This window comes from Trachypithecus francoisi, unplaced genomic scaffold, assembly GCF_009764315.1.
Source record: "Trachypithecus francoisi isolate TF-2019V2 unplaced genomic scaffold, Tfra_2.0 Lachesis_group10, whole genome shotgun sequence".
In the NCBI taxonomy this organism is placed as follows: domain Eukaryota; kingdom Metazoa; phylum Chordata; class Mammalia; order Primates; family Cercopithecidae; genus Trachypithecus; species Trachypithecus francoisi.
In genome coordinates this window covers 97,872,598-97,996,985 of record NW_022681455.1, presented here as the reverse complement: position 1 = coordinate 97,996,985, position 124,388 = coordinate 97,872,598, and the positions used below count along the sequence as shown (strand labels likewise).

The window sequence follows — 124,388 nt, the reverse complement described above, 5'->3', positions numbered from 1 at the left end:
CCTGGGTTCAACTACCAAGCCCACCACTTGCTGGGTGGGTGATTGGGGCAAGCCACTCACGCTCTCTGAACCTGTTTCCCCTCTGTAAAACGGAGATAACGACAGTAGCACCTTGCAGGGTAGTGTGGGGTTTACAAAAGGTAAGGCTAACAAAGTCACTGGAAGCACTCTATGAAGCCATCATATTTCACAGATGAGGGATCTGAAGCCCAGAAAGGACCAGGGCCTGGCCCAAAGTTGCCAAGTGGCAGAGCCTGGTGGAGAGGGGCCTCCCTGGCCACAGAGCCCAGAAAACGTGGGGCTGGAAAGCTGGCCAGCTTCTCCCCGAGCCAGGGGTCTGGATAGGCCCGAACTGCATCAGCCATACCCTCTGAAGAGCTCTAAGGGAAAGCCAAGAGGTGTGTGGGGGTAGAGAGAGAGTGTGTGTGTTGGTAATGGGGAGATGGTGCTCTCTCTTGCCTGGGGCCCATCCAGACTCCTGGGAAAACTGTGACTCAGGAATGTGCTCTTCTAGCCCTGGGGGAAAGATGGAGAGGCAGTAAAAGGCACAAACCAGACAGGTCCTAACATAGTCTCCCTCCTCTCTGCCTCACTGGGACCCTTCCCGCATCAGCCCAAGCACACCTCACAGGTAGTACAAGTGGCCTCTGCAGAAGCAGGAGGGAGTTGCTCCTTGGAGGGCAGGCAGGTCCCCACCCCAGCTGCATGGTAAAGGTTTTGCAGGGACACCAGTGCACCTGTGTCCTGACTCCTGGGCTACACTCCCTTTGGGTGACTTGGGCAAGCCTTGGCCCTTCTTGGCACTTCTGTTTTCTTTGATCATGATCCAGACCTTGACCTCCAGGCCCTTCCTTTCTGAGGTCACCCAGCTACTTCTAGGATTGCCACGCCAACCTCCTCCTTCCTCATGCTGAATGTGGGCCCAGCTGGCTGTTCTCAGGGCTCAGGAGGAGGCCCCGCCTAACCCTCAGCCCCTCTATTTTCCAGCCTGGGTCTGTACCAGCCTCACTGTGCCTTGCTTCAGTTGGGGACTAAGTTAGTGCCTGTTACTTAGCCCTGCACTCCTGATCCTGAAACTCACTACCAAGATACTCTCCTGCTCAAAAGCCAGTGGTGAGGCTGGGTGCGGTGACTCAGACCTGTAATCCCAGCACTTTGAGAGGCAGAAGCAGGTGGATCACTTAAGGATAGGAGTTTGAGACCAGCCCGGGCAACATGGCGAAACCCTGTCTCTACTAAAAATACAAAAATTAGCTGGGCGTGGTGGCACACACTTGTAATCCTAAGTACTCGGGAGACTGAGGTACAACAATCGCTTAAACCCAGGAGGTGGAGGTTACAGTGAGCCGAGATCACACCACTGCATTCCAGCTTGGGCAACAGAGACTCCGTCTCAAAAACAAAACAAACAAACAAACAAACAAACCAGTGGTGGCTTCCTTTTACCTTCACAGTCTAACCCCATCCAACTTCCACCACTACCCAGTCTGATTGTGCTTGCCATATTAATACCCACCTCCCTTCTCCGTCCCAGCTGTGGTCCCACACACGTACCTGGGAAGCCCTCCAGCTCCTCTCCACCCATCAGGGCTCCACTGGATCCTGCCTCCTCCAGGAAAGCTCTGCCTCCCGCTCCTCTGCAAAACACTCTGGATGCTTCAGTGGCAGGAAGCCTGCCAGTCTTCTCTCAGGCCCCCAGGCAGGGAGGAGGCCACATACCATCCCAGTAAAGTGTCTCCTCATATGGGGGCTACTTACCCTGGTGAGCTGCAAGAAGACTGTAGGTGGGACCCCAACAGGACTTTAGATAAACTGAGTTACACTGCAAAAAATGTCATTTACATGTCTTTCTCAATCTTGGTTGTGTTCAGCAGAAGCCTCAGCTTAGGGCTAAACTGTTTCTTTTGTTTTTTGTTTGTTTGTGTGTTTGTTTGTTTGAGACAGAGTCTCATTCTATCAACAGGCTGGAGTGCAGTGGTTCAATCTCAGCTCTCTGCAGCCTCTGCTCCCGGGTTCAAGCAATTCTCCTGCCTCAGCCTCCCAAGTAGCTGAGACTGCAGACGCATGCCACCACACCCAGCTAATTTTTGTATTTTTAGTAGAGACGGGGTTTCACCATGTTGGCCAGGATGGTCTTGATCTCTTGACAAGTCAAGTGATCTGCTCACCTTTGTCTCCCAAAGTGCTGGGATTATAGGCGTGAGCCACCGCGCTCAGCTGAGAGCTAAACTGTTTTAACCCCTCTCTCACATGGACTAGGTCCCTTATTTTTCCCCATTTTTCAATCTTGTATTAGACATCAAAACAGGATGTCTGACTTCTAAATGCTTTATTATGGTAAGAAATATATATATATATAGACACACACATACATATATGTAACAAAAGTTACCATTTTAAGCATTTTTAAGTGTAGATTCAGGCCAGGTGGGGTGGCTCATGCCTATAATCCCAACACTTTGGACAAAGCCCTAGTGGTAGGACTACTTGAGCCCAGGAGTTCAAGACCAGCCTGGGAAACATAGCAGACCCTGACTCTACAAAAAAAAAAAAAAAAGTGTACACTGCAATGGTATTATGTACCTTCACACTGTCATGCAAACATCACCACATCCCATGTCCAAAACATTTTTCATATTCTCAAACTGAAACTCCATACCCATGAAACAGAACTTCCCGTTTTCTACTCCCCCAAGCCCTTGGCAGCTACCGTTCTATTTTCTGTCTCTTGAATTTGACCAATCTAAGTACCTCATCTTAGTAGAATCACAGTCTTTGCCTTTGTGTGACTGGCTCATTTCACTTAGCATGATGTCTTCAAGGCTGCTCCGTGTTGTAGTGTGTCAGACTCTCATTCCTTTTAAAGGTTGAATCACATTCCACTATGTGTATAATACATATTACATTTTGTTCATTCATCTGTTGATGGACACTTGAGTTACTTTCACCTTTCAGCTATTGTGATCAATGCTGCAATGAACATGGGTGTAGAAATGATGCCCCTTCTTAACAAAGAGAACATTTCTAGCTAGACTTTACTAATGTTGTTTTATTTGCATGCTATTTATTGTTGTGATTTTCTTCTACTTCTGGCAAATTATACAAATTTTCTATTTACCTAGCTATATGAAATAGCCTTTAAGATACATGTAGATCCTCCACATGTAGATTCCACAGTGGAATGATTTAAAGAAAAATGCTAAGTAAATAAGGGCACAAGTGTCATTTGTTAGTGGCAAAAAGTGGTGGCAGTGATACAGGAAGAGAACTGCTGAAGTGTGGAAAATATCGATACATGCCTCAAAAACCTGACTGTCCTGAGTTGAGAGGAGTGGGACAGGCTGCCAGAGAGAAACCCTACCGAGACCACTGGGGAGGCTGATGCCAGATCAGCCTTGCATTCAGAGAGACACCTGGAGGTGTTGTTCTAGAAAGAGAACTACAGTAAAATTGAAACAGTCAGATCTGGGATCCAACATCTCACAGGGTGACCCTGGGCCAGTTACTTGAGATGATCCTCTGGCCTCTGCCTCCCAAGTTAGCTGGGACTACAGGTGCGTACCACCACACCTGTCTAAACTTTTCATCTTTTTGTAGAGACAGGGTGTCCCTATGTTGCCCACGCTGGTCTTGAACTCCAGGCCTCAGGCGATCCTCCTGCTTCGGCTTCCCAAAGCACCAGGATTACAGGTGTGAGCCATCGTGCCCAGCCCAGTCACTTCTGATCTTCACTTTTCTCATTATGACAGGGTGGTAATAACACCCAGCCCCTAGGTAACTAAGATAACATCATGGGAGCTGCCAAAACCTGTGGCCAGCACCTACCTTGGTTCTACGATCGGGTGGGTCACGTCACCCCACCCTAGCCCCTGCAAAAGACACCCTCAGGACAGTATTTATTGCTTCTCCCTAAGGAGAGAAGGCCTGATAGTGATGAGGTTATAGCTAGAGTTCAGGTGCACCATCAACTCAGTCTCCACCACCTTCTCCAGCCCCGTTTCCACCTCCAAAAACTCTGGGCAAGACCTCTGGGCTCTTGACCCAAGGCTGTTACTGACTATAGGACCCTGTGCAAGTCTGAGCCAAGAGCCTCTCTGAGCCTTCACTTCCCCAGCTGTAAAATGTGGATGCCCTTGTCCTCTGAGTACTCAAACTGCATACATCCCCTATCTGTCTCTGGCTGGTGAACAGACGCTGTCAACATTCAGCCATGCAGAACAAATACAAAGCAAATAAACCGACAAGTGAAACTACCAGTCTTGCAAAGTGTGGGATTTCATGAAGTTGGTGGAAGCCATGCAGGAGAAATGGAACAGCTGCTGCCCACAGAGAAAGGGAACGTCTGCAAGGGAAGTGACCCAGACCCGAAAAAAATCACTGGACTTTCAAAGGATTCAGAGTGATCCTAGAGTTTGAGGAAGCTTTCAAATATTTTTGCAAAAATGACTCTCTTACTGCAAAAACCAAATCAGAAGGGAAGGATGCTACATACTCAACTACTACAAGAAAAAAGTAAGACTTCCAGTGTTAATATTTGATTCATTCCTGGTTCATTCTAAGGCGTGTGTGGTTGCAATCATAATCTAAACTCTGTTCATCATGGGGTAAAACTAACTTATCTTTGTAATATTTAGCTTCTTTTTCTAGGTAAAATCCCAATCAGGCTGGCTTTTCCCCACCGTCTTGGCGAATTTTTGGTCTTCTTTTAAATAGATTCATCTCGGGGGCCTTCCAGGGTACAGGATGTGGTGGGGAGTCCTCCAGACGCCTGTCCCCGCTTTCCAGCCAAGATCACAAACACCCTACCCCCAAAACATACGGGCGCCCACGAAGGTGCATTACCGTAATTCCCCAGGGCCTGCCAACCACCATCGCAATGCGAAGAAAAGTCTCTGCCCGCCGGGCCGAGCCCTCCCGGCGCCCCCCACCTCTTAAGCGCGAGGCTGCTTTCGTCAACCCTTTTGTTGTACAGAAGGAGAAACTGAGGCCTGATGGGCACAGACTTGTTGGCCCACGTCCACTCGGTGACAGAGCTGGCCCAGGGAAGAATGGAAGTAACAACAGTGAAGACTTGGTAAGCTCGCTCCACGTGCCGAGCCGGGACCCGCGGTGCCCGTTTCTGCGGGGGGCGCCTCGTACCTAGTTGGCGCTGAGGAAACCTGAACCAAGAAAGCCGAGCCCCCCCACTCTCGGCCCCTCACGGGGGTGGGGCCTCCATCGGGGTCCGGCCAGCTCTGCAGCAGAGCCCACCACCCCGGCCCGCACCCCTCGCCCCGAAGTTAGGCTGGAGCCCCCATCCCAGCAGCTCGGCGGGCCGGGGTCACAGCGGGGCCGCAGCCTGCGACCGCCTCGGGGGCCCCGCCGCTCCCCCTGCTTCCCCTCCCCCCAGGAGGGAGGAGGAGACTCCGCGGCCCTCCCTCGGCCCCTCCAGCGGCGGTCGCCGCTGCACTGTGCCCGCTCCACCCCGCCACGGCGGTTCGGACGTCTGGAACCCGCAGGTCTCGGCCCGAGGTAAGCGGGGGCGGCAGGGCGGGGGCGGCAGGCCACGGCGGCCCGGGAACTTGCTCCAGGCCGCGCGCCTTCCGCGGGAAAGAAGGGGTTAAGTTGTGGGGTGTGCTGGAGGAGCAGACACAGTCGGGGCGCCCGCGGCAACCCCCGAACTCAGAGCAGAACTTTCTAGACCCCTCCCCGGACTCCCTCACCCCCTGGAACCCCAGGTCTCCAGTGGGGAGGGGCCGCGGGGAGATGGGGGAGGGGAGGCGCCTCCGGAATGCCGCGGTCCGGGCCGGACGGGAGGGGGCGGCGGGCGGGGACGGAATTTGGAACTCTCCCGGGGGACCCAACGTGGTCGCCATGGCGAATGCGGGATGGACGGGCGGCACTGGCCAATCAGAACACGGTGCCCTGCCCAGAGCCGCGGCGGCTGCCAATGGGGGCCTTGCGGTGGGGTGGGCGGGACCGCGCCGCACGGGCCGGTAACCACCTCCACCCTCCGCCCGCCGCTAGGGGGAGCGGGGCGGCTAGCAGGGCCGGCGTCCTAGGAGGGGGCGACTAAGTGAGGACTAAGGCGACACAGGGCTGGGGCTCAGTGGGGGTGGTGTCTACCTCCCCACTCCCGCTCTGTCAACGCTTTTGTGGGGGTTGGATTGATTTGGGTTGGCGAGGTCTGCCCACCTGTTAGAGTGTTCAGGAATCTTTTTAGTGCCTCTCCCCATCCTGTAGGTAGGGAAACTGAGGCCCAGAGAGGGCAGAGACTTGTAGATATCACACAGCATATCAGTGACGGAGCTGGGACTAGTGAGATGTCTGCTGTACAAGAGTGACAAGTTCACGGTGTTGCCGAGAGGGCTGGGGCTGGGGTCGGGGTTGGCTCCCATGAAGGTTCACCCCGCCATCCAGCTGTGCCTATCCACTTCGCCTGGTGCCTGCTGACCCCATCGTGTAGGTGCTCTGTGTAGGTGGGCACTGTGCCCCTCGTCGTGTAGGACCCACATCGTGTAGGTGGGCACTGTGCCCCTCAGGTGTTCAAGACCCAGGAGAGGAAGCATCCCATCTCCAGCTCCCTACCCTGGCCTTTCTGCTGGTCTGCGGTGTGGACACAGACACGTAGCTGTACCTCTGGGCCTCAGTTGGTCCATCTGTAAAGAAAGGAGTTCAAATCAGTGATCCAGGCTGTCTCTGTGGCTCCTCAGTCTAAGATGGGGGTACCTGGGAACAGACCAGGGGTGCCTATCCCCGGGCTCAGGTCCAGCCTGGAGGCCTAGCCCCCATCCCTTCCTTCCCCGCCAGCCAGCTCCCCCAAGAGGTCCTGCAGCTGGAGCCTGGGCAGCAGGTCACAGGGACAGGTGCCCGCAGTCTGTGGGCTGACCAGCCTTGGGCCCTGCACTTATTCAATCAGGCTGTCCTCTGTGGTTTCCCACTGGGCTCTGCTTTCTGTCCGCAGCCAGGCCTGTGGCCATGGGCTTGTCCCAGGGCCCTACCTGAAAGGCTCTGGGAGGATCTACAGGGTTTCAGACCTGGGGGAAGGGGTTGGGCCACTGGGCTTCCCATCCCTTCAGCTGGCCCCTGTCCAGGCCTTGGCATTACTCATTCTTCTCACTGGATATGGAGAAACCCATCCAAACATTCTGAGGACAAAACACAACGTTGTTTCCCTCTGGGTCAATTAGGCTTCCCCAGGTAAAAGGTGGGACAGCTGACCTGGCCGTGAGATGACCTCTTACTCCAACCATGGCCACAGACAGGCTCAGATACCTACCTGTCTCAGAGCCTGGCCACAGACTGACTCCTGATCCTTAGGATGACTCAACCTTCCCAAACTCTGCATGGTCACAAGGGTACCCCTAAGAGTGGTACTACCTTCTTAGGGGTACCTTCCATCCATCATGCATCTGCTGTATGCTGGGCCCTGTGCTGATGCCCTCACTTGTGGACTTCAAAGTGAGGCCTTTGCTGTAGAACAGGAAGGTGCCTGATGCTTTGGGAGCATACTCTGTGCAGAGGTTAGAGAAGGCTTCCCAGGGGAGGGGACACTGGAGGTGGGTTTTGAAGGATGTGTAGGAGTTTGCTGATGAAGGAAGGAGAGATATTCCAGACAAGTTCACAAGCAACAGGAACCACTGGTCACTTTCTGTGGGCAGGGCTGATGAGGGCCTAGCCTGGAGCAAGTGTCAGACCAAAATATTCCTGTTTCTGTCCTGGAGTGAGCTACCAGTGAGCACAGCTGTGGGGCTGGGGTTCAGGAGCCCTGGTTCCTACTCAGCTCTGCTGCCCAGCTAAGGGGATGTAAGGTCATAATTCAGTCTTCTGCTCTCCAGCCCACCAGCTAGCATTAATCAGTTAGTATCTGTGGGGCCTGTCCTAGAAGCTCTAAGTGGCACAAGTGTCCCATCTGGATGGGGGAAGCCTGTACTGCCAGGAGATGGCAGCTGGCGAGGCCTGGCTGTGGGAGGTTGTAGGGCTGTGCTCCCCAGGTTGGGGGGTGGTTGGGGAGATCAAGGCATTTCCTGGAGTTGGTGGCAGCTGAACTTGAAGATGGGTGGGGGTTCTGGAGTCTGGGACAGGGGCATTTGGAATACAAACGCAGAGACTTAAAGCAGTAATAGACCCGTCTGGCTGTTGGGAGGCAGGACAAGAGAGGGTGGGATAGGAAAGGCTCCCTGGGACCTGTGGTGGCTGGTCCCACCGTGACCTGCCCCTTGGTAGGGCAGTGATGCCAAGGGAACAGGAGGCCCCACCCCACACACATGCATACCTCATGGGAAGAGGGCACTGAGCCTGCTGGAAGAGGTGGGCAGGGCAGCTGGGGCATCTCCATGACTGTGAGCCACGCTCTGTGCTGCCGCTGCCCCTCAGTGAGTGTGTGCGTTACTGGGGCTGTGTGTGTGTGTGAGTGTGCACGTGCCACTGGGGCTGCATGTGTGTGCATTACCAGGACTATGTGTGTGTGAGCGTGCGGGTCCCTGGGGCCCTGTGTGAGTGTGTGCGTTACTGGGGCTGTGTGTGAATGCGGGTCCCCAGGGCTGTGTGTGTGAGTGTGTGCGTTACTGGGGCTGTGTGTGTGTGTCCCCAGGGCTGTGTGTGTGTGTGCGTTACTGGGGCTGTGTGTGAGTGTGTGTCCCCAGGGCTGTGTGTGTGAGTGTGAGCATTACTGGGGCTGTGTGTGAATGCAGGTCCCCAGGGCTGTGTGAGTGTGTGCGTTACTGGGGCTGTGTGTGAGTGTGAGCGTTACTGGGGCTGTGTGTGAGTGTGTGTCCCCAGGGCTGTGTGTGTGAGTGTGTGCGTTACTGGGGCTGTGTGTGAATGCGGGTCCCCAGGGCTGTGTGTGTGAGTGTGTGCGTTACTGGGGCTGTGTGTGAGTGTGTGTCCCCAGGGCTGTGTGTGTGAGTGTGAGCATTACTGGGGCTGTGTGTGTGTGTCCCCAGGGCTGTGTGTGTGTGTGCGTTACTGGGGCTGTGTGTGAGTGTGTGTCCCCAGGGCTGTGTGTGTGAGTGTGAGCGTTACTGGGGCTGTGTGTGAATGCGGGTCCCCAGGGCTGTGTGTGTGAGTGTGAGCGTTACTGGGGCTGTGTGTGAGTGTGTCCCCCCAGGGCTGTGTGTGTGTGTTACTGAGGCTGTGTGTGAATGCGGGTCCCCAGGGCTGTGTGTGTGAGTGTGTGTTACTGGGGCTGTGTGTGTGTGTCCCGTCCCCAGGGCTGTGTGTGTGAGTGTGGTGTAATGGGGCTGTGTGTGAGTGTGTGTCCCCAGGCTGTGTGTGAGTGTGTGTGTTATGGGGCTGTGTGTGAGTGTGTGTCCCCAGGGCTGTGTGTGTGAGTGTGTGTGTCCCCAGGGCTGTGTGTGTGTGTCCCCAGGGCTGTGTGTGTGTGAGCGTTACTGGGGCTGTGTGTGAGTGTGTGTGTTACTGGGGCTGTGTGTGAGTGTGTGTGTTACTGGGGCTGTGTGAATGCGGGTCCCCAGGGCTGTGTGTGTGAGTGTGTGCGTTACTGGGGCTGTGTGTGAATGCGGGTCCCCAGGGCTGTGTGTGAGAGTGTGTCCCCAGGGCTGTGTGTGTGTGTGGTGTGTGTGTTACTGGGGCTGTGTGTGAATGCGGGTCCCCAGGGCTGTGTGTGTGAGTGTGAGCGTTACTGGGGCTGTGTGTGAATGCGGGTCCCCAGGGCTGTGTGTGTGAGTGTGTGTGTTACTGGGGCTGTGTGTGAGTGTGTGTCCCGTCCCCAGGGCTGTGTGTGTGAGTGTGTGTGTTACTGGGGCTGTGTGTGAGTGTGTGTCCCCAGGGCTGTGTGTGTGAGTGTGTGTGTTACTGGGGCTGTGTGTGTGTGTCCCCAGGGCTGTGTGTGTGTGAGCGTTACTGGGGCTGTGTGTGATGTGTGTCCCCAGGGCTGTGTGTGTGTTGTGTTACTGGGGCTGTGTGTGAGTGTGTGTCCCCAGGGCTGTGTGTGTGTGTGTGTTTACTGGGGCTGTGTGTGATGCGGGTCCCCAGGGCTGTGTGTGTGAGTGTGTGCGTTACTGGGGCTGTGTGGAGTGTGTGTCCCCAGGGCTGTGTGTGTGAGTGTGTGTGTTACTGGGGCTGTGTGTGTGTGTCCCCAGGGCTGTGTGTGTGTGAGCGTTACTGGGGCTGTGTGTGAGTGTGTGTCCCCAGGGCTGTGTGTGTGTGTGTTACTGGGGCTGTGTGTGAGTGTGTGTCCCCAGGGCTGTGTGTGTGTGTGTGTTACTGGGGCTGTGTGAATGCGGGTCCCCAGGGCTGTGTGTGTGAGTGTGTGCGTTACTGGGGCTGTGTGTGAATGCGGGTCCCCAGGGCTGTGTGTGTGAGTGTGAGCGTTACTGGGGCTGTGTGTGAATGCGGGTCCCCAGGGCTGTGTGTGTGAGTGTGTGCGTTACTGGGGCTGTATGTGAGTGTGTGTCCCCAGGGCTGTGCTGTATGAGTGTGAGCGTTACTGGGGCTGTGTGTGAATGCGGGTCCCCAGGGCTGTGTGAGTGTGAGCGTTACTGGGGCTGTGTGTGAATGCGGGTCCCCAGGGCTGTGTGTGTGAGTGTGAGCGTTACTGGGGCTGTGTGTGAATGCGGGTCCCCAGGGCTGTGTGTGTGTGAGTGTGTGTCCCCAGGGCTGTGTGTGTGTGTTACTGGGGCTGTGTGTGAATGCGGGTCCCCAGAGCTGTGTGTGTGAGTGTGTGTGTTACTGGGGCTGTGTGTGAGTGTGTGTCCCCAGGGCTGTGTGTGTGAGTGTGTGTGTTACTGGGGCTGTGTGTGAGTGTGTGTCCCCAGGGCTGTGTGTGTGAGTGTGTGTGTTACTGGGGCTGTGTGTGAGTGTGTGTGTTACTGGGGCTGTGTGTGTGTGTCCCCAGGGCTGTGTGTGTGTGAGCGTTACTGGGGCTGTGTGTGTGTGTCCCCAGGGCTGTGTGTGTGAGTGTGTGTGTTACTGGGGCTGTGTGTGTGTGTCCCCAGGGCTGTGTGTGTGAGTGTGTGTGTTACTGGGGCTGTGTGAATGCGGGTCCCCAGGGCTGTGTGTGTGAGTGTGTGCGTTACTGGGGCTATGTGTGAATGCGGGTCCCCAGGGCTGTGTGTGAGAGTGTGTGTGGTGTGTGTGTTACTGGGGCTGTGTGTGAATGCGGGTCCCCAGGGCTGTGTGTGTGAGTGTGAGCATTACTGGGGCTGTGTGTGAATGCGGGTCCCCAGGGCTGTGTGTGTGAGTGTGAGCGTTACTGGGGCTGTGTGTGAATGCGGGTCCCCAGGGCTGTGTGTGTGAGTGTGAGCGTTACTGGGGCTGTGTGTGAATGCAGGTCCCCAGGGCTGTGTGTGTGAGTGTGAGCGTTACTGGGGCTGTGTGTGAATGCGGGTCCCCAGGGCTGTGTGTGAGTGTGTGTCCCCAGGGCTGTGTGTGTGAGTGTGAGCGTTACTGGGGCTGTGTGTGAATGCGGGTCCCCAGGGCTGTGTGTGTGAGTGTGAGCGTTACTGGGGCTGTGTGTGAATGCGGGTCCCCAGGCTGTGTGTGTGAGTGTGAGCGTTACTGGGGCTGTGTGTGAATGCGGGTCCCCAGGCTGTGTGTGTGTGTCCCCAGGCTGTGTGTGAGTGTGTGTCCCCAGGGCTGGTGTGTGAGTGTGAGCGTTACTGGGGCTGTGTGTGAATGCGGGTCCCCAGGGCTGTGTGTGTGAGTGTGAGCGTTACTGGGGCTGTGTGTGTGAGTGTGTGCGTTACTGGGGCTGTATGTGAGTGTGTGTCCCCAGGGCTGTGCTGTATGAGTGTGAGCGTTACTGGGGCTGTGTGTGAATGCGGGTCCCCAGGGCTGTGTGTGTGAGTGTGAGCGTTACTGGGGCTGTGTGTGAGTGTGTGTCCCCAGGGCTGTGCTGTATGAGTGGGGAGGGACGGGGGGAGGTGTTGCTAGCCAGGGTCTGGCTGCCCTTGGGTCTATGTGGGAGTGCAGGATTCCTGGTGTGCTGGGGGCAGGGTTGGCTTCTCCAGAAAACTTCCCAGGACCCTGACCCCACCCCTTCCCACACACCCGCTCCAGGGGACCCTGGGCCTGAAGTACAAAGGTGGGAGTGCTGTTGCAAAACTTCCCTGCCCTGCTGTGCCCCTTTCTCCTCCTTTCTCCTAGAAGGGGGCCTGGCCAGGACGCGGATCCCCCATCTCTGCCTTTAGCATGGGTGCCTGGAAGCCATTAGGGGCCTGGGTGGTGCCTGCCCTGGCCCTGCGCAACAGGCTTGGATTCCTGGAAGGAGCCGGTGGCCCTCTCCGGGCCAAGCCCTGTGCCAGGCCTGGCAGCTCCCAGAGGCAGGGAGGATGTGGTAATGACCCCCTCCCTGCCAGGCTCCTAGTTCAGGGGCTGCGGGAAGGGCCCAGCCGACAGGGCCCAGGCCCCCATACCCAGCACAGCTGCTGGCTGGCACTTGGGTTTCCTCCTCCTCCTCCTCCTCCTCCTCCTCCCTTCCCCCGAAGCCTCTCACATTGTTTTTCTTTTCCAAGAGCTTCTCTAGGTGGAGCTAGGCCAGGAAAATGAGGAGTGTGTGTGTCTGCATGTGTGTGTGTGTGTGTGTGTATCTGCTTCTCTTGGGGATAAGCATGTCTCCTTGCATGTCCTTGTACCTGTGTGTCAGTGCGCTGGCATGTGTGTGTCTTCAGGTGTGTCTGTGTCTACAGGCGAATGACTCTCCATGCACCCGTGTAGTTGTGTGTGCCTGTCGGTCCATCTGAGCATATGTGTGTCTGCCCCTGGGTCTTTGCATCTGTGCATGGGATTGCATGTCTGTGTGTGCACAGTTGTTTGTGAACACACACAGGCATCAAGGCCAGCGAGCTCACTGCACAGGTGGAGAGACTGAGTCACAGAGGCACAGGCTGCTAGGGATCTCCCTGGGTGTCAGTGCCTGGATCTGTATGGCCGTATCTGGGTGCGTGACACAGATGTTATCAGGGTCAGGATGGACACGTTGTGTTTATGGAACTATGGGTAGTAAGAAAGCAATACTCAAATACCCCAAACGATTAAAATGCAACTTCTCAGCTCCACACCTACCAAACATGACTCTCTCAGGTATGGGGCCAAGTGTCCGGGTGAATGTGAAGGATACCCTGATGAAGCAGTGGTCTCTCTCACACGTCTTCCCTTCTACACATAGGGAAACTGAAGCCCAGAAAGGGACAGTGGCTTCCATGAGGTTGGTGTCAGAGCTGGGCCTAGACCTCATGCATGGTAAAGGCAGACAGACAATAAATGAACAGCAAATGGCCTAGAGAAATGCAGTGGGGTCTCTGAGCAGCACGGAGGAACCTTGACAGAAGGTCATGAATTTTTAAAAATACTGCTCCACGAATGGCGGGAACACGGGAGGCGGAGCTTGCAGTGAGCCGAGATCACGCCACTGCACTCCAGCCTGGGCGACAGAGCCAGACTCCGTCTCAAAAAAAAAAAAAAAATACTGCTCCACGTGGTGGTGTCAATCTCCAATGCCCGGCTCCACAGTTGAAGGTAAGAGCGGGCAACGCAGTGTAGGGAACAGGGTTGGCGTTTGCTGGGACAGTCCACAACAGGAGGGGCCTAGGGCATGGAGGGTGCTGGCAAGGGAGAGATTAGGAGAACAGAAGGTGAGCTGGGAAGGAGAGGGACATGGGGGGTGGGCAGTGCAGTGGTGGGATCAGTGGCTTGTGGCTCCTTGCTGGGATTGGAGAGTATTTGGAGTTGAATCCTAGGAGTAAGCTTAGAATTGAGGCTAGGGAGGAATCGGTATTGGTAATGACACAAGGGGTGACCACCAGAGTGGTCAGGTTCTTATAAGCAACTCTGGCTGTTGCTTTTGAGAACGGATTTGAAGGCGGCAAAAGTGCATGATGGGCAGGGAGGTGGGTGTGGGTACTGTTGCCCAGGTGAGTGAAGGTGGTGTGGACCCTGACAGGTTAGTGACTGTGGACAAAGAAGGTGGATGGAAGGTAGTTGCAAGGCAGACAGACTGACAAGGTTTGGCGGTGGGTGGGGGAGGAGAGAAGGCAGATTTCAGGGGCCCCCACAGCTGTAAGGAGTGAGGAAGTGCCTTCTCCTGGAGGAGCACACAGAAGGAGCTGGTCACGGGGGGAATGGAGGCAGCAAGTTCCATTTTGACCAAGACGAGCCTGAGTCATCTATCAGGCATCTGGATGGAGGTATGGCAGGCTCTGAGGGCAACTTGGGCTGGAGAGAGACTTGGGGTTGAGGACATAGCGAAATGGCTCGGGCAGGGATAGCGTGAGAGGAGAAGGGGGCCCAGGCTGGATGACAGCAGCACTCGAGGGTTAAGCCCAGGGGGTCCACCTGGGAGGCTGATGAGCAGCTGGAGAGGAGGGGGGAAACCTGGAGAGGAAGGCGTGGAAGCAAGTGAGGCAGGGAAGCAGGTGGCATGGTAGGTCCACAGGGCACACCGTCACAGGGGACTGGAAACCAGCCTGCCATAGGTGGCTGGGTGACAGAGCGCCAAGGAGGTAGATGGAGTGGAGACAGTAACTGTGGACCATTTTGGAAGGGCCTTAAAAGGGAGGAGCCGGGGGAGGGGAGAAGAAGGTGTCAGGAGACACTTCAGCAGGGGTAAGGCCCCTGGAGAGGACGTCACTGGCTAGGGCAGGACAGGCAGGAGGGGGGCCTTCGGCTCAAGGAGAACCCTTCTGTCCTCTCAGGGGCAGAGAGGAGGGGGCCGTGGGGCTTGACAGCTTCCTTTTTCACTGCAAACCATGACGTTAGATCATCTGCCAAGAATGAGGTGGGTTAGAGATTGGAAGAGGGTGGAGAGGGGACACAGAGGGCTGCCAGGCAGCCTTGGGGACAGTCAGTGCTGAGAGTCCCACCGACAGTGCACTGATCACTCAGAAAGGGTGGGTCTTAGGGGCAGGTGTGAAGATCTATGGACCAGGGCTCTCTGCCTAATGGGGATGGAAAGGTGTGATGTCCCAAGGGGCTATTGGTGGGTAGCAGTCAGCAGAGGCCACAATGGAGGGAGACTGGGTCAGACTGGGGACAGAGAAGGACATGCCTCTCATTTATTTTAAGGCAGACGCATGGCCCATAAATGGCAGAGCCCATTGCTGAGCGATGGGGAGGCTGAAGTGAGACACAGAGAAGAAGAGAGATGTTTGCAGTGAGTCAGGGTGTCAGGGAGGGGTGGTTCTGGCAGAGAAGGGGAGGGAACATCCTGCTGTACTCTCAGAAGCCCCTGCCATCTGAGGACTGGTTTATTTCCATCATCATCCCCAGCGCGTGCATTCATTCAGCAAATCCTTACTAGAGTTTGAATTTGGACTCATAGATACCATGAATGGAGGTAATCATTTTCCTCACCTCCACTCTTTAAGGAATAAATGAGATCGTTCACCTAAAGCCCTGGGCACAATGCCTGGCTTGTGGCCTGCCCTCCACAAATATCATTGTCATCGTGTTGGGACTAAAACAGTGGCCACGACCCAGTCCCGGACCACAGCAAACTCTCACAGCCTTGGGTTAAGGGTACAGAGCAGACACATAAATGACAGGGTAAGTTACTGCAGTGATGGAGACACATAAGGGGCTGATGGACCTGGCCTGAGGTGCTCCCGGAGGGCGAAGAATTTTAAAGATAAGAAGAGTTAGCCCAGTGCAGGAAGAGGCAGGGAGCGGACTCCTGGCACCAGCCCAGTGCCCCTGCGTGGGTCCCGTGCGGAAGTGGGATAGTAGTATAGTATAAGCCATCAGTGTGCGAGATGGGACCTGGATGATAAAGAACAGATCAAGGTTTCAGATCAGCGCCGCTAGGTGAAGGGATTGGAACGGGAGTCTGGAGGCCACTGAGGAGGCCTTTACGGGCCCTTGCTCCACCAATCCTGCCTCATTGGGACTCTCCTGGAACAGAACTCACTCCTTCCACCTTGGCCGTTCTGTTCTCTCCGCCTGGCCCTTAGCGCGGCTGATCTTCCAGACTGACGGTGGTCAGTCCAATAACGGTTGCGTTCTCCCGCAGGTCCGAGGAGGCGTCCTCCGCCCTGTGGCCCGGAGAGAAACGGGGCACGGCGCCATCATGCACAGTGGTATCGCGTCCGCCGCGCGTCCCCGGAGCCGCCCCTGAGCCCGGCCGCGAGTTCGAGCCCAGGGCCCGCCCGGCCGCACCATGAGCCACGGGCCCAGCCCCCGGCTGGCCGAATCCCCGCAGCTGTCCAAGGGTAGCCTCCTGACCATCCTGGGCAGCCCGTCCCCGGAGCGCATGGGGCCTGCCGACTCCCTGCCGCCCACGCCGCCCAGCGGCACGCCCTCGCCCGGGCCGCCCCCCGCGCTGCCCCTGCCCCCCGCGCCCGCGCTGCTGGCCGACGGCGACTGGGAGAGCCGCGAGGAGCTGCGGCTGCGCGAGCTGGAGGAGGCGCGGGCGCGGGCGGCGCAGATGGAGAAGACCATGCGCTGGTGGTCGGACTGCACTGCCAATTGGCGCGAGAAGTGGAGCAAGGTGCGCGCTGAGCGCAACCGCGCGCGCGAGGAAGTGCGCCAGCTGCGCCAGCGCCTGGACGCGCTCACCAAAGAGCTGGCGGGCGCACGGCGCGAGCGCCAGGAGGCACAGGGCGAGTGCGAGGCACGGGGCCGCGAGCTGGCGCGGCTGAGGGGCGCCCGGGGCGTCGCCGACCAAATGCGCGACGGCCCAGAGCCGGAGGCGGAGCGCGAGCCAGTGCGTGACATCGGATCCGAGAGGCCGCCAAGCAGCCAGGTGCGCGGCACGGGCGGGGCGTTTGCGCCCCAGTCTCGAAGTGGGCGGGGCCGATTGGCCTGAGCTGCTGGGCTCAGAAACAAGCTAGTAAAGGCCTGGCCTCCTGGAGGTTTCACTTCTCCGGGTCGGGTCCTACCCTTGCGGGGCCTCACATCATCTTCCTTCCGGAGACCTCAGGGTGGAGAATCCCAAGTTCTGTGATCCCTCCACTCCCATACCTGATAAGTCAACAGAACCAAGGAATCATCCCCTTTGAGCAGGAGAGGGATCCAGCAGCTTGCATGGAAGTTAGCTGATTCGCAGCAGAGCTGAATCCATTGATTCAATCAGAGCTGAGCGGTGGGGGAAATCAGGGCACTGGGATCACAGAGGAGGTCCCTGACGCAGGCCTCACAGAAGCTTTCCTGGAAGAGGTCACATTCAAGCTGAGACTAGAATGATGAGTAGGAATTAGCTGTGAAAAGTGCTAGGAGGGCAGGACGACGTGACTCGTACCTGGAGTACCAGCTACTTGGGAGGCTGTGACTGTGGCAGGAGGATCCCTTGAGCCCAGGAGGTCGAGGTTGCAGTGAAATATGATTATACTGCTGCAGAGGGCACCCTCTCCTGAGCCAGCAGGCCTGTTACCAGAAAACCACCTAGGGGCAGGGTCCAAGCTCAGCTCCCCAGCTCTGTCCCCAGCTCAGTCCCTGGACAGGCTAACTCTTCCAGATAAGACTGCCCCCTCCTCTCTCCTGCCCAGCCCCCTCCACCCCGTAGGCTAGCTCGGGCACTGCTGCCTCCTGTGGCTGAAGTCCCCTCTTTCCTGGGGTGACCTGGTGTTTGGAGGTGGTATACCCTGTGCACAATGCTGTTCCTATCCTATCCTTGTTTCAGTTGTCCGTCACAGGCCAGAGGGCTGTGGGCAGTCGCAGGAGCCCTAGGCTTGCAGTCCGTCCTCCAGCCCAGCCTCTTCATGCTGTGGCCGAGAACAAGTCCTATCTCTCCCTGTTCCCCATTCGTAAAATGGGGCTTTGAACCAGTTGCCACTCCCACCTGGATAATCTGAGATACAGAAGAGTAGCTCTCACTCCTCGGGGAGTCCTCAGGACCACCACTCCAGTCCAGCTAGAGAAACCGAGGGCCGGGCCAGGAAGAGGTTGGCCCGGACTCATCTGGAAAGGCTGTGGGAGAAGCTGGAACAGGGGCTGTGGTCCTTGTGGCTTTGTGTCAGAGACAGGCCTTGGGGATGGCAGGGGCAAAGAAGAAGGAGAGGATGGCAGGGAGGAAGGGGTCTCGGCCCTGGGTTTATAATTTCTCACTGCTTCCTGTCTAGAGCTGGCTCTCCTCACAGGCACTGCTTGCCTATGTCACCAGTCTCCCCATGTCTTACTGTTTGCCCCTAAAAAACAGGATCTTAGAGCTGGATTTCCTTTGGAAGGAATCTAGGCTTAAGCCATGACAGGAATTCCTGCTTCAACATTTGTTCCCATCAGTGCCCCACTATAGGTTTGCATACTTCCAGTGACAGGGAGCTCACCACCTCTCCTGGGGAATCTTCTAGGATACAGGGAACCATGGCGGCTGACACTCTGCAGCTCCAGGAGGTGAAGGGGGAGGCCCAGAGCAGGGCGTGTCTTCCTTCTCCAGAGCTGGAGAGGCAGGCAGCAGAAGAGGAAACTGAGGCCCAAAGACACTGTGTGACTTGCCCAAGATTACCCATCAAGCTGATCTCAGACCCAGGGCCTGGCTTGGCAGCCACTGCTCCAGCCTCCACCTTGGTCCCCACAGGAACTGGAGCTGGTGGAGAGCCTGCTGAAGAGCATGCCGGAGGAGTCTGAGGACTGCTGGGAGGCACGCAGCGTGGGGGCCGGGGGCCCACGGGGCAGCTCAGGCCGCCAGGAGCGGAGCCGGCTGCCCTGGGAGGACACAGCTACCGTGGAGGAGGAGGCCTCCAAGTTGACTGCCCTGCGGCTACGACTGGATGAGTCCCAGAAGGTGCTGCTCAAGGAGCGAGAGTGAGTCATGGGAGGCAGGAGGGGGCAGGGGCAGGGCCAGGTGAGCACCCTCAGAATGACAGAACATTAGACTCACGAAGATGACAGGTAGTGTTTAGGCTATGTCTTGGAACTGTAGAGCAGTGGTGTTCCACACGAGGACTCAATGCAAGTTTTTATTTATTCATTAAAATAATATGTTACTGGGCACCTATTCTGGACCAGGCACTGTGCGCAGCCCTGAGGATACAGCCATAAATAAGATAGAAACCCTTGCCTTCCTGAAACTTACTTTCTAGCTGGGGGAGAGGGCTGTGGGCAGGGTAAAAGCAGGGAATGGAGACAGGGAAGTTGGTAGGTTGCAGCTGGGACCTTGGTTTTGTACCTGTGAGTTTGAGATGGCAGGGAGGCAGCTGGGGAAGTGAATGAGTCTGGAGTTCATGAGACGGGCCTGTGCTGGAGGTAAAAATGCAAGAGTCACCAGTGAAGAGATGATATTGAAAGCCATGAGCTGGGCCGGGTGCGGTGGCTCACGCCTGTAATCCCAGCACTTTGGGAGGCTGAGGTGGGCAGATCACTTGAGGTCAGGAGTTCGAGACCCACCTGACCAACGTGGTGAAACCCCATTTCTACTAAAAATGCAAAAGTTAGCCAGGCATGGTGGCAGGCACCTGTAATACCAGCTACTCAGGAGGCTGAGGCAGAAGAATTGCTTGAAGCCGGGAGGTGGAGGTTGCAGTGAGCCAGAATTGTGCCACTGCACTCCAGCCTGGGCGACAGAGCAAGATTCTGTATCAAAAAAAAAAAAAAAAAAACCATGAGCCTGGCCAAGGGCCAAGGAGTGAGTATGGATAGGGAAGAGGTCAGAGGATCCAGCCCTGAAGTACCAAGTTTAGAGGTCTGTTAGAAGAAAGGGAAACAACAGAGGAGACGAGAAGGAAGCCAGGCTGGGGAAGGGGAACCACAAGAAACGGTTTCCCAGAGGACAGAGTGATCAGTAAGAACAGGGCTGAGCCCTGACCATTGAATTTAGAATGTGGAGGTAACCAGTGACCTTGATCAGGGCAGTTTAGAGGGCACGAGCTTGATGATAATGAATATTCTGCAGTTTTTCTGTCCAGAAATTAAATACATCAATAGCATAACCTACCTACATACCCCTTTTTAAAAAAATCAATATAATGGCCAGGTGCAGTGACTCATGCCTGTAATCTTAGCACTTTGGGATTCCAAGGCAGGAGAATTGATTGAGACCAGTCTGGGCCACACAGCAAGACCCTGTCTTTACAAAAAAAGACAAGAGCCTTACTCTGTCACCCAGGCTGGAGTACAGTAGCACCGTCTCGGCTCACTGTAACCTCTGCCTCCCATGTTCAAGTGATTCTTTTGCCTCAGCCTCCCGAGTAGCTGGGATTACAGGCATGTGCCACCAGACCTGGCTAATTTTTGTATTTTTAGTACAGATAGAGTTTTACCATGTTGGCCAGACTGGTCTCGAACTCCTGACCTCGGGTAATCCACCCACCTCAGCTTCCCATAGTGCTGGGAATACAGGCATGAGCCATTGTGCCCGGCCTACAAAAAAAGAAAAAAAAAAAAAATTAGCTGGGAATGGTGCTGTGCCACTGTATTCCCAGCTACTTGGAAGGCTGAGGCGGGAGGATCGCTCGAGCCCAGGAGATCGAGGCTGAGGGAGCTGTGATTATATGATTGCACCAGTACCCTCCAGCCTAGGTGACAGAGAGAGACACTGTCTCAAAAAAAAAATCAGTATAATGCCTCTGTGAAGATGTAGGCAGAGATCAGGATGGTGCTTCTGTGGACATCGTTGCATCTTTGGTCAAGGAATACCAAAGATGGCCAGCAAACTGCCAGAAGCTGGGGGAGAGGCATGGAACAGATTCTTTCTCGCAGCCCTCAGAGAACCAGCCCTGCCAACAACTAGATCTTGGACTTCTAGCCTCTAGAAATATGAGAGAATAAATTTTGACTGTTTAAGCCAAACAAGCAAAAAAATCAACCTAGTGCACTAACTGAAATATAAAGTAGAAGTGAAAGTAACTTTTTTTTTTTGGAGACAGAGTCTCATTCTGTTGCCCAGTCTGGAGTACAGTGGCGCTATCTCGGCTCACTACAATCTCTGTCTCCCTGATTCAAGCAATTCTCATGCATCAGCCTCCTGAGTAGCTAGGACTACAGGCACACACCACCACGCCCAGCTAATTTTTTGTATTTTTAGTAGAGACAGAGTTTCACCTTGTTGCCCAGGCTGCTCTTGAACTCCTGAGCTCAGGCAGTCCACCTGCCTTGGCCTCCCAAAGTGCTAGGATTACAGTATGAGTCACTGCACCCAGCCTGAAAGTAACTTAAAATACATATGTTGTGATATGGAAGGGCTTGGGCTAGCTCCTCCAGAAGAAATGATGAAGTGGTCAGAGTGGGTGTCTTTAAATGGGATGATAGTGACGATAGTTACAACAGCAAACACATAGCACATGCTCCGAGTCAGGTGCTGTGTTGAAGGCTTACATGTATCTGTGCATTTAAGTCACCTCGCAGGACAGCTACAAAGGCGGCTCGTGCAGGTGTGCAGAGTTAGCAACTCAAAGACACAAGTAGTGTCACTGTGATGATGAGGTTTCTTGAGAGATGAACAACCTTTGGTAAAGTTCTGAACAAAGAAAAGTGCAGCCAGGCACAGTGGCTCATGCCTGTAATCCCAGTACTTTGGGAGCTCGAGGTGGCAGGATCGCTTGAGCCCAGGAGTTCAGGGTTGCAGTGAGCTGTGAACAGACAGGAACAGGGTGGTCTTTGACAGATGAACTTGGGGTAGAGCGGGAGGGAGGTACTTGCCCAGACATGCCCAGTGCTCTGGAGCCTTGACCCCCTCCCCACAGTATGAGCTGGGCACTTGCCCTTGGGTAGGGAGTGCGGTTCCAGGGAGTGAGCTGTGATCTGCACTCCAGTCTCTGGAATGCAGAGCCAGATCCTGTCTCTAAAAACAAAGAAAAGTGCAGTCTTCCCTTAGTTTATACAGTGATTCCATTCCTAGAAAATTCAGCGTATGTTAGTATAAAAATTACTTTCTGTTTCGATGTAAATCAGAGTGAGGCTCTAGGCTCAGCTCATCTCCACCCCGAGCAATGTCCAGTGGGCTGTGGGTGCATTCAGTAGGATGCAGAATTCATCCTGATGGGCAGAACGCCCAGGGCATTGCAGGGAGTCAGGCACCCTGGCCCCCGCCCACTAAATGACCCCTAATCACTGGGATAGCCAAAAATGTCCCCATGGGTTTTCTTTTTTTTTTTTTTTTTGAGGCGGAGTCTCACTCTGTCGCCCAGACTGGAGTGCAGTGGCCAGATCTCAGCTCACTGCAAGCTCCGCCTCCCGGGTTTACGCCATTCTCCTGCCTCAGCCTCCCGAGTAGCTGGGACTACAGGCGCCCGCCACCTCGCCCAGCTAGTTTTTTTGTATTTTTAGTAGAGACAGGGTTTCACCGTGTTAGCCAGGATAGTCTCGATCTCCTGACCTCGTGATCCGCCCGTCTCGGCCTCCCAAAGTGCTGGGATTACAGGCTTGAGCCACCGCGCCCGGCCTACCCATGGGTTTTCAACATGCCTCCTACAGGTGATGTCCCCTCTGGGAACGCCATGTTGGAGGCATGGAGTTTTCCACTCTCAGAGAGGCCAGTGGTGTGGCGTTATGAAGGGCAGTGTGCTGGAAGGTGATGCTGAGCTCAGCCATTGGTGAGCACCTACTCTGCCAGGGCCAGGCATCATGCTTGTTACCTACAGTGCCTCATTCAAGATCAAGGCAGGGCGGCGGTTATGGGTTAGGGATCCCACACAGTGACGATGGCAAGACAGGACCCTCTCTCTGGGTCACTGGACAGTGTTTTCCAGTGTTTCTATTTGCAGAACCATGTGTTCGGACCAAGCCTTGCAGGGAACATAGTCTACAGAACAGACAGGAGCAGGGTGGTCTTTGACAGCTCTTCGAGAAGAACAAGGTGGGGCAAGGAGTGGAGTGGCCAGTGCTGGGGCTGCCACCTCCCGGAGCCATTTTCAGATGAGCCTGGAGTACAGCAGGAGAGAGGTTCTTGCCCGGGGATGCTCAGTGCTCTGGAACCCCAACCACCTCCCCGCAATGTGAGCAGGGCACTTGCACTTGGATAGGGAATGCAGTTCCAGGAGAACTGCAAAGCCAGGGTGCTTGTAGCCACGTAGGGTGCCTGGGCCCGAATACCAAGGCAAGGATTTTGGACTTGGGCTCAACAAGTGCAGAGGGTACACGGCAGGGCCACCCTTGGTGAGGACTCCAAGCAGAGGGTCTTGGTGGGCTCACCCCTGTGTCTGTCCCTTCCCTAGGGATAAACTGGCATTGAGCAGGAACATTGAGAAGCTAGAGGGGGAGCTCAGCCAGTGGAAGATCAAGTATGAGGAGCTGAGCAAGACCAAGCAGGAGATGCTCAAGCAGGTGAGTCTTGGAGACCAGAGGGGCTTCCTGGAGGTGGCAGGATCACACTGTTGAATTTCAGTAGTGGAAATAGAAGAGAGAATTCATTCATTAATTCATCTGACAGTCATTCTTTTTTTTTTTTTTTTTTTTTTTTTTGAGACAGAGTCTCACTCTGTCGCCTAGGCTAGAGTGCAGTGGTGTGATCTCAGCTCACTGCAACCTCCACCTCCCAGGTTCAAGTGATTCTCATGCCTCAGCTTCCCGAATAGCTGGGATTACAGGCACCCACAACCACGCCCGGCTAATTTTTGTATTTTTAGTTTCACCATGTTGGCCAGGCTGGTCTCAAACTCTTGAACCCAAGTGATCCTTCTGCCTCAGCCTCCAAAGTGCTGGGATTACAGGTGTGAGCCACTGTGCCTAGCCTTATTTATTTATTTATTTATTTATTTATTTAATTCTGAGTTGTTCTGAGTGTTGGGCAGGCACGGTCCCTGCCTTCAGGAGCTTACTTTGTGGGGGCTGTGGGCAGGGGAGACCGACAGTCACCAGGCAGATTCATGAGTTATGAAAGAGTCAAAACAGAATGAGAGAGATGGGGTAAGTCAGGAAAGGCCTAAGAAGGTGGCATTTGAGGCAAGACCTAAAGGGGCTAGAGGAAGCTGTCCTTGAGAAGATACAGGGGAGAGTGTTCCTGGCAGAAGGCACAGCGATGCAAAAGTCCTGAGGCAGCAACAAGCCCAGCACGTGCGGGAAACAGGGAGGGCCGAGTGTCTGGAGAGCAGGAAGTGAGAGGCAAGGCCGCAGGAGGGGGCCTTGTAGACCAAGATGAAGAGGAAGAGTCTGGATGTGGCGTTCATTGGGTTCCTATCTGTACTAGGTGCCACTGAAGCCTCATGGCAGTCCAGGGAGCTGGGTCCTCATGTCCCCACCTTACAGATGGGGAAACTGAGGCTACAGAGAAGGGAATCCACCACTGCAGTAAAGGGGCTCAGAGCAGGCTGAGTTGCCAGGACCGCCTCCTGTGCAGGCCTCAGTGGCCACCAGAGGGCGCAGCCACCCACCGAACGCCGCACTGGATCAGTCGGTTTCTAGCAGCTGGGAGGATCACAGACCTTTAGAGTCTGAAACTGTTCTGGAGGGGACTGAGACTGGTCTTACATGAGAATCTCTTAGGAAATCTCCTAAAACACAGATTCCCAGACCTCACCTCCACCCTCCTGAATCAGCACCTTTCAGGGTTGGGTCCAGGACCCTGTTTTTTATTCTTTTCAAATTCTGAAGTCTAATCATTTGAAGAAAAGCAAATGAAACACAAATGTACAATGTAGTAGAAAATTATAAAGGTTCTCTTTTGTATGTGGCGTTTCTCCCTCAACACTGTGTGTTGAAAACTCATCCATGTGTTGCAGGGAGCAGCAGTTTGTTGGGGTTTGCTGTATACCGCAAGAAATGTTACTGTCTTAAATGCATGCTAAGCAATTCTGATGCATCTGCGTGCAAAGCAGTGTTGGAATCAGTCACTGTACACTGAGGGCAGCCCTGTGCCCAGGCCATACAACGACACAAAGGTGGACAGACACACAAGCTCCCCGTCCTCCCAGGCTAGCTTTCCAGTGGGGAGTGGGATGAGGAGGCCCCTCCTCCAAGCCAGGTGGACAGAGGAGGCATCCCTAAGGAGGGGGCCTTTAGGTTAAGGCCTGAGAATAAGAAAAATCAGTCCTATGAAGTGTCTCAGAAAGAATGTTCCACGCATGTGCAAAGGCCCTGTGGTGGGCAGGAACTTGGTGTGTCTGAGGAGTAGAAAGGAGTCCATGGTGCCTGGAGTACAGTGAACTAAGGGGAGAGTGGCAGGTAGGCATCCAATCGTGCAGGGCTTTGTGAGCGTAGAGAGGAGCTGGACTTTACCCTAAGACACCTGGGAGCCATCAGAGGCTTTGTGGGAGGAGGGTGATATGATTGTATTCATCTTTGTTAAAAGCTCCCTCTGGGCTGCTGTTGTGGAAAATGGGTTGACAGAGAAGGACCAGGAGTAGACACTGGGAGGCTAGACAGTAATGAGGAGGAGAGACATGGGGAGAAGCGGAAGTGGTCAGATTCGAGGTCTGTTTGGAATACTTGGTGCCTGCCCCATTTGGGTGCCGCCTCAGGCTCTGCGCTGAGCACTCCTGCACTGGTGCCCACCCCCGGAGCTGGTTCCAGGCTGTATCCTGGTGGTTCTCATGACCAGGTGGGGCCTTATCCTTGCAGCTCAGCATCCTGAAGGAGGCGCACCAGGATGAGCTGGGCCGCATGTCTGAGGACCTGGAGGATGAGCTCGGTGCACGCTCCAGCATGGACCGGAAGATGGCCGAGCTGAGGGGCGAGGTGAGGCCATGGATGGGACCCAGGAGGACTTGGGTTTAGGGGTCCTGGGGCCCTGCCTCCATCAGCAGGTCACTGGGAAAAGGGCAGGGGCCAGGCCTATGCTCTGAGGGGGGCCAGCCACATCCAAGGGTGTCCTGATCTGCAGGAGGCAGGCCTGTCTCCCACACAGAGGCCAGAAGCACACTCTCACATCCTGTACACCATGAAATGAGCCCAGCTTAATTATAGCCAGTGCAGCTGGATCTGCTTCCTGGAGCCAAAAATGGCTCCAGGAGGTGGTGGGGGCATCCAGCTCAGGCCCTGCATGCCCCCTCCCCTGGGAGTCCTCACTCTGCCCTGCCCTGCTGCAGATGGAGCGGCTGCAGGCCGAAAACGCCGCGGAGTGGGGCCGCCGGGAGCGGCTAGAGACAGAGAAACTGGGCCTTGAGCGGGAGAACAAGAAGCTGCGGGCACAGGTCGGGGACCTGGAGGAGGCGCTGGCCCGGCGGCGGCGGCAGACAGCCAGCGCACTGGACTGTGACCTGAGGGCCAGCCAGGCCGCGCTCTTCGAGAAGAACAAGGTGGGGCAAGGAGTGGAGTGACCAGTGCTGGGGCCGCCACCTCCCAGAGCCTAGCCTCCCTACTGTGTGTCAGGCCTGGTGATAATTATGGTACCTGCATGTATTGAGCACCTTGTGTGCTAGACCAGTTGGTAATTATAGTAGCCACATTCATTGAGCACTTAGTGTGTGCCAGGCTCCACTCTACGTGCCAGGGACACAGCACTGAGCAGACAGATGTGGCCTCCCCTCTCCCCCTCATGGAGCTGAAGGCTCACTTGGGGGATGTGTACGTGGCTCTCTCTGTCACACAGATTCATGCCAATCACACAGCTTCATGGTCACCAGCAAGAAGAAGGGATACCAGGAGACCTGGCTTAGGCCCACAGTCCTGGAAATATCTCCTGGAGGCAGTGACATTTTAAACTGAGTTCTCAGCTGGGCGCAGTGGCACACACCTGTAATCTCAGCACTTTGGGAGGCTGGGGCGGGTGGATCACCTGAGGTCAGCAGTTTGGGACCAGTCTGGCTAACATGGTGAAACCCCATCTCTACTAAAAATACAAAAATTAGCTGAGCATTGTGGTAGGTGCCTGTAATCCCAGCGACTTGGGTGGCTAAGGCAGGAGAATCTCTTGAAACCAGGAGGCGGAGGTTGCACTGAGCTGAGATTGCACCACTGCACCCCAGCCTGGATGACAGAGAGAAACTCCATCTCAAAAAAATAATAATAAATAAACTGAGTTTTCTAGGAAAAGCAGCTGTTGACTGGTAGTGTGTGGATTTAGGGGAGGGGATGGAGAGAAGTTAGGACTAACATGAATAAACGTCCGTGGTGAAAGAGACACAGAGCTTTGGAGGAACAAGGCCAGTGTGCTGGAGGGGAGTGAGCAGGGGGATGTGGTAGATGAGGCAGGAGTGGTGGGCCTCCTCAAGAGAGTTTAAAGCAGGAGGAAAGTGTGAGCAGGCTGTGTGGACAGAGGATGGAAATATAGGCTGGGGGGAAGCTGTTGACGTTCCCTGGGCAGCAAGAGAGGGAGGAGACCTGGACCAGGTTGCAGTCGTTAGAGATGGAACAAAAAGGATGGACTCAAGAGACCTTCAGGCAATGCCTATTGCCATTTTACAGATATGGAAACTGAGGCTTGGAGAACTCACAGAGCTCCGGAGTGGGCACCTCTTTTGCTGGCTGCCCTTCCTCTCCCCAACCACTGTGGGCTCTGAGACACCCACCCACTCCCCAGCCTAGCTCATTCCCAACCCAGGGCTTTCATTGCCATGTATATGCCCCTGAAGACTCCAGACCTCATCCTTCCCCAGAAACCCCAGTTCTGCTCCAACAGCTCCAGGGCAGATCCAGTAGCATCTGAAAGTTACACATCCAAACTGGAGCCACAGGTTCCACCCACACAGCCTTCTCACCTCCCTAGAAGGCACCTCCAGCCTCTGGCTTCTCAGCCAAACCTCTAATGCTGATATTTCAGACAGCAGATGGAGAGATTCTGGGAAGGAGAGACACCCAGCATCCCTAGAACTGCCTGACCTCATGGGACTCCCTGGCATGGCGCCCAGGCTGATACTGATCCCCCCTCCCTCCCACCCCATCCCTGTGCCCTGCAGGAGCTGGCAGACTTGAAGCATGTGCATGGCAAGCTGAAGAAGCAGTTCCAGGAGAAGGTGGCAGAGCTGGCACATGCCAACCGGCGGGTGGAGCAGCACGAGGCCGAGGTGAAGAAGCTGCGGCTGAGGGTGGAGGAGCTCAAGAAGGAGCTGGCCCAGGCTGAGGACGAGGTGAGGACCGCAGAGGGGCAGGGACAGCCACAGACCTCAGCCAGGGAGGAGTGGGGGGGCCGCAGGGCCCTCCTGGCCTCTCCATTCTCAGCCCCTGGTGCCCGGCACAAGCCTGGCTCTCAGGAGGTGCCCAGGGTAGAGTGGGTAGGTGTGTGATGAATGGATGGCAGGATAGACATGTGGGTGGGAAGATAGGAAGAAAAATGAACAGAAGACAAGATGGATGTGTGCATGGATGAACCGATAGTGAAGGAATGAGTGGATGGATGAATGGGAGAGAGAGGCAGGGCGGGCGGATGGATGGGTGGTTCCAGTGGATGTATGAACAGATGATGGCTGGATGGGTAGACAGTGGACAAACGGATGGACAGCTGACTGGGTCAGTGGGTGGAAGAACGAATGGAGAGGGAGAAAGGCCAGGTTGATGGGAAGATAGGTGTGTCCGGGAGAGCAGGAAGGCCTGGCTAGGCATGCTGGATGGGCAGCTGATTAGATGAATGGATGGGGAGTGATGGGTGACTGTCTTCATGGGCAGATGAATATCTCCCTGGATGAATGGTCAGATGGACAGACTGATGGGGACAGAAGGATAGGAGGTAGATGGCTGCATCAGTAGTGCAGGGCTTGGGAGGATGGGTAGATGTGCAAGAGGAGGCAAAGGGGATGGAGAGGAACCGAAGGGGTGCTTTTCTGGAAGAGGTAAACCTTAGCCTAGGCCTCAAGGAGCAAACGGTCTGGGAGGAGCACCTTCCCAGGGAACAGCGGTAGGAGTGGTTGTCCCTGGGCAGGTGGCCGGCCTTGCCCAGCCCCGGGTGACCCTCATGCTCTCGGCCCTGCTCACCCCCACCCAGCTGGACGAGGCCCACAACCAGGCACGTAAGCTGCAGCGGTCGCTGGACGAGCAGACGGAGCAGAGCGAGAACCTGCAAGTGCAACTGGAGCACCTGCAGTCCAGGTGGGTCCCGGGCAGGGAACAAAAAACAGGGCAGAGACTTCCAGCCAGGGAACCCTCCAGTCAGGGATGGAGCCCAAACCAAGGCTGGAGGGAGAGACAGAGAAGGAAGAGATCCAGGTGCCTGGAGCCAGAATCCTTTCCCCTCAGGGCAGGAAGGGCCAGAGCCAGGAAACCAGGGCAGGGGGTGCAGGAAGTCAGGCCAGCTGCAGGCCCTGGAATTGTCTCCTCTAGTGGGAGGGCTGGTGGGCGGAGTAAGGGCCGGAAGGGTGGGCTGGAGAGGTCAGGCCCAAGGCAGGGGTAGGGGGTGGGGGGGCAGTGGGTGGGACCAGCAGGGCTCCAGAGTCACAGACAAGAAGAATAAGCAGTCCTCAGGGTTACTGGGCCCAGGTGACACCAGGACATCAGGAATCTCAGAGACTGGCAAAACTGCCAACAGGCCCCACCCAGCACGCTCTGCCTCCCTCCCCCAGCCCTGTCTCCTTCCCAGCACTCTGTGAATCACAGAGCCAGGCGATATCAGAAAACTTCAGTCCAGGTCCCTCCCGCTTCACAGCTGGGAGGCCCAAGGAGCATGGGAGCCACAGCATTGACCTGTGCCGGATCACAGCATTGACCTGTGCCGGGCCCTGAGAATGCATTTACTTGCATTCTCATCTTTCGTGGAATAGAGGGTGCCCGGTTCTGCAGCCAGACTGCCTGAATGGTGTGAAGCCTGGCTCAGCATTAGCAGTTGTGTGGCGTTGGGACACTTATTTAACCTCTCTGTGTCAGTTTCTTCATCTGTAAAATGGGGATGGTGATAGTTCTTAGCTCTTGATTGTTGTGAGCATTAAATGAGCTGATCCATTCTTACGAAAGTACCTGGAGATGAGGCATGGTAGCTCACACCTGTAATCCCAATAGTTTGGGAGGCCAGGGCAAGAGGATTGCTTGAGACTAGGAGTTCGAGACCCCTGGGCAACATAGCAAGACCCCATGTCTACAAAAAAATACAAAACTTAGCCAGGCATGGTGGTGTGTGCCTGTAGTTCCACCTACTTGGGAGACTAAGGCAGGAGGGTCACTTGAGCTCAGGAGTTCATAGCTGTAGTGAGCTGTGATGACACCACTGCATTCCAACCTGGGAGACAGAGTGAGATCCTGTCAGAGAGAGAGAGAGAGAGAAAGGAAAACACCTGGCACATAATAAATGCTGAGTAATTGTCAGCAGCTGCTGCTATTACTATTATTACTACTGCTGGGGAGGGGCTTATATTTGGATTACATATTGTGCTTCAGCATCACGCTGCTTCTATGAGAGAAAGGAAAGATGTTTTTCCCTAGGGGGCTGGCAGATGAGGAAACTAAGGCCCAAGAGGGTAAGTCTTTCCATGGCCACACAGTTCGTGGGTGGCCAGGCAGAATCGCCCCTGGCCATCAACCATCCAAGCCCTTATTTACTGAGCATTTACTATATGCTGCTGTTTGCTGAGATCTTGTGGCTTAGAGTATGGGCTGCAGAGACTTAACAGCTATTGTCCCATGGTAAACTGAGCCTCGATTTCCCCACCCGCCTGGGATGATGCCCATAAAGTGTTGTGCAGGGGCCCAGGCATGGGTCCAAGTCGGGACCCGTGCCTGGCTGGCTCTGCCCACTCTGACCCCGCAGGACACACCCTTCAAAAGCCCACTTAGCCTTGGGGCTTTCCCGCAGTCTGGGTCACATCGTTCAGGAGCAATAAACTCCAGAAGTGGGCAGGCAGGCTCTGCTGGGCCTCTCAAGTGCTTCCATCCGGGAGGGTGGGGCCACCCAGGACCGCTGTGTCGTTTTATTTTCCAACTTTTTGTGCTTTAATGTTCCGGGGACAGCTCACTAAATCACTGTGCAGTAATGGAGGCCCCCGTCTGTGCCCCTCCCTTGCGTGTTAATAATTCATGCCTTCCAGTAAGATGCAGCCAGGGTGGCCACTTTGCTGGGGGGTGAGGGGAGGGATCGGCATTTCCTTCACCAGCTCTTCTTAAGAGTCAAAGTTTTGCTCGTAAATTTTGACTTTAGGAATTTTAATGTGAGGAAGAACTGGGGCTGAGCCCTTTCTCACTGACACTGGGAATGTAGAGGGCTCAGCCCACCCCCACCGTCGCCACCACCCAACTCTGCTGCCTGTGCTCTGAGAGCCAGGCTTGGGTTCAAATCCCTCAGCATGACCTTGAGCCAGCTCCTTCACTTCTCTAACCGTCCAGCCGCTCTGGCACCACCCACTTCAGTTCAGAGCTCTGCCCCACTCCCCACCATCTATGTGACTTTGAGCAAATGACTTCACCTTTCTGTGCCTCGGTTTCCTTGCTTATAAAATGGGGGTGATAATGGCACCTCTATCATATAAGAAGATGACAGGAGATGAGACAGCAGGGAAAGCATCAGGGAAGGCTTAACTGCTGCTGCACCAGCTGCAGCCACCTTATCGGAGGACTGCCGGCCATGCTGCTCTAACCTCCTGTCACCCCAACCCCGCAGGCTCCGCAGGCAGCAGCAGAACGCTCCCCTCTTCGGGAAGATCCGCAGTGCTCGCTTTGGCACCGAGGAGGCCGGTGATGGAGCCAGCGACCTGGACGAGGACGAGGACTTGCAAATCCAGGTGGCCTAGAGCTTCCTGTGGCTGGCAGGATGGGCCGTCCCACACCTGCCCAGGGTCCAGGCTAACCAGCCACTCAAACTGATGCAGCACCTAGGCTCACTCTGGGACCAGTCCCTGCCACAGCCGACTTTCTTCTCTCCCAGGGATGGTGTCAACAGTCCCACCTACAAACGCCCTGTGGAAAGGAAGCCTATGTCATATATATATATATATCCAGGAGTCTTTGGACCCATTTGGTTTTATAAATACAGGACAGCTCCAAGGCCCAGTCCAGGTGACCTCACCCACCCAGGACTTCATGCAGGGCTGGGCATGTTGGGGGAGGTTGTTGGAGCCCCAGCCTGGGCTGCCTCTCTAGGCTTCGCTGTTCATCATACAATGCAGTAAACCCAGTTCTTTGTAATAAATGAAGTTCAAGTTCTTGGGGCATCTGAAAGTGTGGCGGATGTGGGCGGGGGGTATGGGGGACGGCATCGGCCTGCACCTGACACTGAACCAGAGCTCAGGAATGTCAAGTAACTTAATAAATAAGTGAATGTGAAGAAAGAATGAATGAATGAGGCCAGGCACGGTGGCTCACACCTGTAATCCCAGCACTTTGGAATCCAAGGCAGGTAAATCACTTGAGCCCTGGAGTTCAAGACCAGCCTGGGCAACATGGCCAAACTGCGTCTTTACTAAAAACACAAAAATGAAAAAAAAAAGAAGCACACACACACACAAAAATGAACCAGGTGTGATGGCAGTCGCCTGTAATCTCAGCTATTCAGGCGGCTGAGGCAGGAGAATCGCTTGAAGCCAGGAGGTGGAGGTTGCAGTGAGCCGAGATCACACCATTGCATTCCAGCCTAGGCAACAGAGCAAGACTTGGTCTCAAAAAAACCACGCAAAGAATGAATAAACGATCATCTGAGCTGCTGAGCAGACTGGTATCCACTCCTGTGGTGAGGAGGAAGAAAGTACAGTGCGTGTCTACTCTAGAGACTTCAGTTCCGGCACGCAATGGATTCATGTCTCTGCCCCTTATTAGCTGTGCAACCTCTGGGAAGCTACTTGCCCTCTCTGAGCCTCAGTTTTTTCATTTGTAAGATGCCTCAGAGCTGTCACAAGAATTAGATAGGTTAACCCAGAGCTCAGTAAAGGTTAGCTATATTAAATACCTAGAGGTTTTCCCTGGAGAGGAAGAATTTGCCAGATGGGCGCAGGGGATGAAGTTCAGGTGATTGATGGAAGTTTACCTAGAGGTAGGTGTGGACACAGTAAATAACCCTTTTCTTTTTTTCCCCAGCCCTGCCCTAGGTAGAGAAATTACAGGCGGCTTTATTTTTCCTATTTTATTTCTACACTTTCCATAACCAGCAGATTTATGTTAAATCTGATGGAAACAGTGATTACAAACACGGTAGCAGGTCAGGCGTGGTGGTTCACGCCTGTAATCCTAGCAGTTTGGGAGGCTGAGGCAGGTGGATCACCTGAAGTCAGGAGTTCAAGACCAGCCTGGCCAACATGGTGAAACCCCGTCGCTACTAAAAATACAAAAATTAGTCAGGCATGGTGGCAGGCGCCTATAATCCCAGCTACTTGGGAGGCTGAGGCAGAAGAATCACTTGAACTCGGGAGGCAGAGTTTGCAGTGAGCTGAGATCGCACCACTGCACTCCAGCCTGAGCAACAGAGCAAGACTCCGTCTCAAAAAGAAAGAAACACAGTAGTATACGCTTTTGATCTTTCACAGTCTAGGTGGCTTTCAGGGCATCTGCTCTTTTGATAGGACCCTTTAGTTAAACTCTCAGTACCCGGGCCTCCTTTCTGCAGAAGGAAGCGTTGCCAGAATTATTCTAGCATAAAGAAGGTGGTGAGCTCCCTGTGTTTAGGGGTGTGCAAGGAGAGGCTAGGGCTCCAGCCTGGCACCAAAGAGGAGTTAAATTCAGATGATAAAGGGGCCACCTGCTCAGGGTGGGAGAGCTGCACTAAATGATTTTCTCTCTTGGCGTGGCCTAGTTAAGAGGGAGCCCTGAGGCCACAGTGCTCAGAGCACCAGGGACACCTGGTGCTGGGTCTCAGGGTCACCAGGAGACCTGGGGACTGCAAAGAGGGGAGAGGCAGACCCAGGAGCCCAGCTGGGCGCTAATAAATACGGGCACTGAAAAATTGTCCGTTGCCAAGACTAAATTAATTATGTTAGCGAGGTGGGTTTGCTGCCATGGCAAAGAGGCCCCTGGGCTCTGAGGGGGATGGAGGGGCTGCATGAGACAACCATGAGCACTCTCCGTTTGTGGCCAGTGGAAAGTCAGCGCGAGTGGAAAACAGGGCTTTGGGAAGAAGGTCATTTCCTGCCAGTGATCTGTCTGCTTTCTCTCCCAAATAGGAAGTTGGTCCCAGAAAAGGCTGAAAGTGCTGCCCTTTGACCCTGAAGAGCTAGGAGGCAGGAGCCAGGCCCTCACTGACACTAGCTCTAAGAGCCACCTCCGGCTGGACCTGCTGGACCTGCCATTCCCAGACACAGAGCAGACCCCGTCTGGTGCGGCCAGGCTCCCCCAGACTCCCTGGCACCTCTTGTGAGATAGCACTGAGCCAGGGCCTCGTTACAGCCCCTATCTTCCAGGCAGACTGCTCCTAAGAATGTCAGCAAGGAGAGGGTCTGGCTCCTCCATGGTACACAGGAAAACAGGCCTCGGGAGGGGAGGGACGGTTGTAGATAGGGCTTGGAGATGGTCCCAGCCTGGAACGCGTGCTGCTTCTGCTCACAACCCTTCCGTGGCTCCCCAGCTTACCTGCAGAGAAAGTCACCTAGTGGTCATGGCGGCCGCTGCCAACAGAAGCATTAGCTTTGCCACACGTGATACTTTAAAAAAATATTTAATGCGTTGCTAACATTAGTAATGGAGGTTTTCCCACAAAGGCGTGGGTTTCCCTCTCTTGAGAAGTTAGCATCTCTGACCAGCCTGGACTCACTCCCACATGGCTACAGCTGCTGGGCTGAGAGGAGGCTGCTCCCTGGGGTGGGACACAGGCACCCTAGGCACTGCAGTCCCCATTACTCCCTGCAGCCTTCCCCGGCACCGCCCTCACTCATTTAAATTACTGCCCCACTCCTGGAGACATTTGAAGATTTTCCTCAGGCTTAGTCCAGTTTCTCTGAACAAGTAAGGAAACAGAGAGAGGGGAGGCGCTGAGCCCGCCAGCGTGAAGGGTAGTCAGGCCAAGGGCACATGTCACTCACGGGCTCAGATCCCTTACAGGTTCCTGGTCACTCCAGGGGTGACTGCTGAGAACAGCCAGAATGTGTTGAGCCCCTGTCCCACCCCCTGGTGCCTCACAGGCATCCTCTCACTGATCACTCCCCAAGCCACATGCGGTAGGTGCCACCATCATCATCCTATTTTATGCTGAGGATCCAGGGTCTCAGAGAGACGGAGTGATTGTTCCAAGGCCACACAGCTGATTAGACATGAAACTGGGATCCCAGGCCAGAGCCCACACTCCTATATTTTTATTATTATTGTAATTTTTTTTTTGATACAGCATCTCTCTGTGTCGCCCAGGCTGGCGTGCAGTGGCACAATCTCGGCTCACGGCAGCCTCTGTCTCCCAGGTTCAGGAGATTCTCATGCCTCAGCCTTCCATGTAGCTGGGATTACAAGCATGTGCCACCATGCCCAGCTGTTTGTTGTTGTTTGTTTGTTTTTAGTAGAGATGGGGTTTCACCATGTTGGCCAGGCTGGTCTCAAACTCCTGACCTCAAGTGATCCCCCTGCCTTGGCCTCTCAAAGTGCTGGGGTTACAGACATGAGCCACCACGCCTGGCCCACACTCCTGATCATGGGCTGCCACCCCATCCTCCAAGGCAAGGCCCCGTGTGGCCCCTGCCCTCTGCCACACCACCACACTCTACTCTGCAGACACTGCAGCTCCAGCCATACCAGCCTCCTTACTGCCCCAAGTACTGCCCTGCACCCATCAAAGTCCCACCAGCCCTTCAGAGCTCGGTCTACTGGGTTCATTCTTAGCATGTTAGGGGAGCTGTTTATGTGTCTGCTGCTTCTGCCTCCCTGGCTGCTCCTGGAGGGCAGAGAATCCTCTAGCAACCAGCACAGTGCCTTGGACCTAATGGGCATTTCTTTTTTTTTTTTTTTTTTTTTTTTTTTTTTGAGAGAGAGTCTCGCTCTGCCGCCCGGGCTGGAGTGCAGTGGCCGGATCTCAGTTCACTTCAGCTCACTGCAAGCTCCGCCTCCCGGGTTCACGCCATTCTCCTGCCTCGGCCTCCCGAGTAGCTGGGACTACAGGCGCCCGCCACCACACCCAGCTAGTTTTTTGTATTTTTTAGTAGAGACGGGGTTTCACCGTGTTAGCCAGGATAGTCTCGATCTCCTGACCTCGCGATCCGCCCGTCTCGGCCTCCCAAAGTGCTGGGATTACAGGCTTGAGCCACTGCGCCCGGCCGTGGGCATTTCTTTAAGTGTTAGAGGGGAGGCAGGAGGGAAAGCGTGATGGATGCGTGGAAGGATGGATGAAGGACAGATGGGTGGGATGGTAGAAGCTGAAACCAGAACCCCACCCCACCCCCAGCTCCACTGCAATAACTGCCAGGCCGGTCCTAGGAGGGTCTTTCTGCTGCCCAGCTAAGTCTTCCTCCTGGAGCGGGGCATGGAAGTCCCCCAAGCCCAGGTACCAAAAGCCACAGCAACCCAGGGGCAGCAGTGCCAGGGCCTCTCCTCATAGGCCTGGAGTGCCCAGATGGGCTGGAGAACCGGCTGAGCCAGACACTACCCCGCCACCCGGTCCCTCCTCTCCCGTAGTGGGAGGGCTGGGGGCCCTGAGCCTGTCCTTCCTCTCCAGCCAAGGCCATTTTATCCAGCCTGACTCTACCAGGCAGCCCCTAGGGATTTCTGCCTAGAAATCCATGCCCAGCAGTGAGTCTTCTGCACTCCAGCCCTCCAGACAAACCTGGCTTCTGGCCCCAGCCTCTCTCTGATTGGCTGTATGTCTTCCGGTCAGCTCCTGCCTCTCTCCCAGCTTTGGTTTTCCTATCTGTCAAATGGGGACAGGAAAAAACGGGCTGTCCAAATCCACCTTCACTGACATGACTGTGCCGTTCTATTCCCCCTCTGACTCTCCCTGCTGCCCTGTATTTCCTCCCAAGCCCCCACTGCCTTGTCTTCCTGGGGCCCTCCAGCCACTCCAGGCAGCCCTTCTGGGCCAGTGGAGGGGGGCTGGAGGCAGTGGCAGCATCCAGAAGCCAGCTGCAGCTCTCAGCCGGCCGCCTCCCACCTCCCCCGCCACCACTGGCTCCCCTGCCTACTTTACTAATTGCAGGGTTGCAAGATGCCATCTGCCTCCCAGGCCCCAGGCAGGCACCTTCCAATGGGGCAGGGCCCCCCTGGAAAGCCTCCCAGTCTTCCTCAAGCCCCACAGACCCAGCTGCACTGGGGGTGGTCTCCAGAGTGCTCAGACTCCTTCCCAGTCCCAGGGAGGGGGCCTGAAAAGGTGGAAGCGTGAAGCCTTCCTCCGAGGCTTTCCCATTTCCCAGGCTTCCCCTACGTCAGAGAGGAGCAGCCTGGCCTTCCCCTCCCCTGCTGAAGGCCTAGCAGGGCTGGCCAGATCCTGGCCCCTAGGGTGCCCCAGACTCTCACCCTTGAGCACATTCTCCAAGTGGGCTCAGCTCCCTGTTGCTCTCGGAAAAAGTCCAGATGGGCCTCTTGCTACAGCCTCTCCTCCTCCCCAACTGCCTTCCCCAGCAATGCCACTGCACCTGCCTTGTGACCTGAGCACCAATGACCTGGTCTGACTGCATGCCAGAGAACGCAGGGATTCAGGACCATGCTTCATCAGCCCACCCCTGGACCCCAAGCTCTGAGCTCAGCTCTGAGCTCAGGAATCCTGCCTGCGGGAATCTGAGTGTGTCCCCAGGAAAGGAAGGAGAGCGTCATTCGGGGCTCATGCTCCTTCTCTATTTTGCTGTTTAATTTTTACCTTCACAACCCCCTGGGAGGTGAAAAATGGCAAATGAGAAAACTGAGGCCCAGGGAGGGAAGGACCCAGCCAGGAAGTGGCAGGATCAGGATTTGAATGAACCAAGGTAGCTCCAAAGGCTGGGCATTTTCAGCTACAGCACCGAGCCAGTGATGACCTGACAGCTGTCACCAAGCCCTCTCCCCTCAGATCATTCTGCAGAGCCCTTTCTCACCCAGAGCCTCACCTGATCCCCCAACTTGGATGGGTTGCAGCTGGGAATCTCATTACCTAGGTGAGTAAACTGAGGTCCCGAGAGCAAAGTGGCTTGTCCCAGGGTACCCAGCATCTGTGTCCTGAGAATCCCCAGATCCTCTTAATTAGGCGGTAATCCATCGCTCCTTTATCCCCCACCCATTCTTTTTTTTTTTTCATAGTTAAGGAAATATTGACCCTTTCATTATCATAAATTCAGAGAGATGTGGATTTGCCTCCACTCCTAACCATGCAAGCCGCACAACCTCTCAGAGACTCAGTTGCCACCTCTGTAACACGAGATGTGTTGTGGGGCTTAGAAAAGACCTTTGTCAAGCCCCTCACACAGGGTCCAGCACCAGCAGTATTGCTGTGTGTCCACCTTTGTCCCAGGGCACCTGTCAGGTCTGTGTGGGAGACTAGTTGTTCAGGAGAAAAAAGCACACTCATGTACACTGGGGCAGGATCCTTATCCAGGATCTGTCTCTGCCTGCACGGCCTGCTCCCCCCAGCCACATGTGGCTCCCCCTGCCCTCAGTCCCCTCTCAGAAACCTCCACCCGATCACTCGCCCAGGTATCTTTTTTTTTTTTTTTTTTTTGAGACAGCATCTCGCTCTGTCATCCAGGCTGGAGTGCAGTGGCACGATCTCAGCTCGCTGCAACCTCCGCCTCCCAGATTCAAGCAATTCTTCTGCCTCAGCCTCCCAGGTAGCTGGGACTACAGACGTGCACTACCACGCTTGGCTAATTTTTGTATTTTTTGGTAGAGACGGGATTTCACCATGTTGACCAGGCTGGTCTTGAACTCCTGACCTCATGATCCACCCGCTTCAGCCTCTCAAAGTGCTGGTATTACAGGCGTGAGCCACCGCTACTGGCCCACCCAGGTATCTTAAGGCCGAGCTATTTCAATTCCAGGATAGGACGGGATTGGGAAGTGGCAATGCTTGGAGAGCAGTGACACCTTTGTCTGTCCCTGGACCACCACCCTGTCCCTACCACCCCCACCCTGATGGCTGATAAACTGGACTCAGGTGTATAACAAAATCCTGTAGGAATCAGTCTGGTAGAAATCCTTTATCAGATGAAGCTTATCTGGTCCCCCAATCCCTGAAGGGTAAACTGAGGAAGCTGCCAAACTAAGAGGGGTAGGGGCAGAGAAAAAAGAGGTACCAGGCTAAACAGGCTGACTTTGTTATTTCTTTCTTTTTTTTTTTTTTTTTTTTTTTTTTTTTTTTTGAGACGGAGTCTCGCTCTGCCACCCAGGCTGGAGTGCAGTGGCCAGATCTCAGCTCACTGCAAGCTCCGCCTCCCGGGTTCACGCCATTCTCCTGCCTCAGCCTCCGGAGTAGCTGGGACTACAGGCGCCTGCCACCTCGCCCGGCTAGTTTTTTGTATTTTTTTAGTAGAGACGGGGTTTCACCGTATTAGCCAGGATGGTCTCGATCTCCTGACCTCGTGATCCGCCCGTCTCGGCCTCCCAAAGTGCTGGGATTACAGGCTTGAGCCACCGCGCCCGGCTGACTTTGTTATTTCTTTTGATGCTCCTGACAGCCCAGTGAGGTGATCACAGTTATCCCATATAAGGGGATAATAATTAATTATCTTACAGGTGGGAAAACCGAGGCTGAGATCTTCAGCAGCTTCCTGGGGTCTCAGAGCAACTAAGAGGCAGGGCTAGAACCAGGGCTGGTAACCCCACTGCATCTGCTGCCCATGGCACACCCTAAATATAACACATACCTCTTCCCAGGCCTCCTGGGGCCCTGAGGTCTGGATGTGTCTCTTTTCACAGCTTCATCTCCCCACAGCGCCCCCTCCCTGACTATATTCCAGTCCACTGGCCTCCTTTCCACTCCTCAACACCCCAATCCCACTCCAGCCTCAGGGCCTCCAGCCGTGCTGTTCCTTCTGCCTAGAACCACCTTTCCCTCCTTCACATCCTTCCAGTCTCATTTGAAGGGTCACTTCCAGGCCAGGTGCAGTGGCTCACACCTGTAATCCCAGCACTTTGGGAGGCTGAGGTGGGTGGATCACTTCAGGTCAGGAGTTCAAGACCAGCCTAGCCAACATGGCAAAACCCCGTCTCTACTAAAAATACAAAAATTAGCTGGGCATGGTGGTGCATGCCTGTAAACCCAGCTATTCAAGAGGCTGAGGGAGGAGAATCACTTGATCTGGGAGGTGGAGGTTGCAGTGAGCGGAGATCGCGCCACTGCATTCCAGCCTGGGTATAGAGTGAGACCCCGTCTCAAAAAACAAAAAGAAAGTTAAAGGTAATTTCCCAAGGGCAAGGAAGTGGTAAGGGCTTCCATGACTCCTCTAGCTAAAAGGATGCACCCTCTCCTGTGCCCCTGTTAACCTGCATTTCAGTCCCTTGACATTGATTTTTCTAGATGGCTTCACTTTCCTCATTGCCAATGTTTTCACCTGACTGGTGCAGCCCTCCCGTGCCCTTGCCAGCTGGCAAGTTCCTCCTTTTTGCTCACCTTGGTGCCCCCACCACCTGTGCCAGCTACATAGCAGGAGCTCACTAAGCATTGGATGGATGGATGAATGGATGGATGACCTCCCATGCTCTCTCTCAGGCCCCTGCTCTGGGCACTCGAAAGCAGCAAGAGCAGGAGGGAGAAACCAAGTCAGGCAAATGCACTGTGCAAAGTTTTTTGAGAGGAAACTCAAAGATGCAGTGCTATTAAAAATTGATATTTCAATGAGATAATCCCTCTCCTAGGCTTTTAATTGATTGTGTAAAAAGCCTTCCTCTGTTGTTGTGCTTCTTTATTTGCAGGGACCATTAATTTTTTTATGGACGATCAAACCCGGATAGGGTGGAGGGGCTACCGCACGACTGATTCAAAAACAGTAACAGAGGCGCCAGGGAGGAACATCTGGGGTTCGGCCGTGGAGCTGGCCTTGACTGTGGGTCCTGGCAGGGGGTGGCTGATTCCCTTGAGGAAGGAGGGGAAGCCCCTGTGCATCCAGGACACACACACACACACACACACACATCTCTGTCCTCAGTCCCAAAGGACAGGCTTCGTAAAGGGAGGAGAAGGTGGAGGCCCAACAAGGGACTGGGGCAACAGGCCCCCCAACATCAAGGTAAAGCCCCATTCTGGGAGGTGGGACTCCTGGGTTTCTCCCTTGCCACTGGTGGCCAGTTCCCCATCCACTCCAGGCATTGGTCCCTTGCAGGACAGGGCTGGAGGTGGACAAGGAAGAACAGAGAAGGGGACTCAGGATTTCTAGACCCTGCCACTTCTCCCCTCTGGGCCTCTTTCTTCCTGTATTCAGTGGGGAGTAACAGTGGCTCCAGTTTCAAGGGATGGCTCTTCAGGCCAAGCACAGCACCTGACTCCCGTAAGAGTGCAGGAAGAGCTTATGTTGCTCTAGCTGTTATTAATCTCAGCTTCCTTCTCCTGCTCTGCAGGCCGCCCTCAAATTCTTGCCACGGCACTCCCTCCCTCATGCTGGGCTTGCACAGCTTTGTGGCTGCAGAGGTGTTATGCGAACACCTGTCTCCAGGTCACTGGCCCCATCTGCTTCTACTGCATCTATCCACTCCATCAGCCTGACAGGCAGCCCCAAGGAGGCCCCAGAGGCTCTCCGTCTACCTAGCAGAGAGCCAGGGCTGGGCTGGGATGCTCCCCGAGCTGGCGTCCCACGCTTACCTCCTCTCTGCTGCTCCATGCCTGCAAGACCTCTTTTCCAGGAGGAAGAGACTTGCCAAGAAGGCCAGCTTCATGGTTGTGCGGGCAACCTGTGCTGTTACTCAGGGCCCTACACTTCTGAGGGCCCAGGGCTTGGTTTAATACTCTGTTGTCACCCCTCAGCAATGCATTAATAATTTGTTGGTGGGGCACATATTCTTTTTGTGCTGGGCCCCGAAAATGATGTGGCCGGTCTTGCTGCCAAGGGACAGTGCTGCTTCAGGAAATGGCCACAGGGTGCATCCCCAGGGCAATGCCCATACCTTTAGGCCATGGACTGTCCCTGCAGAGGGTTGACCTAATCCCCACACCTTCCCTCCTCACTTTGCCCGGGCCCTCCCAGCTGCTCACTGCAGAGGCCCTTCAGGGGATGTGCAAGTTTGTGGGGAATGATTTCTCCAAGCATTGCTAAGTCTCAGACCCCAGGGAGGGGACTTAAGGGTATGGCAAGGGGCGTCCCCAAACACATATGTTCACCAAGTCTCATCTGTGGACTGAGGAAATAATGTTTCACCCAAACAGGTATGACTCTTGTCAAGTGGAAGTTCGGAGTCCACATAGCAGAGGAGGGACAAATTAAATCATCTGGGGAATTCCTAATAGCCTTTGGTCAACATATTGGTTTCCCGAGGGTTTTTTTTTTTTTCCAGGTACTGAATATTAAAGGTAAGACAGCTTTGACCTTATGGGCATCAGAAAGATTTCCTCCATTGATGCCCACCCTCAGATGGGAACAGGGCAGGCTGGCAAAATGCAGCAGAAACAGTTCACTTTGAGAAATCTCTCCTAAGGAAGTCTATAAGCACACAGCATCTGTAAGTGCAGGTGCAAATATTGAGCCACACGAGTGCTCATTGTGGCACTGTTTACAAAAGCAAAAATAGAGACAGCTAAATGGCCGTGGTCAGGGGCTGGTTAAATAAATGACAGTGCGTTTCTCTAGGGGCATGTCAGACTGTTGGTAAAATTCACCTTGTCCTATGAAAGAAGAGGGAGTGAGTGAAAAATCAGTTTTGGAAAAAAGCGTCCAACACGGGCTTGGTTTTCTGTCTCTATCTGTGGAGGCATTGAGACGATAATGTTTGTCCCAGGGTCATTGTTTATCTTCCTTCTTATCCTTGAGTGTCCTGGCTTCCAGTAGCCAATCACCAAGGAGTCAGGGACACTTGTCATTCTAAAGATCTCTCAGACCTGTTCAGAGCCACCAACCCTCTCACTACTCACCACCTCTCTCCTTGGAGACTCGCTCTTGTTTCCTGTCTTGCTCCCCCACTTCCACTTGGCCTCCTCCATATATTCTTTAAGGACAGCCAGAGGGATTCTTTCTCAAAATATAAATTGGGGCCTGGTGCGGTGGCTCATGCCTGCAATCCCAGCACTTTGGGAAGCTGAGTCAGGTGGATCACTTGAGGCCAGGAGCTCAAGACCAGCCTGGCCAACATGGTGAAACCCCATCTCTACTAAAAAAAATACACAAATTAGCCAGGCATGGTGGCGTGTGCCTATAATCCCAGCTACTCAGGAGGCTAAGGCAGAATTGCTTGAACCCGGGAGGCAGCAGTTTCAGTGACCCAAGGTCGTGCCACGGCACTCCACCCTGGGCAACAGAGTGATACTCCATTGAAAAAAAACAAAAAAGTCAGTTGGATCTTATCTCCTGCTTCGTGTAAAACCCTTGACTGGCTCCCTGCTACTCTTAAGATAGAGATGGAATTCTGGGACTGGCCTTCAAGACCCTACATCCAGCCTCTCCAAGCACTGTGCTTCCCCTCCTCACTGCACTCAGCCGCCCTGGCCTCCTCCCATGCCCTTCTCCAGGCCAGGATCTCTTCTGCCAAGGGGCCTTTACACATGCAGTTCCCTCTACCCAGAACATTCTCCCTCCCTTCTTCACCAGGTTACCTAATCCTTTCGCTTTCATCTTAAGGGCCACTTCCTTAGGAAGCCTTCCCAGACAAATCAGGTCTCCCTGTATCTCCGTCTTTGCTTTTTTGTTTTTAGAGATTGGGTCTCCCTCTGTTGCCCAGGATGGAGTGCAGTAGCATGATCTTGACTCACTGCAGCCTTGACTTCCTGGGCTCAAGTGATTTTCCTGCCTCAGCCTACCGAGTAGCTGGGGCTACAGGCACGTGCTGCCAAGCTGGGTTAGTTTTTTATATTTCCTTGTACAGACAGGGTCTCACTATGTTGCCCAGGCTGGTCTCAAACTCACGGCCTCAAGTGATCTTCCCACCTTGGCCTCCCAAAGTGTTGGCATGAGTCAGTATGCCTGACCCCGTATCTCTTCTAGCCCCCTGTAGCCGCTTCCACTCCTTCTGCCCTTCTCACAGTTGCACTTGCCGGTCACTTGCACTAGACCATGAACTCCTCAAGGCCATGGGCTCTTCCTGTGGAACACTGTGTCCCCAGTGCCCAGCGCCTGGCACAGAGTAGGTGCTCAGATGTTTGCTGAGTGAATCAATGAATCAGGGAGGGAGAGGAGGCTGGCCCAAGCACTTGGCCTCCCTTCACTGCTGCCTGTCCAGGGAGCAGCTTGTCAGACCTGCTATTAGCATCTCACACGTGTGCTCAGGAAGGCAGTCCAGGGAGAACCCTGTGTGGGGAGGTGGGGCAGGAATGTTGTCCCGGGCCTCCTTCCTGTGAGCTGCTCTCTGAGCCCATCAGAAATCACCCCTCGCCCAGCCTCCCCAGGAGGAAGCTAAAGGAGCTAGAGGGCCCCTGTCTCCTTCCTCTCCACGCCCCTCCTGGTCAGTCCACTTTGATGTGAAGGTTCCTGGGGAGGCTGGTTTGTGTCACTGTCGAGTCGGGGAGGCAGACAGGAAGAGGCCTCATCTCTCTTTTTTTTTTTTTTTGAGATAAGGTCTTGCTCTGTCACCCAGGCTGAAGTACAGTGACACAGTCATGGCCCACCGCAGCCTCGACCTCCTGGGCTCAAGTGATCCTCCCACCACAGCCTCCTGAGTAGCTGGTACCACAGGCATGCACCACTGCGTCCGGCTAATTTTTATTATTATTACTTTTTGTAGAAACAGGGTTTCACCTTGGTGTCCAGGCTGGTCTTGAACTCCTGGGCTCAAGCAATCTTCCCACCTCAATCTCCCAAAGTGCTGGGATTACACCACACGAGGCCAAGGCCTCATCTTAACTGGCCAACGGGGCCAGCTCTCAGTGCTCCTATGTAGCTCTCGAAGACACCAGCCTCTCACCAATGTCATTTGAAAAGAATTCATGGCCAGGCGTGGTGGCTCACACCCGCAATCTCTACACTTTGGGAGGCCAATGCGGGCGGATCACATGAGGTCAGAAGTTTGAGACCAGCTTGCCCAACACAGTGAAACCCTATCTCTAATAAAAATACAAAAACTAGTCAGGCATGGTGGTGGACGCCTGTAGTCCCAGATACTCTGGAGGCTGAGGCAGGAGAATCATTTGAATCCAAGAGGCAGAGGTTACAGTGAGCCGAGATCGTGCCACTGCACTCCAGCCTGGGCAACAGGATGAGACTCCATCTTAAAAAAAAAAAAAAAAAAAAGAAGAAGAATTCACCCATCTGATGGCTGCGGTGACATTGCCCAGGATTCAGGGGACTCCAGGTGTCGTCCTCTTCCTTGCGCCTGGCACCTGGCTCTGTGGAGCTTACCCTTTTCCCCAAGAGTAGACCTGAGGGGTGTGGGGGAAGCAAGGACCTTGCTAGAGGCCCCATAGAAGGCTGACATGAACAGGGACCCCCATCCTTCTAGGTTATGCCAAGGCCCCAAGCAACAGAGTCTCCAGGGTCACCAGTTCAAGTCCTGGCATGACTGCATCATCTTGGACAGATTCTTCTACTTCCTGGGCCTCAGTTTCTCTACCTGTGAAATGGGGATTGCTGCCATAAGGTTCAATAGGTTAGTAAGGTGTCTCCCCAGGTGTGGAGCACACCATGGTGATGAATACAGTGATGTGAGCCACACTCCACAAAATGGCCTTAATCAACACTGGGCTGAACTATGAGAAAGCAATTCCCTATTCGTTTTTCTTTTCCTTCTCTGACTGTTGTCAAGGGGAAAGCCTCAGACAGGTGGTAGCATGGGTTTGGCCTCTCTCCGACATGTGCTGAACTCCTTTTAACAAAAGCCTTAGAGCTTTCCAGGCGGGCATTGTTTGCCAGCCCCAGTCGAATGTGCTTGTCTTATTTTCAAGGTATTTTATTTATACAATTTGTTCTTGAGGCAAATAGAAAAATGTGAGGTGATTTAAAGAAAGGTCTTGAGCAAATAATAGTAGAGGAAATGCTTGAATCTGACAAAAATCACAGAGTAGCTAGAATGGCCAGGCTTGGGAAATGCTTTTATAGTGTGGGCAAAAATTCCCTGAAAACGTTTGTGTGCGGTATAAACACGGTTTGAGGTCGAGGGCATGGAAAAGTCATGTCACCAAAGGGCTTTGCCTTTCCTGGGTGAAAACTTCAGGCTTGTGGGACTAAGGCCCAGAGAAGATGGTTAAAACAGTGGTTGGCTGGGCATAGTGGTTCACACCTGTAATCCCAGCACTTTGGGAGGCCAACGCTGGGGGACTGCTTGAGGCCAGCCTGGGCAACATAGAACCCTGTTTCTACAAAAAATATGAAAATTAGCCAAGCAGGCATGGTGGTGGACATCTGTAGTCCCAGCTACTCAGAAGGCTGAGGCAGGAAGAGCGCATGAGCCCAGGAGTTCGAGGTTGCAGTGAGCCATGATTGCACCACTGCAGTCAAGCCTGGGCAACACAGTAAGACCCTATCTCTAAAAACAAAAGCATACAGAAATTAGCTGGTCATGGTGGTACGTGCCTGTATTTCCAGCTACTATGGAGGCTGAGGCAGGAGAATCGCTTGAACCCGGGAGGCAGAGGTTGCAGTAAGCCAAGATCGCACCACTGCACTCCAGCCTGGCGAGAGAGCGAGATTCCATCTCAAAACAAAACAAAACAAAAGCAAACAAAAAACAAAAGCTCCCAATACTTGCGACAAGCCTCCCTCCATTCCATGAACCAGGTGAATGTTTCCACAGGTCTTATTTCACTAAACTCTTAATGTTCTAATTTCCAGAGGAGGAAATTGAAGTTCTCAATGGTGAAAGGATCCAAGATGGAGCTGCGATTGGCCCCAGATCCTTCCCTGCCTCCATTCTCAGTGTAGATTTCCAAGTGCCAGGGACACCGCCTCCTTCACACCCTCTCCCAGTGGATGCCTGGGTTAGGTCCTGAGGTGTGGGCTGCCATCTGCGCCCAGGAAGTAATCAGAGCCCAGTGTGTAACCCCTCATGGAACACCATCCCCACACCACCCCCAAAACAGCCCATGGTGGGTGGGTAGAGGAGGTACAATCACATTCTCACCTGCTGGAGCCTGTTCCAACAGCTTTATATCTATTTCCTCATGATTCTAGAAGGAGAGACACTCTTATCATCACCCTCATCAACCTCACCTTACAGACGGCAAAGTTGAGGCACAGAGAGGTGAGGTGAGTTGGCCAAGTGTGGAACCAGGGCTCGGACACCGTGGTTTGGCTCTAGAACCTACATACTTTAGCACCACCCTTCTCTGCCTGGAATCTTCTCGTCCTTTACAGCACAGCCTCTTGGGCAGGCCATGTGAGGTTCACCCGCCCCCATTTCCAGGGGGAAACAGATGTGCAGAGATGAGTCCACCTCATGCACTGTCCCTTACTCAATTGCCTCAGTTTCCCTAAGCATCACATTCTGACTGGAGGTCGTGATTACCAGGGTCTTGGTGTTCTTTCCTGGCTGAGGAGTCGAGGGAAGCCCCAGGTCTGGGCGCCAGCCTGAGGCTGCCATCACAACCCCAGGCTTCACCAGATACCGCCCAGGAGAGCATCCAGCTTGGTCCTGCCGTCTCTCCATCTCTTTCCTTCGTGGCTGCTCAAGCCCATTTCCTCCCAGACAAATTGGGGCAAAAGCCAGCACCCAGAGCCACCAAAAGCCCCAGTAATGCTCAGGTGAGGAGTAAAGCCAGTCTTCCTGTCTGGAAAGAGTGTTGGCCGAGGAATGAATATGTAAGATGATAAAATCCATCTGTAGGGTGGGGCTGAGGGGCCCTGGTGAGGGCCGTTTGGGGCTGAATGGACTGTGAGCCTCCCACGACAGTGATGGTGGCCTTTTGGCTCTGCAGGCTCGGGCACAAAGGATCTAATAAAGCAAACACAGCTGGGGCCAGCGTGCTGCCCCCAGCCCCTCCTGGCCTCAGGCCCAGCATCAATGCTGGACTGAAACAGGCTAAGGCCCCTGGCCGTGAGCTGGAGGGGTGTACCCAGTCACACCAGCCTCATTTAACCTCTTCTAGGCAGTACTGGGGGATGGAGTGGAGACTGTCATCTATAAATTTCAGTGCAGCCCTGCGTCCCTCCCAGGATTTTATTTAATTAATTTATTTTTTGAGACAGGGTCTTGCTCTGTCACCCAGATGGAGTGCAGTGTCACTATCGTAGCTCACTGCAGCCCCCAACTCCTGGGCTTGAGCCATCCTCCTGCCTCAGCCTCCTGAGTAGCTAGGACTATAAGCATGCACCACCACACCTGGCTAATATAAAAATTTTTTTTTTTAGAGATGAGGATCTCGTTATGTTGCCCAGGCTGTTCTCAAACTCCTGGCCTCAAGTGATCCTCCACCTTCAGCCTCCCAAAGTACTGTGATTACAGGTATGAGCCACCACACCCAGCCCCACTCATGATTGGGGGCCCTGAGGTTCCAGGAAGGAGAAGCACTTGCCAATGGCCTCACAACCAGAGGAACATCAGGCTGCAGCTGAGACACACCCTTCAGTCTCCACTCAATCAATTCTTGGTCATCCACAGTGCCCACAACCCCCAGCCCTGCCCACACCCAAGGGTGGCATGAACACCTACAGGGTGCAACTTCCAAGGTCAGATTTGGAAACTGGACCTTGGGAAGATTTTTCGTAGTAATAGATTGCAAATACTCGATTCCAGGTAACACATGAATGAAACAGTTTCAGATTTTGGTATGTGATGGATGTATACATTGTATATGCTGTATTGTGATACGTATCACATGCGTTGTGTGTAGGCATATGTGTGTGTGTGTCTGTGTGTGTGTGTGCACACGCATGTGTGTGTATGGAATCATACGGAATGTACTTGTCTGGCTTCCTTCACTCTTACTCAGTGTAATTATTTTGAGATTCATCTATGTTGTTGCAGTATTTCGTTCCTCTTATTGCTGAGACGTATTCCAATGTATATATATGTCTATTAAATTATTTTAAAATGCAAGTTGGCCAGGCACAATGGCTCACACCTGTAAATCCAGCACTTTGGGAGGCTGAGGCAGGAGTGTAGTTTGAGCCCAGGAGTTCGAGCCCAGCCTGGGCAACATAGTGAGACACTGTCTCTACAAAAATTTTTTTTTAATTAGCCAGGTGTGGTGGCAAGTGCCAATAATTCTAGCTACTTGGGAGGCTGAGGCAGGAGGACTGCTTGAGCCCAGGAAGATGGGGCTGCAGTGAACTATGATCACGCCACTGCATTTCAGCCTGGGCGACAGAATGAGATCCTGTATCGAATAAATAAATAAATAAATAGACATGTAAGCTAATAGATAGTGATTGAAGGTAAATCAATGGATGCCTGGGGACTGACAGGGGCAGGGAAATGATGAAGAAGGAATGTAAAGAAGAAGAAAACTATAAAGTGATAGATATACTCACTAACTTAATTGTGCTGTTAGTTTCCTTGGTGTATAACTATGTCAAAATTCATCAGACTGTACATTTTGAAGACATGAAGTTTACTGTATGTTATATACTTCAACAAAACTATTTATACATATGCATACACACACACACACACACACACACAAAACTAGCACCATTGGACCTGTGACTTAATGGATATTATTGCTTATTGCCTAGTTCAAGGGCAGAGCAGAGCTGGTGCTTATTTATTTTTTTAAGTGAGTTGGTTCTTCTGCTTCTGGGAAGATGGAGTAGGCCTACTTTTTCCTATTCCTCCCAGTAAGTACAACTAAAAACCTTGGAAGTTATATCCAAAACAAACACAAGAAGACTCTGAAAGATGGAGAGAAGAAGGCGGACAGGCTAGGGAATGTGGGACTCAAGCAACAACACACTGGTGATTTTCCTGGGTTTTTCTTTTGCCTCATACATGGCACACTTAGAGCTGAAAAGGCCAGCAACCCAGAAATGTCAGTGGGCACAGAGCAAGAAACACCACCAAATGAGAAAAGCCTGCTCTCTCCAGCCAAAGGACCAAGAAAGGGGCATCCTGGCTAGACATAAAATGTTTAGACAATAAGCACTCAGCTCCAGCCAAAAACCAAAACAAACAAACAAAATTGGTCCCACCTCCACCCATAACAGCAAAGGCTTAGTGGAGACTCTAGATTTCTTTTGAGACAGGGTCTCGCTCTGTCACTCACCCAGGCTGGAGTGCAATGGCATGATCTCAGCTCACTGTGGCCTCAACCTTCCTGGGCTCAGGTGATCCTCCCACCTCAGCCTCCCAAATAGCTGGGAATACAGGCTTACACCACCACACCTGGCTAATTATTATTATTATTATTATTATTATTATTATTTTGTAGAGATGGGTTTTGCTGTGTTGGCCAGGCTGGTCTCAAACTCCTGGGCTCAAGCAACCCACTCACCTCAGCCTCCTGAAGTGTTGGGATTACAGGCGTGAGCCACTGCGCCCAGTCCAGGACTCTAGATTTCTGCCCTTGTCAGTCTGTAACAAGGCACCTTAACTTTCCCACCAGCCAAAATCGAGACTCTCCTGCTGCCGTGTCAGTGTAGACCACATGGGAAGCCTGGACCTCCACCTGACCTGGTTGTAATGAGGTGTCCCTCTCCCTCCCTTCTGGGGTGGTGTCAGAGGTGAAAAGTCAAGTCTTCACTACTGCCCAGTAGTAATGAAGCCACCTCCACAGTGGTATCAGTGGAGAACATGAGGATGCTGGAACTTCCATCCCTGCCCAATAGTAATGAGTGGGCAGCCTCCTGCAAGATATAAACAGAGACCAAGTGGAGAACCAGGACTTCTCTCTCCACCTAACTGTAACTAGGTGGTGCTCCCCTTCCCCTGCTAGAGCAGTAATCAGAGAAAGCCAGCTAAAACAGGGGGCTTAAACAAACTCCAAAGTCTCATAACATAATATGAAAATATCCAGGTTTCCAAAAAGCACTCATCCCCAGAATCAGAAAAATCTCATACTGAATGAAAAATAAAAGGCAATCAATAGATTTCAACACTGAGATGACAGAGATGTTAGAATTATCTGACAAAGATTTTAAAGTGGCCATAATAAAATGTCTCAAGGAGCAACTGCAAATGTGCTTGAAACAAGTGAAAATAAAAAACATAGAAAGTCTCAGCAAAGAAACAGAAAGTATAAAGAGATCCAGTGGGAATTTTCAAACAACACAATAACTGAAATAAAAACCTCAGTGGGTGGGCTGAATGGCAGAATCAGGGGAACAGGAAAGAATCAGTGAACCGGAAGAGAGAGCAATAGAAATTGCCCAATTTGAACAACAGAGAGAAAATACACTGAAAAATACAGGACCTGTAGGACTATAACAAAGGATTTAATATTTGTGCCATCAGAGTCCCTGAAAGAGAGAAGAAGGAAGACAGGGCTTAAAAAAAAAGTACTCAAGGAAATAATGGCTGAGGCCAGGCACAGTGGCTCATGCCTATAATCCCAGCACTTTGGGAGACCGAGAGGGGCAGATCACCTGGGGCCAGGATTCTAGACCAGCCTGGCCAATATAGTGAAACTCTGTCTCGACTAAAATTATAAAATTAGCCTGGCGTGGTGGCACATGCCTGTAATTTCAGCTACCCAGAGGCTGAGGTGGGAGAATTGCTTGAACCCGGAGGTGGAGGTTGCAATGAGCCGAGATCACGCCACTGCACTCCAGCCTGGGCAACAGAGAGAGAGACTCCATTTAAAAAGAAAAGAAAAGAGGCCGGGCGTGGTGGCTCACGCCTGTAATTCCAGCCCTTTGGGACGCCGAGGCAGGTGGATCACTAGGTCAGGAGACTGAGACCATCCTGGCTAACACGGTGAAACCCTGTCTCTACTAAAAATTAAAAAAAAAAAAAAAAAAAAGGCTGGGCCGGTGGCTCAAGCCTGTAATCCCAGCACTTTGGGAGGCCGAGACGGGTGGATCACGAGGTCAGGAGATCGAGACCATCCTGGCTAACACGGTGAAACCCCGTCTCTAATACAAAAAACTAGCTGGGCGAGGTGGCGGGCGCCTATAGTCCCAGCTACTCGGGAGGCTGAGGCAGGAGAATGGCGTAAACCCGGGAGGCGGAGCTTGCAGTGAGCTGAGATCCGGGCACAGCACTCCCGCCTGGGCGACAGAGCGAGACTCCGTCTCAAAAAAAAAAAAAAGAAAAAGAAAAAAAGAAAGAAAGAAAGAAAGAAAAAGAAAAAAGAAAAGAAAAGAAAAGAAATAATGGCTGAAATCTGTCCAAATTTGGTAAAGGACACAAGCCTATAGATTCAAGAGTGTGAGTGAACCTCAAAGAGGCAACCCAAAGAAATCCACTCCAAAATATCTCATAATTAAACTTCTGAGAACTAAAGATAAAAATGTCTTGAAAGCACCTAGAGAAAACAATACCTCACAGATAAGGCAAACACAATTCCAATGACAGCAAATTTTTCATCAGAAACCACAGTGGTCGGTCGGGCATGGTGGCTCACGCCTGTAATCCCAGCACTTTGGGAGGCCGAGGTGGGTGGCTCACCTGAGGTCAAGAGTTCAAGACCAGCCTGCCCAATATGGCAAAACCCCATCTCTACTAAAAATACAAAAAATTAGCTGGGCATAGTGGTGGATGCCTGTAATTCCAGCTACTCAGGAGGCTGAGGCAGAAGAATCACTGGAACCCGGGAGGCAGAGGTTGCAGTGAGCCAAGATCATGCCATTGCACTCCAGCTTGGGCAACAAGAGCAAAACTCTGCGAAGGGAAGGGAAGGGGAAGGGGAAGGGGAAGAGAGAAGGCATCCATCCATTGTGGTCAGAAGGAGGTAGAACAAGAAAATTTTTTTTTTTTTTGAGACAGAGTCTCACTCTGTTGCCCAGGCTGGAGTGCAGTGGCACAATCTCAGCTCACTGCAAGCTCTACCCGAGTTCGTGCCATTCTCCTACCTCAGCCTCCCGAGTAGCTGGGACTACAGGTGTCTGCCACCATGCCTGGCTAATTTTTTGTATTTTTAGTAGAGACAGGTTTTCACCGTGTTAGCTAGGATGGTCTCGATCTCCTGACCTCATGATCTGCCCGCCTTGGCCTCCCAAAGTGCTGGGATTACAGGCGTGAGACACGGCGCCTGGCCAGAACAAGATTTTTTTTTTTTTTTTTGAGACGGAGTCTCGCTCTGTCACCCAGGCTGGAGTGCTGTGGCCGTTTCTCAGCTCACTGCAAGCTCCGCCTCCCGGGTTCACACCATTCTCCTGCCTCAGCCTCCCGGGTAGCTGGGACTACAGGCGCCGCCACCTTGCCCGGCTAGTTTTTTGTAGTTTTTAGTAGAGACGGGGTTTCACCGTGTTAGCCAGGATGGTCTCGATCTCCTGACCTCGTGATCCGCCCGTCTCGGCCTCCCAAAGTGCTGGGATTACAGGCTTGAGCCACCGCGCCCGGCCCATGATTTTTTAAGGGCTGAATGAAAAGAACTGTCAACCCAGAATCCTATACCCAGTGAAAATGTTCTTCAGGAATGAAGGGAAAATTTGGACATTTTAAAATAAAACAAAACTAAGAGAATTTACTCCTAGCCTAAAAAATGGCTAAATAAAATTCTCGAAACAGAAACAATAAAAGAAGAAATTTTGAATAATCAGGAGGAATGAAATAACATATTAAGCAAACGTATGGGTAAATACAATAGGCTTGGCCAGGCGTGGTGGCTCATGCCTGTAATCCCAGAACTTTGGGAGGCTGGATCACCTGAGGTCGGGAGTTTGAGACCAACCTGACCAACATGGAGAAACACCATCTCTACTAAAAATACAAAATTAGCCGGGCGTGGTGGTACCTGCTTATAATTCCAGCTACTTGGGAGGCTGAGGCAGGAGAATCACTTGAACCCAGGAGGCAGAGGTTCCAGTGAACCGAGATCACATCATTGCACACCAGCTTGGGCCACAGAGTGAGACTCTATCTCAAAAAAAAAAAAAAAAAGTATATACACACACACACACACAATAGGCTTTTCTTCTAGAATTTTCTAAATTATTATTCATAGTTGAAGTAAAATTATTTTGCTTCTGATACAGTTCTAATGTATGTAGAGGAAAATTTTAACACAATTATAGATTGGGGAGGATAAAGGGACATAAAGAGGTAATATTTCTTTTTGTTGTTGTTGTTGAGACGGAGTTTCACTCTTGTTGCTCGGGCTGGAGTGCAATGGCGCATTCTTGACTCACCACAACCTCTGCCTCTGGGTTTAAGCAATTCTTCTGCCTCAGCCTCCTGAGTAGCCAGGATTACAGGCATGCGCCACCAAGCCCAGCTATTTTTGTATTTTTTAGTAGAGAAGGGGTTTCTCCATGTTGTTAGTGAACTCTCGACCTCAGGTGATCCTCCCGCCTCGGCCTCCCAAAGTGCTGGGATTACAGGCATGAGCCACTGTGCCTGGCCATAAACAGGTCATATTTCTATATTTTACTCAAACTAGTAGAACAATCTCAGCAGACTGAGAGAAGTTAAATAGAGATGATGTAATACCTAAAGCAACACCGCTAAAGAGCTAAACAAAAAGATATACTCAAAAACATAATAAGCAAATTAAAGTAAGATTGTAAAAAATGTTCAGGCTAGGCACGGTGGCTCACGCCTGTAATCCCAGAACTCTGGGAGGCTGAGGGAGATGAATCACCTGAGGTCAGGAGTTCAAGACCAACCTGGCCAACATGGTGAAACCCTGTCTCTATGAAAAATACAAAAATTTACCGGGCATGGTGTCACGTACCTGTAATCCCAGCTACTTGGAAGGCTGAGGCAGGACAATCGCTTGAACCCGGGAGGCGGAGTTTGCAGTGAGCTGAGATCCGGCCACTGCACTCCAGCCTGGGCGACAGAGCTAGACTCTGCCTCAAAAAAATAAAAGAAAAAAGAAAAAAAAAACCAAACTGTCCAAGTAACACATAGGAAGGCAGGAAAAAGAAAACACAGAAATAAAAAAGAGAACAAACAGTCAAAAAAAAAAAAAAGAAGAAGAAGACAAGGCCACGCCATTGCACTCTAGCCTGGGAGAGAGAGCGAGGCTCTGTCTCAAAAAAAATAAATTAACAAAAAATAAAAATAAAAAGAAGAAAGAAAGAAAAGAAAAGAAAAAAGAAATAATGCTTTTCCACCTATCCTGGTATCCCTTAACACAAAATTAGCCATCACGGTAGACTCTAGAGCAAAGAAAACTACCAGAGACAGAGAGTGACAGTATATAATAGTAAAAGTGTCAATCTATCCAGAAGATATAGAAATCCTTAATACAGGGCCGGGCATGGTGGTTCACGCCTGTAATCCCAGCACTTTGGGAGGCTGAAGCAGGCAGATCATAAGGTCAGGATTTTGAGACTGGCCTGTCCAATATGGTGAAACCCCATCTCTATGAAAAATATAAAAATTAGCCAGGTGTGGTGGTGTGCCCCTGTAGTCCCAGCTACTCGGGAGGTTGAGGCAGAAGAATCTCTTGAACCTGGGAGGCGGAGATTGCAGTGAGCCGAGATCACGCCACTGCACTCCAGCCTGGGTGACAGAGCGAGATTCCACATCAAAAAAAAAAAAAAGAAGAAAAGAAAAGAAATCCTTAATACACATGCACCAAGCAAGAGAACTACAAAATACGCAAAACAAAAACTGATAGAACTGAAAGGAGAAATGGACAAATCCACACTTACAGTTGGAGATAGCAACACCTCTCTCCAACTATTGATAGTACAACTAGATATAAAATCAGAAAAGATGCAGAACTTAACCACAGCATCAACCAACAGGAGTTAACTGATATTTTTAGAACACTCTGCCTCAGAACAGCAGAGTATACCGTGTTTTCTTTTTTTTCTTTTTTGAGACAGAGTCTTGCTCTGTCACCCGTGCTGGAGTGCAGTGGCACAATCTTGGCTCACTGCAACCTCCGCCTCCTGGGTTCAAGCAAGCACATCTGGCTAATTTTTGTATTTTTCATAGAGACGGGGTTTCACCATATTGTCCAGGCTGGTCTTAAACTCCTGGCCTCAAATGATCCGCCCGCCTCAGCCTCCCAAAGTGCTAGGATTACAGGCGTGAGCCACCACACCAGGCCTACACCTTGTTTTCAAGTGCCCGTGAACATATACCAAGATAGACCACGTCCTGGCCAAAAAACAAACTTTAACAAGTTTAAAATAATTGAAATCTTACAGAGTATTTTTCCTGGCTACAATGGAATCAAACGAGAAATCAGTAACACAAAGAGAACAGGAAATTCTCTAAATGCTTAGAAATTAAACCATACACTTCTGAATGATCCGTGGATAAAGAGAAAGTTTCAAGGGAATTTTTAAAAATATACATTGAACTGAATGACAGTGAAAGTAAAACATATCAAAATTTGTGAAATACACCTAAAGCAGCACTGATGTGGAAATTTATTTCACTTTAGAAAAGAGGAAAAGTCTTAAATCTGTCATCTAAACTCTATATCATCTAAACTTGATAGATTGACACCTTAAAGACCTAGAAAAAAACAGTGAAATAAATTCAAAACCAGCAGAAGTAAGGGAATAGTAAAGATAAGAGCAGAAATCAATGAAATCTAAAACGAGAGAGAGAGAGAGAGAGGAGGGACATATAGAGAGAGAATTAGTGGAACAAAGATTTGGTTTTTTGAACAGATCAATAAAATTGACAAATCTCTAACAAGACTGACAGAGTAAAAAAAGTCGGAGAAGACACAAATACCTATATCAGGAGTGAAATAAGGAATATTGCTATAAACCCTGAAGACATCAGTAATAATAATAATAATAAGGTAATGTTTATTATTATTATAAAGTTGATAACTTAGATGAAATAACTACTTCCCCAAAGACACAAACTGTTACAATTAATTTAACATGAAATAGTTCATTTGAGTAGTCCTGTAACAATTAAGGAAATTAGATTTTAAATTTTAAAACTCCCAAAAAGAAATCTCTTTGGGAAGCCAAGGCGGGAGGATCACTTGAGCCCAGGAGTTCGAGACCAGCCTCGGCAACATAGTGAGACTCCCCATCTCGTTTTATTTTAAAAAATTATTATTATTATTATTTTAAAACTCCAGACTCAGATGTTTTTGCTGAAGAATTGTACCAAACATTTAAAAAAGTAATACTAATTCTACAAAATCGTTTTCAGAAAATAGGAGTGAATTCTGTTCAGTTCATTCTATAAAGTCAGTACCCTGATACTAAAACCAGATAAAGGTAGTACAAAAAGAAAGAAAAGAAAACTGACCGGGCGCAGCGCAGTGGCTCACACCTGTAATCCCAGCATTTTGGGAGGCTGAGGCAGGCAGATCACCTGAGGTCAGGAGTTCAAGACCAGCTTGGCCAACATGGTGAAACCCTGTCTCTACAAAAAATACAAAAATTAGCAGGGTGTGGTAGCAGGCACCTGTAATCCCAGCTACTTGGGAGGCTGAGACAGAATAATCGCTTGAACTCGGGAGGCAGAGGTTGCAGTGAGCCAAGATGGTGCCATTGCACTCCAGCCTGGGCAAGAGAGCAAGACTCTGTCTCAAGGAAAACAAAACAACAACAACAACAACAAAAACAGGCTAAAGATGAAATATCATATATTATATTACATCAGTCAGTATAGAAAAGCATTTGACTAAATGAAACATTCATTAATGGTAAAAGCTCTCAAAAAATAAGAGAGGAGAACTTCCATAATTTGATAAAGAGAATCTGCAAAAAACCTACAGCTAACATTGGTCCTTAATGATGAAAAATTGAATGCTCTCCCTGAAGACCAGCAATAGGGCAAGGATGTCAGCTCATACTACAACATAGTGCTGAACATTTTAGCCAACGCGATAAACCACTAAAAAATAGGTAGAAAAAGAGGAAAAAAACCTTTTCTACATGCAGATGACATGATTATCTATATAGAAAATGTCAAAGAATCTACCAAGAAAAAGAAAAAACCTCCTAGAACTAATATGTTCGGCAAGGTTGCAAAATATAATTATACAAAAATTATTTCCACATACTAGCAATGAACTCATTCATAGACAGCAAAATTAAAAATGCAATACCTTTTAAAATCACCGAAAATAAGTAAATAAAATCATTAGGTGGAAAGCTAACAAAATGTGTATAGAACCTGTATGCTGAAAACTCTGTAATGCTGATGAAAGACATTAAAAATAAATAAATAAGTGGAGAGACATACTGTGTTCTTGAATTGGAAGACTCAGCATAGTAAAAACGTCAATGCTCCCCAATTGATATACAGGTTTAATGTAATTTCTATCAGAATCCCAGCAAGATATTCTGTAGATACAGATAACATTATTCTAAAACTTACATAGAAAGATAAAGAATATTACTAGGACAGCTGAAACAATTTTGAAAAAGAGTAAATTGGGGCTGGGTGCAGTGGCTCATGCCTGGAATCTCAATACTTGGGAGGCCAAGCTGGCAGGATCACTGAAGGCCAGGAGATTGAGACCAGCCTGGGCAACACAGCAAGAACTCCGTCTCTACACAATTATTTTAAAAAGTTAGTTGGGCATGGTTGGTCTCAGCTACTCAGTAGGTTGAGGGTGGAAGATTCCTTGAGCCCAGGTGCTCAAGGCTGCAGTGAGCTATGATCGTGTCACTGCACACCAGCTTGGGGGACAGAGTGAAACCTTGTCGCAAACAAACAAACAAGCAAACCAGTAACTTCAGAGGAATTAATAACAGTCTACCTCACAGTGCCCAACCCCTGGACCACAGGCCAGTACTGGTTTGTGGTCTGTTAGGAACCCAGCTGCACAGCAGGAGGTGAGCAGCTATGAATGAAGCTTCATCTGTATTTACAGCTGCTCCCCATTGCTCACATGACCACCTGAACTCTGCCTCCTGTCAGACCAGCAGCAGCATTAGATTCTCATAGGAGCGCAAACCGTATTGTGAACTGTGCATTCAAGGGTTCTAGGTTGTGCGCTCTTTATGAGAATCTAATGCCTGATGATCTGTCACTGTCTCCCATCACGCCCAGATGGGACTGTCTAGTTGCAGGAAAACAAGCTCAGGGCTCCCACTGATTCTACATTATGGTGAGTTGTATAATTATTTCATTATATATTACAATGTAATCATAATAGAAATAAAGTGGACAACAAAGATATTGTGCTTGAATCATCCTGGAAACACCCCTACAACATCCATGGAAAAATTGTCTTCCATGAAACTGTCCATGGTGCCAAAAAGTTGGGGACCACTGGTCTACCTGATTTTAAGACTTTTTTTTTTTTTTGAGACAGAGTTTTGCTCTTTTTGCCCAGGCTGGAGTGCAATGGTGCGATCTTGGCTCACTGCAACCTCTGCCTCCTGGGTTCAAGCGATTCTCCTGCTTCAGCCTCCTGAGTAGCTGGATTACAGGCACACGCCACCACATCCAGCTAATTTTGTATTTTTACTAGAGACAGGGGGGTTTCATCATGTTGGCCAGGCTGGTCTTGAACTCCTGACCTCCAGTAATCCACGCCTTAGCCTCCCAAAGTGCTGGGATTATAGGCATGAGCCACTGCTCCCGGCCTTAAAACTTACTATATAGGTATAGTAATCAAGACTGTTATTAACAGAGAGGTAGACATGCAGATCAATGCAATAGAACAGAGAATCCAGAAATATGTCCAACTGATTTTTTACAAAGTTGCAAAATCAATTCAATGAGAATCTTTTCAGCAAATAGAGCTAGAACAATCAGACATCCACAGGCAAAAAAAAAAAAAAAAGAAATCAAACCTAAACCAAAAAAGTCATCAAAACCTCTATCAAATCTCACACCTCCTATAAAATTCAACTCAAAATGGATCACAGACTTAAATATAAAATGAAATTATGGAACTTTCAGAATAAAACATAGAAAATTCAAAGAGTTTTTAGATTAGGCAACAAAAGCATAATCCGTAAAAGGAACAATGGATAATTCAGACTTTATCGAAATTTAAAACTTTTGTTTTGTGAAAGACCCCGTTAAGTGGATGAAAAGACAAGCTACAGACTGGGAGAAAATATTTGCAAACCACATATTCAACAAAAGACTAGTAGGTAGAATATACAACTCTCGAAATTCAACAGCAAAAAGGCAAATCATCATACGGGGTACAGCGGCTCATGCCTGTAATCCCAGTACTTTGGGAGACCGAGGCAGGTGGATTGCTTGAGCTCAGGACTTTGAGACCAGCCTGGGCAGCATGGTGAAACCATGTCTCTACAGAAAAAAAATCCAAAAAAATTAGCTAGGCATGATGGTGCTCGCCTGTAGACCCAGCTACTCAGGAGGCTGAGCGGGGAGGATCACCTAAGCCCCAAGGCAGAGGTTGCAGTGAGCTGAGATCACGCCATTGCACTCTGGCCTCAGTGCCAAAAATGATGGCTTTTTATTGTGAAAATTCATTTGTGTTGTTGTTGTTGGCCAAAGCTCCCCTAGAGGTTTCTGGTATTGAAAAACAGTTTGCTGCCTGTAATCCCAGCACTTTGGGAGGCCGAGACGGGCGGATCACGAGGTCAGGAGATCGAGACCATCCTGGCTAACACAGTGAAACCCCGTCTCTACTAAAAATACAAAAACTAGCCGGGCGAGGTGGCGGGCGCCTGTAGTCCCAGCTACTCGGGAGGCTGAGGCAGGAGAATGGAGAATGGCGTAAACCCGGGAGGCGGAGCTTGCAGTGAGCTGAGATCCGCCACTGCACTCCAGTCCGGGCGACAGAGCGAGACTCCGCCTCAAAAAAAAAAAAAAAAAAAAAAAAAAAGAAAAACAGTTTGCTATGATGAATCAAGTGCTGGAAGCTTTATGGGCTGTGGTTTGAAGCAAAGCAGGTGAGGTCAAGTTTGAAAGACGCATAGAGAGGTCAGGAGGTCGAGGCCCACGCTAGCTTGGCCATGGGCCTGGGGCTGATTAACTCAGGCTGATCACAGACACCACAATGACCATCAGGGACATTTTCAGACATCCGGAGGCAGCCTTCCTTTAAGCTCCCTGGGCAAGGCTGAGGCCCAGGTGTCTCCAGGGCAGGGGCATGCATTCCATGGGTGGGTGCTGGGATCCTTGGTCCCTCACTGCTTTAGGCCTATTCCTCTGAGATACCGGGACAGTAGCTGGATGTGGAGATACTTTCATTTCTCAGGATTCTGGCTGTTCAGGTGGCCAATTGTTTTGTTTTGTATATATGGTCTAAAGCAGTGGTTCTCACACATTAGTGTGCATCAGAATCACCTAACCTGTTAAAATACACATTTCTGATGGAAACTCCCAGAAATTCTGATTTCATAGGTCTGAGGTAGGACAGGGAATTTGCATTTCTAACAAGTTTCAAGGTGATGGGAAGCTTCTGGTCCAAGGACCACACTTTGAAAAGCTCTGGTGTAAAAAGGTGAAAAACCTTGAGAAGCTCTGGCATAAAAAGATGTGAAAACCAGAGGGGAGCAGTTCCTCCCCAGAGGAGGCCCTGGGCAACTTCTCTTGTCCCTGCCTTGCACAGCTGAGGCCTGTGATCGGGGATTCCCACAGATCATTGACTCAGGCCCGAAGAGCAGAGGTGAGGGGGTTGGGGGCTGGGTGGGGGGAGCAATGGAGGGGAATGAAGTTCGGGCTTGAGGGCAAAGTCTCAGGGGGACCTAGAATAGGAGAACTGGATGTTTTGAGGGTGGAGAGGAGATTGGGGAGACAGAGGCGCTGGTGCGGCTACTTGAGGAGGGGTAGCAGAGAAGGTCACTGTGGGGCTGGGGGAGCTGAGCTGTGAGGGCCCAGAGAGTCATGATGGGGTTAGAGGAGCAATGGGTGTGTATGTGATTCCTGAAGAAGTGAAGGAATTGAGATGTGGGGGCTGGGAGCTGATGTGGAGTCTGGGTGTGTATGTGACTCCTGAAGAAGTGAAGGGGTTGAGATATGGGGGCTGGGAGCTGATGTGGAGTTCAGCTTTCAGGGGCTGAGAGACGATGTGGGCTTTGGGGCCCAGGGAGGGGCGGTGGGAATGAGCCAGGGGTACCAGGGGCGACTTGAAGCGGGTGCGGGGATGCCAGGGCAGAATCGAGTGTCCCGCGGCTCGGAGGTATACGGCGGGGGCTGGCCGCCAGGGCGGGGCAGGGGGCGGGGCGTAGCGGTGAGACCAGGCGGTGGAGGGAGCCGAGCCGAGTCCCAGCCTGAGCCCGATCCCAAGCCGGGCGGCCGCGCCTCCCTCGCCGTCCCCGCCTGGAGCCCAGCGCCGCCGCCGCCCTGCCGCCCCCGCCGGCCGCGCAGTGACGCGGGCATGAGCCTGCTCCGCGGCCCCGCTGAGCGGGCGCTCCTGGCCCGGGCCTCGGCGCCCAGGTAAATTGGGGGGCGCGAGGCAGGGAGAGGGACTTAGGCCGCGCAGAGCCCGCGAGAGCCCCGGCGACTCCCACCCCTGATTACCCTCAGTCACTTCCCGAACCTGAGGGACGCTCCGTCCCATGGGACCTTCCTACTCTAGGGTGGAGGGGCTCAGAGACCCGCCCCCTAAAAGCCAGTGCCTGGGCCCTGAAACTCCCTGCGCTCTCTCCACCCCCAGCTCTCGTCTTCGGGATAGCCCAGGTCGCGAGATGACCTCACCCGCACCCACACAAACCCCATCCGAACAACCCAGGCCCTGCGCTCCCGGGCCTGCCAGCCGGAAGGGGCATAACCCAGCCCCTGGCAGCTCCCAACCTTCTATCAGCCTTCCTACTCCTCCCCGGGGCCTCCTGTTCTCTCAACTCCTCCAAATTCAAAGAGATGATTTTCTGTACCCCAGCTGGCCCCCACTGCCGACCCCCTCCTGACTATGGGGTTTCTCCCTACAGCCCAAACTCATGACCAGCTGCCTCCTGTTCTTGAACCTTTCTCCACTGGCCACCAAGGTCTGTCTACCTTTTCCCCAATGGCCCGCAAGGCCCTGGATCCAGTTATATGCTTTCTGTTACTGAAAAGGGGCATTAGCCGAGGCTGGGCACCTGGGTGATGTGGCAGAGCAGGGGCTCTGTGCAGCCCACCTGCCCCAAGCCATGGGGACAGGTCAGTTGCTGGGGCACTTCCACTTGGATGGAGGGTGTGGGTTGGAGGGGTCTGATGGCGAGGGCAGCGAGGGGCCTGGCAGCAGCTCTAGAAGACTACACTTTACAGTGTGGGGTGTGCTTGCTTAGGGCGGGTTCTTTCCTAGACCCTTTCAGAGGGATGTGGCACAGGTACAGGCTCTTCCTGCCCCTGCCCCCGCCCCCAACTCTGGTCCCAGGAGCTGTGTCTCCTCTCCCCAGTTGCTTGCGTTGCTGTGCTGGTACTGGTTACTCCCAGCATTTCCCTCCTGGGCAAGGCAGCAGGGATGGGCATGACCTCACTCCACAACCCTGGCCAAGGTGGGGCTGCCCAACCAGGCCTGGCCTTGGTGTCAGCAGCACACTCTTCCCTGAGGCAGCTCTGAACCAAACTGCGGATCTTGAGCGCAGCTGGTTCTCCAGTAACAACAGCCTGCTGGCCATGCCAGTCAGCGCTGAGACCCAAGGAGCTAGGAGCCTGCTGTGGCTCACTCACCTCTGGAAGCTGAGCCAGGTCCAGCCAGATGGAGGCTGGTGGTGGTGGAAGAAAGGATGGGGAGGAGGACAAGTCCTGGAGAGAATGATGCGTTCAGCCCTCAAATATTGAGCATCTCCTCCCCACCGGGCACCATTCAGGGAGCTGGGATAGAGCTGTTAACTAGGCAGACGAGGCTGAGCCACCAGGGAGCTGACATTCCAGATGTCTCTCTGTGGTCAGAAACAAATGGACAGATGTAGGAACAAGAAAATCCCATGGTGGTGTGCAATGAAGGCAGCGGCACCTGATGTTGTGAGAGAGGCTGACTAGCGGGGATCCTTTGGTGAGTCAGGGAAGGCCTCCTGGAGGAGGTGGATGAAGCAGTGGAATGAACCATGAGCGTGTGAGGGAACGATGTTGTAGGTGGGAAACAGCTGGTGCAGTGGTCCCTCGAGGGAGGGGGTTTGGCATGTTGAGGGGTGGGCAGGGGACCCAGGAGAGCAGAGTGGCACGTGGCCACAGCATTACTCTCTTGGTTTAAGGGTCTGGGGAACCGTGGCTGTTCAGATGTCCCCTCCTTCTGCCATCCCTCTCTGCCCAGGTGGGTATTTGGTCTGTCTTTGCCATCCATCTTGATGGGACTCACCATGTTTCGTGTGGTGGCCCCGATGGGGATCTGTTGGGAGCACTCCCAGCCGGCCCCTGATAACAATCTGGGGGTGGGGTGGGGGGAGAGCAGCAGGTGATGGGAAATGGCCCTGGTGCTGGAGAGAATCCCACAGATCCGATCTTCGCCGTGGGGTGGAGACAGCCAGATGACACCGAGATGGTGTCCAGGTAGGGCTGTTCCTGCAGCCCCGATAAGATCTGATCTGTCAGGGATGGGGAGACCCAGTTAGGCAGGCAGCCGCCCGCTCAGTCATTGGTTGCAGTCTCAGTGAGTAGCGTTTGTTCTGGAGCCAAAGCCTCCAGGCAGAATCCAGGTGCGAGAGGGAGTGCTCAGCGTGGCTGCCCCATGGGGCAGGTGTGCAGGGAGGGCCCTGGGAGTCTCCCGGCCCCCCGCCCCCTAGGACACCCACCCTTCCTGGGGAGAGGAGCGTTTTGGAGCTGGCTCTCCCTGCGCGGGAGCCTGTGGTGGCCTGGCACCAGGCAGGTACTGTCCCTGGGTAAGCAGCAGTGTTGGTACCAGGCTGGGAGGCGGGATACAGGGAGCCCTTGCTCCCCTCCTCCCGCACTGGAACCCTGAGAGGGGCTGCTGGACACCCTGCTTAGCTGGGAGCTCGGAGCTCACAGTGCTGGGGAAGGACCCAAGACCTCAGGTCCTCTCAAAGTAGCAAGCATTCTTCCTGCTGCAGGCTTGTGAGGCTGGCGGTGGCTCAGGAGTGGATGGGGACAGTGGCCCCAGGGACAAACAGAGCAGGGGCTACTTCAGCCCAATTCCTGGCCTGCCCAGCCTGAGCTGCTCTCCACTTTTTGTATTTTTTTAATTGATTTTTTTGAAATTTTTTAGAGACAGAGTCTCACTCTATCACCCAGGCTGGAGTAAAGTGGCTTCATCACAGCTCACTGCTACCTGGAATTCCTGAGCTCAAGTGATCCTCCCATCTCAGCCTCCCCAGTAGCTGTGACTACAGGCACGTGCCACACACCCAGCTAAGTTTTTCATTTTTTGTAGAGACAAGGTCTCTCTATGGTGCTGGGGCTGGTCTTGAACTCCTGGCCCCAAGTGATCTTCCCACTTTGGCCTCCCAAAGTGTTGAGATTACAGTTGTGAGCCACTGTGCCCGGCCTGCCCTCCACTTCTTGCTGTCCTATTGGGCCTTCACAGGCTAGGCTTGGGGGCTGCCTCGCTTGCTTAACACAATGCATTCCTTCTGGAGGATAGTGGGTTGGTTCTGGGCTCCCCTCACCACTTGACACTACTGCCTGTCAAATTTGTGGCTCTACCTATTGGCCCTGACCTTTCCCTCCTCTCCATTCCCAACCCCCCCTTGCCACACCATTTTGGGTCCTAGGTTAGGTCTTGCTCTTGCAAACCTCATTAGGGACTAAATGTGGCCAGGGGTCCCTGTGACTCAGGGCCAGAGTAAGCTGGCAGGACTTTGCCACCCAGCCTTCCCGGTGAAGGTTACTCTTCCTGCTGGGGACCTGGGGTATGGGACAGGGTGGGGCCTATGGAGAGATGCAGCAGGAGCACTCCTGAGAGCTTGGGGCCACAGTCCCTGCTGGGGCGACACTGGGAAGGAGCAGGCTGGCTTCTGGTGGTTTCATCATCCTGTCTGAGCAGCAACTCTTGAAGAAAACTATATCCCTTGAAGAAAACAATGTATATATATATAGCCCTTGGAGTTTTCAAGGTAGAAGCTCTGACCAGGCGTGGTTGCTCACACCTGTAATCTCAGCACTTTGGGAGGCCAAGCCTTGTGGATCACTTGACCCCAGGAGTTCAAGACCAGCCTTGGCAACATGGTGAAAATCCATCTCTACAAACAAGTTTTTAAAAATTAGCTGGGCATGGCAGTATGTACCTGTGGTCCCAGCTATTCAGGAGGCTGAGGTGGGTGGATCACTTGAGCCTGGGTGGTCGAAGCTGCAGTAAGCCGTGATCGCACCCCTGCATTCCAGCCTGGGTGACAGAGAAGGACCCTGTCTCAAAAGAAGAAAAAGAAGGCCAGGCATTACAGGATTACAAGACTCACACCTGTAATCCCAGCACTTTGGGAGGCCAAGGCGGGCGGATCATGAGGTCAGGAGATCGAGACCATCCTGGCTAACAGGATGAAACCCCGTCTCTACTAAAAATACAGAAAATTAGCCCAGTGTGGTGGCGGGAGCCTGTAGTCCCAGCTACTCGGGAGGCTGAGGCAGGAGAATGGCATGAACCCGGGAGGCAGAGCTTGCAGTGAGCCAAGCCAGCCTGGGCAATAGAACGAGACTCCGTCTGAAAAAAAAAGAAGAAAAAGAAAAAGGGTAGAAGCTGTTGTCCCAAGTGGGCAGGCAGGTGCCTCATGGATTCATTTCCTCATTTAAAGTAGGTAGATTTATTCACATTTTTTTCCAATGGGGAAATTGAGGCACAGTGTCTTAAGTGGCTTGCCCAGGACCACACAGCCAGCTGGATTCACACTCCAGGCTGTGCTATGTCTGGGCTGCGCTGGATGAACCCAAGGGGCCCAGTGGCTTCCTGTAGACGTGTTCTGATAGGGGGCTTCCACACTGTGGACCCACAGCCAGTGGCCAGCCTGCTAATCCTCTTGGAGGGGAACTCCTGAGCTGGTCCTTGCTCTGGGGAGAAGGCAGCCCCAGAGGCAGGCGGTGAAGACAAAGATGAGAAAATTGACCCATCTCTGGCTGCCAGAGCCCAGGTGTGGCAGAGCTGTTGGGAATCAGTTGCCAGTGGGGGACCCCAGACCAGACCTTATAGGAGGAAAGTAGACCACCTAACTATGGGAGGGTCTTGGACCCCAGGGAGCTGGGATAGAGGCAGTGAATGGGCAGGAGTGGAATTGGTGGGGGGTATCAGGGTACAAGTGGGATAGGGGAGCTTTACCCTCTCTGCCTGTCCCTTGTTTGTGTGTGCCCACTGGGGTAGTCCCATCTGTTCCTTGTTAGGCACTCAACAGACAGGCCTCCAGGACATTAATTAATGCCAAGCTGCTGGCACAACCAGCAGCATGCCTGCCCCAGGGCCCCGTTCTGGCAGCACAGATACCCAGCTGACCCCAGAAATGCTGCACCGTTCCCACCCGGTGATCCTGAAGACACAGGGGCCACATTGCTGGCATAATCCTGCCCCTGAGGCTGGATGGCAGGGAAGGCTTAGGTGGTGGCATGCGGCCAGAGATGGCAGTAGGATGTTCCCCCTCAGACTGGCCTCCATCACCACCCTGGACCTTCTCCTTCATCCCTGGCTCTGCCCCAGGCCTGCTGTGTGACCTTAGTCATGTAACTTACCCTCTCTGGGCAACTTTCTTTCCCCATCTATAAAATGCAGGGGTTAGACTGGGTCATCACTGAGGTCTCCCTTTGAGTTTGAGTCTTTGTTATCTGCAGATCCGCCTGATTTGGGGTGGTCCTGCTGGTACTCCCATTTCCTGCTCCATATTTACCTCTCTCTGGTGTCCCACACTGTCTCCTGCATATCTTGTTGCCCCAGGCCCTGGCTGGTTCTCCTATAATTAACTCCTGCTCATGCTCAGGACATGGAGGCCCTGCTTGGCTTGGCCAGACCCAGTGGCCTGTTGGGGCCCAGGCCCCACCCTCATGGACTGGCCAGCGTTCCCAACCCCAGGGCCAGGGCAAGGCGTCTGCTCCCACAGTGGCCACCTCCAGCCGGCCCAGCACATTCCTCAGGCTTATCTGGGGGCCCGCCCCACTGGACTCTGCCCTCCCACCCAGGAAGCAGCACCCAGAGCTGTGTGCGGAAGAGCTGCAGGGTCTGGGAGCAGGCCCTGCATGAGCTCAAGGTAGTGATTCTTAGCCTGGGGCTGAAGAGAAACAGGTAGAGGACCGGGTGGGGCAGGAGGGCAGAGGGGTTTGTGGGGGCTGCTGAGCTGACCAGGCAAATTGTCTTTAACATTGCAGAGCATGGGGTTCACTCAGACACCCAGGGGTCATCTCCTGGGACCCCCCTCCCCCGTCTCTGGGAAGCGCTTGCCCCTACCCCTGGGAGCGCTTGTACCCAGGAAGGGGCTTTTGCTCTTGGCAAGTTGCCCTAAATTTGCCCCAGAGTTATCACAGTTGGTGGGGACCCGAGCCCGAAATGCTGAGGAACAGCCCTCCCCACCACTTCCCTTCCTGGGTCCCCACCTCCACAGCAGGAGCCAGAGCCAGTCCTCCCAGGAAGGGGTTAACTGCCAGCCCCAGCCGTGAGGGAGGGGACTGGGCTGGACCATTTTCCTCACTGCTGCCTCCACCTCGGTTTTCCTGAATGGTTCTGTCGTCCTGGGGTGGGGAGGGAAGGGAAGGAAGAAGGGCGGGAGGAAGGAGGGAGGGAAGAGGGAGGGAGGAGTGTGGGAAGAGGAAGGAAAAAAGAGAGCGAGACAGCGAGAAGAAGAGAAAGATGTCACTGTCTCTAATCTCCCTGTCATTTTTATTTCCAGCAGGCGCGGGGCGAAGGAGCTGCTAGAACAATGCTGAGGCGGGTGAGGTGAGGAGCAGCCCCTCGCGGCAGCCCGGACAGAGTGTCTGGAACAGGTGATTGGAGGAGCCGGAGACCCAGGCACCTGGACGTCCTTCGCCTCGCCTCCGCCAGGCCCCGCGCCCCCAAAAGGTGGGAAAACCATGGCGACCAATTTCAGCGACATCGTCAAGCAAGGCTACGTGAAGATGAAGAGCAGGAAGCTCGGGGTGAGTGACCCTGACCTGCGGAGGTGCCCTGCCAAGGGAGGGGGGCCCGAGGACGGGGTCCCAGGCACGGAGGCATGGTGTGTGGGGCATGCGGCTGCCTGCCGGCTGCCGGGCATCGTGCATCTGTGGTCTCGGGGCTCCTCGCCAGCGTGCTGCCTGGCATGTGCCTGGGCTGGGTTCTGTCTGCTGCAGCCCCCGCCCCAGAGGGCTGGCTGGCATCCCAACAGCTGGGCCAGCGGTGGTGGTGGTGGCAGCAACGGTGGCCGTGGATGGGCAGGCGGCTCCCCTGCTATTGTTGAAGTTGTCACCACAGCAGCAGCAGGAGCGGCTGGCAAGGCCAGGCTGTGTCTGAGCTGAGAAGCAGCGTCTCACTTCCCCTGGCCTCCTCTCCCTTCCGTTTGCCCCCTACCCCCGGCCTCCCCTCACCTCTCCTGGCCTCTTTTCTTTTAGGTCCTCTCCCCTTGCTTCCGACTGCTTTCCGTGTGCAGATATTTAGTATATTTCAGATTGTCGTTTTTAATGTTAAAGAAGTGTTTGAAAAGGGGAGTGGTTGGCTGGGGGAGATGGGGTGGTGTGAGGCGCTGAAGCTGATATTTATGTGGTTTCTAAATGAGAATTTTGGGCAGAATGGTCCAGTGCTCTGCGACAGGCTGCTTCCCTCCAAGTTGTTGGCGGGTGACTCTATGCTTGCTTGGTGCTTGGCCCTGAACTGGGGGCTTGGAGGGACTACAGAGAAGAGGTCTCACTGGGCATGCATCCTGTCCTACCCCCTGTAGACCCCCAACTGGTGAAGACCCCCCAGAAGACAGGAGCAGAGGGGATCAACTTCATGATCTCAGTGAGGCTGTCTGAGAGCTGCCTCTTTTCCTCTGCCAGGCCCCCCTGCCAAAGACAGGTCTGGCAAGTAGCTGCCCCTTCCCCTGTAGGAAGGACAGCCCTGGTGACTGAGGTCACCCAAGTCTCGTGTTTGACCCAGGACTCCTGTCCCTCTCTCCCTTTTCTTTCCCATTGCCTTGAAGGGGTGGGTGAGCTCAGGCTGCTCAAGGCGTCCTGGCTCAGCCTGAGGGGGATGGGGGGCATGCGGAGTGGAAGAGGGATCTGCCACCCGGCTTCCTTACCTGGATACCAGACAGAGCAGGGCTGGCCTTGGAAAGGGTGGTTCTGGCCCTACCTCCCCTCCTGTTCCTCCCCGCCCTGGGGCTCAACCTAGTTGAGACTGGGCCCTGGCAGCCATCGACTTCTTTGCTGTTTCTCTGAAAGGGGATCAGCCCACTGACTTGGAGCACAGAACAAAGAGAGAAGCTGAGGCTGAGGTAGGGAGGCCAAGGAAGCAGAGGCTTCGCTTCTAACATCACTCCTCATTCCTATGGCCCCAGACCTAGCAGGTCCCCAGGGCCAGCTGGGCTGAGGCCTTGCCCAGGGCAGAGCATGCCAGGAAGGCACCGGCTACAAGGGCAGCCACTTGGGCTCAGTATCAAACCTGTTCCAGAGGGAAGGGAGACTGAGCGGCTGACAGGTGGGCACAGCCCGGATGGGAAGGTGGGGCGTGGCCAGGCCCTATCCATGCGAGGAATTCTCTTCCCTCTGAAGCCAGGAGCCTCGCTTCCCCTGGTATGAGAGGCTGCAGTCCCTCCCCAGCAGCCATTCTCATCTCAGCCCACAGAGGTGAGGGGGGAGGGGCTGAAAGAGATCAGGAGCCGGCGCTCCTACCTGCCAGGGCCTTTCTCCCGTGGCAGAGCTGTGGCAGAGTGTTTCTGAAGCACTGATCAAAGCCCTGTGCGAAGTGGGAAGGAGAGCTCTTGAGTGCGTGGCTCCCTGGGGCTGTGAATGTGTATCCTGTAACCAAGCAACCGGCGTGCTCAGGTCCCCAGGCCTTCTGCCCCTGATGCTGCAGGCTGCATGGAGCCCACCCTGGCAGGGTGTATCTGGGTCGGCAGCATCCATCCATTCATCCATCCATTCATTCACGGTTCCTTCATGTGGTCATTCACTTGTTTAGCATGGCTGTTAATGAGGCTACCAGGATATGACTGAGGATTCTGAGGATAAAATTCAGTGTCTGTCTTAAAGGAGCGCTGCAGCTGAGAACTGAGGGCTGCTGTGGTTTAGGTGGGTAGAACAGGGGCTGAGCCAGGGTCAGGAGTGCAGGAACAGACATGCCTCCTAGGGTCCCAGATAGGAGCCAGAAGTGGCCTGGCTCTGAGTGGTGTCTTGAAATGGGAACTGCCTAGGGCCACTGCACCCTGGGACCCTGCCTGCCGAGGACCTAGTGTACCCATGGCACAGTAGAGCCGAGGAGAGGGTGGGGCCCAGAGGTCCCCTGGCCTCCTTTGCTGTGCTCTCGGCCGCCACTCAGTCTCCCTACTGTTTCCAGTAAGAGGAACACCAGAGATGCCCGGGAACAGGCTCTGCAGGGCTTTTGAAGTGCCCGCTGGAAGGAGTAGGTAAACCCCAGCCACAGACTTTGGGCAGAAAAAAGCCTAGGTGGGAGGGAGGGGCTGTGCAAGGGCAGCTCTGGCCAGTGGCTGGGGCCAAACCCTCCCCTACCCCGGGTGAATGATAGGCCGGTCTGTCCCTTCAGTCCTAGAGTGGTCACTCCCCTCCCCTCCCCACCCCCTCGGGGGAGTCCCTGAAGCTACAGAGAATGTAGGTGGTTTAAGGTACAGGAGCCTCAGCAGTGGCCAGGACCAGGAAGGAAGGCACCATGCTGTGGGAGGAGCCTCAGATTCCTAGCTCCGCCCCTTTACCTCGAACAGCCTTGGGTTCCCAGCTGGAACTGTGCCCCTTACACGTCAGGGTTGGTAAGAGAATGAAAAGAGAGGGTGAGTGAAAGCCCCAGGAGACAAGAGTGGGGGTTACCTATGTAAAGACCCTCACCTAACTCAGAGAACTAGGGGTATGGGGATGTACAGGTGGGCAAGGGGCAAGGGTCTAATCCCTGTCCCCAGGAGACCCCTCTGTTGTGGCTGGCACTGCCCGAGCCCTGGCCAGATCCTGCAGTGGGCTGTGAGGGTCTGCCCTGGATCTAGACAGCCTGCTGCAAATACCAGCATCACCATTCCTTAGTGTTTTGATGCCTCCCTTTCCCCATCTATAAAATGGGGATGATAAAGGACTTATCTCAGGAGTGGCCCTGAGACTGTGCACAGTGCGAATAACAGGTGTGAGCAGGAAGCACTCAGGAATGCTGGCTACTCGCTAAAAGCGGGGCACACAGTAAATGGCAGGTCAGGAGAGCACCCTTTGTGGAACAGCGTTTTGGAGCCAGCCAAGAAATCAATGACTTTTCAATTTGGGGAGGAGGCTTCTCTCCCAGGGAGGTGACACTGCTGTTGACTCCCACCCCTGGTGTCCCCAGGCTGGGGCTCCAGAGAAGGCTGTGCGGCACCGCCCCCTGTGGTAGGCAGGGGTGGCTGCAGGGCCATGCTGGCAGGGTGGGAGTGGTCCAGGGAGGTCTGAGCCCTGTCATCTCGCCCCACAGATCTACCGGAGGTGCTGGCTGGTGTTCCGGAAATCCTCCAGCAAGGGGCCCCAGCGGCTGGAGAAGTATCCAGATGAGAAGTCAGTGTGCCTCCGGGGCTGCCCCAAGGTTAGGAGGCCTGGGTCCTAGCTCCCCCAACCTGTAAGCAAAGACAGTCTGCTGAGGCCTGAGGTCTGCGCACCCTCCTAGGGGTGGCAGGGCTGTGAGGGATGGAGAGAGAGAGAGAGAGAGAGAGAGAGAGAGAGAGAGAGAGATATGCACTGGCCTGGCTAAGTCCCTCGTCGATGCTGTCCCAGGTGACTGAGATCAGCAACGTCAAGTGTGTCACACGGCTCCCCAAGGAGACCAAGCGGCAGGCGGTGGCCATCATATTCACTGACGACTCGGCACGTACCTTCACCTGCGACTCAGGTGAGGCGCTGAGTGTGGACCTCCATCTGCCTCCCCTGGGGTGGTCATGGTCAGAGGTCCAGCTAGGAGCGGGCAGAGCAGGGCTAACCCTGGGTGGAGATGGTGGTGGGGTGTGTGTGGGGTTGGGGGTGCTTTCAGGGAACAGGCCCTCAGGGTTGAGGCAGGATAGGCAGGCAGAACCCACTATCCTTGCCCTCCCTGCTGTGCATGGTGGCATAAGTCAGGCTGGGCAGATGGGTTGGGCTACTGGGCTCCCGGAGCCGCATGATGAAGTAGCATTTTCTTCAGAGCTGGAGGCAGAGGAGTGGTACAAGACACTATCTGTGGAGTGTCTGGGGTCCCGCCTCAACGACATCAGTCTGGGAGAGCCTGACCTCCTGGCCCCAGGGGTACAGTGTGAGCAGACAGGTGAGGCTGGGCCCTGGCCCTGGGGGTGGGGAGGGGGAGGAGGAAGAGGAGAGGAAGGGAGGGAGGAAGCCCCCATCTGGGGCATCTCTGTGCCCACTTGTCCACCCTCCCCCACTCCAGATCGCTTCAATGTATTCCTGCTGCCCTGCCCCAACCTGGACGTGTATGGTGAGTGCAAGCTGCAGATCACCCACGAGAACATCTACCTCTGGGACATCCACAACCCCCGTGTGAAGCTCGTCTCGTGGCCCCTCTGCTCACTGCGCCGCTATGGCCGGGATGCCACACGCTTTACCTTTGAGGCTGGCCGGTAGGACCCTCTTGCCTCTCAGCCCTGTCCTACCATGGTGTGATGGGGGCTGCCGTTCACTCTGTGTTGGGCACTGCACTAGGAGCTTGGTTTATTTATTGGCATAGCAATCCCAAGGGGGAATGTAATGTTCCCATTTTACAGACGAAGAAATGAAATGGAGGCTCAGAGGAGTAACTTGCCCACAGCATGCAGATCAATTGAAGCTATTTACCAAAAGTCATAGACTACTTTGGCTTAAGTCAAATGCGGGTTCAGGCACTTATTAGTTCTGTGACTGTAGACCTGAGTCTGGGTTTCGGGAATAATAAAGTACGTAACCTCCTAGCATTATAGTGAAGACTGGGTATCCCCTCACTTGAACTCTGGAGTCAGCCTGCCTAGACTGAAATTACATATAATCCTCTGCAGAACCTTGGTTGAGTTACTTAGCTTCTGTATGCCTCAGTTTCCTCATCTATAAAATGGTTTGGGAAAATGCATAACAATGAGGAAACTATTTATGGTACAAAGACCAGAGGGAGGTGGTAAACTGAATGGGTTAATTCTTTTTTTTTTTTTTTTTGAGGCGGAGTCTCGCTCTGTCGCCCGGACTGGAGTGCAGTGGCCGGATCTCAGCTCACTGCAAGCTCCGCCTCCCGGGTTTCCGCCATTCTCCTGCCTCAGCCTCCCGAGTAGCTGGGACTACAGGCGCCCGCCACCTCGCCCGGCTAGTTTTTGTATTTTTAGTAGAGACGGGGTTTCACCGTATTAGCCAGGATGGTCTCGATCTCCTGACCTCGTGATCCGCCCGTCTCGGCCTCCCAAAGTGCTGGGATTACAGGCTTGAGCCACCGCGCCCGGCCAGGTTAATTCTTGTAATGCATTTTGAGCACCAGCTGGTATAGAAAATGCTCAGCACATTTGCATCATGTGGTCGGACCCCCAGACCACAGCCCTGCCTGTCCTCCCGGCCTGGAAGGCAGCCACAGCTTGCAGTTGCAGGACAGCCTAACCAATTACATGCATGTCTGTGGTGGGTCCCCACCGTCTTGCCCTCTGTGCCATCTGTGTCCCCAGGATGTGTGATGCTGGGGAAGGACTCTACACCTTCCAGACACAAGAAGGGGAGCAGATTTACCAGCGAGTCCACAGTGCCACCCTGGCCATCGCCGAGCAGCACAAGCGGGTCCTGCTGGAAATGGAGAAGAACGTGAGGGTGAGGCAGCGGGCATCAGTCCAGATTACAGGGTTAGCGGAGGGGGGCGAGTGGGCAGGCAGGGCCAAGTGCCTGGGCTACACAGTGGAGGCAGGTAGGGTCTTGGGCAGGCTGCCCAGGGATACTGTGAGCCACTAATGGGAGTGACCTCTTCCTTTGCCCCACAGCTGCTGAACAAGGGCACGGAGCATTACTCGTATCCCTGCACACCCACGACCATGCTGCCCCGCAGTGCCTACTGGCACCACATCACGGGTTCCCAGAACATCGCCGAAGCCTCCAGCTATGCTGGTGAGTCGCTTCCATGCCCCACACCCACCTGCCAGGAGGCTCTGTGGAGGATGAGGCCTATTGGGCAGGGGTCTTTTGACCTAGCTCTGAGTTCTGAGCCTGCTTCTGTGCCCACAGGTGAGGGCTATGGGGCAGCCCAGGCCAGCTCGGAAACGGACCTCCTCAACAGATTCATCCTGCTAAAGCCAAAGCCCAGCCAGGGGGACAGCAGCGAAGCCAAGACCCCATCCCAGTGACGACAGTGCTGGCGAGCACCGATGACTACTGGGGGCTGCCTGCTGCGGGGCTGGCTGCAGTGTACCGTGGACAGCCTCAAGGGGCTGTCGACCAAGAGCCTGGAGAAAGGGAGCAAGCTGCCCTCTCCTTGCCCCCAAGGGTGAGACTGGACTGAGGCAAAGGGCTGGCCACACCACCTGAGCATGTGTGAGGGGCTGGAGCTACCGTGGGACTATATACTGTTATTGATTTTAATATATATGGCTTATAATATACTCTGTATCAATGAGATCCCCTCACCCTCACCCCATCCTTCCCCACCAATACACACACATACTGTTTAATCCTATGACCAGGCCATAGTCAAGGCTGTTTTTGAGTATAAGGGCAGTTGTGTCCATCCTCCATGGCACAACCCTCCTGCTGCCAGAACCTGCTTGAACTACCAGGGCCAGAGGAGGGGGACAATCAGAGCTTGAGGCTGGCACTCTGACTGCTGGCTTTTCCCAAACAGCCCAAGGGCCGGAACAGCAGGTGGCTTCTCAGTTCCTCTGGGCCTGGAGTGACACAGGAAGGATCTGCGCTTCCACTGTGCTGCTTGCCAGCCTTGCAATTGGAGTTTTAAGCAGAGGTGACATCTGGTTGACGCCTCAGGTGAAAATCTGGTTTTAAAATGTAACTTCTGCACAGGCTCCTTCCTGCTTTGTAGGCTGGGAAGATGCCCTCGGGGTAGGGATGCTGATTACCTCGGCCACGTGGAGGAAGGCTGGAACTTGTTCCTGCCCCACGGCCAGGCCAGGAGGGAAGGCTGCAGCAGGACTGCCGTGGGGAGCACCCCTGCTGCCCCCTCACTGACCAGGGGTGAACAATGCCCAAGCAGAGGGAGCCCCTTGGCCCTGTTTGGCCACGTTCTGGCCAGCCAAAAGCACTCTGAAACCTAGCCCTTCCCGTTTCCTCCTCCCCACATGGTGCTGAGGCTCCCTGCTGTAATGCAATTAAAGCAATTGATTTTCTAGTGCTGGTATTTGTTGACTACCATGCAGAAGGGCTATCTTTCTATTCACGTCAAACCTTTGGTTGTGTGGGGTTTTTTGTTGTTTTTTGGGTTTTGTTTTTTAATACTTTAGGGTCCTGATTTGCGGGAACAGACCTTCTTGTAAATAACCACTATCTGAGTTGTGGTAGGAGGATGATAAAGCACGCAGCCCCTCCCAAAGGAGCCCTTGAGCTAGGGAGGTGGTGCAGTCAGCCTCGCTCTCAACGTGACCCGGGAATGACCACCCAGAGGGATGAGCTAGCCTGTAGAGGGGAACTGGGGTCCAAAGGTCTTTGGGGAGGGAGGCAGAGCTGGCTGGCTCAGCTAAGTGGCACGATGACGCATGAAGGAGATTATGTTGTGCTCTTTATTGCCAAAAATAAACACTTTTAAAAAGACAACTTCTGTTAATCAATAAATATCCTTTCCTTTCTGTACTGGATCTCTGGTTTTCTCCAGGCTGCCTAATTAACTGCTTTGTACATGTTCCTATCTGGAGACAGTGCTGAGGGGTTAGGGCCAGAGGCTTCATTAAGGAGAAATGAAATATTCCTCCTGTGTATGTGGGAGGGGCCCTTGGTCCTGCGGCTGCTTCCACCCCCCTGCCCCCACCAAACTAAATGATCAGGCCATTGATGGTGAAGGGGTTCATAACTGCTGGACAGAGAATGAAATATCGTGTTTATTTGGTGGGGAGGGGACAGACAGGGTCTAATGCTATTCCAAAAGGTTACTTCTCAAATTAGGGACACTGAATAAAGGCTATGGCACTTGATCCTAACACTAGAAATCTAAGGTACAACTGAAAATGACTCATTTTGGACAGAAAGGGTTTAAAGAGCTGGACTAACCAGGAGAGAAGTGCAGTTGGTTCCCTACAGGTGCGCTGGAAACAGTCCAGAAGGGACCTTCTGGGATCTGGGGAGCACTGCCGTCAATTATGAACAGCAGTCAGGGCCAGTCAAGACCGGTCCTGCCTAAACACCACTGCATCCCTGGTGATCGATCTGTGACCCTCTTCTCATTGGTACTGATGTCCTGCCAAGACGCTCAAGCAACAGTAGACTAGATTCTCTAGAAGAGTCTGAAGAGAGACCCCCATATCCAGCTGCTGGCCTGAATCTCCGTTTTTGCTGAAGCAGGCAAGCTACAGTTAATTTATGGTTAGCACATCACTCTGGATCTCGTGGCTTAATTGAGTTTGTAAATCACTCAGTTTCTTCTTCAATCCAGAGAGGGCTGACAGGACAATGGTTTCAGGACGCAGAGAGCCACAGGACTCCACGTTGTAGTAAAACCTAGGAGGCAAGAGTCCAGTGAGCGCCCTGTGAGGCAGGCTGGCCGACCCGAGCTCTGGCCATAGACAACCCTCCCTCCTTCCGGGTCTTGGCTCTGTTCCCACATGGAACTTGACCTTGGGTCAGGGCTGACTTCATCTAAAGCCTCTTATATAGGGTAGTTTCAACACACTTTGCACGACTGCAAGGAGGCTACAACTACCTCATAAGGTACCTGTGAAAATCCTAAAGTTCTGTATGTACGCATGCCCCACTGAGGAGAGAGTGGAAAACCAAGTGAGCAGTGACCAGTGACAGCTCTTTCACAGTCACCCCTGTGGAACTTGGGTCCAAATCTCTGCCCCTAGCGTTGACCTGAAGAATCTCTTCTTTGGGGGCTGAAAATCAGAATAGGAACAACCTGGATAACTGGAGGTTCCTCTTTGTCACAGTGACCAAAAGGGGGCTGACGGCCTGCCCTGGGATGTGCACATACCACAGGTCTGGTTTAGCAGTCAGCAGCCCTCCTCAGCTTGTGAGAACTGCGAGGTCGGGGAGAGGGACTGCCTAACTCACGGCCTGAACCAAAACCATCCCTTCTTACACACTTTACCTTCCCATGTCCGAGCAGGCTCTTACCTTTCTGGCTTGCCGTTGGGGTCATAGGGAGCCTGCGACTCATCCTCATCCAGCTCCGAGTACTCACTCTTTGGCCTGAGGTCAAACACAGGTCAGCACAAGGTTGCCACTGCTGTTTTTGAGGCACCCAAGTTCCTAGAAAGCCTGCCACATCTCAGTCAACAGCAGCCATTTCTATGACACACCCACCCCAAATGCCTGCCATCACTCCTAAGGGGAACATACCATTCCTCAGGCTTGGGGTACACTGTGTGCCTCAGGGCATTGTCTGGATCGTATTCAAAAGCCACCCCTGCAGTAGGGTTCCACTTGGCATGCTCCTTGCCAAAGCCCTTTTTGGCATAGGCTCGAAGTCTCAGCTCCTGGCCCTTTCTCAACTTGACGATGAGGATGTCTGCAGGGAGAGGCACAAGTCAGTCGAGGGCCAGGAGAGACATGGTTCTCCAAATTCTGACTTGGAGTGCCACTGCAAGACCACACACATCTGGAAAAATGGGTCTAAAGCCAATTTGCGAGGAGACCAGGCAGCACGAGAGGCTGTATCTGTCTCTGCTTCCCGCTGGCCCACAGAGTGACAGATCAGGAAGACTCACCATCCTGCTCCACGTAGTCATTGGGGTCATTATCTCGGTTCCGGGATGTCACCTGTAGGGAGTCCACCAGGCATTCATTAGCTGCTCACCTCTCCAGTCACCTCCTCTGGCATCTATATCCCAGCACCTCTAGACTGCAATCTGTCAACCAGGGAAGGAGCACCTGACGAGGTGGTGGCACAGATGCCCCCAGGACTCCAACCCCCACTTCATGGTGTGGTGATGGCCTCAGGCAAAACAATTCCATGGCCTTTAAAAGGGTCCCTGGGTGACAGAGGGTGTGCAGTAGCAACGATGCTAACCATGCAACGATGCCCAAGAAGAATCCAGAATTAGCACTTCTAGGGATCAGATTAAGGCAGAAGGTAACACGGAATGCCAACATGTTATAAGGATCAACCCCAGTCTAGCCCACCTGGAGCCAGCAAAAGAAGAGAAAAGATCCCAGGGAAAAGAGGCTGCTCTCCTGCACTGACCGGAATGACCCGGGGGCTGTTGGAGATGAGGTCTCGAGATGTGACATGTCGCGTCTGGTCTTCATTGCACCGCACGTCGAGGGTGAACTCCACTGAGCACTCGGGGCAGAACTCCTCACATGTGCAGTCCTAAGGTAGGAAGAGAAGCGGGAATGAGTCTACAGGGAGATGGCAACTCCTGCCTTGGCTCCCTGTCTTGGTTTCCTGCATCTAATGCCCAGTTCCTTAAGTTTCTTCACCTGTAAAAAGGGGTTCATCAGTCTCCAGGTTCTTGTGGGCTGTGACAAACTGGTATACCATTCTCATGGACTGCCCAAGTTTAGAGACAACTTATACATACATTGGCACCCACATTTCCTTCCCACTCCCACCAGCTGTAAGGCCACCTCTGGAGACACACTGCTAACATCTCCCTCTGGCCCTTGAACTACTCTTCCTCAGATAACCAAGGCTATGAGGCAGAGGAGGATGCTTTCACACTCTATAGTTCAGCTTCCCAAGAACTAAGAGGACCAGCTTAGGAATGTAATCATCATTTAAAATAAAACCACCAAGGAACAGAAAAAAGTACTTTTCAAGTTCTAGACTACTCACCTTTTCTAAAAAATCCTTTCTATTATGGAAAATTTCATACATAACCACTTTCCATAATTATTAACATTTTGCCATTCTTAAAACAACTGACTCATTCCCATGTTAGGGACTATTAATTGCAGTTTCATTTCAGGCAAGAAGACAGTTACTAGGATGCAATCAAGCAAGCTGTTCTCTCCCTCACACCAGTGAGGAAAACCCAACATTCTTTTGATGTTTGCATGATAAGGAAGAAGCAGCAGCTAGAGGTCCCACCTGGGTCCTCTACAGTCACACACAGGTGAGGTATGAAGGTAACCCAGATCCTTGACACAGAATCACTTTTAGAAATATGAAATGGGGCTGGGCACAGTGGCTCACACCTGTAATCCCAGCACTTTGGGAGGCTGAGGTGGGAGGATCGCTTGAGTCCAAGAGTTCGAGACTAGCCTGGACAATATGGCAAGACCCTGTCTCTACAAAAAATACAAGAAAATTGTATTTTTAGGGTGTGGTGGTGCACAGCACCTGTAGTCCCAGCTACTTGGGAGGCTGAAGCAGGAGAATCATTTGAGCCCAGAGGCTGAGGTCACAGTGAGCCGAGATCATGCCACTGCACTCCAGCCTGGGTGACAGAGTGAGACCTGTCTGAAAAAATAGAAAAAGAAATATGAAACGGGAGAATCAAAATGTAATGGAAGATAAAAATATGAAAAGATATTCAACCTAAAAAAATGTACTGAGGCTGCGCACGGTGGCTCACACCTGTAATCCCAGTACTTTGGGAGGCCGAGGCGGGTGAATGCCGAGGCGGGTGAATCACGAGGACAGGAGAGCGAGACCATCCGGGCTAACACAGTGAAACCCCATCTCTACTAAAAATACAAAAAAATTAGCCGGGCGTGGTGGCAGGCGCCTGTAGTCCCAGCTACTCGGGAGGCTAAGGCAGGAGAATGGCGTGAACCCAGGAGGCGGAGCTTGCAGTGAGCTGAGATCCGGCCACTGTACTCCAGCCTAGGCGACAGAGCGAGACTCTGTCTCAAAAAATAAAAAATAAAAAAAAAAAAGAAAATGGACTGATTCTGGATCACCCAAAGCCATCAAGAGGGAGTAGTCTTAAGCTGCTATGTAATGCAGCCTAGTGAAAGGATGAAGGTAACCTACTACTATCCCACTCTCTCCAAAGTCTGAAGGCCTGTTAACATGCCATCAGGGAGCAAACACGACCAGGAGGAAGCGGGTAAGAGTGTGGCCATGTTTAAGCAGCATCACTTGCGAGTGAGGGGACAGCGTGAATCTGCAAACACCAGGACTAGTTCCCCAGAAGCTGCTCTTGTGAGACAGCTCCCATTCCCTCTGCTCCTTGCCTACCCCAACCTTCTGTTGACTCCTGTAGCATCCTAAGGCCCCTGCTACTAGGAAGCGATGCTTTGGAAGGAAGAACCTCCACTGTAAACAGGCAATCTGGTGGATCTGGCTAACAACATTTCCTGATGTCCTGTGTGTTAATCAATCTGAAGCCCCATCAGAACCAAGGATCAAGGCCTGCCCAGGCTCTAGACAACATCTCCACATTGTTGTTCCAGACCTACAATACTACTCAAGCTGGATGCCAAATGTCAGGAAAAATCCCTTTGTGAACCAAAGGCTTCCCACCAAACCTCACATTCCACCCAATCACATAGCATACCCGGGAGTACTGCAGCTTGTCCACAATGTCATCACTAATGAGAGGAATTAATCCTGTAAAAAACAGAAAAGCACTTTAAAGAAAACCAAACAGCCAAGCCAAAATGAGAAACCAGAAGCCTCCTGGGGGTGAGGCTGGAAGGAAGCCCCCTCCTGACACTAGGCACAGTACCCTCCCTTCTAATAAAAAGAGTACTCACCAAGCCTGTGAGCGATGAACTCATCATGAAGGACTGAGGAATTGGCATCAATCTGAACCCAGTCAATGGCTACAAAATGAAAGAAGCAAACATGGAGTTTAGCCATCAAATTTACCTAGAGACTTAATGCAGTGGTTCTCAAGATTTAGGAATCACCTGACACTAAACTGCGGACGGTTGGGCTGATTTCACAGCACTAGAGTGGGGCCCAGGAACTTGCATTTTAATAAGACCCACACACACCACACACCTCACCTCCCTGCCCAGGTGAATTTAACGCAGGGGGCTCCCTGCTTCACAGAAAACATTGATGCAGAGAATATCATGGGAATGGAAACATGTTTATTTGAGCTGAGTATTTCCATGAGAAGCACTTAAATCTGCTACCTGTGCCACCACCAAATCCAAGAACATGAACTATTTGAGCACTTCAAAGTCAGGGAAAACCTCACAGAAGTAACACAGACTTATGGGCCATACCTCATTTTAGGATATAATGACTGGACTGCCCAACTTAGCACTTTTTAAACACTCAACCAACACACGTTTACTGAATTCCTTTAACGCGCAAAGCATACTAAATATAGAACGCAATCCCTAGCAGCAATGAGCAGGTAGGAGGGTAAAGACGGTATTATCTATCACACATGCTTGACTTAAACACACATTTATTCATTCATAAACATTTGCATGGAACCAACTAAATCCAGGAATCAAATGGCACTGGAGCCCAACTGCCAAATGAGGGACACAGATACTAGAACAGAGGTCGGAAGAGGACCTCCACATACTAGGCCTCCACCTACTCTGTCCTGCTATGCTTCCCATTGCTTTCCCGGTCCAAGCCAACTAAGAGAACCCTGACTCAAGCTTTTCTGCCTCTTTAATCCCCCAGCCCCTCCCTCGAGTACACCCTTCCCCTCCTCACTGTACAGGTTAAGATCCTCTGTGCCTCCTAAAAACTAAGCCTTGCCTGCCCTCTATGCTACAGGTGTGGCACTCCCTCTCTTTCAACTCCTCTCTCACAAAACTCTCTTCAGACTTCCCTGAAGACACTTGTCCTAGTGTGCCTTGTGTCACATTTGTGTATGTTATGTTTATACCCCAAGCTTCAGAAATTCCTTCAGGCAGGTGCTGGGATGTCTTTGTATTCCTAGCTTGGGTGCTCAACATTATTTGTAGAACTGAATTTGTGGGGCAAGAGGCATTTAGACTCAGAATGGCAGGGCTGCATCACAAAGTACAACGCCCTCACCTGACTCTTGATGAAACTGAGGTCCAGAGGCATGAAGTGATTAGTCAGGGGGAGGTCCAGCACTCCCAGCTGAATTGAAGAAGTGACTGGGGGGCCGGGGGTGGTAGTGGATAAACTACAATGTTCTCTTGCCTAATCACTTGGCTTGCTTATTTCCTTAAAAGTCTAAATATTTGATGCCACAGTTATGACTTATATTTCTTTTGCCTAACCCAAACTCTCTGGACCTGACTCTCGGAAATGCTTGAAGTATTTCATACAAGTATAATCAATGCATTAAGCACCTGGAGCAAAGTGGCTGGAGCCAGACCAGAAATTGATCTTCCCTCCTCTAAGAGCCAACTGCACCATAGCTATGCTTCTCCTCAACTACTGATCAGTCTACCTTGCTTTAGTGTTGTCTGTGGATTCATCTCTCCCCCGAAACCTCACTGTGGACTCCAGGAGGGCAAAAACCATGTTCTCTACAGCTTTGCATTCCCAGAGCTTACCACCATGCCTGCCACTTACGTGCTCCATAAATGCTGTTGAAGGAATAGATTAATAAAAAAGCCATCTACCAGCACTGAGCACTCATTAAACATAAAGCACTTCTATGGATTACCTCACTTAATCCTTAACATTACCCTGATAAAGATCATTAGTGGCTGAATGTTACAGATGAGGAAACTGCAGCACGCAGAAGTTTAATAACTTGCCCAAGTTTCACAAAAATAGTAAGTGATGCAGCCATAAAAAAAAACGAAATCATGTCCTTTGCAGCAACATGGACGCGGCTGGAAGCCACTATCCTCTTTTTTATTTCCTTTTGTTTGAGAAGGAGTCTCACTCTGTTGCCCAGGCTAGAGTGTAAGTGGCATGATCTCAGCTCAATGCAACCTCCACCTTCCGGGTTCAATCAGTTCTGCCTCAGCCTCCCCAGTAGCTGGGATTACAGGTGTGTACCACCACACCCGGCTAATTTTTGTATTTTTAGTAGAGACGGGGTTTTCCCATGTTGGCCAGGCTGGTCTCGAACTCCTGGCCTCAGGTGTTCCTCAGCCTCGGCCTCCCAAAGTGCTGGGATTACAGGCCTGAGCCCGGTCTGGAAGCCATGGTATCCTAAGAGAATTAACACTGGAACAGAAAACCAAACACCGCATGGGAGTTAAAACTAGGCACGCATGGACATAAAGATGACAATATAGACACACTGGTGACTACTAGAGCGGGGAGGGAGGCAGTGGGGCTAGGAGTAAAAAACTACCTATTGGGTACTATGCTCACTACCTGGGTGAAAGGATCATTCATATCCCAAACCTCAGCATCACGCACTATACCCAGGCAACAACTCTGCACCAGTGTACCCCCATGAATCCAAAATAAAAGTTGAAAACATTTAAAAAAATTTTGTGACAATAGTAATGAAAACAGTATTTGAACCCAGGTCTGCACACTGTTAAACCCATGCTTCTCAGCAATGCATACACAGGACAAGGGTGGACCTAAGTGGTCCGTGGGTGCCAGGGAGGCGGCCACTGGGCCAAGGGCACAGGGTATGGTCAAGTCTCCAGCAATGCACTTTTCTCAGCACTATCACCCTCAGCCCGAACCAAGGACTGGAAGGAGCCCCAAGGAGTGTGGGTGGAGAGCGGAGCAGGAACCCGTGGGCCCAGGAACGAGGAAGGGGGGTCGCTTACCTATTATGGGCACCTCAGCGATGAAGACCCTCCGAATCGAATTGGCCACCCTGAAAGACGAAAAGCCAAGGGGCGTGAAGGCGCTGCAGCCTCGATAGGCTGGGCCCTGGGGCACGGGGGCAGCTCTGGAACGACATCGCCCCCACTCCACCCCCGCTCCCTGCCCCCGGGGCCCCGGCTTGGGCCTCCCGGCGCCCCAGAGCCTCCAGCCTCTTCCCTCGGCAGCCTTACGCCAGGTCGGTGTTCTCGATGATGAACTTCACATTCTCGTCAGTGAGCTCAGTGATCCGCACGGTGGGCTGGTTGGCGTACGGCATCGCTCCCTGTGGCCGCCAGCCTCAGCGTCAGCTCCGCGGTGACTGCGACTGCGCCACCGCCGATACCGGAAGTCAGTTAGCGTGGCCTCCGCAAAGACGGCCCACAGCGCCGCCTGCTGCTCGGAGGCCGGAACAGCCGAGCGTCTTCTACCGCCTCCTGCTTTAAAATGTACCGGATTCAGCTATCTCGGAGGGTAGTTTGGCAAAACACGCGTACGTCCTTGACTTAACAGTAACACTTCTAAGAATTCATACTGCAGAAACACTTGCAGTTGTAAACAAAGATACGAGTGCAGGGACGTTCATGGTAGTACTGTTTGTACTGTCCATTGATAAGAGACCTGGTGAAGTATACACACATAGAATACCATGAAGCCCTTAAAAAGAACTTGTACATCTACAGAAAAACAAAAGTATATTTTAATATGAATGCATATTTTAGCAAAGTATACCTGAATTACAAGTAAATACCCTTTCCCTTGCAGTCTCAAGTATGGACCATGCACTTCTGAAAACTTCAGGAAAAGATACAATGTTCTTTAACCTAATGCTTCCTCTGCAGTCTGTGTAGCTGCGGTGGATGAGTGGGAGCTCTTTGTCTCTGCATCCCCAGTGCCTGGCAGTGAGCACCATGTGGGGTGCATGCTCAACAAAGAACTACTGAAGTCCCCTAAACAGACTGGAGAGTCTCAAACTCTCAATGGGCCTCAAACAAAGTGGCAGCTGCTCCAACAGAGAAAAGCTCTAAAATAGAACTTGACAGGAGCTACATTTAAGAGGTGGGAGAAGAGTAATCAGATAAAGAGTTGGCCTTTGCAAAGACTGACACCTCTTCCTGAGACACAGGGTGGGCACTGATGGAACCCTGCTCCATAGCCTGTGTCATCTCTGTAAATTAAGAATTATGGTTGTCTGCTGAGTGTGAGATGGATGCTATGAAGGAAAAAGGAGAATGCAATGAAAACTGGAACAGCTACTGCAAAAACTTCACAGGATGTCAAAAGATACAAGGAATGAAGAGAGGTACACAAAAGATCCAGTGGAAGACCCACAAGAGATCTGAAATTCAATTAGTTGCTGACTTCCCCCATTAATATTTAACTGACTTAGGCAGAAGAGAGCAAAGCAGAAAACAGAGCTAACCAGACATGCAAAGCGAACCCAGCCAGTGTACAGGCTGAGAAAATTAGTGGGGCTAAAGAATGTACCACTGAAATCGTCAGACAAGGGCAGCCAAGGGAGCTAATGGTCTGTGGGAAGGCTTCTGTTACCCCATTTTACTGATGGGAAGACTTGAGCCCAGAAACGCAGAGGTACCATAATTACTACTATGTACTAGGCAGTGGCAGCGCCAGAACACAGGTCTCCTGGCTGCCAGCCTCAAGCCTCTTCCATAACACCTCTGTCTCCCTCTGGGGTCTTGGATACCTATCATGGTTGATAAGCAAACTAACTACACAACAGGAAACTACTTCAAACATATTTATTATTATTTAGACTCAAAATACACTAATAATCCTGTGATGCATACTGGTGTCATATGACACCAGGCCTGGGATCACACCTCTGTCCAGCAGGCACTTGTCTCAGGTGAGGCAGTTTTCTGAGGGGTTTCCCAGGAGTAGCATCTCAGGACACCTGAGAGGGAGGGGGTGCAAGGAACACCTCTGTGTGCACACGCCTGTGCTGTGCTGGGGATGAGCTGTCACTTTGAGGTGGCATGAGGCATGCATCACCTTGACTCTGGCTTGGGAGCCCCAAGGTTAATGGAAGGTTAAGACTTGATCAAGGTGCCCATGAGATTGTGACAGGGACATGCTCGGTTTCTGTGGCTTGATTGCTTGGATGCACATCTCATTTTTCAATCACACAATTGCAGTGCAGAAAGGCATCAGGAGACTTTGTCTGGTATTAGGAACTGAAGAAGCGGCCCAATCCCTGACCAGAACGGTAGCATCAAATGCCTTGTGGTTTCCAGGTGGCAGTGGTAGTGTCTCAGGAGTCCTTTAGTGTGTTCTCATGAACACCAGGTTACATGGATGGCACCTCATACTTTTCAAAGCTCTTTCAATCTGTCCACTCATTCTCTTCTAGGCATTGTAGCTTACACCCTCTCCTCTCACCGACGCTGGTTTAGACCTGTCAAGTTCTTGAGCTGACACGGGAATGGAAACAAAAAGAATAGTGAGGGCTTACCCTGCCTATAAACTCTAATAGAAAAGATGTAGCTTTTCTTTTTCTTTTTTTTTTTTGCATAGAGGCAGGGTTTTGCCATGATGCCCAGACTGGCCTCAAACTCCTGGGCTCGAGCGATCTTCCCAAAGTACTGAGATGATATGCATGAGCCACCGCACCTGGCCAAGATCCAGGTTTGCAAGGTGGCAGGTGCAGCTATGATACAGAGACTTGATATACCAGGGTCCCAGGAGTCAGTGATATCTCCTGATAAGAGGAAAAAATAAAGAAGTGGGGTTTTTGGAATTAAGACACTAGGGCTGAACCACTGTCAGCCTTATTATTAGATTATTAGGTTTCCAGGTTAGGGCTACAAAATGATGTGAAGTCAGTAACACATATATCACAGGGTTGGAGTGAAAGACAGGAGGGGCAGGGATGTGCTGGGCAGTACTCACCGTCACCGCTGCACCCATGAGTCCTTGCACCAGTGCCTCTCCTGTGGACTTTACCTAGAAGGAGTCAGTGTCAGGTTCCCTTAGGCCACCAACACAAACTTAAAGTTGAGACAGGCAGGATAAATCAGGAGGCCTATAAGCCCCAAAAGGTGGAGACATGGAGGCCACATTACTGGAAGGAGAGCTTTGGACAACACAATCACAAATGGGCAAAGTATGGCTCTTAGGGAAGGGCTGGCCTGAGGAAGAACCAGCCAGGCTCCCTGGGAAGGCCCTCAGGACTGTCAGCTGAGGCCAAAAGGGAGCAAGAGCACAGTCAAGTGGCCAGCTATGGCCTGAGGAGAACAGGTATGCCTTCTAAAGAGGGTTCCCCAATGGCCAGTCCCCAGCTACCTGCTTGGCAGTGTGGCCCATGTTCATTGCATCATTAATCCGGTTTTCCAGGAAGCGCCAGGTGTCCTCAAAGTCTGGAGAGGAGTCCTGCATCATCACCAGCTCTGTCGTGTTGTAGATGCCAGCCAGCATGGCTCGGCGGGTGTACCAGTTAAACTGCAAAGAAACCCACGCTACCGCTGTGGGCTGGTGCAAGTCTGAGGCAGTTCCTACCCAAGGCCATGGGAACTCCTGGTTCCCTCTTGACTACTTCTTTCTCTCACAGATACATCTGGCCCTCTAGACAACACTACCATCTCAAGCTTGACTGAGCATCAGAATTACCTGGTTGATTAAAAATGCAAGCTCCTGGGCCCAACCTCTTAAGAGCAGAGTCAACGGATCTAAATTAAGTGCCAGGAATCAGGATACTTAATAAGTATCCCAGATGATTTCGCTACATCCAATCCATTTTGGAACTGCTAGTAGAAAGCCTACATCTTAGGACATCTGAGTCCCAGAAGATGCTGTTATCAGCCAGTTATGACCAAACCTTGGTGTGTTCATCAACAAAGTGAGGGCTGAGACAGACTCATGGACAGATTACAATACCTGGGCAAAGCTGAGAGTTCAAGTCCCTCAGCAACTTCTGATTGTTCTGGCAAACTGCTCTTCAGAGGACCAGCTCAGCTGCTTGGTGTTTTATTCCTTTAATTTCTTTGCTTTCTAATTTCATTTTCCTACTATCTCTGTTGGCATTATATTCCCACATGGGGGAAGTTTATTAAAACACTTTGTTATAACTATGGTGGGAGTATTTCTGTGCCTCCTTATCCAGGATTCCACAAAGTATCATCACATTTTAATTTCCTTTATGAAGGTATATTTTTTAAAATTTCCTACCAGAAATATGGTAACATTAACAAGTCAGATTCTTTCCTGGTGCTGTTTAAAGAGCCGTATTGATCTCTTAGCAAGGCAGGCCAAGATGGGCTGGGGAAGGGAATTTCTTTTTAAAGCAATGGGTGTCTCCATGGCATTTCTTTTTTTCAAAAGAGGAATTTTGCTGCAGAATCTACATCTTAGGAGGGAAATGATAATAAAATGGCAGCCCAATTAGCTTTTGCCAATGCTAAAGGCTGACACCTGGTGTCACCACCACAAGCTGGTAGAAATAATAACTGGTTTGTGGCTAGAATGCTGGTCCCTGAATGATGACCTAGATCCCACTTTGGCTTCGTGAGGGACCTTCCTCATACCTTAGATGGGAATGACACTGCAGCCCCCCTACAGGGGCTTGTGATCAAAGAAATTTCACAAGCTTCTTAAAGCAATGCTTAACAGCCTCCTGTGGGCCTGCAGAAAGCACTTACATCAGTGGACTGGTCCCCAGCGTAATGCCACATGTCATCCACCATGCTGGTGAGCAGGCTCAGGCTGGACGGGATGTTGTGAGGGAGCATGAGGATGCTGAGGGCCTGGGGAGAGAATGGCAGAGGAGTAAGCTCTGCTCGCAGATAATGGTGCATAGCTGACCAGCACCTACCTCTCCAATGAGAGCTAGTATGAGGGGGCCTGCCCAGCTCTAGTTCTCTGAGACCAGCATCTTCACCCACCAGTGTGAGTTCTGGGCAGCTAGCAATGCTGACTACAGCTGAGGAAAGCCAGGGGCATAGCCCTGTCTTATGCAAGCCCAAGCACATTCTCCATCCCTAGCATTTGGAACTGGGAATGCAGAGGGACAGAGGGTCTAGACTGTTCTAATCAAGGATGGGCGAAGATACCCCAGTCTGTCACACAGAAGAAACACAGCAGAGATAGGAGTCCGTTCACATACATCAGCTCCTACTGTCAAAACAAGGTCCTGCCACTTTACCAATGCTACATCCACTGGGGAGGTGGTCAGAGAGGTCCTGGATCAGCTGTAAGGTTTTCTCTTAGTGAGGTAGCCCAGAAGAAAACACTATGCTGAATCAGGAAGGCAGGTGAGGGACTCATACATGCACTTCCACTGATTTAACTGCAAGGTGGAATGAGTCACACGCGGCCTGGGGTTAGGCACCACCATAAGTGTTCAAATGTCTATCAACTGAATGACTGAAACTACATGTTCAGTAGTCTTCCAGCTGAGCAAAGGACACAAGATGTCTGAGTCCCTCTCACTTCGGGTGTATTTTCACTCTGTACTTTCTTCACTCAGAGAATGGCCCATACTGTGACATGCTTTAAAACAGAGGAAGAAGGAAGCTTCAGAAAAGGTGAAAAAAACCCTTGCAACGAATATGCCAATCCCCAAGCATCACATTGACAATTTGACAAATCACAGTCCTCGAGATCTAAAATCCACAGGGCTGTTATTCAAGTGAAGACAGCCAATAAAATCTTCTGACTCTTCTAACTTCCTGCATGGATTCCTCCTCCCTGAAGACCTGGTGGCACACTCAGGCCACTAGGAGAACCCCACCCAGGATGGGATCCAGTACCCGGACCACTGATATTTCCAAGAACTGAGACACAGATGGCTCAGGGTCACTCTCTTTGGTATGCCCAAGTTTGAAACCCAGCTCTACCAAGTGTACTAAGTATTCTCGGGTTTATGGAGATTGATGAGCTAAGTTCAACAGTGTACAAAGTCATCTGAGTGAAAGGTGCTGAGAATAATAAATATTAGGATTATTGTTGCTCTGGGGCCTGGATATGGACTCGGTACCCGGGGCCAGTGCTCAATGTATGGGATCAGCATTCTCAGTCTGGTTTCCACTGCATCCCTCAGCAACTGGTCTGTCTTCTTCTTCCTGGAAGAGGGAAAAGAAAACAGTGTGTCCCTGAGTGAAAGGCAGAGGCTTAGCGCTCCACGGTTTACTCAGCCCTAGGGAAAAGGGTCCCACCAGCTCCTGATGCTGGCCTGACTAAAGCTGTCAGAGACAGGCTGCCGGGAGTCAGTCCCATCACAGCAGCAGGGCTGCCCAATGCTACTTTCTTTGGGTTCTGCTTGGATTGGCCTCCTGGGGATAGCTAGTAGGGCCCAAGTTCCCTGATCCTTAGCTGCCACCCTGAGTAATAATGCCTTGGGACTTACTCTGCCTGGCCCAACTGTACCAGCTTCTGCTCCTCTTCCAGCACGCGTGTGAGCCGGGCATTGCACTCGGTCACAAAATGCAGTATTAGTTCACTGCCATCCTTCCCAAACATGCTGGCTGCTGCACTGGAGAGACCCAGAGACTACAAAAGGGGAAACAGAAAACAGAAAAGCGGTGCCCAAGTGTAGGGTACATTTGTTGCCTGCTCATCACTAGAGCCTCTTCCTAGTGACAGCAGCTTGATTTTCAGTGGGACACCCCTACTCTTCACTCTGGGTCCATGTGATTTTGGTGAAACTGACCACCACCGGTCCCTCCACCCTGCAAAGCCCTTTGGTGTGTGTGCAAGAGTGGAATCCAGGCTTGAATAGCAAGTTCACAGAGACTAGCTCAGGGATGAACACATCAACAGGTCTTCTTTCTTTTTTAGAAACTAAGCCTTCAGCTGCTTTCTCCAACTTTGCACCTAACACATCTAAGGCCAGTCCTTCCATCTGTTGTCCAGATCCCACAATTCTTGCCTTCAAGGAACTTCAGCCTCTTGATTTTGCCTATTTTCTCTTGTAAATTCACCCTCACTCTTGTTTCTTTCCTTTTTTTTCTTTTTTTTGAGACAGTGTCTCGCTCTGTCACTCAAGCAGTGGTATGACTGCAGCCTTGACCTCTCGGGCTCAAGCAATCGTCCCATCTCAGCCGGGGACCATAGGCATGTGCCACCACATCTGGCTAATTTTTAAATGTTTTTGTAGAGATGAGGTCTCGCCATATTGCCCAGGTTGGCCTCAAACTCCTAGTGTCAAGCAATCTTCCCGCCTCAGCCTCCCCAAGTGCTGGGATTACACATGTGAGCCTGGTCCACTCTTGTTTCTGTACTCTTCCCATTTGTGTTCAATCATGTGCAAACTTCCATCTGTTTCCTCTGCTTGGCGCACCCTAGTTCTCATCTACCCCTCGCAGCCAAATGCCTCACCACTTCCTCACCTTCTATATGTACACCTCGATCCACTCCAGTTGATTTCTGACCCAGTTCTCCACTCAAACAGTTGTTGCTCCAGTAACCAATGTCTAGCTGCTTAATCCACACTCTCCTGCTGTGCCTCCAACGTCAGGAAGCTCTGACTTAGACTTTGACAGCTCATCCTATTCTACTCTCCCCTTAAATGTCCGATTTCCTTGACAGTCTGGACTCCCCTCTCATATGACATTATATTCTTGCCCTGGACAATCTCACTGACTTCCATAATTACTACATATATATATATATATATACACACACAGTATATATATGCACGCTAATAATGCCCAAATGTGTATCTCTAGTCCAGCTGTCTCCTCCAGTTCCCAACCTGTATGCCTGATGCCTCCACTGGTTGACTGAAAAACTCCTCATACTCAATAAAGATCAAGACGGTACCCCTCCCCAAAGCTGGTCCTCTTCCAATGGCCTTAACCTTAGAAAACACTACCACTGTATACCCACACATGCAAACTGGCAACTCCAATGCCATCCTGTCACTCCCTCCCATATCCAAGCTATTCCCAAACTTATCCACTGCCATTACTCTAAGCCAGACCACCTTATCTCTCCTGGATGTCTGGCAGCAGCCCCCAATGAGTCTCTCTCTGCCTCCAATCCACTTTTCATCCAGCAGCCAAAATGAGCATTTTGAAATGCCAAATTTAATCCAGTATCTTCAATTGTTCTTAGAAGAAAAGCTTGACTCTTTATCATGACCTTTAGGGCGTTGTCTGATTTGACCTTGACTGACCTTTCCAGCCTTGCTCATCTCAAGTCTCTCTTCCTGCACTCTCTGCATGGTGGTTCTCTGTGGTTCCTCTATGTACCATCCTTCTTTTTCTTTCCACCTTGCCTGTGAAGTTTCTCTATTTGGACTTGTCCATCCCCTACCCACGAAGTCAGGTAAAGCCTATTCATTCCTCAATTCTCAGCTCAAAAGCCTTTCCTGACCGCCCTGTTACCCACCCCATATATATATATTTTTGAGACAAGGTCTCACTCTGCTGCCCCGGCTGGAGTGCAGTGGCATCATTATGGCTCACTGCAGCCTCGACATACCAGGCTCAAGAGATCCTCCCATCCCAGCCTCCCAACTAGCTGGGACCACAGGCAAGCACCACCATGCCTGGCTAATTTTTGTTTTTTTTGTAGAGATGGGGTCCCTCCCTAGGTTGCCCAGGCTGGTCCCAAATTCCTGGGCTCAAGCAATCCTTCTGCCTTGGCCTCCCAAAGTGCTGGGATGATAGGCATGCACGACTGTGCCCAGCCCTCCATCCCCTTGGTATGACAAATTAAACTATTTGTCATAGTTTAATAGGCAACATGTTTTCTTTTTTTACTGATGCACTTAAAAATGGTGCTTCTTACAACCAATGGCATCTTAGAGTCAATGAAATATGGTAGTTTTGATCACAGACAATTCTTGCCAATGGGTTGCCTTTAGAACACAACTCCCAAAAACCAATTCCATGGTTCATTACTTTTTATCTACAAAATAAAGCCATTCCACCCTATTGAGGGAAAAAAAAAACAGTCAATCTTGCAGCTGTGACCTGATCTAATGATCAGGTCCCTCCATTATACAGCCCAACAGCACCTTTCCTTGATAGCACTTACCACATCGTCTAAGTAAATATTTGTATACATTTTATTAATGTTGCTAGACTGGAAGCTCAACAAGGGCAGGAAGCAGGTCCATCTTGACCCCTGTCATGTCCCTTGGACTAGCACAGTGCCTAGGGCACATTATTTGCTCAACAAACATTTAAAGAATGAATCATTTAAAGGGTTTTAATTTGGAAGAACTAGGCATAAATGTTGGTAGTATGATCTTTGGTGTGATTATAGGTGTTTTCTACATTCTTTTTTATATTTGTTTGTATTGTTCAGTTTTCACAATGAGCCTACAGTGGAGTCAGAGCATCTGCATTTCACTAATGAGACTTCTGTTACCAAATGTGCATTTGGGAGTGAGAGAAGACAAGGAAATAACAGTTAAATTTCAGTAAAGCAGCAACCTTGCCCATTGTCCATGGGTAGACGCCCTGCAGCAAGCCTGCGATGGGAGATGCAACTCTGTCATCCCCTCAGTCTCTTGGAGAATGGTATCTTGCTATGCTGGAGGACTCTCTACAACATGGCTTGAACATGAGCCTACTGCCTAATCTAAAGCAGCAGTCTCTACTAATGCAGGAAATGCTGTTAGAGTTTCTGGGAAAATAAGATGTGTTGGTCTCCAAAGTGGTGCCTTCTTGGGGGTTTTCAAACACCATATGTCATTAATTCAAAAATGCATATAGATTTTTCATTTAAAAAAATCAGTGTCAATCATAGAAGTGCTCTGTCATAGTTCAAAATGCAGTATGTTTTCTGTTTTACTGATGCATTTAAAAATGGTGCTTCTTACAACCAATGGCATCTTAGAGTCAATGAAACATGGTAGTTTTGATCACAGACAATTCTTGCCTAATAGGTTGCCTTTAGAACACAACTCCCAACAACCAACTCCGTGGTACGTTCTTTATAACTACAAAATAAAGCCAGTTCCACCCTATTGGGGGAAAAAACTCAGTCAATCTTGCAGCTGTGAGGGGCTCTGAGCTGGACTGGAAGAAGGCATGAGGCCTTCCGCTCTGCCTGGTGTGACTCCATCCTGGCTCATCTTGGTCAGGTGGCTCCACCCTCACCTATACACACCTGGGCTCCTTCTGCAATCGCCTCTGCTGTCCACCCGTGAGCGGGCACGAACTCCAGGGCTGCCGTCAGGATGCGGTCCTGCAGCTGCTCCTCACTTTCATAGTCCTCCTCCTCCTCGCCGCCCTGGGCTGTATACCTGAGACAAGAGGATACAGCCCAGCATATTTCATCTCCTGGCTTGTACAATGGGCCTGACCAGAAACTAGGGGCTCTGGATCTCCTCTAAGCACATGCTGGGAAGACATTTACTCTTGTGTCAGTATCAATGTGGGTTTTTTTTGTTTGTTTGTTTTTTGTTTTTGAGATAGTCTCCCTCTGTCACCCAGGATGGAGTGTAGTGGTGTGATCTCAGCTCACTACAACCTCCACCTCCTGGGTTCAAGCGATTCTCCTGCCTCAGCCTCCCGAGTAGATGGGACTACAGGCATGCGCCACCATGTCCGGCTAATTTTTGTATTTTTTTAGTAGAGAAAGGGTTTCACCATGTTGGCCAGGCTGGTCTCGAACTCCTGACCTCAAGTGATCCGCCTGCCTCGGCCTCCCAAAGCTCTGGGATTACAGGTGTGAGCCACTGCGCCCAGCCAGTATCAATGTTTTAATGCCAACAGAGTAAAAACTAGATCATCCTTCCCCTCCCCATAGGCACCGAGAGGAATCCAGCAAATGAGGTCATGTGGTATGAAGGCAATGCTGCACCCTGGAGTTCCCCGTCTTCAGCCCTTAGCACAATGTGCTCAGAGACTTTCTTCACCTAAACTCACACCAGACTACCTCCATGAGGGCAGGAGCAATGCTGTCAGTCACAGGGCCTGGCATGAGTAGGGCCTCAAGAAATATTTCTTGAATTGAAATGAAAAGTACTTTAGGGCCGGGCGCGGTGGCTCAAGCCTGTAATCCCAGCACTTTGGGAGGCCGAGACAGGTGGATCACGAGGTCAGGAGATCGAGACCATCCTGGCTAACACAGTGAAACCCCGTCTCTACTAAAAAATACAAAAAACTAGCCGGGCGAGGTGGCGGGCGCCTGTAATCCCAGCTACTCAGGAGGCTGAGGCAGGAGAATGGCGTGAACCTGGGAGGCGGAGTTTGCAGTGAGCTGAGATCTGGCCACTGCACTCCAGCCTGGGCGACAGAGCCAGACTCCGTCTCAAAAAAAAAAAAAAAAAAAAAAAGAAAAGTACTTTAGTTAGGAAATCAGAAAAATGAAAAGGAACACTCTAATTTCAGATCTAGAGAAACTTTTCAATGGCAGGATTAGGAAAAAAAAAAAACCCTCTAATGGAAATGTAAATTAGTATTACCTTTCTGGAGGGCAACTGGTCCCACATATGTAACAAATCTTTTTTTTTTTTTGAGACAGAGTCTCGCTCTGTCACCCAGGCTGGAGTGCAGCAGCGCGATCTCGGCTCACTGCAACCTCTGCCACCTGTGTTCAAGTGATTCTCCCGCCTCAGCCTCCTGAGTAGGTGGGACTACAGCCACCTGCCATTGCGCCTGGCTAATTTTTGTATTTTTAATAGAGATGGGGTTTCACCGTGTTAGTCAGGATGGTCTCGATCTCCTGACCTCGTGATCCACGCACCTCGGCCTCCCAGAGTGCTGGGATTACAGACGTGAGCCACCGCGCCCGGCCTGTAACAAATCTTTAAATGTACATATCCTTTGACTCAGTGCTCCCACTTCTAAGAAGAGATTCACACATTTTATCACATTATTTCTTTTTTTTTTTTTTTTTTTGAGACGGAGTCTTGCTCTGCCACCCAGGCTGGAGTGCAGTGGCCGGCTCTCAGCTCACTGCAAGCTCCGCCTCCCGGGTTCACGCCATTCTCCTGTCTCAGCCTCCCGAGTAGCTGGGACTACAGGCGCCCGCCTCGTCGCCCGGCTAGTTTTTTGTATTTTTTTTAGTAGAGACGGGGTTTCACCGTATTAGCCAGGATGGTCTCGATCTCCTGATCTCGTGATCCGCCCGTCTCGGCCTCCCAAAGTGCTGGGATTACAGGCTTGAGCCACCACGCCCGGCCACATTATTTCTTATACTAGTGAAGGAAGTCTAAATATCCATCAATAAAAGACAGGTTAAATAAATTTCGGCACAGCTATTTGCTGGAATGTTATACAACTATTAAACTATGAAAAGACATTACAAATGTACTGTTGAGTGAAAAAACAGGTTCTAGAACAGCATGCAGAGTTTATACACATTGTATCTATTCTATACAAAAACGTATATATGAAATAAGCTTAGAGAAACATCTAAAAGGATATTCACAAAAATGTTAGCAGGGTTATCTCTGTAATTTTGGATAAAACTGCTTTATTTTTGTGAACTTCTCTATACTGTTTAGATGTTTTAGAACAAACAGGCACCAATTTTATAAAAACAATAGGTTATTTCCAAAGACAGCCTTGGGGTCGGGTGCAGTGGCTCACACCTGTAATCCCAACACTTTGGGAGGTCTAGGGGGAGGACAGTTTGAAACCTAGGAGTTTGAGACCAGTCTGGGCAATGTAGCAAGAAGTCATCACTACAAAAAATAAAAAATTCTAAATAACAAAGATGGCCTTGGAAATGAAGGTAGGTATAAAAGGGGATGGAGAGGAGAGAGGAAGTGAAGGAGGAACAGACATACTGAAGCATGTGAAATGGCCAGAAATAGGTGGATTAGTGCCTACCTGGGGGGTGGATGAGAAGACTCTGGATCAGGTTTTTCTGCCCCCTGTGTTTCAGAATGCTGCTGAGAAAATGAAGGGGGAGGCTGCTGCTTCTGCTCATCTGAAGACCTTAGCCCCACAGCTGAAGCATGGAAGGCACGTGGCACCAGGGCTGGTCGGCAACGGGTCACTGAAACAGAAACTGGGCTGGTCAGTCAGAGACATTCAACAGAGAAGACCCTTTCAGACTCAGAGTGGTAACAGAGACAAGGAGGAGGAAAAGCAGGCCAGAGACTCCTCCAGAACCACTTATCCAAGTGTTGGGTCCCACACAAAAATATTGCGCGAACTGGGAACTTTGGGACATGAAGTGGTAGCAAAAGTGGTAAGCCAGGAAAAAAGATCTACCTAGCATCTCGACCTGTTTCTACTACTTGTTACTTGTGTGATAACTGGCAAACAATTTCACCCCAATGTGCAGATTTTTTTTTTTTTTTTTTTTTTTTTGAGACAGAGTCTGGCTCTGCCGCCCAGGCTGGAGTGCAGTGGCCGGATCTCAGCTCACTGCAAGCTCCGCCTCCCAGGTTCACGCCATTCTCCTGCCTCAGCCTCCCGAGTAACTGGGACTACAGGCGCCCGCCACCTCGCCCGGCTAATTTTTTTTGTATTTTTTAGTCGAGACGGGGTTTCACCGTGTTAGCCAGGATGGTCTCGATCTCCTGACCTCGTGATCCGCCCGTCTCGGCCTCCCAAAGTGCTGGGATTACAGGCTTGAGCCACCGCGCCCGGCCAATGTGCAGATTTTTAAATCTGCAAATTTAGAGTAATAACTTCTACTTGCTCAATGGGACCACTGTGTGGCCCAAACAAAATGTGAAAGTGGCTTGTAAATGTTACATATTTATATATATTATGGCAAGAGCTCTGGAGTAGTAATTTAATGTCTCAGTCCTACTCCCCCAGTGTCTATATGGTATCTTTGGACAAGTCACTAATCTCTGCTTTCTCATCTGCAATATCTGCAACATCCCCACTTACTTTAAGAAAGATAAGAAGTATGTTTCCTAAGCATAAATTCATACTACTTTTTTATTTCCCAACATGTTTCATTCTAAAAATTTTTTTTTTGTTTTTTTTTGAGTCAGAGTCTCACTCTGTCTCCCAAGCTAGAGTGCAGTGGCACTATCTTGGCTCACTGCAACCTCTGCCTCCCAGGCTCAAGTGATTCTCGTGCCTCAGCCTCCTGAGTAGCTGGGATTACAGACACCCACCACTACTCTCAGGCTCATTTTTGTATTTTTAGCAGAGACAGGGTTTCGCCATGTTGGTCAGGCTGGTCTCAAACTCCTGACCTCAAGTGATTACCTGTCTTGGCCTCCCAGAGCGCTAGGATTACAGGCGTGAACCATCGTCCCTGGCCTATTATAAAAATTTTCAAACACGCAAATGGAAAGAATTATGGAATGAACACCTGCATATCTGACACTAGGTTCTACACATCTGTCATTTCTTAATCCATCTTGATTTTTGGTGCATTTGTTGCAGATATCAGTATTATTCATCTCTAAACATTTTAGCATGGAAGAGTTCTATGTTCACTGTTTTTTTTGAGATGCCATTTACACACAATGAAATGCATAAATCCTAAGTGTACCATTCTATGAGTTTTGACAGATGTACACACTTGCACAGCCTGAACCCAATCTAAACAGAGAACATTACTGTCACCCCAGAAAGTTCTCTTATGCTTTTTCAGTCATTCCCCATTCATACTGTTCTGAATTTTTCACTCTAGGTTAGTTTTTGCTTGTCTTACTTTTGCCTGTCCTAAGATTTCATCTCCAGGTACATATTTCAATAAAGCTTCTTTCACTTAGGACTGTGTGTGTGTGTGTGTATTCATTTAAAGTTTAAATAGGGACAGAGTCTCGCTATGTTGCCCAGGATGGTCTTGAACTCCTCTGCTCAAGCAACCCTCCCACCTTGGCCTCCCAAAGTGTTGGGATTATAGGTGTGACCCACCACACCTGGCCCACTTAGTATATTTTTGAGATTGATCCATACTTTTATGCATATCAGTAGATCTGACAAAGATTGTCTCCTTGATCAGGCTCTAACCAGGCTCCTCTGAGCCCTCTTCTTATCTAGGCCTCAACCTTGGCCTATAAAGACTTGAACACACACTAACGTAAGCATCACTCAGGGCCACATCCCTTACGATAACCCTACCCACCTTTAAAGTGCCTGCCTGAGAAAACTCAGGCTGTCAAGAAAAAATTTACTGTTTGTTCTGGATAACACTTAAGAAGGATAGGGCTTACGTCTCCCTTTGGGAAAACAGAATCCTAACTTTGTTAACTGCCAGCTAGCAGCCCAATCTCATTTATAATTATTCACTTTCTTGACTCTACTGAGTCCCCACCTGCCTTCCTACCTCCTCCTTCATTTTTTTCTTTGAAACACCCAGTTACTTCTGCATGCACTAAACTCAAGGTTGTGCTCAGTTCATGCTAGACCCTTTTCCCTACTGCAATAGTTATTACTGATTAAAAAACAGTCCTTATCACTTTAGTGTCCAGCTTTCTCTTTGACTAATTTTTAGTATTTATTGCAGAATAGTGTTCCATAAAAAATACTATTCAGTTGCTAGACAACTGAACTGTTTCTGTGTTTGGGTACTATGAATACAATTGCTATAAATATACTTGTACTAACTTTTTTGTAGATACATACCTTCATTTCTCTTGGTAGATCTGTGGGGTCATAGGCATTACTTTAACTACACACCTTTAGTTTGGAATTTTGCATAAATACAACAAAAGGGGGCTAGGCGGTGGCTCATGCCTGTAATTCCAACACTTTGGGAGGCTGAGGCAGGCGGATAACTTGAGGTCAGGAGTTTGGGACCCGTCTGGCCAACATGGTGAAATCCCATCTACTAAAAACAAAAAATTAGCTGGGCATGGTGGCTCAAGCCTGTAGCCCCAGCTACTCGGGAGGCTGAGGGAGGAGAACCACTTGAACTAGGGAGGCAGAAGTTGCAGTGAGCCGAGATTGTGCCACTGCACTCCAGCCTGGGCGACAGAGTGAGACTGTCTCTCAACAACAAAATTAGCTAAGTAGGGTGGCACGCACCTGTAGTCCCAGCTCCTTGGGAGGCTGAGGAGCCAGACCCTTTCTCAAAAAAAAAAAAAAAGAAAGAAAAAGAAAAAAAAGAAACAGAATAGTATGTGTAAAAATATCAACATTTTAATACACGTACTGAAAGATATGGCACAAATATCCACAAAACTTTGAAAAGGAAGGAGTGGATGCAAAGTGTGACTGTAGTACCACTGAGGGTCATGAGAAGATTTTAGGTGAAATACAGGTGAACGTTTCATCAGTTATGTATGTATGCTAAAGTGTTAATGCATGCATTCTAATTAAGGAAGGCGATATTAGTTTTCCATTTACGACAGTGATACCAAGTTTCCTCTTTCAGAACTCCTATTTAAAAATAAAAATACTGAGTACATAGTGGCAAAGGTGGTAAGAGAGTATCACAGAGTTCGTGAAGTGGTGGGGAAACGACTAGCTTTCGGGAAACAATGGACTAGGCTCTCTGTGGCCGTGTTCACCTGTCCTTCTAGTGGACTTGGCAATGGAGTTGAGAATGGGTCTGCGACTGCCAGTTCTGTAACCAACAGGCTCAGGCTGCGTGACCTTCGTACCCCCAGCCCTCTCTGAGGCTCCGCTAACTCCATGAAATGGGGGTGACAGGCCCTGCCCCCTGCACCTGCCCCGCTCTAACCAGGCAGCTCGCCTGAGCCCGCGCCGATGCCCTTCACCTCACCTTGCTCGCGGGCCGCCCCAACGGCCTCTTCCCCCCACCGCCGAACCCAGCTCAAGCCAGCCTCGCGCCCCCTCCGCGCTCCCTGTCTCTCCCCGGCTTGGCAGCCCCCTCACCGGGCAGGCACCGCAGCTGCAGGAGCTTCCAGCCCGCCCGGCCAAGCGCACCAGACACAGCCGCCGCCGTCGCCATTTTGGAAGCGGGCACGTCGCCCACGGCGACGCGACGGGCAGCGTCGGGACTACTGCACTAGGAGGGCGGAAGTAGTCGCGCCATGGAGCCTCCTCCTCTCGCGAGAGGCGCGAGGCGTGGAGTCGACGGCTGAGGAGAAGCCGGGAGCAAGCCCAGGCGGCAGGTGAGAGTGGTGGGGGCCAGCTGAGCGCCAGAGCTCCCTCAACTGTCCCCTCTCAGCGCCCCCCTCGTCCCTGTATCCTCTCATTTCCTCTTCCTACCCCTGTCCCTCGATGCGAACGCAGCCACGGACGCCCCGCTGAGAGTCCCGGCGGGTTTATTCCTGAGAAGTTGGTGTGCGGGGCCAGGGCCGGCCCTAACCGCCCCGGGGTCCTGACCGGGAATTTCTGCCGTTCCCAGGCTGCCTCGTCCCTTGCGCAGCCGGCCCTACTCTGAGGCCCCGGGGACACCACGCTGAGGAGAAAGGGCTCCGAACTCTGGGGTCCGGGAGACCTCTTTCTGAGACCCGGTCCTACCAGTAGCCAATCGTTGTGACCTTGGGCCTCAGTCCCCGTGAAGTTTCGGTCCCTGGGGGTGCTTGGCAGCAAAGCACGAAAGCTTGGCGGGGCACCTGAGCTCACGATTATAATTTCGAACCTGCGACTTGTCCGAATCCCCAGCGTGTTGAGTTGGTATAGTTAAATATCCAGATCGGAAGGATGCTTGTTAGTAGAACAGACAGCCAGGCCTTTGTCCTGGAGGATTGATTGAGTGGTTCTGGGTGTGGTCCAGGAATCTCATTTTAACCACTCCCTCGGGTGATTTGTAGGATCTGCAAGTTCGGGAAAGGCTGGTGCCCTTCATTCTGATGTTACTGAGTGCCGAGCTCTGGATGGCTCAAGGAGGTCACGGTCCAGTCACTAACAGAGCCCTTCACGGGGGTGTCATCAGAGAAGGCTTAATAGGAAGAAGTAAAGGGTTTTTGGACTAAGAGTAACTAAGGACAAGAGCATGTGATTCTGTCGATTTTGTGTTTGCACTCAGACCCCATCTTTGTATCTGTGAAAGTTGTGCTTTGTACACCCCTTGTCAACTCTAGTCTTTTCAGAATATCCGCTTCCCCTGCACGGGTGTGGGGAAGACCTCCTAAGCCAAAACTTACCCCAAAGGTTAAAATTTTAGATCCATATTTCTGTTTTAGGTAAAACACTCCTCTCCATGAGGGTTTGTTTCCTTGTTCTGTCCACCCAGCTTTAAATGAGCCTTTCCTGTGGAAACTAACATTTGGGTATCCTTTCTGAAACTCTAGTTCCTGACACATGCCAAATGCCTGGAGACATTCCTGTTCCATTGTTGATTCTCACTTTTTTAAAAAAAATTCTGGGCCAGGCTCATGCCTGTAATCCCAGCACTTTGAGAGACTGAAGTGGGTGGATCACTTGAGCCCAGGAGTTCCAGACCAGCGTGGGCAACATGGCGAAACTGCATCTGTACTAAAAATACAAAAATTAACTGGGCGTGGTCGTAGGTGCCTGTAATCCCAGCTACTTGGGAGACTGAGGCAGGAGAATCGCTTGAACCCCAGAGTCGGAGGTTGTAGTCAGCGAAGATCGTGCCACTGCACTCCAGCCTGGACAACAGAGCAAGACTCTGCCAGAAAAAAAAAAAAAAAATTCTCTAAGGTCCTAGTCTAAGTGTCTAGACAGAGAATTCTCTTGAGGGCAGGGAACAAGTGTCTTCTTTTCTGTCTCCTGTGTAAGGACAGGCACATAGTAGGTTTCTTAGGTCTCATTTGCAGATTGTAATTGTGCCTTCCTACCATTCTGCTAAAGCTGGCAGGGAAACTGAGGCCCAGAGAGGGGCAATGGCTGACTTAGATTGCACAGCAGGCTGGTTAGGCCCACTTGGCACTAGTCACCCAGAGGACAGGCAGTGACATGTAGGTGCACAAGAGCTTAGTTAATTTTATTTTTTTAATTTTTTTTTTCTTTTGAGATGGAGTCTCACTCTGTTGCCCAGGCTGGAGTGCAGTGGCAAGATTTTGGCCCACTACAACTTCCACCTCCTGAGTTCAAGCAATTCTCCCTACCTCAGCCTCCCAAGTAGCTGGGATTACAGGTGCAGGCCACCATGTCCAGCTAATCTTTGTATTTTTAGTAGAGACAGGGTTTCTCCATGTTGGCCAGGCTGGTCTTGAACTCCTGACCTCAGGTGATCCACCTGCCTAGGCCTCCCAAAGTGTGGGATTACAGGCGTGAGTCACCACACCCAGCCCAGTTAGTTAATTTTAATTAGGATTTTCCTTTCTGATAACTGTCAGTATTCTTGGAATTCTTTTATGCACCCAAGTTAAAGGATTTTTTGATCTGAAGCCCAAACTTCAGTCTTACTATTTTCTTTTGTCCCCTTTCACCAGAAGAGAGACTGAATGCCACAAGATTTGATGCTTACTGGGCACCTGAAAAACCGTCTGTTCTCAGACATCCTCTTTTACTGCCTGCCAGTAACATTTTAGAAGGGCCATGGACATGTGTGTGCCTCAGTCAGAGTTGGAGAGGCACCTAATGAGCTCAGTGACGTGACAATGATGCCACCTCTTATTATGAAGCTGGGTCCTGAATCACAGCTTCTGAGCATGTTGTCTTAGATACGGGGACATGTTTTCGTTATGGATTTTTTTGTTTTGAAAGACAAATTCACAACAACAACATAAAACTCTGATGATGAAAAGTATCACACTTGGTTTTAGGTATTTGAAAGAATATTATCTCCTATTTTATTTGAAAAATGCTGACTGAAAGTAGTGGCTATGCCTATTTTTTGAGGGTTGATGTTTAATGAATGTAGTTCATAAGCTCCTCTTGCCGTAAGATTAGTTTTGGGAGATACAGAACGCAAAGCATTTTACATTCTTCTAATTTACTGACACAGTCCCGCTGGAGTACTGTCCAAAGATCATAAAGCACAGCTCTTACACTAATTCTAACAATGAAAAAGCAGCTTCCTATCACTCCCTGGGGTGTCCTCCTATCAGGCATGGCTAAGGAGAAACAGGGTTTTATAGGACTGTTTGAAGCAAAGGCAGGTAAACTAGCCACAGAAAAGTGGAAGCCCAGAGTTCTAGAACATTACTTTACAGAGCTCTGTGTGCCAGAGCCTGCCGAGTGCCTTACATATTATTATCTTCTCATTTGCTTCTTACAGCAGCCTCGCAAAATACGAGGTTATTATCCCTACTTTACTGATGAAAAAACAAATTCAAAGAGTCTAGTAACTTATCTATGGTCATATGCCCATAAGATCCAGTGGAAGATAGGACCCTAGGTCATCTGCACTCAAAACCTGTGCCCTATAAAACTGCCTCCATAAATGTTGCTGAAAAGATCTAGACATTTGGCTTTTTGTTTTTCTCTAGCTGATAAATAAGCTTTTGCCTCTAGTTTCCTTCATGAGAGTTTTTCTGTAAATACAGTGCAAAGTTGCAGTAGTCTAGTAGGTGGGATCTTTATCATCCTTTTCTGTTATCCCAAGGTCGCCCGGACTGGAGTGCAGTGGCCAGATCTCAGCTCACTGCAAGCTCCGCCTCCCGGGTTCACGCCATTCTCCTGCCTCAGCCTCCCAAGTAGCTGGGACTACAGGCGCCCGCCACCTCGCCCGGCTAGTTTTTGTATTTTTAGTAGAGACGGGGTTTCACCGTGTTAGCCAGGATGGTCTCGATCTCCTGACCTCGTGATCTGCCCGTCTCGGCCTCCCAAAGTGCTGGGATTACAGGCTTGAGCCACCGCGCCCGGCCATTTTTATTCTTATAACTTAATGTCCAGCAATCTATACTCCCATCTTGCCTGGCTGGTTCTTAAATGTGAGATTGATCCCATATTGCACACCTTAAAGTTTGCAGGGGTTCTTCCTCGACATCATGTACCAGTTAAAAGTTTCAGTCATTGATTGTGTGCTGTTTAGGGATTTAAAAACCAGAATTGGCCGGGCACGGAGGCTGACGCCTTTAATCCCAGCACTTTGGGAGGCCGAGGTGGGCAGATCACTTGAGGTCAGGAGTTTGAGAATAGCCTGGCCAACAACCCTGTCACTACTAAAAATACAAAAATTAGCCAGGTGTGGTGGTGTCCCCCTGTAATTCCAGCTACTTGGGAGGCTGAGGCATGAGAATTGCTTGAACTCTGAAGGCGGAGGTTGCACTGAGTCGAGATTGTGTCACTGCGTTCCAGCCTGGATGATGGAGTGAGACTCTGTCTCAAAAAACAGAACTAACAAGCAAAAAAACCACAGAATTAGCTGAGCAGGTGGCTCATGCCTGTAATCCCATCACTATGGGAGGCCAAGGTGGGCGGATCACCTGAGGCCGGGAGTTCAAGACCAGCCTGACCAACATGGAGAAACCCCCTCTACTAAAAAAATACAAAATTAGCTGGGTGTGGTGGTGCACGTCTGTGATCCTAGCTACTCGGGAGGCTGAGGCATGAGAATCGCTTGAACCCGGAAGGCGGAGGTTGCAGTGAGCCACGATTGCACTCCAGCCTGGACAACAAGAGTGAAACTCTCCTCCCCCCCACCCCCCCCCAAAAAAAATTATTCTCTTTTGTATTATTTTTTTCTTTTCTTTTTCCATTTTTACTTGCCCTCTGCCATTAAAAAAACAAGAGTTAAATGACTAAAGAATCCTACTTGTCTGATAACACTTAGCATGCTTTTAGGGGTGCTAGCAGTTGGATCATACGGAAGGAGCTAGATAAAAGGCACGATGAAGGGAAAATGCAAAGGGTTTTCATAGAATAAGGAGGGATCACTTTGGAGTGGTGGGAGATACAGGTGGAGCCAGATTATGGAGGCCGTGGATCCAGAAGGCTAATTGACTTCACTCTAGCAAATAAAACGTTTAGTAACTCCTTTAGAAAAAGAGTGACAGATCAAAGTGCTATAGTATTTAATGCTTGAGTGTTAAATATTTGACATCCTGGGGTATGTTTTGTAGGCAAAGAGGAGAGTTACTTGAAGTAAACTTTGGTTTTTTTGAGACAGGGTCTTGCTCTGTCACCCAGGCTGGAATCTTGGCTTACTGCAGCCTCAAGCTCCTGGGCTCAAGCAGTCCTGCTGCCTCATGCCCTCTCCTCCACCCCAGTAGCTGGGACTACGTAAGATTACCACATAAGACTACCACAGATTCTGCCACCACACCCAGCTAATTTTTGTATTTTTAGTAGAGATGGGGTTTCACCATGTCACCCAGGTTGTTCTTGAACTCCTGGACTCAAGGGATCCACCTGCCTCAGTTTCCCAAAGTGCTGGGATAATAGGCATGAGCTATAATTTTTTATTTTTTTATTTTTATTTTTATTTTTGAGACAGAGTCTCACTCTGTCACCAGGCTGGAGTGCAGCAGCACGATCTTGACTCACTACAACCTCCACCTCCCAGGTTCAAGCAATTCTCCTGCCTCAGCCTCCTGAGTAGCTGGGATTACAGGCGTGCACCACCACACCCAGCTCATTTTTGTACTTTTAGTAGAGATGGGGTTTCACCATGTTGGCCAGGCTGGTCTCAAACTCCTGGGCTCAGGCAATTCGCCTGGCTTGGCTTCCCAAAGTGCTGAAATTACAGGTGTGAGCCACTGCGCCCAGCTGAAGTCAACATTTTAAAAGAAACGAGAGTGTAGTGACTTGGCTTAAATTCAGTCTGTATCTGTGGTGGCATGATTGCCACTGAGTTGGCCACCACCGCAGAAGTCTGAAATGTTCAACATAAAACTAATCCAAGTTTGACCCCTCTACCAGAAATTGTTTCATTTATTTGAGCTATGTTAAATTGGAAACTGGTGTCATTAATGTTTAAGAAAGAAAGGAACCGAGTAGAGTACTATCTCTTGAACTACTTTCTTTGTGAGCATATTATATACTCACCTGAGTATCAAGTAGAAGAGAAAGTTGATCTATGGAGGGAAATTTCCAAAGGTTAAAAGCATGGGCTTTACGGTCAGATGAATTTGGATTCAAATCCTAGCTCTCACTTTATCCATGTAACACCCACTAGTTGTGTGACTTGGACAAAGTAAATTGCCTGAGTTTCCAGACTGTAAAATGGTAATAATATCTAATTTAAGGCTGTTCTGAGATTCAATTGAGATAATGTTTAGAAGATGCTTTGAACAGTCTGGCTAATGTTAAATGGTATAGACATAGTAAGTATTCTTGATCACTGCAGAGTCAGTGAAATTAAATTTTCATATTTTGATGAAAGGGAAAATACCAGTATTCAGTTTGCAAATTTTTTTTTTTTTTTTTTTGAGGCGGAGTCTCGCTCTGTCGCCCGGGCTGACTGGAGTGCAGTGGCCAGATCTCAGCTCACTGCAAGCTCCGCCTCCCGGGTTTACGCCATTCTCCTGCCTCAGCCTCCCAAGTAGCTGGGACTACAGGCGCCCGCCACCTCGCCCAGCTAGTTTTTTGTATTTTTAGTAGAGACAGGGTTTCACCGTGTTAGCCAGGATGGTCTCGATCTCCTGACCTCGTGATCCGCCCGTCTCGGCCTCCCAAAGTGCTGGGATTACAGGCTTGAGCCACCGCGCCTGGCCTCAGTTTGCAAATTTTAAATGTGTTGTTTCATTTTAAAAACATTGAACCTGTGGTTGGATTATTTCTGTCAATTTATTTGCCTTCCTTGCTGAGTCACATTTTGCCTAATTGATGTCCTATGTGTTTTGCATTCCATTCATGCTGAATTATCTTAAAGAGGAAATCATCTTTCTGCCTCCAACCTTCTTACTTGCCTCTAATCCCCTTTCTTGACTCTTCCAAGTCAGGATTCTCACCAAGGAAGCTATTGGCCTTTTTTGGGAATGTTGGGATTATGAAGACTTGAGATAATGGGGTTCATGTATTCAGACTCTTTAGCATATACAGTAGGGTTTCTAATGTTGTCAGCATTCCCTAGTGGGCGGTTACAAGTTAGGTTGGGATTCTAATCATATTTTATGATACCTCATGGATTAAACTGCACTTTGCGCAGTCTTGATTCTCTTTTGGCCAGCAGTTTTTAGGTCCATCAGTACTGCACTGCAAGAATGGCAGATTTTGGGATCTCTGCTGGCCAGTTTGTGGCAGTGGTCTGGGATAAGTCATCCCCAGTGGAGGCTCTGAAAGATCTGGTGGATAAGCTTCAAGTGTTAACTGGTAGTGAAGGCCACGTGTCTGTGGAAAACATCAACCAGCTGTTGCAGTGTAAGTACCCACCCATGTTGTCTGTATGAGGCTGGAGGGGTTTCTGTGGGAGTGTTGCCTTTCTGTGGTTCCTTGATACCTGAGTTTTCTTTGAGGGTGGCATGTGATAGTGGTGGCTCGCCACCCTGTTGTTTTTCAGTTGAGATACACTGAGCTTAGGAGTGTAGTTGATGATTTCCATAAGTATGATGTTCTTTCTGCGTAGCTATTCCATGTTTTTTGTTTTTTGTTTTTTTTTTTTTGAGATGGAGTCTCACTCTGTCGCCTGGGCTGGAGTGCAGTGGCCGGATCTCAGCTCACTGCAAGCTCCACCTCCCGGGTTCACGCCATTCTCCTGCCTCAGCCTCCCGAGTAGCTGGGACTACAGGCGCCCGCCTCCTCGCCCGGCTAGTTTTTTGTATTTTTTAGTAGAGATGGGGTTTCACAGTGTTAGCCAGGATGGTCTCGATCTCCTGACCTCATGATCCGCCCGTCTCGGCCTCCCAAAGTGCTGGGATTACAGGCTTGAGCCACCGCGCCCGGCCGCTATTCCATGTTTTTTTAAAACACCTACTATTCATCCAGCTTCTTGGATGGATACCAAGTGGGGTCCATTCTCTCAGGGTGAGGTCTGTAGCCTTTGTTGGGGGTTGAAAGGGACCAGGAGATTGTCCCAGGCCAGATGATTGCTAATTAGAGTCCTCTTCTTTTCAGCTGCCCACAAAGAATCCAGCTTTGACATTATTTTGTCGGGTTTAGTCCCGGGAAGCACCACTCTGCACAGTGCTGAGATTTTGGCTGAAATCGCCCGGATCCTTCGGCCTGGTGGATGTCTTTTTCTGAAAGAGCTGGTAGAGACAGCTGTAGGTAAGGAGAGCTTCACTTGAAAAACACATTTGACAGGGTTGAGTCTTTGAGCATGTGTGCTGCATCTCCCTGATCAGGAGATATCATTGGGAGATCAGTATTCCTATAGCAAAACCTTTTCCTTGGGGATAAGTTATTGTTAAAATCTGAAGCAACATATCTGGAGAAATTGTAATCTTTGGCTGACTCATTATGTAACAAAATAGAAGGACACTGCCATCTAAAAATGGGTCCTTTTGCAGGTGAATAGTTAAACTTTGATATGTTCATAATATGGAAAGTGATGCAGCAATAAAAAGGAACACGCTAACTATATGTACATCAGCTTGGATGGATATCAAGGGAAGTAGCTGAGTGAAAAAAGTCAATCTCAAAAGGCTCTGTGCTGTACAATTCCATTCATATTCTTGAAATAACAAAATTATAGTGGTGGAGATCAGATTAGAGTTTGCCAGAGGTTAGAAGTGGGAGGAAAGGGGTGTGTGGAGCTATAAAGGGGAAGTATAATGGTTCTCCTTTATAGATAGAACAGTTCTGTGTTCTGAATGTGGTGGTGGTTACACATATCTACACATGTAATAAAATTACTTGGAACTGTAAAGCCCCCTCTGCCAAACGAGTACATGTCAAAGTAATGAAATCTGAAAAAGCTATGTGGACCATCAGTATCAATTTCCTGGTCTTCATATCAGGCTATAATTGGGTAAGATATTACTGTGGGGAGAGATGAAGTGAAGACCTCCTTAATATACAGAACTTTTTTGTTTTTTCCAACTTCCTGTGAATCTATAGTTATTTCAAAATAAAAAGTTTAAAAATAATGACTGGAACTCTGGGAGTGATGTGGTAATTATTGATTCATATGAAACTAATGACAGTGTTCATGAAGTAAAAAATTTTTTGATCAGTGGTATAGCTGTCAGAGTGATTCAATTCTGGATTTTAATATTTTTCACTAGACTTTCAGTCAAAATGTAACAATTTCATCAAATAGAATAATAGAATAATAGAAATGAAAGTATTTTGAAATGTATAAAGGTGTTCATTGTTTATGGGGAAATAGAACTTTGTGTTATGTGTAGTATACATCAGCATTCCTTGCTGGGAGTTTAAACCTTACATGACTAAATGCAGTGTCTCAGTCAGAACCATACAGAGAGAAAAAAGAACTATACAGAAAGAATACTTGTATTTCTGTGCACTTTGCAGTTCATAAGCCTCTTTTCACAGTCATTATCTCACAACCTCTGGAAGGGGTTTCAAGAAGCAGAGAGTGATAAAAAACAATAATAATGGAATTGTAACATTTAAGAGCTTAGGTAAAAACACTTTGAACAAAAAAAAAGTGTTTGTCAAGTTAAAATAGTGTCACTATGGCCAGGCACAGTGGCTCACACCTACAATCCCAGCAGTTTGAGAGGCCAGGGCAGGCGCATTGCTTGAGTCCAGGAGTTCGAGACTAGCCTGGGCAACATGGCAAAACCCCGTCTCTACAAAAAATACAAAAATTAGCCAGGCATGGTGGTGCCCACCTATAGTCCCAGCTACTTGGTGGGGGCTGAGGCAGGAGGATTGCTTGAATCTGGGAGGTCGAGGCTGCAATGAGCCGAGATCATGCCACTGCACTTCATGACAAAGTGAGACCCTGTCTCAAAAATAAGAAGAAGAATAAAATAGTATCACTAAAATGTATATACAGTTGTCTTCATCTTACAATGGAGTTACGTCCTGATAAATGCTATTAAGACGAAAATGCATGTAATTCATCTAACCTACTAAACATAATTGCTTAGCTTAGCCTAGCCTACCTTAAACACGCTTAGGACACTTGCATTAGCCTACAGTTGGGCAGAATCATCTAACACAAAGCCTATTTATAATAAAGTGCTGAGTATCTCATGTAATTTAGTGAAAACTGAAGTATACAATTTCTACTTGAATGGGTATCACTTTTACACCATCATAAAAGTTGAAAAATTATAAGTAGAACCATCATTAAGTCAGGGACCATCTGTACATTAAACAGAATAGGTTATTTTGTTTTGTTTTGTTTTTTGTTTTTTATTTGAGATCAAGTCTTACTCTGTCGTGCAGGCCAGAGTGCAGTGGTGCAGTCTCGGCTCACTGCAATCCCCACCTCCTGGGTTCAAGCGATTCTCATGCCTCAGCTTCCCAAGTAGGTGGGATTACAGGCATGTGCCACCACGCCTGGCTATTTTTTGTGTGTGTATTTTTAGTAGAGACGGGATTTTGCTATGTTGGCCAGATTGGTCTTGAACTCCTGGCCTCAAGTGATCTATCCACCTCAGTCTCCCAAAGTGCTGGGATTACAGACATGAGCTACCACGCCCGCCTGGTTATTATTGTTTGAATGCTTGCTAACCCACATAGGATTGAGCCTTTATTATTTTTCCTACTTTGACCTATAAAGCTATTAATTGAGATTTTCCTTTTGGCAGATAACAATAGCAAAGTGAAGACAGCATCTAAGCTGTGTTCAGCCCTGACTCTTTCTGGTCTTGTGGAAGTGAAAGAGGTATGTTTGTAGACAACTTTCTTTGATGCCCTGCAGGTGAGGTAATCAGTATTGCTTAGAACTAGGAGACAAGAAACGCTTTGCATGTAAGATACATGATGCTGGCTGGGCGCGGTGGCTCAAGCCTGTAATCCCAGCACTTTGAGAGGCCGAGACGGGCGGATCACGAGGTCAGGAGATCGAGACCATCCTGGCTAACACTGTGAAACCCCGTCTCTACTAAAAAATACAAAAAACTAGCCGGGCGAGGTGGCGGGCGCCTATAGTCCCAGTTACTCGGGAGGCTGAGGCAGGAGAATGGTGTAAATCCAGGAGGCGGAGCTTGCAGTGAGCTGAGATCCGGCCACTGCTCTCCAGCCCAGGCGACAGAGCGAGACTCCGTCTCAAAAAAAAAAGATACATGATGCTTCAAAGGACAAAACTTGTGAGAATAGGCCAGGCGCTGTGGCTCATGTCTGTAATCCCAGCACTTTAGGAGGCCGAGGCAGGTGGATCACGAGGTCAGGAGATTGAGACCATCCTGGCTAACACAGTGAAACCCTGTCTCTACTAAAAATACAAAAAAATTAGCTGGGCCTGGTGGCAGGCGCCTATAGTCCCAGCTACTCGGGAGGCTGAGGCAGGAGAATGGTGTGAACCTGAGAGGCGGAGCTTGCAGTAAGCCAAGATCACGCCACTGCACTCCAGCCTGGGCGACAGAGTGAGACTCTGTCTCAAAAAAAAAAAAAAAAAAAAACTTGTGAGAATAATCAACTTTGAAGAGACTCAACTTGGCCCATGTGGGCTGGGGCTTGTTCTTGTCTCCTTGGTACTAGTTTGGTGGTAGTGACATCTGAGGGGCATGAGCAGCAGCTCTGTTGCTTCCAACACCCACCTCTCAGTAGACCCGAATCCTAGGCCTGGGTGAACACTGTTACCTAGTTCAGCCTCACATTTTTGGTGGGAGGTTGGAATAGGTTAGGGGGCAAAGTTCCTTTTCTGACAATTCAGTGGAAATATTTAAATTAAGCAGAAGTGTTTATATTTCTACACTCTTTGATGTTAAAATTTTCTTGGATGTGGGAGAGGTAAATGTTACAGCATGATAGCTGTTGTGCCTGTTATTTCTTACATAACATAGGGCCTTAAATTCTTTATTTTTAAAAATTTTTTTTCTTCTTTTTGGAGACAGTCTTGCTCTGTTGCCTAGGCTGGAGTGCAGTGGCACGATATCTGCTCACTGCAACATCCGCCTCCTGGGTTCAAGCAATTCTCCTGCCTCAGCCTCCCAAGTAGCTGGGATTACAGGCATGCACCGCCATACCCAGCTAATTTTTTGTATTTTTAGTACAGATGGGGGTTCGCTATGTTGGCCAGGCTGTTCTCGAACTCCTGACCTCAGGTGATCTACCTGCCTCGGCCTTCCAAAGTGCTGGTATTGCAGGCGTGAGCCACTGCATCCTGCCAGGCCTTAGATTCTTTATGCCAACCTTTTCTTATTTTTCCTTTTAGTTTAAGGTTTTCTGTGCTTGATTTTAAAATAAGGAATGTGTATTAGACCATTCTTCTGTTCCTATAAAGGAATACTTAAGACTGAATAATTTGTAAAGACAAGAGGTTTAATTGGCTCACTGTTCTGCAGACTGTACAGGAAGCATGGGCGTGCAACTGCTGGGTTTCTAGGGAGGCCTCAAGGAACTTTTACTCATGGCAGAAGGTGAAGCAGGAGCAGGCACATCACATGGCAAAGGCAGGATCAAGAAAGAGAGGAAGAGTTGGGGTGGGGAAGGTGCCACACTTTACAACAACCACGTCTCATGAGAATTCGGATGGTGCTAAACCATGCATGAGAAATCGGCCCCCATGATCCAGTCACCTCTCACCAGGCCCCACCTCCAACACTCGGGATTACAATTCAACATGAGATTTAGAGGGGACACATATCCAAACTATATCAGACTCCTCATAAAAATTCACTTTATACTGAAGCATACAGAATATAAAGTGACATCCTACTCTTTGCTCACACTTCTCTCCCCAGAGGAAGCCACCAATGCCTTTTTGTATGTCCATTCAGACCTTTCCTATGTATTTACAAGCATCTACATGCACATACTTTTTTAAAAATTTAAATAAGATCATATGCATACATTGTTCAATCACCAGCTTTTTTCTCACCCTTAGATATCGTAGACACTTACCCACTTCAGTATATTTCCCTTCATTCATATTAATGATGTAATAGTATTCCATGCAATAGATGGACTATGATTTATGTAACCAGTCTATAATTATTGAACATAGAGGTGGCACCCTGACCCTTTTTTTCTACCTTTATTCTCTGCTACTTTATCCCAAGGAACATAGAAAGGATTTTGCTCCCCCTTTGTGTTTTGGGATATAAATTTCTGCTGTGTTCATTGTGGGCATTCTTTCCTGTTACACAGTAGGACCACATCTGGTTCATTTTCATAATTATATTACATCCCCTCCAATAACTAGCATATGCTTCATACCTAATATCTTATGACTACTTTTACATTTTCCAAGGGGTAGGCTCCAAGTAAACATGCAGACAAAGGTTATACTCTAGGGTTCCTATCAGTGAGAAACTGAATGTGAGGCATAAAGTGATATCTGTTACCATCTACTGTTATATATTTAATGCACAGAAATGAGTCTTTAACTCCTGTGTAGGTAGACATAGTAAACCATTTTATAGAGGAGGGTGGACTAATCTTTTTGATGTCTTGAATTCTAGCTGCAGCGGGAGCCCCTAACCCCTGAGGAAGTACAGTCTGTTCGAGAATACCTTGGTCATGAAAGTGACCATCTGCTGTTTGTTCAGATCACAGGCAAAAAACCAAACTTTGAAGTGGGTTCTTCTAGTCAGCTTAAGCTTTCCATCACCAAGAAGTCTTCTCCTTCAGGTAAGGCTGGCCTAGGGACATTCTTCTGTTTGAATGGGCTTAGAGGGACATGTTAGAAATTGAGCCAGCAATAAATGAAATGGTGATATTTTTAGAGGTTTAGTCTTTTGATTTCTGCCATTTCCACATAGAAGAATACTTAATGTACTATTATCATGGGCATATTAGGATCCCAAACTGAAATAATGCATAGGTATTATCTAGTTCAGCTCCTTCTTCTGCACCAGAAGATACTGAGGCCTCCTAATTCTACAGGACTGAGTCACACAGTTAATTAATGAAGTCCTTCCAGGTCCCAGAATTAACGTTTATCCTCAGAAGACCTCACAGTGTAGTGGTAATGGCAGATGAGAGTGCCCTGTTCCTGTTCTCATGTGCTTTTTTCCCCTATGCCAGGAAAATCAGCTGTTCTTACTTTAAGGATGCTAAGACACTTACAAAACTGTATTTCTTCTGCCTAGAAAGTTGTGTACAAGCACACACGTGCACACACACACTGCCCCATCCTCATCCTTCCTATCATTATTTTTAAATGCCTGAATTGACCCAGCTGTGAGGTATGCACACATTTACAGATATTTACTGGTACATCCCCACTTGTACAGTTTTGACCGTCTAACCTAAATCTTGAAGAAATCCTTTGGAATCTAACCTTTCAACTCATGGTTCCAGAATGAGTAGGAATAGCTTAGAAGAACAGTTGGCCCTGTGGCAGGTGTGAGCATCCAGCTATAACAATGATCACTAGAGGGTACTCTTACCCCAAGGGCCTGTGAGGATTTGTGCACACTGCATCTGAGCCTCAGCTCTTGGGCTCTTCCTTGCATTCTCCTGACTAGACAGAGAACCAGGAGGTGTGAGATTTGTCTGCCACTGATGGTGTTACCTTGCCACCAGCAGCTCTAGAGCCTATTTTCTTGTATGTAGCAGGTTTACATGAGGCTATAAAGCTCTGCTATTTTTAAAGGTTTTGATACATTTCTCATTTAATCCTCAAAACACCTGCAGTAACATAGGGAGTACGATTTAGCTTCATGTTATAGGATGGAAACTAAGGTATCGAGGAGGAAGCAATATGGAATGGAGGTTAAAAGCATCAGACAGACTTTGCAGCCTGTGGAACCAGCCTAAGTGTCTAAACCTGTTTCCTCAGCAGTAAAACTAGGATGACAGTTACCTCATAAGGTTGTCAGCAGAATTAAGTTAGATAATGTATGTAAAGTGCTTAATATGGTGCCTAGTACAAAGCAAGTGCTTAGCAAATGGTGACTGCTGTAACTACCAGAAAGTGGTTGGCCCAAGGTCAGACCTCTTAGAGGAGTAGGGCTGGAATTTGAACCCACATCTTCTGCCTCCCAGGCCAGTGTGTTCTCTTCTACACAGCAGAAAGCATTTAGGTATGTTTGTAATTAATAGTTTCTGACTGTTTTTATGGAGTTTTTTTCTTTTATTGCTTGGACTCAGTGAAGCCTGCTGTGGACCCTGCTGCTGCCAAGCTGTGGACCCTCTCAGCCAACGATATGGAGGACGACAGCATGGTGAGCTGGCACCACAGTCACTTGATGGCTTTCTTTCAGGCCCCAGTTTGGGTGTGAACAGCTATAGTGACCTTTCTGGACTTGTAGGTGTGAATGTATTTAAAGCCCAGATTTATGACTATGCCTGTCACTTACATCTTTGATTTAGAAGGAAACTCCATGTTGGTGGCTCTTTTTTTTTGGAGACAGAGTCTCGCTCTTTTGCCCAGGTTGGAGTGCAGTGGCACGATCTCGGCTTACTGCAGTCTCTACTCCCAGGTTCGAGTGATTCTTGTGCTTCAGCCTCCCATGTAGCTATGATTACAGGCACATGCCACCATACTTGGCTAATTTTTATATTTTTAGTAGAGACGGGGTTTCACCATGTTGGCCAGACTGGTCTCAAAACTCCTGACCTCAAGTGATCTGCCCACCTTGGCCTCCGAAAGTGTTGGGATTACAGGCATGAGCCACTGCACTCAGCTGTGTTGGTGGCATTTTAAATTTTTTAGCATTTCTTTTTCCCCACATAATTTCTTGTTCTCACTTCTTATGATATGTTGAAAACTCCTGTGGGCATATGTAAACCTGAAAAGATTTTGTCAGCTTAAATAGTTTTATTGGCACCTTTGTTTGGGCAAGTTGCTGAACGTTCCATGCTTTAAAAAGCCCTGTGTTCCATCTTTGATTGGCCCTGCCTGTAATAAAGTTCTTCATTTCTACACCTCTACTATTGAAGTTAGTGAGCAAAATAAGTCAGGTTCATGCTCTCATAGGGTTTACAGACTAAGTGTCTACACATTTACAAAGAATTACATAAAGATATATATAACTGTTTGATTTTTCTCTGGGATTATGTAGAAGATATTTTGTTCCCTTTTTCACATGACTCTTCATAAACACTTCTCTCCCTCTCTGTTCTGCCTGTTCCCTCCCTTCTCCTCATTCCTGCCCCTAACCCCCAGCATGTGTATATTCTCTACACAATGCTGGCCAGTCTTACGGCTTTTTCTCATGTAAATTTGTTTCTAATTCCTTCGCATCCTAGTGCATCTTCTGTGGATGTAGTTTAACTCACCGTTGGCCTCTTGAGCATGTGGTCAGGTGGAACATGATGATCAACCAAAAGTAGGACAGGGTGGATACCTTCTTTAGCCTGGACTCCAGGTTTCCTCTCAAAGCCTGTGGTCACTTTAGCTTTTCATTAGCAGAGACCACGACTGTGTCACTCATTGCTTTGAACACTCTCCAGGATCTCATTGACTCGGATGAGCTGCTGGATCCAGAAGACCTGAAGAAGCCAGATCCGGCTTCCCTGCGGGCTGCTTCTTGTGGAGAAGGGAAAAAGAGGAAGGCCTGTAAGAACTGGTGAGTGCTGGGGTGACTGGAGCCTGCTATGCTGCATCCAGTGGCTTTGTGCGCAAGTCATCACAGTGCTGTACTATTTTTAAAACATACGTTTTCCAGCCTGGGCAATACAGGGAGACCATCTCTGCAAATAATTAAAAAAAAAAAAAATTAGCCAGGCATGGTGGTATGTGCCTGTGGTTCCAGCTACTTGGGAGGCAAAGGCAGGAGGATCACTTGAGCCTGGGAGGTCGAGGCTGCAGTGAGCCGTAATTGTGCCATACATCTAATTTCACTCTCCCTCAAAACCCTACCAGTGAGCCACAATTGTGCCACTGCACTCCAGCCTGGGCATCAGAGTGAGACCTTGGTGTCTTCACATTTGTTTTTATAAATGGATGGGAAGGATTGTAGAAAGTTAATCAGTGGTATTCAGGCTTGTTTAATCATCAGTGTTTTTTTTGTTGTTGTTGTTGAGACGGAGTTTCGCTCTGTCACCCAGGCTGGAGTGCAGTGGCCGGATCTCAGCTCACTGCAAGCTCCGCCTCCCGGGTTTAGGCCATTCTCCTGCCTCAGCCTCCCGAGTAGCTGGGACTACAGGCGCCCGCCACCTCGCCCAGCTAGTTTTCTGTATTTTTTTAGTAGAGACGGGGTTTCACAGTGTTAGCCAGGATGGTCTCGATCTCCTGACCTCGTGATCTGCCCGTCTCGGCCTCCCAAAGTGCTGGGATTACAGGCTTGAGCCACCGCGCCCGGCCATCATCAGTGTTTTTTAAATGTAAAAGCTGCCAGCATTTACAAATCAGGAAATTACAAGTGAAAACAGATTTTTTTCCCCTTCTGTTCTTGAATTTGGAAAATATGGCAAACTGGGTACTCTTTCCCCAGCATGATAACCAGCTGAAGCTGAGTAGTGGCTGCCCTCTGTAAACAGAGTACACACACTCTACTTCCCTCATCCTCCTCCCACTCCTGTCTCCCTCAGCAGCCTCTCCCATTGCTGCTGTCTGCCTGGCTCATAGGCTTCTGAGTTATGACACCGGTGTGAAGAGAAAGGGCTTAAAGCACATTTTGGCACTGTTAGGATTTGGAATTTCTGGGTGCTGACAATTCTCATTCATTAGTTACTGATTTTCCCACAGCACCTGTGGCCTTGCTGAAGAACTGGAAAAAGAGAAGTCGAGGGAACAGATGAGCTCCCAACCTAAGTCGGCTTGTGGAAACGTAAATATCAGGATCATTCCTCGGCATTCACACACCCCCAGGGGGATTAGGCCTCCTTCTAAACCAAGCACGTACAAGCTCCACCTCAAATATTTTAGTAACAGACAAATGCGTGAGCACACGAACATAGGTAGTAATGGGGAGAGAGGCTTTCTCCTGAGAGTGAGAGTGGGTTAGCGAGCTTGTGCTGGTCGGGGAGGGTCTTGTTGTTTTTTTTTTATTTTTGGCCCATTTCTTTGTACTTCAGAGTGAGACTGGATGGTTAGACATTTAGCTGAAGTTGGTTGTATTTTGAACTGCATAGAATATAGAACTATGGCCGGGCGCGGTGGCTCACGCCTGTAATTCCAACTACTCCGGAGGCTGAGGCAGGAGAATCACTTGAACCTAGGAGGTGGAGTGAGCTGAGATCGCACCACTGCACTCCAGCCTGGGTGACAGAGGGCCAGGTGCGGTGGCTCACGCCTGTAATCCCAGCACTTTGGGAGGCCGAGGCGGATGGATCACAAGGTCAGGAGATCGAGACCATCCTGGCTAACACGGTGAAACCCCGTCTCTACTAAAAATCCAAAAAAATTAGCCGGGCATGGTGGCAGGCGCCTGTAGTCCCAGCTACTTAGGAGGCTGAGGCAGGAGAATGGCAGGAACCCAGGTGGTGGAGCTTGCAGTGAGCCAAGATCGCGCCACTGCACTCCAGCCCGGGCTATGGAGTGAGACTCTGTCTCAAAAAAACAAAAGAACTGTGGCCTCCTAGGGAACTTTTCTTGACTGTAGTTTTTCACGAAACCAGAAATCTTGAAAACTCTTAATATTTGGGACTCAATTGGACCTGCAACATACTCAGCCATTTCCTTCAGACCACTGTGACCACATGAAATTAGGAATTTCTGTCTTCTGGCTGGTATGCCTCGGATAAGCTGACCCTTGGCTTCCCCATTTTCTCTCTCCAGTGCTACCTGGGCGATGCCTTCCGCTGTGCCAGCTGCCCCTACCTTGGGATGCCAGCCTTCAAACCTGGGGAAAAGGTGCTTCTGAGTGATAGCAATCTTCATGATGCCTAGGAGGGACCTGACATAGGACCCATCTGCTCCTCCAGCCAACTCCTGTCCCTCACATCCCACCACGGTGGCTCCTCCCACCTCCTCTGGATTTGTTCACTCTGAGATCCATTTGCAGAGTGGGTGCTTAGCAGACAGAGTGAAGCTGGCTGGGGGGCGCAGTGGTGTGTAGTGCTGCTGTGTATCAAAAGACCAAGGTGTTATGGGGCCCAGTTACTCAGAATGGGATGGGTTTCTTCACCTCATGTTAAGAGAAAAGAGTGCATCCTGAAGAAGCCCTTCTTCTGATGTTAAAATGCTGACCAGAACACTCTTGAGCCCAGGCATCCTTGAGAATTAACACTCTATGACAGAGCTCCAGACCCCTGCCCCGAGTCTCATCTCAGCAATGCTGCCACCTGCTTGTCTTTCAGAGTTGTTCGTTTACTCCATTCTTTGTGATATGAGTCAAGGGTCTCACAACCTCCTCAGGGCACCAGAGGACTCACTCACTGGTTGCTGTGATGACATCCAGTGTCCCTCTGCCCCCTTCCACCCCCAACCACATTTGACTGTGGCAATTGCATCTGTGTCCTGTTGTCGCTTCTGTTAACCTTCAGGTATTAAACTTGCTGCATATCTTGAGATATCTTGAGATTCTGCATGTCTTGTAAAGAGAGGGGATGTGCATTTTTGTGTGATGTTGGATAGTCATCCACGCTTAGTTTGGAACATTGGAGGAACTTAGTGTCACACACAAATGGGGCTAGTCCTACGCTTAGAATAAGGCCTGTCTGCCCACTTTAGAAGAGCCCAGGTTGGTGAGCATTTAGAGGGAAGCAGGGCAGAACTCTGAACAACAATAAGTCTCTCTGAGCAGAGACCCCTTTGTTCTTGTTACCCACCCGTACGGACTTGGGATCAATCTTGCCAAATATTTGGAGAGATTGTGTGGATTTAAGAGACCTGGATTTTTATATTTTATCGGTAAATAAAAGTGTTCATTGGTATCTGTCCTTGAAACTTGATTTGATTCTCCAAGTTTGCTTTTGCTTATGCTAGTCCCTGCTGGTGGATTTTAGTTGTTGGTGTGGCTAATTGAAGTTTGGCTCCAAAGACCCTTTTATATGCAGGTCTAAGATGACCCCTAGTGACTCATGCCCTTGTATAATAACCTCCCCTTGAGTTTCAGCAGGACCTGTGAATGTGATGGGATAATCTATACTGCGATTAGGTTGCATTCTGTGGCAAAAGTGAAGGGATTTTGCAGATGTAATTAAAGTCCCTAATGGACTTTAAGTTAATTAAAAGGGAGATTATCCTGAGTGGGCCTGACCCAATCAGTTGATCCTTTAGAAGAACTAGAGAAGAGTTTCTTTTGCTACCCGTGAAGAAATAAGTTGCTGTATTAGTCTGCTCTCATACTACTATAAAGAACTGTCCTTGACTGGGTAATTTATAAAGGGAAGAGGTTTAATTGACTCAACAGTTCTGCATGTCTGGAGAGGCCTCAGGGAACTTACAATCATGGCAGAAGGCGAAGGGGGAAGCAAGACACCTTCTTTACAAGGCAGCAGGAAGGAGACATGCTGAGCAAAGGGGGAAGAGTCCCTTATAAAACCATCAGATCTTGTGAGAACTCACTATCATGAAAACAGCATGGGGAAAACCACCCTCATGATTCAGTGACCTCCACCCCTCTCCCTTGACACATGGGGATTATGGGGATTTCAATTCAAGATGAGATTTGGGTGGGGACACAAAGCCTCACCATATCATGCACTGAGAGGGCCACAGAACTGTTGAGTGCAGGCTCCTCACACATTGGCAGACAGTCGAGAAAAAGGGGACCTTAGTCCACAGCTGCAAGGAACTGCATTCTGCCAACAACCACGTTAGCTTGGAGAGGACCCCAAGTTCCAGATGAGAATGCAGCCTAGCCAGTACCTTGTAAGATCCTGAGTAGAGGCCCTGGTCTTCTGTGCCTGGACTCCTGGCACACAGAACTTGTGATAAGAAATGGGTGTTATAAGCAGCTAAATGTGAGGTCGTTGGTTACACAGCAATAGGAAACTAATTCAGCCCCAGAATGGTTTGACAGTAACATTATTATTATTATTATTATTATTATTATTATTTGTTGTGGTGGTGGTGGTGGTTGTTTTGAGACTGAGTCTTGCTCTGTCACCCAGGCTGGAGTGCAGTGGCGTGATCTTGGCTCACTGCAACCTCTGCCTCCCAGGTTCAAGTGATTCTCCTGTCTCAGCTTCCCGAGTAGCTGGGACTATAGGCGTGCACCATCACGCCCAGCTAATTTTTTGTATTTTTAATAGAGACGGGGTTTTACCATGTTAGCCAGGCTGGTCTCAAACTCCTGACCTCGTGATTTGCCCGCCTTGGCCTCCCAAAGTGCTGGGGTTAACAGGCATGAGCCACCACGCCTGGCCCGATAGTAACATAATTATTAAGCTGCAGGGCCACTGTTAGTTGCTTCTGCTGCACTTGCTCAGATGAAGGACAAAAATCTCACCCTCCAGGTTGAGAACAAGAGATCCTGAGCCAGAGCTTCCTGAACAGGCCTAGCAAATGCAACAAGCCCTCACCGATTCTTGTTATGAGTCCCAGGTGCTGCTGGCAAAAAGGACGCTGCCACCTCCTATCTGCTGCAGTTGGTGTAGTTAATGATTTCACGCCGGCAGTTGCCGTGTCACTCCACAGGGTCCCGGGCAAGCCAGCCAGCTCGGAGTTTGGGGCCCAGAGTGAGGAAAGAGTCCTTGCCAATCAGCAGAGCACACCTGGGCCGGGGGCTCAGCCACATCTGCACCTGCACCTGCACCCAGTGAGGCAACAGCCAGACAGGCTGAAGGTTTCGGCCTTCAGCAAGCTCACAGTATTGGAGCCAACACGGGCTCTGATAATCACTGAATGCAACCTCATCTTACATCTGAGGAAAGGGTGAGACCAGGAGTGTAACCTGCTGCCATCATTCACCTAAGCACCTCTTAAAAGTACTGAGGCCTGGCTGGGTGCGGCGGCTCATGTCTGTAATCCCAGCACTTTGGGAGGCCAAGGCAGGCAGATCAGGAGGTCAGGAGATCGAGACCATCCTGGCTAACACGGTGAAACCCTATCTCTACTAAAAATACAAAACATTAGCCGGACGTGGTGGCGGGCGCCCGTAGTCCCAGCTACTTGGGAGGCTGAGGCAGGAGAGTGGCATGAACCCGGGAGGCAGAGCTGGCAGTGAGCCGAGATCGTGCCACTATACTCCAGCCTGGGAGACGGAGACTCCGTCTCAAAAAAATAAAAGTACTGAGGGCTGGCCTGGCACGGTGGCCCACACCTGTAATCCCAGCACTTCAGGAGGCCAAGGCAGGTGGATCACCTGAGGTCAGGAGTTCGAGACCAGCCTGGCCAACATGGTGAAATGCCGTCTCTACTAAAAATACAAAAATTAGCCAGGTGTGGTGGTACATGCCTGTAATCCCAGCTACTTGGGAGGCTGAGGCAGTTGAATTGCTTGAACCCGGGAGGTGGAGGTTGCAGTAAGGCAAGATGGCGCCATTGCATTCCAGCCTGGGGATAAGAGTGAAACTCTGTCTAAAAAAAAAGAAGTACTGGCCGAGCGTGGTGGCTCAAGCCTGTAATCCCAGCACTTTGGGAGGCCGAGACGGGCGGATCACGAGGTCAGGAGATCGAGACCATCCTGGCTAACACCGTGAAACTCCGTCTCTACTAAAAAATACAAAAAACTAGCCGGGTGAGGTGGTGGGCGCCTGTAGTCCCAGCTACTCGGGAGGCTGAGGCAGGAGAATGGCCTAAACCCGGGAAGCGGAGCTTGCAGTGAGCTGAGATCCGGCCACTGCACTCCAGCCTGGGCGATAGAGCGAGACTCCATCTCAAAAAAAAAAAAAAAAGTACTGAGGCCTGATGTCCTTGGACGTTCTGAGTCAGCCCAATGTGGACCGAGGTGGGGCTAGGGGTGTAATCTTTCTTCTTTTTTTGTTTTCTAAGGTCTCTAGCTTAGAACTTGGCAGTATACATTTGGGACTTCCTCCTTCTGAAATCACTCAGAAGCAGTAAATGGAGGGGATAGCAGAGACAAACCACACCTTCTTTGGGGTTAGGAGGCAGCCAAAACAGAACCACAAAATACTTGGAAGGAGGTGAGAGCAGAGGCTTTGGAGCCAGAGTGTGGACAGGAGAGAAGAGAGAGCAGTTGAGGGTGCAAACCTGCTCCAGGTGAAGAAACCCCTGAGCTGCTGAATGGGCCCCTGTTTGTAACAGTGGGGATCCAAGTGCACAGGCAGGCAGTGGAGCTGAAGGGAGAACCCCACAGCGGAGCCTGGCATGCTGGAAGCACCCTGGTCTCTGCACTGGAGAAGAGAGACTGTGAACAGCCCAGCTGCCTGTCCTCGTGGCAGGGAGAAGGCTAAACAGAAACCTTACCAAGTATGGGTGAAAATGTGGCCAGGTGGGAACTCACTGTTGGTGAGGATACTTTGGGCAATGTCACCCTCATGTCACTTTGAACACTGGCTGCATATTAGAATCACCTGGATAGCTTCCAAAAATGAACCAAAACAAAACAAAGCCTATTCCTGGGTTTCCTTTCTAAAACCCAATTCAGTCAGAATCCCTTGGAGTAGGGCCCAGGGCGTCAGCATTTTTGCAAAGCTCTCCCAGGTCATCGTAGAGTGCAGCCAGGATTGAGAACCACTACCCTAGAGAAATTCTTTGGCCCATGCACCAGGAGACAATCTAAACAAGTATTCAAAGCAGCAGTACTTCTAAGAGACAATCCAAAAGGCCATTA

At 50.7% G+C, this 124,388-nt stretch overlaps 5 protein-coding genes across 16 annotated transcripts; 3 read left to right on the top strand and 2 right to left on the bottom strand.

The window, feature by feature from the left end:
- Positions 1–4,872: 4,872 nt before the first annotated feature.
- On the top strand, positions 4,873–31,925 carry CCDC102A (coiled-coil domain containing 102A). Of its 2 annotated transcripts, none has more exons than XM_033218537.1 (9): positions 4,873–5,511; positions 15,947–16,678; positions 18,449–18,675; positions 23,022–23,130; positions 25,363–25,479; positions 25,830–26,039; positions 27,639–27,809; positions 28,661–28,764; positions 31,259–31,925. In XM_033218537.1, exons 2-9 carry the CDS (start codon positions 16,094–16,096, stop codon positions 31,386–31,388), a joined length of 1,653 nt encoding a protein of 550 aa, XP_033074428.1. In that variant the 5' UTR covers positions 4,873–5,511; positions 15,947–16,093; the 3' UTR covers positions 31,389–31,925. The 2 variants fall into 2 exon arrangements, with proteins under 2 accessions (XP_033074428.1, XP_033074429.1); XM_033218538.1 differs by lacking the exon at positions 4,873–5,511 and adding an exon at positions 14,995–15,091.
- Positions 31,926–61,688: 29,763 nt separating this feature from the next.
- DOK4 (docking protein 4) lies at positions 61,689–76,212 on the top strand. 8 transcript variants are annotated; one of them, XM_033218529.1, is made up of 9 exons: positions 61,690–61,878; positions 68,178–68,424; positions 71,906–72,013; positions 72,202–72,316; positions 72,605–72,724; positions 72,845–73,034; positions 74,094–74,232; positions 74,400–74,523; positions 74,641–76,208. In XM_033218529.1, the coding sequence occupies exons 2-9, from the start codon at positions 68,359–68,361 to the stop codon at positions 74,757–74,759; spliced, it is 981 nt and encodes a 326-aa protein (XP_033074420.1). In that variant the 5' UTR covers positions 61,690–61,878; positions 68,178–68,358; the 3' UTR covers positions 74,760–76,208. The 8 variants fall into 8 exon arrangements, 7 of the variants coding, with proteins under 7 accessions (XP_033074418.1, XP_033074415.1, XP_033074420.1 ...); XM_033218530.1 differs by lacking the exon at positions 61,690–61,878 and adding an exon at positions 67,492–67,576 and having other exon boundaries at positions 74,641–76,212; XM_033218527.1 differs by having other exon boundaries at positions 61,689–61,878; positions 68,181–68,424; positions 74,400–76,212.
- POLR2C (RNA polymerase II subunit C) lies at positions 76,125–84,903 on the bottom strand. Its single transcript, XM_033218536.1, has 9 exons — positions 84,388–84,903; positions 84,157–84,206; positions 81,223–81,291; positions 81,024–81,076; positions 78,761–78,889; positions 78,285–78,336; positions 77,917–78,085; positions 77,692–77,766; positions 76,125–77,073 (listed from the first exon to the last, which is right to left on the bottom strand). Exons 1-9 carry the CDS (start codon positions 84,471–84,473, stop codon positions 76,929–76,931), a joined length of 828 nt encoding a protein of 275 aa, XP_033074427.1. The 5' UTR covers positions 84,474–84,903; the 3' UTR covers positions 76,125–76,928.
- A 1,033-nt stretch (positions 84,904–85,936) lies between these two features.
- On the bottom strand, positions 85,937–101,022 carry COQ9 (coenzyme Q9). 2 transcript variants are annotated; one of them, XM_033218531.1, is made up of 10 exons: positions 100,873–101,022; positions 96,946–97,114; positions 94,274–94,409; positions 90,558–90,700; positions 90,189–90,273; positions 88,852–88,956; positions 87,500–87,655; positions 87,107–87,160; positions 86,828–86,915; positions 85,937–86,628 (listed from the first exon to the last, which is right to left on the bottom strand). In XM_033218531.1, the coding sequence occupies exons 1-9, from the start codon at positions 100,946–100,948 to the stop codon at positions 86,865–86,867; spliced, it is 975 nt and encodes a 324-aa protein (XP_033074422.1). In that variant the 5' UTR covers positions 100,949–101,022; the 3' UTR covers positions 85,937–86,628; positions 86,828–86,864. The 2 variants fall into 2 exon arrangements, with proteins under 2 accessions (XP_033074422.1, XP_033074423.1); XM_033218532.1 differs by lacking the exon at positions 86,828–86,915 and having other exon boundaries at positions 85,940–86,628.
- CIAPIN1 (cytokine induced apoptosis inhibitor 1) lies at positions 100,923–120,582 on the top strand. 3 transcript variants are annotated; one of them, XM_033218533.1, is made up of 9 exons: positions 100,923–101,111; positions 107,945–108,156; positions 108,850–109,002; positions 111,462–111,538; positions 114,279–114,447; positions 115,912–115,985; positions 117,217–117,332; positions 118,454–118,535; positions 119,486–120,582. In XM_033218533.1, the coding sequence occupies exons 2-9, from the start codon at positions 108,000–108,002 to the stop codon at positions 119,594–119,596; spliced, it is 939 nt and encodes a 312-aa protein (XP_033074424.1). In that variant the 5' UTR covers positions 100,923–101,111; positions 107,945–107,999; the 3' UTR covers positions 119,597–120,582. The 3 variants fall into 3 exon arrangements, with proteins under 3 accessions (XP_033074424.1, XP_033074426.1, XP_033074425.1); XM_033218535.1 differs by having other exon boundaries at positions 101,010–101,111; positions 108,889–109,002; XM_033218534.1 differs by having other exon boundaries at positions 101,012–101,111; positions 107,969–108,156.
- Positions 120,583–124,388: the final 3,806 nt, after the last annotated feature.

Excerpts from the sequence above, each read along its gene's own strand:
- COQ9 (XM_033218531.1), bottom strand. The coding sequence starts at position 100,948 with ATGGCGACGGCGGCGGCTGTGTCTGGTGCGCTTGGCCGGGCGGGCTGG. Across the intron at positions 88,957-90,188 it reads ACATTGAGCACTGGCCCCGG|GCCCTCAGCATCCTCATGCT; the intron begins GTACCGAGTCCA and ends TTCTCTCCCCAG. Across the intron at positions 87,656-88,851 it reads CTGGGGACCAGTCCACTGAT|TTTAACTGGTACACCCGCCG; the intron begins GTAAGTGCTTTC and ends GTTTCTTTGCAG.
- POLR2C (XM_033218536.1), bottom strand. The coding sequence starts at position 84,473 with ATGCCGTACGCCAACCAGCCCACCGTGCGGATCACTGAGCTCACTGAC. Across the intron at positions 78,086-78,284 it reads TGACTACGTGGAGCAGGATG|ACATCCTCATCGTCAAGTTG; the intron begins GTGAGTCTTCCT and ends CTCTCCCTGCAG. Across the intron at positions 77,074-77,691 it reads CCCAACGGCAAGCCAGAAAG|GTTTTACTACAACGTGGAGT; the intron begins GTAAGAGCCTGC and ends CTTGCCTCCTAG.
- CCDC102A (XM_033218537.1), top strand. The coding sequence starts at position 16,094 with ATGAGCCACGGGCCCAGCCCCCGGCTGGCCGAATCCCCGCAGCTGTCC. Across the intron at positions 18,676-23,021 it reads GTGCTGCTCAAGGAGCGAGA|GGATAAACTGGCATTGAGCA; the intron begins GTGAGTCATGGG and ends TCCCTTCCCTAG. Across the intron at positions 23,131-25,362 it reads AGCAGGAGATGCTCAAGCAG|CTCAGCATCCTGAAGGAGGC; the intron begins GTGAGTCTTGGA and ends TTATCCTTGCAG.
- CIAPIN1 (XM_033218533.1), top strand. The coding sequence starts at position 108,000 with ATGGCAGATTTTGGGATCTCTGCTGGCCAGTTTGTGGCAGTGGTCTGG. Across the intron at positions 115,986-117,216 it reads ATATGGAGGACGACAGCATG|GATCTCATTGACTCGGATGA; the intron begins GTGAGCTGGCAC and ends AACACTCTCCAG. Across the intron at positions 117,333-118,453 it reads AGGAAGGCCTGTAAGAACTG|CACCTGTGGCCTTGCTGAAG; the intron begins GTGAGTGCTGGG and ends ATTTTCCCACAG.
- DOK4 (XM_033218527.1), top strand. The coding sequence starts at position 68,359 with ATGGCGACCAATTTCAGCGACATCGTCAAGCAAGGCTACGTGAAGATG. Across the intron at positions 72,725-72,844 it reads GGTACAGTGTGAGCAGACAG|ATCGCTTCAATGTATTCCTG; the intron begins GTGAGGCTGGGC and ends CCCCCACTCCAG. Across the intron at positions 73,035-74,093 it reads TTTACCTTTGAGGCTGGCCG|GATGTGTGATGCTGGGGAAG; the intron begins GTAGGACCCTCT and ends CTGTGTCCCCAG.